Source organism: Chamaea fasciata, unplaced genomic scaffold (assembly GCF_029207755.1).
Source record: "Chamaea fasciata isolate MVZ Bird 193981 ecotype frontalis unplaced genomic scaffold, bChaFas1.0.hap1 SCAF_1, whole genome shotgun sequence".
In the NCBI taxonomy this organism is placed as follows: domain Eukaryota; kingdom Metazoa; phylum Chordata; class Aves; order Passeriformes; family Sylviidae; genus Chamaea; species Chamaea fasciata.
The window spans coordinates 121,363,533-121,495,245 of record NW_027094086.1 but is presented as its reverse complement, the minus strand read 5'-3'; the positions used below and the strand labels follow the sequence as shown (position 1 = coordinate 121,495,245).

Genomic DNA, 131,713 nt, shown 5'->3' with positions numbered 1-131,713 from the left:
AGATCTATGATTGGAAAATACCTGGAGTGTTTGAAGTGGTAGTGGCCATTCTGCTTCTCTGCTGGTGGTGTGGTCCTGTAGTAGCAGAACTCAGCCAGGATAAGGGCACCAGAACAAGGTCCTGAAATAAGCTCTGTGCAGACAGTGCAAAGCACACACGGTGCAGGTCAGGCAGTGGAACCAGCAGAGGAACAGGGTCACAACCTCATGACTTTGCCACACAGGGAAATGTCCTTAGTACCAGCACACATCAAGTCCACTATCTGCATGTGCTTCACATCCACGCACTGGGTGCCAATTTTGCACTGCTGCGGGCAGAGACTGTTCCTCTAACAAAGGCTGATTTATCAAAATCATGTCTCAGAAGGGCAATTCAAAAAGCCCTATATACCAGACTAGAAAACTTATCTCAATATATTATGCCACTGTTCAAAATAGAGGAAAAAGCACTTAAAACCCCCTTTTTGTGATCAAATGTATTCAGACAATTAAAAGGGCATACAATTTAGGACAGCAAAAGTTCTTGGAAAGAAATCCAATTATGAGTAGGAGAGTCTTAGAGATGGAGTAGTCTGTCAATTCAGTGAGTAACTGCAGCAATTAGGTATGTGACAAGATATTGAACATTTTTTTTAAATCCTCATAGAATAAGAGATCTTAACAAAAACAAAACATCAGGCAGAAATTGGGGGTTTTGTTCCTCTGGTTAACTTGTGGTTTTATTTCATTATTGCCTTCTTCAACTGATTGCAGAATTCATCACCACATGCTTGCTTTCGTTTTCTTTTATGAGCATGTTTTTTCTTGCCCCAAGTGAAACAGGATATCCATCTTTCAGAATTTCTGCCCTACCTTTTGCAATCCATTCATTTGTACGTGGTAAGAGCAAAAGCATTTAGCAAATCCCACTGTGATCAAAGGAAATTTGCAGCTTTACTATCGCAATAGAATAAAGTCTTTGTTGAGCTACAGGATTGACTAATGTGGGACAGTTCCTACTTCCCCTTACTTTGATGTCATCTGTTTAAAAGATGAGCAGCAGAAATAATAACTGTGTTTTGCTGTTTATTTTTCTACTTTGCCATGACACTGACTTTTAATGGGAAGAGATTTAAAGAGCATACAAACCTGCTGGAGGTGCCCCTTTGAATCCCCTGCCATCAGGCAGACTACCCCAGTGCCCATCAGGCAACGAAAAGGATCTGTCTTCACCCTGTTATGATGATGATGTGTGAACAGTGATTTTCCTTTTAAAACAAATTTGTGACAATTAAGTGTCTGTGCTGCATTGTCATTGGTAATAAAAACTAGCTAAAAATCATGACGAGAGATTGAAAAATAGACTGATTTTGTTGAGATTTTTTAAATTGCATGTAACATGCTACAGCAAGAAGATTATACATGATCATTTCTTAATAATTTGCTCTCCAAAACTTTAGTTTTACTTTGAAATTAAAGGAGTCACCAAGAGAGAACTATAGGGCCTGTTTGTTCTAGGAAAAAACTTGATGGTAATTAGGGAAGTAAAGTGACCCTGCAAAGTGAAAGTTGAATAACTACTTGACTTTTTGAGCCAGATTGTTTCTGCTTTTATGATTTTCTGTTTCCCAGCTTTTCAGATTCACTAGCTGGTTAACTTTTGGGCTCAAAGAAAAGATGAATGGTCTTCGCCAATGAATCAACAGGTCTGTCCCTTCAGCATGAAAGCCTGGTCTCAGAGTCAGTCAAGACATCTTACACTAAAAGGGGAAAATCTTGGCCTGTTCCACAGGGTTAAATAGAAAGTTAAAAAAAAAAAAATTAAAAAAAAATAAAAAAGAGGATGAATTTGAATGGAAATACCAGTTTTTTCATGTACATTAAAAAGGAACTGAAAACCAATATTACTGATGTTTTTTAAAAAAAAGCAGCCAAGGGTTTTGAAAGACTTGTCTTTACTAGAAAAGGGATTTTGATTCAAGTGAAATCACCTGTGTATGTGCCCTTTAAAAAGTATTTTGTGGAAATGCTATCAAGGTTCATCCACATCAAGACCGTGTCTACTCTCTGTGGTACTACATACAACTCAAAGAAAGGTGGGTTAGAAGTGTATCAGTGGGCCTGTGTGATGCTGCCTCTTCCTGGTTTATACATCATGAGATTGCCTTTGTTTGCAGGATATGAGCTGTTTTCTCCAGTGGATTGTTACCTCCTGCACAGTCCAGGATGGATGCTGCTTAGAGAAGGTAATATCTGCTCAGCCTTCTCACTGTTTGTTCAACAGCTGATCCTTCTCTCAGCTACTGCCATTTGTGTCTTTCCAGAAATTTTCTACACCTGAATTGATGAAGAGGTGCTAACCACAACAGGATTTCTACCACAGCCTTCTAAAACCCCAGAAGTACTAATTTATATGAGGGAAATTATGGCATTAATGTCATTCCCGTGAAAAACTTAAGACAAAGAGGTCTCCTGGGGTTTTACACAGACTGAACCAAAAAATAGGAACATTTTTTATAAAAGGTTTCATTCTTTTAATTCCTTAAAGTTGCCTTATTTGTGAAATCAAATGTTTTATAGACAGCTTCAGCTACACAAATCAATTAATGCTAGAGGAATCATGTCTTTCTCCCATTCCTTCAGATATCACAGTTTCTTCATAAAGATGCAGAATACTGCAATGACTGCAGCTCTAGGTATCTGGAAAATAAAAACCACTACTCTTGTTTTAGCTTCTAAAGCCTGGCTATTATCAGTGTCCTACAGGGTCTCCATAGATAAGAGACTGCCAGTGGTTCACCTTCTTTACTGCAGAAGGTACCAAAAGGATCATGCCTAAATCCTTCCTTACCAGTGATAACTTTGAGGAAAATCTTCCAAGGGAAAAAGGTCTTTGAGGAAAAATGGGAATTAATGTGTCTTTACAAGTTCACCAAACTCAGGTCTTTCATTTATTTTCCATTTTGAACTAAACATGTCTCTCAGTGTTAGGTTTAGGGTTCAGTAAGGAGGAGGGTCATTTTGAACATCATCCTTTAAGTCTTAAATCTTGGAGGGCAGCTGCTGTACCCTTAATATGCAGACTACAAATGATAGCTAAATGATTATAAAATCCTTCAGGGAAGATGATGTTTTAAAATGCTGAAAGGACTAACCCTAAATAAGAAGAAAAAAAAAATTTAAAAATTAAAAGAGATTTTTTTCAAGAGTGTTTCATTATTTTTGAAAGGGTCAAGACCATTCCATAGAAGCAAATCAACCTTTGGGGACGTCTCTTCCAGTAAAGGTGGTTACAGCACCACAAAATTTTCCAAAGAAGTCCCCTCAGAGTTCATTCCAAATCTGCTTCTTCCTTTTTGCATGTAATTTCCAGCAGCGAATAAAGCCCTGAGGATAAATAAACTTAATTGTTTTTACATACCCCCTAGCCTCTGACTCGTGTCAAGTGGGAGTCACTCTGCTGACGCACCTCTTGCCAGCCAGCTCTACAGTAGAGTGATGGCTCCCCTGCCCTCATCCTGCTCTCCCTCTCCACTTGGCAGAGGTACGAGTGTGGGATTTCACAGGCTTGTCTGCCAACTTTGTAATGAGAGATGTGTCCAACTACTATTGGTTCCTTTCTATTCATAAAGGCTAAAATAACATTATTTGAAGCTTCAGACAAATACCAGGAAGAAAAAAAAACCTCTCTGCTGTTGATTTACTGGAACGCACTATCATCAAGACTTGAAGGGAGGGAATTTGAAAGGAACAAATTGCATGGATTGCACAAGATATTAATTTTACAATTTGGTGAACAAACCAAATAATGCATGCCCTAATGTGAGAACGTAGGTAGCAAGCACCACAATTCACAGCCATCACGTCTCTCTTAGACTGATCTTTGCATAACTTCCCAGAGTAACTAGCTACTACACTTTCTCAAAAAGCAGCTGAATCCTTCTCTGTCTGTGCTTCCTAAGTACTTTCCTTAACAGAGTCAGAACACAGCTAGTCCAGTAAGAGTTTTAGGGATAAGGCTGAAGATCAATACAATATATCTAGATTGACTATTAATATTACACAAACCCTGAGAAACACACAAAACCTATTGTCAAAATGTGAACTGCAGGTTCCATTTCCTCTATATAGTACCATACTTCCTTAACATAGTATATCAGCCAGGGTGTCTCATTCAAGAGTCCTCACAGGAGTTTTGTGGTTGTTGGAGCAGAAAGAAGGAGAACAGGTTTATTAAACAGTGAACTTAATGTTGAACTACAAAGTAAGACTTTGCACAAAGACCGAGAGTCAGATGTGCACTTTTTGCTCATCAAAATCAGCAGCCAGAGAATTCCCAAGATGTTAAAGCAAATTTATAGATTAAAGACTGTTTCTAAAAGCATGCCTGGCAAGCTTTGTAGCAATATTGTGTAAGATACAGAGCAGAAATAACTCATAAATACCTTACGGTAAGGAAAATGCTTCAACTATTTTGGTCAGCCATGAGTTCCGCTATTTAAATAGGACTCTGAAATTTTTCTTTATTCTTAGTATTTCCTAGGCAGTTATCGATCAGCAGTCAGAGAGGATCTCATGTAAGTTTCATGAAAAGAATCCTTCCTGGCATAAGACTACTGATTAAGTGCTAAAAAAGTAGTAGGAGTTCATGTTGCTATTTTTAAAACCATTCTCTCTAGATCCAAAAGCCCCACGCCATTCCTAAGAAATGCAAAGGGCTCTGAAAAACTGATAAATGCAATTTTTTAAAGTTTTCCTCCAAACAGTTTTCCTCTGCCAAAAAAAAAAAAAAAGAAAAGAGTAATTTTTGAAATGAAGTAACTAATTTGTTATATAGCTTGTTTTTGCACTGGATCAGAGACCATTTTATGATCCTTGTACTCCAGATGGTCCTAAAAGGCTATCTAGTGTAACCATGGTACAGTACAGCTAAAACACTCAGCACCTTGCAGATGCTTTAGTGTTTCCCCAGGCCGGGGCTGTGACCCCAAATTTTTCACCTACTGCTGCTTTTTCCAGCCTCCCCTCCCACCCCAACCCCACTGCCACCACCTCCCCCAGCTTTTCATGCTGATCTCTCAGGCCAGAAACGTTGCTGGGTCCAGTCATGGGATTATCTCGTGGCTGTCCTCTAGAAAATTCGCCTGCCTTTCCAGGAGATGTATTGTCAGCAAGACATTCTGGAGAAAATCCGCATTTGTTGGGGAAAGGAAACTGAGCTGCTAAACAAGAACCCTTTGCCCAGCTCTGTAGCAGAGGAATAAGTTAAATCCATGGAGGCCAGACATGAGGCTGCTGGTCTTGGCAGCCTCTCTGCACAGCAGTCTTCCACAGACAGTTTAGTCTTCAGTGCATTTCCTACCCCTTTATTTTGTTCATGAAGGTCAATAGTAAATACTGTTAGTACCAAAGACTGACTGCAAATCCCAGCAAAGGGGAACTTGTGATGTGCTCCTCCATTCCCTGCTTGACGGAAAGACTACATAGAGTACTGGCTTCCTGTTCTAGCAGCACTTTTTTAAACATAAGATGTAGGGCAAAGGTCAGACTTAACTGCAACAAGTTTAATATTTTAGATAGATATATCCTGCTATACCTAAGCTTTTGAACTAATCATTGCAATCCTGAGTTTAGGATAAGTGCTCAATTAACTCCACAAGTTTCTAGGAAAATTTTGCATTTTCTACTGAACCTCATTCTATCATGAACATGTTGCCAGAGAACGCTCAAGAGAGTTACGTCATGCAGTTACCTCACTCGTTACGTTTACTGCCAAAATCCTGGTGGACCACTTTTGCTACCACCTTCAATTTCCAGTTACTTCCATTCCCAGAGCCTCCAAGACAAAGATTGGCAGGTTTTTACCCTTGCTAAGTAGAGGTCAAAGACAGTCAGTCTGCTCCTCTCCAGGCCCGCCCACAGACTAGGATGTGAACATGTAGGTTCTCAGCCCCCTCATTTCCCTGTAAAAAGTGCTAAACCCTCCTTTCAGAACTGGCAGCATGCTTAAAGCTGACTAATATTGCATTCCATGTTGCAAATGTGCTTTATTATAATTTTTTTTATTATAATTATTTTTCCACAGTCAGTCCAAGGGTGATCCTTGTACTGTTTTATCTCATAGTAATGGAATAGTTTGGCAATAATATCACTCAGCAGCTGTCGATGAGTTTTGGTTTTTCTCCTTCTAAAGAGAGGAGACATTTTTCAATTGTCTGTTTTCTAAAAGCTGCTGAGTTTGGTGGGCTTTTGCCCAAGAAATGGATGAGTCAGGCTTCCAACAGATCGTGTATGCAGATCTCCTAGAAGTGAGTTAAGCTGTTCTTGGGAAATCGCTCTGACTTCACAGCCTGACACAGTGTGGCCCAAGCAGAACAGGCGTTAGAACATGAATCATGCTGGAACAACAGGTAGCTCCACACACAACGTGATGACATTGTTACATCACTGTTTCGGGCAATGTAAGAGAGAATAAAGATAGAGTCAGAGTACAACGGGATTATTCAGCCCAGTTACAAGTTAATTCCAGAGTCCAGAGAGCAGCAACAAAGCTGGTGAAGAGTCTGGAGGACGAGTCTTATGAGAAGTGACTGAGGGAGCTGGAGTTGTTTAGCCTGGAGAAAAGAAAACTCAGGGGAGACCTTATCATGCTCTACAAGTGGCTGAAAGGAGGCTGTAGCCAGATGAGGGTTGATCTCTTCTCCCAGGCAACCAGTGACAGGAGCAGAGGACACAATCTTAAGCTGCACCAGGGGAGGTTTTGGTAGGACATCAGGAAGAATTTCTTCACAGGAAGAGTGACTGGGCATTGGAAAGGATTGTCCAGGGAGGTGGTGGAGTCACCATCTCTGGAGGTGTTTAAGAAAACACTGGATGTGGCACTCAGAGCCATGGTCTAATTAACACAGTGGTGTTTGGTCATAGGCTGAACTCGATGACCTCAGAGGTCTTTTCCAACCTAATTGATTCTGTGATTTACACACACATATTCCCCTGCTGTCTGTATTGCCCTTTGGGTCACAGCCCAGAGAAATGCAGTAAGCTCAATTCAAAGTTCAGAGCATCCACTGCCCCTGCAAACCTTTGGCAAACAAAGAGAGACTATTTGCTGCAATTTGATTCTGGCATACAAGAAAAAGAAGGCTGGAAAAAAGACAGCGAACAAAGAAAAGGAATAAGATAACCATTGAACATTTTCAAGGGGCATTTCCTTGTCTCTGTAGCTGAGACTTAGATGGGATGAGGACACCAGGAATGCTTGATAGCCTTCCCAGGCCCTGTGCTACCTTGGTCCATGACTTGTTCCACTAAAACTCTGGCGGAGAAACTTATTCACTTCTTAACTGCTCACTACCCATCTACCTTCTGTGTGACAAACTAGCCACCTACCCTCAATGTCTGCTGCAGTAAGTAGAAATAGCAGAGTTTAGTCTACTCTAGAGAAACACCATAACACATTCAGAAGTGGAAAGGCATGCTTGTTCAGGGATCCAGTGACCCAGTAATATAATGTTTCTGCTCCACCATCAGAAAGGTATTCAAAGGCACGTTTTCTTGAGGAAAATGTCTTTCCTACAAGGGTGACTCCAGTATAATTCAGGAGGTTATTGAAAACATGGTTTCTGAGGGGTAGGATTCACTGAATGAGGTGCCATGAAATTTTCAAAAGTGAAATCCAGATTGCCAGAGTTGTGTTCTTTGACATAATTAATCTAATACAAAAGCTTGATTCATAAAGGTTCATTATCATTTAAAGTTACCATCTTAAGGGCACTGAGACACAGCCCCCATCACCACCAAAAACAGAAGTGGTCAAATAGGGAGACATGGCAAGGGCACACAGATTTCTGATCAATGCAGCAAAAGTGCATCCTAATTCAGAAGGGATGTTGGTGCATGCAATTTGTTTCTCCTTTTAACTGATATTAATTTAAATACTTATAAAAGATTTAGTGACTTGGTCCTTTCCTCCAGCTGGGAAGCTGCAGTGCTTAAAGGCTGTGATCTTACTGATTCCAAGGAAATACAACAACAGCATCAACAGCTAAAGAGATGGCAGTGAGCCAGGCAAGTTTCACTCAGAAATTTCTTATGCTGGTGTATGCAGAGCTCTCAAAACCCTCAGTAACTTTAACTGAGAACTGGGTGAGTTCTACGCCACTTTCCAGTGACAGGGTACAAGGATCTTCCATTACCTGCTTAGAATATGCTTCAGTAAATTAATTTTTCAATTAACCCTTGAAGAAGGTTTTCTTAGTAAGAATTATCCACTAAGGACAGAAATGTTAATGTTTCAGCAACAAAGTCCAGCAGTGTGACAAAATGCCAGTTTAAGCTGGGGTAGAGTTACTTTTCTTCCCTGCAGCTGGTATGGGGCTGTGTTTTATACTTGTGCTAAACACAGGGTTGATAATCCAGAGATGTTTTTGTTATTGCTGAGCAGGGCTTGCACAGAGCCAAGGCCTTCTATGCCTTTTGTACTGCCGTGCTGGTGAGGCTGGGGATGCACGAAAGGCTGTGAGGAGACACAGCCAGGGCAGGTGACCCCAATTAACCAAAGGGATATTCCAGACCATGGAACATCATGCTCAGTACGTAAAGTGGGAGGAAGAAGGAGGAAGGGGAGACAGTGGGGGTGATGGTGTTTGTCTTCCCAAGTAACTGTAAGATGGGATGGGGCCCTGCTCTCCTGGGGATGGCTGAACACCTGCCTGCCCATGGGCAGCTGTGAATTAATTCCTTGTTTTGCTTTGCTTGTATGCACAGCTTTTGCTTTCCCTATTAAATTGTTTTTATCTCGACCCATGAGTTTTCTGGGTTTTACAGTTCTGATTCTCTCCCTGATCCAAAGGCGGGGAAATGAGAGAGCAGCTGTGCAGGGCTTGGCTTCTGGCTGGAGTGAAACTGCTACAGTCAGCCAGTGCTAAAACTCAGCACTCCTGCATGTACAAGGAAACTAGGAAAGATGACAGCTTTGGGGAAAATATGAAGAAATAAAAAAACTTTCCAAGCTGAAAGGCCCAAAACCCCAAAACCAATCTAAAAAGTTGTGGTTACATTGTGTGGTACATGGTCATTAGATAAGAGGGAAGCTGGAAGTGATTCTGGGATGAAGCAATCACCTCCACTCATAGGAAACAGCCATGTTCCACGTTCTTCCAGACAAACCCAAAACACTTCTAGGGTCTTGTCCAGTTTTGCATGGTGTCTGTAACCCTGTTACATTGCAGCAAAAATAACCATTATTAAAAAATAAGTACAAGAAAGATTAGACTTGCAGTGACAGACCTCTGGATGCACAACTTTAGAGAAGAATGTGATGGTGTCTGAGAACTGCAATATAGGCTAAATATTTTCCAATTGTAATTCATGTAACTTCTTTCAGAGAGTGCCATCTACACTTCTGTTCTAGCCTGCAAGACCTGGAAGCTTATTAAAATCACACTAGTTAAGTATAAAATTCACAAAGTTCAGGATCTTTAAAAAACTGTAGAGAACAAGTGTGGCTTGTAGCAAACTCTGAAGCTGGGAGAACAGAGCGTAATATTTAGTGCTATGACAAAATATCTATCACAGCTCTCACATTTAAACTCCAAACAGCTGTTGGTCAATTATAACAAAGTGTTGTGAATATTAAGAATGTTTTTGTAAAGAGTCCAGTCTTAATGAGTCCTGCTCTGGGTGATGCTGAGAAAAGCCTGCTATGTAATTGCAATGTGCTCTGCTGTTTTTCTGATTAGAGTTGTCTGGGCTCCTTTTTAGCCTATGCTACCACAACAAAATCTGCATATTTGCATTCAGCAGGTTCATCAAGTGTACGGCTACTTCTTTAAGAAACACAGGTCATTGTAATGCCATCTCTAGAAAATAGGTAGTGAATTACACTTGGGTTCAGGGCCATTGGTCATTACATTTTATGATTAGGCATAAGGTTTTCTTACCTTCAGTTCTAACATCAGACATAGGAATTTAAGTTGTCACATGGTTTGAATTATCAGTAAAGAAACTGTAGGTTTCTTTTCTTTTGTAGGCACTATCAGTGCCTACAAAACATCAGTTAACTAGTTCTGATGATACGTCTAACTGGTAATGGGGGCATTTGAAATTAGCATTTGGCCTCAAGAATTTTCAGTTGGGCTTGGATACTAATTCATTTTGTGTCTTTGGACAAAAGAGCTTGCATTTTCAATTCTCTGCCTGTACAATGAAGGGACCAGCTGTAGATAACCTACTAGAGACTGCCAGTTTGATTAATCATTGTAATACCCCTACAGCTAGCAGCCACAGAGTCAGCCAGTCGTCACTGTTTCTTCACACAGGGGAAGTTCATCATTGTCTCCTTCACAGAAAAAGGAAGTGGGGGAGGACCCTGCACAATCCTGGAAAGCTGTGAGCTCTTGCCCTTGGTCTGGGAGCAGTCACTGCTGTATTCTCTTGGCATTTTCCCTTTAGGCTCAGTGTTTTATTCCCTAGCCACGCCTCTCAAGTGGCACTGAACATCTTTGGGTGAGTTATTTGGTGAGTCATCTTCAGCCTGTGGAAAATCAGATTACGATCTTAGGAAATTGGAAAGGGACTTAAGGAGATAACATTCCCTTTTTCCTCTTCACTGGCTTCCCAGGAAATACAGTGAGAGCCTCCAGCTGCAAGCCATTTTTATTTTTTTCTGTTTCGTTCTCAGCAGGTACTTCCAGTTTCTGGTCAAGGGACAGACATTCCAATTCACTTTTTCCTCCGAAAGAGAACAAAGTATATGCAAAGTAATGAGATTGAAACCACGTCAATCACTTTCAGGGAGATTGAGCAAAGTTTCCTGAAATCTAACAGGATGTGAAAGCAGCTGCAGCACTTTCAGCAGAACTGTGCAAGCTTCTGCTGCAGCAGCAGCACATCTTGCTGAAATACCAGGTTGCCTGGGGCACTTCTGTTCATCTAACACACCTCTTCCAGTGACACTTTACACTAGTTCATGCTTTGAAGCTGTTGCTTCTTGAGGTTTATTGGGTGTCCGATCACAAATTATTCCGAAGGGTTCAGTGTTGGGACAAGCCCTGCTCCATATCTTTGTCAGTGATCTGGAAGAGCGGATTGAGTGCACCCTGAGCAAGCTTGCAGACACCAAGCTGGGCAGGAGTGTTGGCCTGCAGGACGGTAGGAAGGCTCTGTAGGGGGGTTAGGACAGGCTGGATCAATGGGACAGGGCCAAGGGTCTGACATCTGACAGGGTAAAGTGCTGAGTCCTGCACTTGGGTCACAATAATCCCATGCAGTGCTGCAGGCTGGGGACAGAGTGGCTGGAAATATGCCTGGCAGAAAAGGACCTGGTGGTGCTGGTTGACAGCAGCTGAACAAGAGCCAGAATGTGCCCAGGTAGCCAAGAGCAGTGGCAGCTTGGCCTGTATCAGCAATAGAGTGACCATGAGGACCAGGGCAGAGATTGTCCCCCTGTACAAGGCACCGGTGAGGTGACACCTCAAATCCTGTGTTCAGTTTTGGACTCCTTTCTACAAGAAAGACATTGAGGTGCTGGAGAGTGTCCAGAGAAAGGCAACAGAGCAGGGGAGGGTCTGGAGCACCAGTCTTACAAGAAGAGACTGAGGGAGCTGGGGCTGTTTAGCCTGGACACTCAGAGACTCAGAGAGACCTTACTGCAACTGCCTGAAAGGAGGTTGAAGAGAGGTAGATGTTGGTCTCTTCTTCCAAGTAACAAGTTACAAGAAAAGAGGAAATATCCTCAAGTTGCACCAGGGGAGGCTTAGATTAGACATTAGGAAATATTTCTTCACCAAAAATGTTGTGAGGCATTGGAACAGGTTTCAGGTTTCGCAGGGAAGTGTTTGAGTCACCACACCTGGAGATATTTAAAAGACTTGTAGATGTGGCACTTGGGGATATGGTTTAGTGGTGGATTTGGCAGCTGGGTTAACCAGCTAGACCTGATAATCTTCAAAGTCTTTTCCAACCTGTATGATTCTACTTTTCTTGGATGCTCTGACATCCAATGTTTGGCAAGGTAGTCTAAAGTGGAAAAAAATATCCCATCTGTTTCTTCTTCTGTTCATATGTAGGATAGTTGGAAATTTCACAACAATTGCTAAATTTCATTCACATTTACCCCACCTTCCTGTCCTGCTAACCTTACTGCAGACCTCAGATACAGTAGATTCAGCTCACATCCAGATATCCATTCATCTCAGCCTTCTGATTGTAGCAGGGTTGTGACAGCTGTTCCTTGTGTCGGGAATGACCAGCTGGAGAGAGCAGGGGGATATGACAAAAGGGCCATTGTGACACCAGCTTTGTACAAAGGAAATTAAGGAATATGTTTCAAATACAGTCAGATTGTGACAGCTCTCCAACTTGCATACAAACACTTTTCCCTATGATTTCCTACTTGTACTGCTCTACATTTTTAAAATTTTTTAATCAAGCCCTGGCTACAACCCTCTAACTGAAAGCAACTTTGCCTTCTCTCTCCAGTGTCAGAAATGACACTTCCCACAAACATGGGCCTCCAATCTGAAACGTTTGGCCAAGAGGTGATGCCTTTCTGTGCCTCATAAATACTGATGTTCTGTGGCTTTAGCTATGTTATTTTATTATAGGAGACCTCATGGATTTATCTTATTACAGGAGAACCCACAGATTTCACTGGATGGGTTTTCCACAGAATCTTACCCACAAAATATAAAAACCCAACATTTTGCTCTCTGAAACATGTGATAAATAGAACAATAAATCACTGACCCATATCAACACCTGGTTTACTAAAAGCAGGATTTGAACTTTACAGTTTACTTTTGGATCCAACCTGTTTCAGCACACACTGTTTGCTGTTGCTGAGAACAGGTGCCTCCGGCACTGTGACTTGGGAGGTCGGTGTGCTCCTCAGTGGCCCAAGTGAGGTCAGCTCAGAGATGTCAAATCCAAAATGTTTCAAAACACTTGAATGAGAAAACACAGCCCAGGACCCGGATTCCTGTCCTGGCTTAGTCAGACTGGGCTGCAGGTTCTGGAAATCTTATCCACTGATGCCAAGAATGATTTACACAGTGACAGTGTGTGGAAACGGGCTGTGCAAGCTGTTGCAACAGAGCTGCAAAGGCAGCAGGAGTATTACAAGTGCTGTGCTACCACAGCAGTTTGTGCCAAAGAAAATCCGCATAAAGAGGATTTACAGACATTCTCTGGCAGAGGTTGGTTAATAAGATGGATAGTAAATGGGATAAGTGGCGATTCCCTAAGACAGCTGTGGTTATTCCCATACTCCAGAGATAAAGCAAGGTGTGAGCAGTAGCCAAGAAAAAGAGGGAACTGATATAGAAATAAGAGATGTGCTTTTGCCATGATCCAGACACTTTCCTGAGGGCAGGAGAGAGCAGAAATCAGAAGCAGATTTGCTCTTAGAGAACTCTGAGATTAATCGCTAAGGGAAAATGCCTTGTCATGCTGTGACTCAGCAGAAAGTGTTACTTGCGTGGAAGCGGCTGGAGGACGTAGCTGGGACACAGCAGTGAGTCAGGAAAATCTGGACTTTGGACTGCTGCCTTCACCCTTCCATCCCGTCTTCATTTAGCAATCTGAGCATCTAGGTATGCAATGATTACTTATACAGAGAGACATCATATTTTCTTCTGTAGCTGAGTTGGTTGCACAGGAGAAATGGAAGTACAGATGACATTGTTGCCCTTTTTGTGAACTGGTTTTTTGGCACTGATCTTTTTAGGGCAGCTCCTGTGTCATGGTGCTAAGTGAAACAGGGTTGTGAACCACAGATGAGCCCTCTAACATGTACTGTAGTTTAAATTCATGGTAACACAGACCTGGATCACCAGCTTTTCTACAGAAAATGGGAGGAAGAAATTCTGCCACCACAGCCTTATACTATGTGGTGTTTTTAGGGGAAGATCCCTCCAAAAAGAGGATATACCCTTTAATAAATCATATGTTATCTTTCCAGAGAAACAGAGCAAGGGCACCTGAGCAATGGAGTGTGTTTCCAAGATAATTGCCTAATTTGAATTTCCACCTGATGTAGTTAAAAAAAAAAAAAAAAAGATAGGAATAAGATTCATCCCCAAGAAAGACGTTGTGAGGACAGGATGCTATCCAAATGCTCTCTCCCATGTGATTCCCTTAAGTGGTGCTGCAGAGCAATGAATAGTACCTGAGTACCAACTCATAACATGAGTTACAGGTGTTTTTCAGAATTTAAGCCTGTCCTGCTCACATTTTTAGGAAATGGTAATTTTGCCAAACCCTTTGGATGAATCTACAGTGTTTTTGTTTTCATTGTTTGACGTTACACAACAATCTGAAGACCCCAACCAGAAGTAAAATCGTGTCTATAATTCACTATGAAGTTACATAACTAACCAGAACTTCCACCCCCTACTCCCTACCCTGATTTTATAACCCAAGGTGCAGACAATAGGCAGCAGGTAACCTAAGTAAAGGGAAAAGGGAAAGGGAAAGTAAAGGGAAGAAAGTAAAGTAACCTAAGTAAAGGGAAAAGGTTCCCTAAGAAAGGAAACCTAAGTAAAATAAAACCTAAATATAATTAAGTAGCAGAAAAGGGAAAATTACACATAGTGACATCGAGGCTGCTGTGATTACATGACCTAGTCACAGCAGAGACCTGGTTAATTGCAAGCCGTTTCTGGATACTTTGTGTGACAGACAACATGAAAAGGTAGGATATCGTGAAGACAAAATGATGCTGTCATGAATTTGAAATAGTGTAACATGCAAAAACTGTGAGGTCTCTTATTTACTGGATGCATTCATGGATTTACTGCAAGTCCGTGAAACTCAAGTTGAGATCCACAATGTCGTTTTCATCAGTCATGGTGAATAATCACTTTCCTTGTTCCTGTATTTCTCTTTCAAGCCTCATTGCCCAGCACTCTGATATTTTCTGAAATTAAAATGAGCAGTGTTGGTGGGGTTTTCTCCTGCAAATTCTGCTGACAAACCTTGGTGACATCTTAGAACACCTTGTTGGTGTTGGGCCACTGACAAACAATGAGCCAAGAAACTGTCTATGGGAAGTGTCAGCATTGCCTACAGATGAAATTAGAGGCCTGAGTTAAATTCAGCTTTGCAAGCACTAGGCATGCATACTCACAGATGTAGCTAAGTCAGGCTCCTGGCTCAGGCCCTGGTTTCTAATCTGCCTGAGCAACACAGTCTCCAAGACAGACTGCCAGAGGTCATCCAAGGACCACCATGAGTTCCCTGGTGCGTCTCCTGGGAATGGCTGTGCACGCAAGCTCAAAGCTGCACGTAGCTTCCCTTACGAGTCCGCTCTGACAAGCAACCCCCTCTTCAGGGCTAGTTACAACACAGGTCATAGCTTACCATGTGTTAAGGAAGGATCTATGCCAAACCAGAAAAGTATGACAGTAATCCTTCCAGTACCACATTGCTTGTTCTCTATTCATCTTCCCCTGCTCTTTTGCCTCCTCCCCAGCAGCAGCACAGGCAGGAACCAGATCTGGAAACTGTTTCATCTGAAATCCGTACCTCACCATGTGTTTCCCTTCGTTGGGAGATTACTGTTGGTTGAACACATATCAAAATTCAGTTTAAGAAAAATTTAATAGACTACCGACTTATTTGCACTGCCATTCCAACACTGCTCCCCAAAACTTCAAAATGAACTGCAGGAAAATACCAAAGAAACAACAACAAAAAAACCCCCGCCACCACTCTATACAGACTCGTGTCTGATAGGTAGCTTGGAATTCATGTCCCTGTGTAGTTCCTTTCTGTCACCCAAGGCTGGTGTATGTCATTTACCTTGAAGGCTTGCTGATGGAACTGGATGTTTATAAACCCAGGAAAACATGCCAGATGGGAAGAGAAGACTGACAAGCTATCAGAGGCTTCTGGATGATGACGTGGAGGTGAGTGTAGATGAGATGTCCTGAATAGCTCTAGTCTTTTATTTCACAATTTGATGTGAGGGTCAAATCTTTGAGGTCTTTCCTAAGCATGACAGCAACACCTATAGAATGAGTTTGTGGCCCAGCTGGGAAAGGACACTGGCAAAAGGGTACAACAGCAAAGCAGCTGGTCATAATGCTCAGATGTAAAAAGGACAGTGGTGAGTCTAGGCTTCCAGTCAGCTCCTGGTCTTGCCCTGAGGGCAGATCACCCACACTCCTGGGCAAGATCCTTACCTCCTCATCTGTGAGGTTTGTGAGACTGTGCCAAGGAGAGCGCACTAAGGAGACCATGATTCTTACGACCAGAGCCACCACATCAGCCTGAACATCAGCATGGAGAAGAGCAAAGGAAGAACCTTGTCTTCAGAAATCCAGTCAAGATGAATTGTAAAAACCATGGCAGATGGCCACATGGCTGTAATTTGTGCTTTTGAAAATCTTTCCCTACTGGTTAATTAATTCTCAAACACACCAGGGACATTACTGAATGGAAAATCCCAGACTCCCTCAGACAACAAAAGACTCTGAATGCATTCAAGAAGAATTATTTCTTGAGATATTTTCAATTCTTGAACGTTATGTAACTTTCCTTTATCCTTACCGTGAATGGCAGAAAGGGAAGAGAAACATTTGACATTTTACAGAGCAAAACTCAAGCTATACTAGACTAATGCCAGCAAAGATGTTTCCTCAGCTGAAGTGGGACCTGAGGTCCTTACACATGCTTGACAGGATGTTTAACTTTGCTTTGACAGTAATGTTCCCTGCAATTTTATTGTGAAATAAACCAGCAGTTTTAACTGTCATGTGTTTTCCTCCTTAGGCAATTTATCTTCATGGAAAATGACTACAAACACACTGAGGGCAAGCATTAATTTGCAGTCGCACTCATTTTAGAGCCTCATGAGCTACCACAAGTTTATTGAGGGTTCCAACATGTGTTATTAAATTTATAACATCTTTGGAGTCCTAAAGGGGACTGGACTTTCACTAATAATAATACTACTGATGAATATAATAAAGAAGCAATTGTCAAGCTTTGTGTTCATAGATAGGGGTTTAAATAACAGCTAAATATGCCCCAGTAAAGCAAAATACATACCCAGTAAAGCAAATATAGGAAATGAAAAAAATATTATATACATAGTGTCCTTGCTCCTTGGGATGTTTGTTTAATGCATGGTGTGGGAGTGGCAATACTGCTGTTCTATCCTCCTGATAGGGCTCTGGGCTGTAGGCTGTGAAACCACCTGCAGGACACAACAGAAGTGGACAAATGGGATTAGCTGACTGAGTTCCCTTCTTTCAGAGGCTGGGAAATTAAGTAGAAAGGTGATGAGTTTGCCTGAGGAGGCTCCAGTGGAGAGGAAAGAACAGAGGTGAGGATTCTGTCACTCTTCCCATCCCTAGGCAGAATTGCCCCCTTTGGTAACAGCCCCTTCACTAGTACCACACACCCTGGCAGCCAGGCTGGTGCAGCAGCCTGCACTTCCACTGCCCTTTTCTCCTGAGGCACAAGGTGGGTATTTTCTTCCCATCTTGGAGCAGTAATAAAAAGAACATTTCTTTATCTAACTTACACGGTAGTTCCTGTATGTTATTTGCATCTTCAGGTCCAAAGGAGAAGGCAATGAAATTCTTTTTCAAGGTAAGACCCATTCAGTGCAGGGCCTGAAGTGGGTCTTTTTTGCAGAGTGAGTGTCAGAGGGATGTGTTTTCGCAACTCCAAGAAATCCCAGGACAATATTCCAGTAAACTTCCCTGAAATTACTGAAAAAGGATGAAAGCTAAAGCAGTTTAAAATGGGAAAGCTTTATCTTCTCCACATGCCAAGACCTTCTTTTCTAAAATTACATAAGTAGTCAGGCCAAGATAAGAATAGGGTTTGACCAAGTTTTATCTTTTCTTTAAATTTTATTTTTAAAACATGTATTAACTTATATTTTATGTATATGTGTGTGTGTGTGTGTATACATATATATATATATAAATATATATAAAATAAGCAAAACTTGCTCTCTAAAATCATGCATGTAAAAAAACTCGTAAGTCTGTTTCAGTTTTTTGCTATTTTAGGATTTAGGCCTGGAAACTGTATTTTCTTTTGTCCGAAGACTTAGAAAGCAGTTCACATTCCAAAAGTAGTTACAATTACTTATCCTGTTTCTTTTTCAACAAAATATGAAGAATACATTTTTAAATGGCAAAAAGAAGTTACCAGCACAAATCATAAATTTCCAGACAAGAGCCATAGGCTAGCAACATTATTGTGAAGTCTGTATAAAGGATGCCATGAAAAATGCAGTACAATGTGGCTCATTTAGCTTACAGCTGTTCTGCATTCTTATCAAGTAGTATCCTGTGTCAAAGAATGACTGTTTTAATTTCCTTTGCTGGTTGCACTGTTTAGATCACTTTGACGCAGATTATCGCTTTTGCAAGAACACAGTCCATCTGGAGGGCAAACATACCTCCTAATAATTTTTCTTTCTTTCTTTTCTCTGCTGCTCCTTCACTATGTGTAGGAGCAGTGCAAAGTCAAGTTGTATAACTTGGGTTTGTAATAGCTAATTTGATATTTTAGGCATTCAGGTGTAATGTTTGGTCCTTAAATTACAGGGCCGTAATTCTGGCTTAATCCAGGGAGAAGGATTTCATAAGGTCATAAATGAAATGGTGACTGGATTAAGCAGTATCAAGAAAACATTTAAAGCATAGATACAATTCCAATGAATTTTAGGCATATATTTCACCTACTGTGTGTATTTAATCGCTGTCTTGGACAAAAGCTAACTGAAGCAGAAGTTTCCCTGACCTTAGGCCTATGTTTCCAATCCAGGGAATTACACTGAAGTGACTGGTGCTTCTATTGTAACACCGGTCAAAGAGAAAAAAAAGGCAGCAAAGTCTGACCAAGCAACTGAGACACTCATTCAAATTTCCACATCTGGCAATAGCAGGCTCAATTGGCCCCCTTTTATAAGGGGATTTTGGCAAAGAACTCCTTCTCTCTGTGCCCTCTCAGACCTGACAATTCTGAAAATGTTCTGTGCAGCCAAGTTCCAAGATCTACACTGTCCTCTGCCTTCTTGTGCAGGAAGAGTGTCCTGCATCCTTCATGGATGACAGGACTTCCCCTGAGAAGTGCTTCCCTTTCCAAGGAAAAAGAAAGGACCAACCTGACAGAGCCCACTGGTGTTTTTCCAACAATGCTAATAGACTTTGATTTCTCCCATGTAAGCATGAGGCAATACAACAGAAGCATGAGATGACACAATGAGATGACACAATTCATCTGGCACTTGAGGTGATGTCCCTGCTGGGGAGCATAAGAAGGCCAGGTCCCAGCGCTGTGTTCCAAACATAGGCTGTGTATTCCAGTGGTGTGCCTGGGCTATGGGTCCTTGCTACACTGTGCCTTTGGAAAGCTGTGAGTACCAGCTGTTTTTGGCACAACTGGTCAGAAAAACAAAAGAAGACTGTGGCAGTGCATGGCAAAGGAGGTAAAAGAGATCTGGCTCTGGGTCCAAAAAAGTCATCACTTGGTGCAGTAGATTGGCTCAATAGAACTAGAAAATCACACAATCAATTTAGTTAAAAAAGAACTTTGAGATCATAAAGTTCAGCCTATGACCAAACACCACAATGTCAACTAGACCATGACACTAAGTGCCACATCAGTCTTTCCTTAAACACCTTCAAGGATGGTGACTCCACCATCATCCTGGGCAGCCCACTCCAATGCCCAATCACTCTTCCTGTGAAGAAATTCTTCCTAATTTCCGACCTGAACCTCCCCTGGTGCAGCTTAAGGCTGTGTCCTCTCCTCCTGTCACTGGTTGCCTGGGAGAAAATGCCAACCCTCATCTGGCTACAGCTTCCCTTCAGGCACTTGTAAAGAGTGATTAGGTCTCCCCTGAGTTTCCTTTTCTCCAGGCTAAACAACTCCAGCTCCCTCAGCTGCTCCTCATAGGACTTAACATACACTCTACACCTTTCACCAGCTTCGTTGTCCTTTTCTGGATGAACTCCAGCACCTCAATGTCCTTCCTGATTTGAAGGGCTCAAAACTGGACACAGGAATCAAGGTGTGGCCCCACCAGTGCTGAGTACAGAGAGACAATCACTGCCCTTGTCCTGCTGGCCACACCATTGCTGGTCCAGGCCAGGATGCCATTGGCCTTCCTGGCCACATGGGCACACCCTGGCTCTTGTTCAGCTTCTGCCAACCAGCAATCCAAGGTCCTTTTCTGCTGGGCCACTTTCCAACTACTCTGCCACCAGCTTGTAAGAGCTTCATGCCCAGGATTTCCTATTTCTTGGGCAGTTTGGCCAGGATTTTCTTGCTTTAATTTAGGTGCCAGAAACTTCACTAAGTATATAATGCTTCAACTTTGCTAGTGAATTGTGACTAAAACCATTGTCAGGCACTGAAGCTCATGTTCATATTATTAAAATATCTCACAAACTAGATTGGATGCTCACAAATTGCCTCTTAGGAGTGGCCATGGATTGGTCTTAACCCCCAAACCATGCCCAAAAACTGTTTTGGAGAGTGATATTTATCTTAGCCTGAAGTGGGGACACATATACTGGTAACACAGAGGTCTGAGTGTCCTTGTCCAGGGACACCATCTGGCAGCCTCCAGCATCTTCACCAGTAGAGATACAGCCTGCCATTGATTTATCTCATTCATTTTCTTTCCCTCAGCATTTAAATCTCTCCTCCTTCTGAGCAATATTGGCCTCTCCCTATAGTGAGTGAACATCTGGAATAACAACTGCCATCTGTAGAAATTATCCCTCCTTGCCAGATGTGCCTGAGGTCCCTGAGATCCATCCACCATGCAGCCCACAAGAGGCTGGTGGTGCTGCCAGCGACTGATTCTTCATATAGTTCTTGAACAAAACATCTCCCTGTCACTGTGGCTTCTCTTCCAAACACCTCTATAGTCACGCCTCATCCTTTGCTGCCTCCATAAACACTAGGTTCAAACCCGACACTTCCGTCTCTCTTCCTCTCCGTAGTGCACCAGCCATGACCCTTACCTCCTGAGGTGGCACTGGTCTTTGCAAGGCACTGGTGGTCAGGTCCAGCAATGGATTCAAGATCCTGCAGAGGCGTCCTTGGCATCCTGGAGGTCGTACAGCTTTCCTTTCACTGTTTTTCTGGGCGTGATGCAGTAGCACTGCCTTCAAGTGACATTGTATCCACCACTGAGACAGACAAGCCACAGATAGATTGTCCACCAGAAAAGGTGGATCAAATAAGGGAAAATCTTTGGGATCCAAAACAGGAGATAGGCACAGAAACCACACTGCAGGAGATAGAGCCAAAGAACTGAGTGACTGAGGGCTCCTAAAGCTGAAAGGAGATACTAGAAGGCATAGTTACAAGGATGTACTCAAGAGATGATTCTCACAGACCAGAGTTCAGAAGTGGGTGCAGAGCAATTTTTCAGCCACTCAGAGTATCAGTCCTACTCACTATACCTGTGGTGAGAAGACAGTGTGTCCTGACAGGAAACATGAACAGTATAAAGACATTGTCAGAGGCACATCTCTGCAGCTGGCTGAGGTTATTGCTTTGAGACAGTTACTCTTTTTTGACTAAAATGGAAAAGGGAAACTTGAGTGTAAGAGAAATGAAAGAAAATAACTGAGAATCCTTCTTCCATACAAGCACAGACATGTCTCAGTTTTCACTTGGCCTCTCTTGCCAAGCTATCACATTTCTCTGTTGTCACATCCTCGGGTGCTAGGCAATGCATTCAAAAGTGGATGATGTTTTCCCCAGAATGACTGATGCTTTCCCCAGAGTGACACACCTACCTTTAGCAAATGAGTGACTACAGTCCTTGAGTCACTGGGGAGTAGACTGTGTATCCACTGTTGTCTGCCTCTAGGCTATGAATACAAAGCACTTCCTAACAATTAGAAATGGTCTTTTTTTTCCCTGGGGAGGTTTTGGTTTCAATTCTCAGACCTGTGTCCCTGCCCACGACTGTGCTGGGAGAGCAAGGCATCTGCCACCTCAGCAAGCAGCCCCGGTACATGATCACACACAGGTGATTCATGCAGAGCTCCCAAGGCAGACTGAGAGCAGCAGTACTGGTGTGTGTGCTGCCAGCAGCCTGCTGAGCCACCCGGGCCCCCAGGACGGGCCCCTGAGAGGCAGCGCACTGCAGGGCACCAGGAGATAGAAAGCCATGCCCTGGCTTTCGGTGCAAGGCTGAAACAAATCAGAGAAAAGCTGCAGGGAGAGGATGCATATCCGTACATATCTTGCATGTACAGCTGTCCTGCACCTCACAGAGGCCAAGACTTGCTTGTCCATACAAGGAGAATTGCATCATGACTCAATGAAGGTTTATATTTATATTTCGGGTCCAGAGTTTAGGGTAAGCTGAGCCTTAGTACCTCTGTACTGTCAGAAATAACAGTTGTAGCTCCAATCCAATTACTAAAAGCATATGAAATTTCTCCTTTCAGATAAAAAAGAATGCAGTGAATAAGAGAGCCGTTCACAAGAAAATATCTTTTAAATTACGCATGTTTCCCCTTGTATGTTTATTTTCTGGCCTGCTACTTCGATGTCAAAAAAAGGGAAGTAATTAAAAAAATTTCCTGGGCCTCGAATTATAATATTTCCATTTAGTTCAGAAAAGTATCAGCCCAGTCCCTGCACATGTGTTCCTGTGTTGATGATATGTCTAATGGACTAAAAGCCAAATTGCCTGCATTTATTTCAGTGGAATGACACTGGTAGAAAACTCAGTTACAAACAAGAAATGGATTTCTCCTACTGGTCTCAGGGATGAATAGGCCTGAAGAAACGATTGCCTTTTTCTCCTAGAGATGGTCCTACCAGCTCATATAGCCCTGCTGGGGAAGATGAGGAGAGCAAAGGCTGAGTCAGTGTTGTTGCTGACTCTGTCTAGGCTACAGCCCCATCTCTTGCAAGCTCTATAAAGGCCAGGCCAGTTTGCTTCCCCACTTCATTTCACTTTCTAAATGATTTAGGAGAGGCTAAACTATTTGACCTACCAAGGAAATTCAATTTTGCAGAACACTTTAGCAAATCTGGGCATGTCCTGACCTTGTCTCTTTCCTTCTTCCCTTTAATTCTTTTTTGATTCTTTCCTTTTCTCTCCACTCTTTTCCTATATCCTAATTCTGCTTTTCTACCCACTCCTTTTCTATATCTGAATTCTGCCTCAGCTGTACTCTTTTTTATTGAAAAATTAGATTTTTTTCAGCTCTCATTACCCCTTTTATTTCATTACTTGGCCATTCTCTGGTCTCCAGTAAAATACTCTGAAACTTGTGGAACCTATATTGAAGCCTTTTGCTTCTTACTCCTGTGCTGTGGAAGGTACCTGGGAACTTTTTTGTTCTAATGGAAAATGGGATCATTCAGGTGGGAGGCATGCCTGGAGGCCAGCCAGGCCATCCCATTACCGAAATATCTATTTTGAAGTAGGATCAAGATGCTAAATGTCTTATTCAGTCAACTTTCACACACCTCCAAGGATGGAGAGTCAGCAGCCTCTGGGCACTTTTGCCCATGCTTGATGAGTCCCGCTGTAGACTTTTCTGGTTAGAAAATTTGTTCCATGGTTAGGAAGCACTTTCCTACTTGAAAGACACATTTCTATTCAAGGCTACATTAGTCCCATCAGTTTGTTGGCATGCTCTCTGGTACTTACACTGCTAATGAGAAGCAGTCTTGGTCCTCTCTGAGGCTTTCTTTCACTAGACTAAACACAGCATCCACTTCCCACTTCCTTTCCAGCACCAAGTCCTCCATCCCTCTGACCACTATTGGCGTCCTTCAGTTAAAGTTCATGTTTGAGAGTTCATTGCTCTATGTTTGACATAGAGCAATCAGAAGCATATGCAAAATTGAAGTGAAATATCACAAATGTCTTTAAATTAGAGCAGTAAGATTCTCCCTTTTCTGCTGGATATATCTCACCAGACTGCTCTAAGATCATTTTAGCACCACACCTGCCATAGACATCAGCATCCTTCCCGTCCACAGTTATTTCCATACAGCATACTTGCTACCGTTACAGCATCCAGCTCATGAATTCCTTCCTCACCATCTGCTTATTAACACCCAGCAGTGGTCTCTTCCTTTTAGCCAGCTCCATGCACACCTAATTCCTGTTTCTCCCTGTTCCTTCCTCACTCCATTTCCACAAGACTCCATGAAAAGGCTTAAGTGAAATTCCCAGGAAGGAAACATGTTTCCTTTGTGCATGAAATAGTTTCTCCATGAGTCTATTGGGCTGACACAATCCAACATTGTGAAGTCATGTTTCATTTTATCTACCTCCCAACCTCTATTTGCCTTTCATCCAAAATCTCCTTGAGTGTTTGCATACTATTGAAGCCAACCACTTAAGATTGCCTGGATTACCTCCTCTCCCCACATTTTTAACTAAAGGGCCTGGGTTTACATATTTCTTCATATATGTGTAACTGTCCTTACCCAAGAGGTCTGAAACTAGGAGTACTTGCCACCAGAGCTGTGCTTTCATGTACAAGTCCCTGCCAAATTCAGAGGAACACTTTGCCTTACAATAACCCAGGAGTTTGCTGAGCAAAACAAAAATGTTACATTCATTTAATCTTGAATAACAGAAGTGCCAGAAAGATAATCACAGAATCACAGAATCAGCTGAGTTGGAAGGGACCCAGAGGGCTCACTGAGTTCAACTCCAGGCCCTACACAGCACCATCCTCAAGGATCACACCATGTGCCCATGAATATTGTTCAAATGCTTCTTGAACTTCGTCAGGTTAGTGTTATGAACATTTTCCTGGGGAGCCCACTCCAGTGCCCAAACACCCTCTGGGTGAACAACCATTTCCTAATATTCCATCTAAACCTCCCCTGACTCAACTTCAGGCCATTCTTTGTTGCTGGTCCCCACAGAGAAGAGATCAGTGTCTGCCCCTCCTCTTCCCCTCACAAGAAGCTGTAACTGCAATGAGGTCTGCCCTCAGTCTCCTCCAGGCTGAACAGACCAAGTGACCTCAGCTGCTCGTCACACGGCTTCCCCTCAAGGCCCTTCACCATCTTCGTTGCCTTCTTTTCCCTCTCTAACAGTTTAATATCTTTCTTACACTGAGACACCCAAAACTGCCTCCAGCACTGGAGGTGAGGCCTCCCCAGTGCAGAGTGGGACAATCCCCTCCCTTGCCCAGCTGGCCATGCTGTGCCTGATGCACCCCAGGACAGGGATGGCCCTCCTGGCTGCCCGGGCACTGCTGACTCAGATTCACCTTCTCATTGCCCAGGACCCCCAGGTCCCTTTCCATGACACTGCTCTCCAGCTTTTCATTCCCTAGTCTGTACACACATCCAAGACTGCCCCATCCCAGGTGCAGAATCTGGCACTTTCCCTTGCTGCACTTCATGTGGTTGGTGAATACCCAGGCCTCTCATTTGTTGAAGTCTCTCTGCAGGCCCTCCCTGCCTTTGAAGCTCCTCCCAGTTTTGTATCATCTGTGAACTTGCAGTCCTGCATCCAAGTCATAAATTAAGATGTTGAGGAGCACAGGGCTGAGGCCCAGTGGAACCCCCCTAGTGACAGATCCCCAGTCTGATGTCACCCTATTCCCTATAATCCTTTGTGTCTGACCCGTGAGCCAGCTCACCCATCACATGATGCGTTTATCCAGCTGTGTGCTGGACATTCAGTCCAGAAGGATCCTGTGAGAAACAGCATGGAAAGATTTACTGAATTCCAAAAGGATTACATCAACTGGTTTCCTTTGATTAACTAGGTGGGTTACCTTGTCATAAAGGAAACCAGGTTTGATAAGAAGGACTTTCCTCTCATGAAGCTGTGCTGGCTGTGATTGACAATGAAACAATTGAGATCCAAATTTACTTATGATTATCCCAAAAGCATGCAACAAGACACGAATTGTGCAATAGTTGGCACTATGTCCATAGCTGCAAAGGCAGGGATTTCTTCAACTATAATTCTATTACCAGAGCTTATCTGTTAGGTTTGGGAGATCCAAAATGTTGCAATAGCTCTGCAGTTTCATTTCTGGAGTTACTATCTAGAAAAACAATGAGGAGAAGAGGTGAAATCATGAATGAGGAGTTAACCACCAATGGGAGAGATTTCAATTTCCTTCTAATCCTTCTTTGCTGAGACATGTATGATTATCCCCGCTGAATTATCCTTTTCAATCACAATTCCCAGCAATAAAATTACCAGCACTGCTTTTACACTACCGATAACTAAACTAGTTTTGCAATATGGGGATATACACATCAACAAGATGCATTTTGTTGGCATAGCCTCAATTTTATTGAATACTTCTTGAAGTCACAAAACTCTATCCTGTAATATTTTAAAAATCTCCATGTAGAAACAGATTTTTAAGCAAGATATAATGTGATATTCCACATTTAAACAGTTTCACTTTCTAAGTTCAAATAAAGTTATGAATTAAATCCCTGATCCTCTGCTCAAAACATACTACAAGCATTCTAATTCTGAAATTTCATCCTAGTAATTTAAACCAGGCCAAACTTTTTCATCTGTTTAGTCCTTTACAAAACTGTAGGATCATCTGTGGATGGCAGGGAGAAGGAATTCTGCTGACCCAAGATATTCTAGAATACGTTGTTTCATTGCATGGGTCCTGGGTAAAAAGGGCCTTGCCTTCAGCCACCAGCCTCTGCTGAAGGAAGTCCCAGAGAGAGCGAGAGGAAGAGCAAGGGGGTACAAGTTAAGAGAGAAAGGAGTGAGGCAGCCAGGTGGCAGGGGTCAGAGAGCAGGGGGAAGAGGTAAGAGCAGAGCGAAGAGCAAGAAATAGAGAAGCCGGGATAAGAGAGGAAGAAGTAAGAGAGCGAGGTCCTTGTTACAATGCATTATATCTCTTTTTGTGATGAATATTCTAATCTACAGTGACCAACCAATACAAGACACAAAATCCTATAGAATCTACATAGAGCCTATGAGAACTACTTCATTACCATACTATATTATATTTTAAACTCTAAAAACTACTCTTTAGACTTTTCTGTTTTGCTATAATGACCTTTGGATCCCTTAGCCAGCAGAAAGGTATTGTTCAATCAAAAGGGATTCTCCTTCAGCTGGCTAGGCTATTGTTTTTAGGTTATATACTAAGACTCGGTATCCTACAACTCAAAGTAATCTTCCATTTCTATTTTGATTATAGGTTTCATATTTTCAGAATCTTTTGCTAAACAATCATATTTATAAGGTCTCCCTGATTCATCTTTCCCAACACAAAACCTTTATTAAAAAGATACCTAAAACATCACAGGAGAAAAAACTGCCAACAACAATAACCTCAATTTCTGTTGCAGCTCACTTCGCTTAAAAGCTAAATTTTGTGGGTACTGCTATTTGTTTAGGAAAAAAACTGTATCTATGGCGCATGAATTGTCAAAAATTAAAACTATCAGTACTGTAAACTAACAGTAATGAATAAAATTGAAAGACTGGAAAGTTGGACGTCAGCAGAGAGAAATGACACAAACCATGCATATGTGAATGGTTATTTGTAATGGGAACGGACTACATTATTTATGTAAAACAGATTATTTACTATGCCTAAACATGTTGTTATGTGCCAGGATATTGCATGGTTTTTTCTCCTGGTGCTCTATTGATTAGCCAAGTGAAGTTTTCATTTATTTTCAGGAAACATTTAACGTATTCCTGCCATGTTGCACAAAATTCTGCCTGAGAGGAAGGTAACTACATCTGCCAGCTCATTGTGTGCTGAGAAACCTGTGCTGAAGTTACAGGCTTCAAACAGCATTCCTTAAAAAAGTTTTGTTGAAGGAGGAAGGCCCAGCAGCCATCCTCAGCTGTCCCTCTGTGCACAGGTGTGCACAGTCTGGCTCAGAAGCATCGGCTGAAGCACCTGTTTGCGGTTCTTGCACACCGAAGATAACCTTGTGAAAGGAGCTGGGGAAGTTGACATGCAAACAGGGATGCTTCAACCGTCAGGAACAATTCCAAGCCATGTGAAGTGCCCGAGGCCATCCTCTGGCTCCTTTCAGAGCAAACGCTAAAACTTACCGTAGAGACCATCCCTCTGCCAGAGCTTCCCCACCGCAGAGAGGAGTGTGATCACTCTGAGTGTGATCACCGTGCTCTCGGTCCCGCAGCAGCGAGAGGAGTTGCTTCCCCTCGGTCTGTCTGTAAAACACCACGTGGAGTTTTCAGCAGCTTCAGCTGTGAATCAGCCCGTGGAAGCTTGAACCCAAGGAAGGGGAATGCTCTCCCCTCCTAGAGGAGGAACCACCTCAGGCATCGACTCATTCCTGTTACTCATTATAGCTGACATACACTGCATCTCACTATACCACAATGCGACACAACGCTCTCTCTAGTGAAGGTATCCAACATAGCTGAAGAAATCATGCCCCTTTTTTACATCAGGAAGAGGACAGCTGTGTCACTGAGGATGACGTTACAGACGTCAGCAGCTGTGGTTCAGAAAGTCTGACCCTGTGGCTTCTGAATCATCTGCTTTGTGGCACCACTTGGTGCCAACCAGGCCCTGTGGCAATGCCAGCAGTCTCTTGCCCTGGACATTTGTGTTTGAGATGTAACATCATCACTGAGCTCCAGAGCAAGGGACATCATGGGCCAAAGGTCCCCTGTAGTGCTCACTTACACTTACCTAATATCCATTCAATTCGTAAATAGCCACCTCATTAAATATGCCCCATTTTAGCACCAAAAAACCCCATTCTAGATTCTCATTCCCAATTTGCTTCGTGGTCAAGACCGAGCAGCTTTCACAGCTTTCCCACAATTTGGACCTGCCAGGAGCCACCCCTGATTTTTTAGAGCATTCACAGATAAAAGGAAGTATTTTCTACTTCATGTAAATAACTTAAGATTTACTAAAAGCATTCCAGATTACTGAAGGGAATAAAATGAAAGTGATGAAAACTCTTGCTGATATTTCCTTTGCAAGGCTGCAGAATAGACTTGGCTTGCAGTAGTGTAAAGGATGCTTTTCATGTGACCTTGTTCTTCTAGATAAACTCTTGGTGAGAATGACAGGCTGCAAATGCTGAAACAAGAAGCAAAAGTAAAAAATACAATAGGAAAGAGCAGAAAGTAGACTAAATATGTGCATGAGCTTCTCCAAAGGACTTCACCGGTGCTTTATCAGGATGAAAAATATTGTCAGAGGTTATCTGAGTAAATTATATTCCATGGCTTTTTCAGTCCAGGTCAAAGCCTAAAAATGTCTATACTTTGTAGTTTGATGCTGTCTTAAGACTGAAAGGAAGCCTATCACATGCAATACCACAAAAAGGAACACTCTAGGCACAAGGAGATTTTGGGGAAAACACATTTGGTAAAGCTGAACCTACATGCAGGGGAGGGGGTTGAGGATACAAAAAATATACACATCAGTAGGAAACTAAGAGCAACCTTCAGAAGTATCAAGGGACTGTGGGATTAAATATTCCTAGAGGTGTCAGGGGGAGCTATTCAGGGAAAGGCCTTTACTGAACAAATTAGAAGTGTTACAACCTTTTTCTCAAATTTTTTAAAAAAAGTAATCTATTTCAAAATCTTTAACAATAAGTATCACTTCTGGCAAGTGGCCACAGAAAATCTATTTCAAAATAAAAAGCTTGTTACTACAGAAAACCAGTGACTTCATTTTGGAATTATGAAATTTCATGATCCCATCATGTACTTTGAAACATTTAATCTTCACTTTAAGAAGAGATACTCCAGGCTATATCAAGATTACTACTGCTTAAGGGACCAACTTGAAGGGAGAAGTGGCAGAACAGGCAGGGTGACTTTGTCCCCTGGCAAAGAAGTGTCTTGCGTCAATGGCAAGCAAAGGATTTCAAACAGTGTAATATAATATTTGCAACCAGTAATTCCTCCTTTTCTGATATCATCTGACTTATTTTCCTCCTTGTGGTATCTCAAAAAATTAGTATACTTCTTACTATGCTAGCCTTGGTTCTGATGGTACTGCTTTTAAAAGAGTTTCCTCAAAACCTGATGAGAAGGAGCTCAGGCTCAAAAGAGAGGGAACAAATTATACAGATTTTAGGAGGGATGGTAGAAGCCATTTCTCAGTTTGTCTGTCTTTCCTTTTACATATAAGACAGTGTCAGTTTCATAATGAATTCAATAGAAATGTTGCCATTGAGTTCACCCTCTTACAGTAATTTCACGTTGTCTTTGAGAAAGTTTTAAAACAACTTTTCCTCTCTGGGACACTGATCTTACTCTTCTAAGAAGCAGATATTTTCATTACCCCTGTGACCAATTCCCTGAAATGATTAACAAAAATTTTCTCCATAGGGACAAAATAAAGAAGATATGAAACATGGAACAAAAAGTAATGGAATTCTAGAAATGTTAAAAGAGCCTTCCAACCATTTTTTTTTCATCATCATCATAAGCCAGGAAAGTCAGCTTTGTTTTCCTGACTGTTTTCAGGCTTTTTACTCTGCAGATGTTCTCTGTAGACCCAAGAGCACATGGAGTTCTGGATAAACTGCATGTCCAACACATCAATGCTCCTTTCAAACACTCCGTTTCCAGGGGTTATCAGCTCATGAATTTCCAGTCTAAAGGGTGTTGCAACCCCATCACACAGCAGAAAAAAATGACAGCTGTCAACTTACCCATTCAGATGGCAAAGCATGACAGTGGTCACACAGCTGCATGACTCTCTTTGCTCTTTCATCAGGCAAGTGAAGTTCTATCAAAATCAATGGAGTTACAGCAGTTTAAAACATGTGCAATGGCTTTCCATGGGCAAGAGGGTAAAGCTGACCAAAAATACCAGTCAGGACTAATAATAATAACAATAATAATAGTAATAATAATAACAATTTGTCCTAAATATTGTCTGAAATTGAAAACAGGTGGGGAGACAAAAGTCCTCATGAATTCACTTTATGTCCTCATGAATTCATGAATGGACTTTAGCTACTGGCTTTGTTTGTTAATAAAAAATGATGACCACATCAATGTCTTAAAACTTCCTTCTTTTTTAATCTGTTTTCAAGAGTGTGCACTGCTTTGAAGGTGTGAGAGGTGAAATTTATTTTGAGATGAGGTGTAATATTCTTCATACTCAACACAAAACCACAGTGATTTTTATTAATTTGTTATTGATACTCTCCCAGGAGTCAGGTATTGCAGCTTGCTCCATCATACTGACACAAGTGTTCAGGCAGGCAGAGAGTCACTCAGATCACAGACCGGATCTTAATGAACACTACTAAATTCCTTTGGTGTCTTATTTTCCAGTTAGATCCTCTCCCCAGTCTGACATAACAGCTCAAACACCAGTGCTGACACACATGGGAAGTGGTGAGAAAAAGTGACTCGTGGCAGAAGCCAGTATACACACTGGCAGTAATTCTCTTTCCAGTAGCATCCTTCCCACATTTGTACCCACTCAGTAGCATGTTCCCACTTCCCAGGAGTTAGCAGGGCTCATTGAAAGAGCTTTAAACTAAATTTGAGTAATAAATAAGCCCAGGGACAGCACACTAACGTATGATTCTATGTTTCTATATGAGCTTATAACAGTTGTGAAACTACGTGCTAAATGTTATGCAGAAAGCAGCAGATTTCATTAAATAATTGTGTGGTACCCAGGCTAAATGGGAGACTTAAGCAACCGTTGGTAACAGCATAGGAGTCTCCATGGAGCATTTTCTACCTGGCTTTAAAAAAAAATAGTAGAACGTCAAATTTTAGAAAGTAGTAATTTTACAAAATAGATAAAATATGCAACTTCCCACAAGAAAAATTGCATGGACTATTGCAAACAGATAATGAAAATGGTGTGAAATGAAACACAAAAGCTTAATTTACCCTTCCTTAAAAATGTCTGTAAGTCTGACCAGGGCCTCTGCTCTCTGTTCATGTTTGCCAGTTCTTCCTGCATTCATAAGAAATAAAGACAATACCCTTTGCTGCCTTCACGTAGGCATGTTTTGAAAGTCTAGGCACTTTCAAAATACTGACAAGTCCAGACAAGGAATATCAGAAAAAAGTAAAACATAGAGATCTCAATATTTGAGTATTTCTGAGTAACAGTGAAAACCTAAGTAAGAGCAGCAGGGAGGGACAGTTGATGATGCTGAGCTAAAGTGCAAAGGGAGATTCACAAGAAGTTCCCTCTCCACACCAGAACTGCCATTGTCACACATAGCTGCAGCTGTAGAGAAGGCCTGGGGGGAAGGGGATGGTTTCGTATCAGAGTGGCTCAGCTTGACTGCTTCTGGTTTTTATTTTTAACTTCTGGCCTCGCACGTAATTTTAACATCAGCAGGGGAAACTGATACAGTCTGCATTTTCGACGAGCAATACCAGGGGACTTCACAGTGAGGAGCGCCTGACCAGAGCGGGCAGAGCTGTGGTGTTCCTCTGCCAGGCACACACAGAGCCCCTGCCAAGGAAGGGGTATGTGAGAGCTGGAGTGTTGCATGAGAAGCTCTTGCACCAGTACAAAAGAAACTCCAGAGAGAGGAGCTTTTTCCACTCAGGAAGCAGGTGTGACTCCCAGGTAGCCAGGACCCTTTGCCAGGGAGGACCTGCCACCCAATCCTCCTGAGTTTCACCATAGGAACCAGCTCTTCCTTCCAGAAAGCAGCCCATGGAGGAAGTGAGGCCTTCACCTCCGCCCAGGCTCAGTCAGCAGCTCTGACGTCAGAGGGTCTCTGGAAATCACTTTCTATTTCTGCCCAAGGTCTGAATTTTTTGTACAACATGTTTGAGCAAACGTCCCTTGGAATCCAGGTCAATTACTGAGGTGGCACACAGGCTCCTGATCTTCTCTTTCTGACAAAAGAAATGGTTCACTTTAAGAGGAGGGATAGAAAAACATCTTGGCCAATATTCTTCTTGGGAGTTGGGAGACTTTCCTGTAAAGGAGTAAATCTGGGTTCATAATTCGTTTAAATAAGGAAGGGATATGATTCAACATCTCCCACATCCTGGTTGAGCAATCTAAACAAAAAAGCATCAGACCATTAACTGGCCATCTAAAGGAAAAAATTTGTTGGACCTAGACCACTCAGATCCTCTGGTGATGGGACCAAAGTCTCTAAAGCTAATCTGGCCCACAGGACAATTTTGCTTTGAGAACAGCAGTGCGGAAAGAGTGAATATTATGGATCCAGTGCAACCTATTAATCCCATTTATAGTGTGCTAGCATGCAATTAGAAAGGACTTCTACTGCAGGTGCACTTTGCATTTTGGTTTTCCACTTACCCATCTGCTGAGAGAAGCTTCCAACACATAGAAAGTGCTATTGAAAAGTTATGTCCCAAAAGGAATGTACTGAAGCCTTGCATCTCATTCTGACAATGGAGTTACAATACTTTTACCACTGATACCACCCAACTTCTGTTCTCGCTACAGAGAGAAACCTCCACTTTCCAGGAAAAAAACATAAAAATTTCATTAAGTGACTTGGTTTATGTGTAGATAATTTACCAAGTCACAGAAAGGTAACCACCAGGAAAAGCAGAACAAGAATGCAGGAGAATGCACGGCTAAATGTCAAACCAAGCGGGACAATAGTCTGAGAATGAGATTATGGCCACAAAAACATTGGGCATGAACAAGGGTAAACATAGTTAGATTTACAGATGTCTCATGGAACAACACACGAGCGCTCATTTAACGCGAAATAGATCCTCTTTAGTGAGGTGAGCTAGACTTGGTGTGCATTCATGAGTGGGATTATAAACATTGACACCCTTCAGTTTCCTTTGGCATTGAGCAAGTTCCTTGGAGGGAAACCCCCCCTTTTGAATGCTTTGTAAAACAATCTACATCTAATGTACCATGTAAAAAATGGCAAACAATGAAGATAAATACTTACACCATTCAGTACCTCCCATACACTCAGGCTCCTCACTGTGTTCTCTTTTCAGCTCTGTCATCTTCTCTGGTGACTGAAATACCTCCCTCTTCATCATATAACTTCTTTGAATTTTCATCTTTCATGCTTAGAAAGCAAGCTCAATGGGAACTGAGAAGTTCCTTAAACACAAGTGGAACTTAACGGTCAACTAATATTTAAAAACAAGCAGAGATTTCTTTATTAGCAGTACAGCCTTACAAAAATTCAAAACACAGTGCCGACAAAATGGGATCCCTGTCAAAACAGTGTGTTGTCCTCATGGGTGATGTTCACAAAACAAGCCAGACAACAGCTGCTTGTGAAAGATCCAAAGGCACCAGTATTTCTAACTCAGCCAGCTCTCTGCTCTGGTGTCTCATGCAGCCCTAAAAGGGGCACCACTCACCCCAGCAGGCACACTGCTGTGATGGAGACAAAGCAACAGCTACCTTGCTTCCATGAGAAAAGTTCGTCAAATTGCTTCCTGATGCCATTTATCAGCGCAGCCACGGAAGCAAACTGCTCCTATTGCAAAACTAGTTTCACTGTCAGGTGCCAACGTATTCCCATTCCAGCACTAAAATGTCTGCAATCATTTTGACTTGAAGGATGCGTCTATTTAGCATTAGAAGTGTCTTGTAGCATTCAGATATTCCCCTAGAACTGTTATATTTAGGAGCTTTCACCTAGGACTGCATGACTGGAAGTTGTCTGCTGAAAGTTGACTAGAGAAGATGACAGCATTATTAATCTTCTTAAAAATTAAGTAGATAAAGCTGAAAAACAGGAGATAATTTAAAGGTAAGTAAAAAATTTTCCTCTAAACCTGATTTAGCTTAAGGCAAGGAAATTCATGGTATTTGCATATGATGCACTCAAGGAAAGAAATTCAAGTCTTACTACACATCTTAGTCTTGTTTAAAAATGATGCAAGTCTTCCTTTAGGAAAGAAGAATGAGCAATCCCCCACACTTTTCACCAAAAAAATCCCCAAACAACTTTGCAGTTACCTGGCAAACAACCAACAGAGAGGCAAAGAATGTGCCAAGCCACAAAAGCGATGGGCTGTTAGTCAAGTGCACCAGCACTACTTGGTGACATGCAGCTTGTCAAAGCAATGTTTGCTTATAAGAAACATGAACACAGAGTATTACTGACCTGTTCAACCTGTTCATTTCCAATACAGCACAGGGCAGCTTGGTTTAACATTACAAAGAACTCCGACACTCTTTAGAAGATCTGTAGGAATTCAAGTTCCCTCGTTACAAGTTTTGAGGAATTCAACCAAAAATATACCGGGGAACCACACATCAGCTTTCCTCCTCACTCAAAATATTTGGAAGTTATTAGCTTAGTGGTTGTCATGATCCCACTTCTGACAATTGGCATTTTCTTCCACACACAATATAACACTTATGTAGAAGAACACCATATTTTCAGTTGTATTTCTTCTCTTACTACCAACAATACTATTTTAAGTCATAATCCCCAAATAAACATTACTGGTTTTCGTACTACCATAAAATAGTGGAGATTATTAGAAAGAAAAAGTCAGTCAAACCGAACACACAGATCAGAGTGGAACTTACTGCAACCCTAGTAATTCTACTTCATTGAAAGACCTTAGTTTTCCATCTAGGAATGCCATTTATGTTGACTCACAACACTCAGCAGGTACCATGTCCTGCTGCTGCCAATGGCACTGGGTTTTGCCCCAGCATACAGTGGGGTTCCTTGTAGAGATGTGCCTGATGGCTGACAGAAGAGGGGAGACAAGTTTTGACCATGACAGCTCTGAAGTTTGTTGAATTCTTCAGTGGCAAGAGCATTTCCTTGTTGGTGTCACCCACTTCTCCTGAAAACAGGCTCCTCTCTGCAAATCTCCCAGGTTATCAAGAACAGAAGTGACACAGTCAGAGCAATTCTAGAAGAAACAGAATCTTTTCCAGAATTGGTCAGTGAGTTGCACATTGATCTTACACACACCCTACACATATGGAATGATCCTGGTTTGGCTATAAACTGACCCTTGACTGGAACTGTGAATGATTTTCATGTGCGACAATCAGAGAGATTTTTTACAATGCTCAGAAATGGTCCCTCTGCTCCTACAGAAATGTCCAGTAGTAGTGCTCATTTCTCAGACAGAAGAAAAAGTTGGTTAAACGCTGAGAATTTCTGAAATCGCACCTTAGGAAGTTTTTACATACCAGGACGTACCCATCTTGGTGGTAATATAAATGAAAAGAAAAAGAAAAAAATTGTACAGTGAAACAAAGTGCAATAGAAATAAAAGGGTACAAGAACAGTAATCTGTAGTATTACAAAGATGCTATGCAGGAAAGAAATTCCTTGGCATCTAGAAACTATGCCTTAGAGTCTCAGTAATAATACTCCTACATTTTAAGTACCAGGCAGATCTCCTGATCTGTAGGTAACTCATGAGCAAATGCTGTTTGTTCAGGGCTTACTAAATTTTGAACAACGTGACTACTGATAAATCAGTGTAATTCAGTGTGGTACAGTGCAGACTAATTAGTAATACAATGCCGACCTCCTTTAAGCCCTCCCCAAAATTCAACCATTATTATAGATAGATAAGTGCAAAAGTATTTCTTCTATGTTCAGTACCAATTAAATAAGTGATTTTCCATAATAAACTGTCCAAAGCAATAGAAGGATTCTAATGCTATTGTGTAAATTCCAGTTCCTTCTTCCTTTGAATGCTATGCTTTGTCCTAGATTATCAAATGGACTTTCTAAGCCATTAATGAGTACCTTTCACTGGAGCATGTAAGTATACTTTGTACTTCTGAAAAGTCACATGGACATTCATATAAAAAAGTAAACAAAACCCTGAAATGAGAAAACAGTAACTGAAGGCTTAGAGACTTAGATGAGGAACAGTTGAAACTTGCTTTTATTTCACTCTGCAGATGCAACTACACAATCAGCAAGACTGTATGACAGTGATCAGCACAAAAATGTTCTCTGAAAATTTCGAAGGAACAGAGACTTTCATGACATAATAAGAATATGAAAACTCATAAAATAAGTTTACAAAATTAAGAATTACAGAGCTACAGACAAGACTAAATTACAGAATGGTTGCTGAAAAGATATTATTAAGGAAACACAGCCTTCTGTCAAGTTTTCATCATTTTAAGAAGAGTACTTTCACCGGGGTTAGGTCAAGTTTGACTGTCTGCAGAGAACAGCCTATGAGTCGCGTGGCAGCGGAAGGAAATCCCTGAGACGTGTACATCCATGTGCTGTCGCAAGTGGAAAAAGAGGTAGGCAGAGGAGTTCCCTCCCTGGTGTATCGGCCTCTGATGGTTATCCAAAAGCAAATTCCAGGCTTTGAGCTCATCTAGCCTGGCTGTTTTAATCCTTTAGCACATTTCAGTTGGATCTTTTCACTGACAATAGTCAAACATACTGCTAGCGGCATGCTTTCTTCTATGCCTAACGCCACAGACCTGACATTACAGCAGACACTCTTCTGGCAGTATCCTCTCCGCTGCACTCGGAGACCCGGGCAGAGACAGATTGCTGCTGATGAAAACTGCTCTCTCACACTTGCATTCCAGCTCTAATAGCTCTCCACTGGGCAAAATTACTGCAACCGCTTCTCTGCTATTGGCAGAAAGAGACATTAAATAAAAACCAGTAGTACCCTGCGTCTTTCCTGAGGCTCTCTTTTCAGGCTGTTCTTAGAAAATGAAGTAGAAGTATCTGGGGTATTTTTCAGTTTCTGTATTGTCTCTAACACCTCTCTGATGCCCCATGTTCTGTTCCCCCCACTCTGTACCCTACTGTTAGCAATTCCCAATGCAGACTGGTCTTCCCTTTGTGAGAAAACATAACTGATTTCATACTACAAAAAAAGAAAAAAAAAAAAGAAAGTAAAAGAAAAAGGCAGTTTGGCCCAAATCAGTTCAAGACATTCCACAAGTTCAATGTCAGCATGCCTTATACACTTTGACTCAGACTGCATTCTACAAGATTGGTCCCAACAGGGACACTTGCCCTGGGTGAAGTCTCCCTGAAAGGTTAGAATTCCTGGAACAGACTACCAGGTAGGCAGAAGAGATAAGGTAGCAGATAACAGGGAAGTTCGTGGCATTTCCTGCAGCCACCCTCCCGGAGGAGCTGGCTTTGGTCCATTTAAAGCATTTGATGTACTTATTCCCACCCACATGTAGTTCACTCAGAAAGAGGCAACTTCCGACTTGTACGACCCAGCACCTAAACAGGGGCGTTTAGTTTCACATATACAAATGATTAAAAACAGCTAAACCACGGAGATAATTGTACATCATACAAAATCCATAGAACATTAAACCACATTAAAACACTAAATTACACGGAAGTATATACCATAAATAAAGTACACGTGTCCATAGGTAGGTATGCATATACGACTTCCAGGAGTTTCTGTGCGGCTGGAGCTGGCAGGCTCGGAGGAAGCGGGACCGGGGGGCTCCACTCCCGGCCGGGACCCCGCGGGGCAGGTGAGCCGGGGGTGGGTGCGGGGGGCAGCCCGGCCCTCAAGGAGTTACGGAGCACGATTACTTCATGTTCCCACCGGCCGCTGCGGCTGCCTCCCCGGCCGTTTCACAATCCCGCTCTCGAGCAGCCCCGTCAAAAGCCAGACGCGCTCAGTGAGCACATCCCCCTCATATTTTCACGCCGGACTTTCCCAGGCCATGAATAATTTCGAAGCCCCCTCAATAAATACACGTTCAGGGATGCCCGGAGCTCATTCAACCCGCCAGCCTCGCAGACGAGAAGGGGCTGGGGCCGGAGTCGAGAAGAAGCCGCACCATGAAGTTTTCCCGGGACTGTGGATGCGACCGTGCCCGCGCCGGCCGCCGCCGGCCGCCCGCCCTCCTGCTGCCGCCGCTGCTGCTGCTGCTGCTGATGCCGCGGGCCGCCGCCGGCCCGCTGCCCAACGCGGACTCCTCGGGGGAGGCCGAGCTGGAGGAGGTGGCGGCGCGGCGGGCGGCGCTGCCCGACAGCCTGCGGCTGGCGCGGCTGCTGCACGCCCGGGCGGCAGAGCTGCAGGACGAGGTGGGTACGGCCGCCCCGCGGGCTCGCACACGCTCACACGCCCGGCCCGGCCGCGGCTGCCTCCTGAACAAGGTGCGACCAAACCTGTTCGTGTCTCTCCCCAGCTGTGCGAGAAGTTTACCGTCTGCCGGAACAGCATGGAAATGCTCCTCCGCAACAACCTCAACCTCCCCAAGGTGACGGAGGAAGATGGGTGTCTGCACGCCGGCTTTAATGAGGCAAGGAACCACTCTCCTTTTCTGGTCTATTCCTGTATACCTGGGGCAGGTTTTGCCTGCTCAAAAGAACTGTGGAAGTTGACCTAAAGATTTGTGCCGGCGCTAGCCGGCTTTGGCCAGACCTCCACACCATATAAGCATCATCTGCTAACCTGCACACAGCATTGAGATCAAGGCATTTTGAACTCTAAGTGACTTTCTCACCTTTCTCTCATTTCAGGATAAATGCTTGAGAAAAATCTCCAGCGGGCTTTACACATTTCAGACATACCTCAAATACATACAAGAAACTTTTAGTAGTGAAAACCAAAATGTTGAATCGCTATCCTTTAGCACAGCGCACCTGGCACACATCTTAAGACAGATGGTGAGTTTGTTTTAAATTCACTCCGATAATTTTTGTGGCTTAATACTGATGTGAAGTCAGAAATAGAGGATGTTATGTGAAATAGAGGATGCTGTGTTTCAGTTCCTTGAAAAAACAGGTGATGGTTCCTTATGCTCAGATCTTACCCTTATGACTTAGAGGTTTTACAAAGGTTTGCTTTCTTTTCTTTAAGAAACAACTCTTCTTCCTATTTTCTACTGTTACTTATAATTTCCAAACCAACTAAATGCATCATTGTTTTAAGAACAAATGTATTACACTGGCTGATAGAAGTAAGATTTCTCAGGGAGCTTGTTTCTAATTGCAGAACTGCAATTCAGCCCATACTGATGTTGGAACCCACTGAGAAGTAAAAGTCAGAAAAAGAAGTATAACTTCTTTTTACAGCTCATAATAATAAAGAAAAAAAAAAAAAGAAAAAAAAAGGAAAAGCCAAGTGAACTTTTACAGTATCATTTACCTTCAACACTCTCCAAACCAAACTTTTAAACCAAACTGTAAGGTATATTGAGATATGGCTGTCAATATACCAGATAGCTCCCAACTGAAAAACACATCTCTTTTTGGTAAAAAGTCTTCTTTCATTAAAACACCCATTTCTCTCTTGATTTGGTAAAGTAAAATGCTATTAATTTCTGACGGACGTTTTTCATGTTTTGGAGCGCTCTGAAAGATCACACTTAAAAATTTCCTTAATTCCTGTAGTTCTTGCTCATTTAAATAATCCTTAATATGAACACTTCCTTTTGTCTTTGGGGAATCTATTTACCTGATAAAAAATCACCCAGGTAAGGACTGCAGAAGTATTGGGGCATGTGAAAAGCCTATTGTGTATTGTGTGTTTGCCATACCTTTCCTAACATATTTACTTATGCCCATCATTCTTTATGTGAAAGGAAGCTGAACTGCTTTTTTTTACACTGTGCTAGCTGAGAATAATAGTCCTGTCATAAGACAGCAACAGGATACTGGCTTACAGCTTGATACACAAGTTTGCACAAAGTTTGTTTCATAACTGAGAGAGACTAGGTTCTTTGGGTTGGGTTTGGGGCTTTGGATGGTTTCTTTTTGCCAAGGTAAACAGGCAGAATTAAACACAGTGATAAAAAACAAAACCTGCACTGTGGGGTTTTTGAGAAAAAGCCTTGATCTTCACGTTGGATTTTTTTCTTTGTGAGAGAAAAATCTGCTGTTTAAGGCAAGGACAGCAGAGCCAGAATCTATCATTTGTGATTAAATAGATCCACCAGCATGATACCTGTGGATATCCAGATACAGACTTTACCAGAGCACAAGGAAATGGGCATACCAGGAAAAGGGGGTGTGATCAGAACACACTCCCAAATAGTCTGGATAGCAAGAATATTTCTCTCCTATATTTCACAAAAAAGATGTTCCAGAAGGAGGTTTGCATCTTTTGTCACTTGTTTAAGGGCAGGAGAGGTCCTAAACACAGGATTAGGCAGGTGCCTGCTAGAATTTTGGACTCCAAATCACCTAAAACAGCTCCATGATTTGGGTGTGTAATTCCCATTTTCAGAAGTCCCACTTCTTGGGACAAGTTCTTCAAAGGCATTTAGATACTGGGTGCACAGGACTGTGAGTCAGCATTAGATAAATAACTCGTAACTTTTACTCATCTTGTAGTCATGCTCTCACAGATCAGTGAAAGTTGGTGGCACTTAAGTCTCACACGTGACTAAATGCCTGGAGAGTAAAAATTAAGCAGCTAAAGAAGTTGGACATCTTTGGAAACTTGCTAATCTGCTACAAAATGTTAGAGTACTCCAATGTCAGCCAATTAACTTATGACTCAGGATGGAGCAGTACAGGTTAGGACCAACCATGATCAGCACCTCGCTACCTAACCAACCACGACTGCCAGAGAGCAGGAGGGGTGCACTGATCTGCTCAGAGCCTGCTGGACCGCAGTACCACAGGTCACATTCAAACCAGAACAGTGTAGCCCAGAGATTCCTACACAGCAATCGTGGCAGGTATCAGCATTCCTCACACCTCTCCACAGAAACAGGGCTGGAGGAAAGCACAGGTCCCAGGGAGAGCTGTCGTGTGCAGTACAGAAAGAGTGGCTATGCAGCAGGTTGGGATCATACAAACCAGTGCTCTCCAACAGGCTGTGACAGTGTTTTAACCAAGGCCCCCCAATATTGTCTTTTTCTCAGGTGGTCAATCCGGAAGAAGTGATCATCCCAGATGCAGCTACCCAGGAATCCCTTCACACAAAGCTGAAGTCCACTACAGCCTGGACAGAGAAAATCACCATCCATCTCATCCTCCGAGATTTTACTTCATTTATGGAGAAGACAGTGAGGGCCGTGCGCTATTTGAAAAACACCAGGAGTTTCAGTGTTTGAATGTTTTAGTTCAGGCACAATCCTTTTGTTACAAATCTGCCAGGTGGCAGAAAACAGTGTTGTTCTGTTTTAAGAATAGAAATAGTAACAATGGTTTGCATCTATATACATTCCCATTTCCTTCTAGGAACCTTATTTATTGTATTTAAAATATTTATTAGTTTTTAATGTTTCTTATTTATATTTTAAATATTTAGAAATAATTTAAACAAATTATGTATTTTATTTCCTTTCTAATGGTACTATTCAGAAATAAAGTTATTTAATATCTATTCAACAAAAAAAATTGCAGAACCCAGAAAAATTGTGGTATAACTTATGTTTTTATATATTTGAGAGATGGTATTTATGACTTTTTTTATATTTTTAGGATAAATAAAAGCCGATTTCTAAAAAAAGCTTGTATAGCCTCTGTGAACTTGAAATAAGACTAAAGCATTCTAATATATCCAGTTTTAAACACCTGCAATTATCAGAATAACCACTTTCAAGAACTTCTCTGTATAATCAGGCCAGTTCTCTACATAGCATATATGTACACATGTACAGACAACTTGATTACCATATAATTCTTAAAATGGGATATGAAGGAACCAGATGCACTGAAAATGGCACTTAAAAATGAACAAGATAAACCATCAATGCTCCTGAGAAACAAATGGACAAGTGCCTTATATTTAATAAGGAACACCCAATAAAATTGTTTGTAAGGATCTTCTTACAAGTCAAATAGTCTCTTTTAAACAATAAAGTAGTGAGACAACCACATTAACCACTTTGACATGAATACTATCCTCTGATTGGTTTTATTGCTGTCATCCAGGGGAATTTTCCAAGTTTGGTTAAACATTTCTGGCCCCTACCACAAGAAGCCGAAAAAAAAAAATTTTAGGTTATTTCCTTAAGCAATATAAATCAACATATTGCTGCTGAGCAATGCAGCAACATGCATTTGTCTTTTATAATTTATATTTCACTAGTATGGACAAGCCACATACCATGAATGCATATCCTTGAATACTTGTGTGGGAAAAAAACCCCAACAAAACAGAACAGGACTTAAGCCTGAGTACCAAACCACTGAAACTTTCCTTGGCTGTATCATCTGCAGCACTGTAACTGTGCGGGTACCTCACATACCCAAACCCAGAGGAATTCACAGACCACACAGGGAAGCAGGCAGCAGAAATCCCTCAAGCTTTGTCCCTAAAAATGGTGGAATATTAATTACCCTCACTTTTCCTTCTAGCACACTCGTGAAGATGCGCAGATGAAAGGCATGCCTTGGAATGTGGATAAGGATGTCAGCAAACTCTCCTCTTCCTCTGAGTGATCTGATTGTCCACATATGCATTCCACCACTGGGGATGCCAAAACAGTGACCAGTCCACCCACTGCTCACATCTCAGATGCTCAAAAGACAACAAACCACTGCTTTGCCCAATATGGTAAAACTGTCATCTCAAGTTGAGCAACATTTGGAGAAGGTATGAGGAGATCTCAAGGAAATTTTTAAAGAGGTCTGTGGTGAATGGGTTCTCTAACAGCACACAAGATCCTACTTTAACTGTCCTGGCACACGCTCCAGGAAACATAGGAAAGCCTGGCTTAGCCTTTTCACTGCTTGCATTCACAGGGATTTTCTTTAAGTGACCATTTGTTTAGAGACCTTCTGGCCTTTAATATGCCAATAATAGCTGTAAGACCCAAAGCGGATCCCATACTGGAACTAACTACTATGTGAGAGCAGAGAGCGAGGGGAAAAAAATAACTAAAAACCCTGACCAAAAGAAAGGCATCTCCTGGTTTCACTTCTCCCAGTAGGCAGTGGTTGCTTGTGATCACCATTAGTTACTATGTAAACTGCATCTAAACAAACTCGCACGGATCTCCTGAGAGGCCAAAAATCATGTAAGAATTGGAGTGTTGAAATCCCTTGCAACTGACAGACAAGCACCAACACTTCCACCAGCACCCTTCAGCTGATGGCTACCCCAGGCTGTCTGCAATTCCACTAAATATGTAAATGCTGCCACATTTTAGGGTGCAGAAAATGAGCAAAATTACCACTTGTAGGGTGGGGAGGTCAACTTTAAAGTCCTTCCTGGAGCAAAGTGTTGTCCCTGATGGTGCCACTGACCTGCCATTATTTAACCTGTGGCTCCTCCACAGTTCTCAGGGTCCTTTATTGCAGCAGCTGCCTTGCTTGCCATCAATCTCCTGTCACAGTGGCAACTTCAGGGACTGCTTCCAGGATCGGCTCCACTGAAACCAACACTCACTGGTGTTTCTGGCACACAAATACTTGCAATGGGGAATTCAGATGAAATCAGAGAAGACCTAAACACTGCTGAGCATGCTATAGCACCTCTCAAATGAACCAACTTATCATCCTTTTTCCAGTCTGCTGTGTAGAAACTATTTTACATCAGTAAACACACAAAGGCATTTATTTTACTTGCTAGACCAGCACAAGCACATAAAAAACTTAGAACAATAGTAAAAGTGAGCAGTCCTAACTAAACTCAGCAACAATGCCTCAACACTTCTATTGAAGAGAGCCCTTCCCAACTGACAGTCAACTCACTGAGCAGGGAAAACTCAAAAAAACCCACCACCACCGAAAAAAAACCCCACTAACACAACCCAAATAAAAAAAAAAAAAAAAAAAAAAAAAAAAAAAGACCTGCTAATAATTACCTAAAAAAAAGGAAATTACCCAAAGCAGCATTTTGGCTGCTGCTGGACAGGACCAGCCTCGCCCTGCACATCCCAGCTAGCCTTTCCCCTTATTTCCATTCATCCTTAGTTAACCTCACACTGACATTCTGGAATGCTTCACAGATTACCAGCTCCCTTCATCCTGAGTTTGAATTCCCAAAGAAGGAAGAAGGTAAAGCTATGTTGAAAAGCATGCATACATTATACAATACTCAAGAAAAGCCCACAGTATTCAGCAACAGTGTTTAGGATGAAAAACAAAATATCCCAAAGAGCAACTGCCATAACACCAGAATGCTGGACAAGAGAAAAAAAAACTCAAAACAACTCAAACTCAAAACCAAAAAGACAACGTAACCTAATGTTCAAGTCATCTGTAATAGAAAAGTGGGGGGGAAGGGTAACAACGGATAGTCTCTAAAGTACCATTTTTCTATTTTGTATCCCTACTCTATTGTGTAAGAAATTTCTCAGGAAAAAAAAAAAAAAAAAAGTGGAAAATATTTCAGCCTGACCAACTTCCCAGGCTGCAGTATCATTCTGTACCCAGTCCTGTTGTAAACAGTGAATTTTGGCAGAGAACAACAGCTACTTGAATGAGACTGCCTGCATCTCTAGTACCTCCACAGATTTCATTAACAGCTGATGGCAAGTGAGATTAGCAAAACCAAGCTGATGCTACAAGAGATGGAAGAGTTACACCACCAGTAAAGCATGGCAGCAGGATCACTCTTCAGCAGTAATGAGCCATTATGTTGGCTTAGCTTGATGGGAAACTTCCCCCTATGTTTGCCACTGTTATTTGTAACTAATAATTTTTTCCACTTTCAATTTAAAAGGTAAAATGGTGGAAAGGTAAGTATGAAGTAGTATACATCATAGTCCTCATGGTCAAGGCCCTGGCAAAAAAAAAAAAAGGCATATATATAAACTAAAAACCTTGTGACTAAGGACTTGCTTTTCAAGTCAAATGATTAGATAACAATTTCTGATCTCTCAATGAATTTCTTTCCTCTTCTTGACAAGGGGAAAACCAAAATCCAACTACCCCCACCCAAAAAATGCAACCTCTGCAGACTTCAACCTTGAAGTACTACTTCCTCCATGAATTACTAGCAAAATCAACCAATTTCTGTAATCTAAACATTTTTAACCAAATCCTCCTATATTTTCAGGACTGATATTGGCAGTCATCAGAAAACACTCTACAGAAATTTTGCAATCTGGATTTCTATTCAGGGACCAGAATTTAACATTCAATCTTTCCTGAGAAAATGTTTTAAAAAAACAAACAAACATTCACCATCAGAATCAAAACACTGAGATTTGATTTGCCCGGCCATATTCTTTCTCACACAGTAGATAAACATTCCCTCCATCTAACCCATCCTCTAATCCTGAATTAAAATAAGCAGGACCAAGAAACAATGTATGTAACCCACAAGCTTAACCAAGAAATGGCTATTCCATCATCCACCATCACAGGAAAGTATTCAGAAATTGCAAGTAAGTCGTTATTTGTAAAAATTAAATTAGTCATACGACATTTAACAGGATGTGGTCTCTCCTCCTGTGGTGAAAACAGATGTAATGAGCTTTAATTTCCAAATATCATCGGTATCATCATAGCTTAAATTCCAAGCCTGTAACAAAATATTTCCAAAAATATCCAGGGTATATATAGTTTGATTTAGCAATTCTTCTGATAAAAACCACTATGCTGGATGTCTGTTTCATTTACCACACAATGCAAGAAGACTAGATCTTAAGCAGCTCTTCGTCAGCTACAGCCATTTTGGAAGACAGCCGTACAAAGTGGCAAAAGACAAGTTTTATACTTCACCAAAATGGGCATGTTGTGACAAAATTCTGAACAATTATTTGGTCTACGCAGTTTATGTGCTTAAATGTTATAGTTTAGCTGCATAGGAGCTTTGCTGATGAATTCATTCAAAGAAAAAAAAAATCACAACAGCCTCTGTTTTATAACTGTGATGAGATACAGTACAGTTACTTTGTACCAATCATGTCTACACCACAAATTTGTAGAATTAGAAACCTGCTACAAATTCCTGATCACCTTAATTTTGCCTCACAACTGGCCAGGCCTTGAAGAGTTTATGGAGCACACAAATAGATTAAATTATTAAGAACAAAATTCTACTGAAAGCCGGGGTTTTTTTTCCCCTTAGTGATGACACTAAACTGACCATTCTTTTTCTACCCTGCTACCAGGAGGTCCACAGCTCATACACCAAGACCAAGAAAACCACCAAACTCACAAGACTCCCTCTCTGTCCCATGCACAACTGCTTGTCACCAGGTACAACAGGCTTCAGTGACAGGTGGCACTTCCCTGACACTGAGGAAATCACAAGCACACTCCACCTCCCTCCACTTTGAAGGCACAAAGTTAAAAGCCAAACAATCCCTATTTCCGGGTTAAGATCAGTGGGATACCTCAAAGTCAGTACAGTCTCCACCAAACACAGGAAGGCATCAATGATTTTATTTCACATCTCTACACTGTAGCCTTGAGCTCACCTGTGGTAGCCAGAGCCCATTTTTCAGTAAACTATGCTCACTGGCTTTATTCCAACACTGGGAGTTCACAGGACTCCATCACAAACTCCATCACAGAAAAGAATCTGCACTTGGCTGCAGAAGGCACTGATTCAATGACAGAGATCAATACAGTCAAGCGGGAAAACTTGTATTTGTTCCTTTTTAAAGTGTCTCCCACGTGACAGTAAAATAAAATTTTCTCAGGTTCTACTGGGAGAAAAATATAAAGGAAAAAATCATAGATTAAATCACTTGAAATTATTAACACCTAATTGAAGTCCCTAGCCTCGACCAACATGAGAGTTATTGCACCTCACTCCACAGACCTGCCCTGTTCTCCCTAGCAACACCAAACCCCCCAAAGTTTTGCTAAAACTAGCATATTTCCTGACCTTATTTAAGGGAATTAAGGTTCTTCACAGGAATCTGTTTAATGTATAACTTCCCAAACCACTGATTTGCTCTTACAAGCACATCCAAATTTAGTGAAAATGACAAAAACTGACAAGTAACTTCAAAACATCCATACCAAAAATTTCTTCATTTTTAAACTTGAAGGAAAAATTTTTTTTGCTACCTTACAATTAATTACCAAGATTTAACTATTAAAACATTTTTTTTTTTTTTTCACCGGGGAAGAATAGAAATGTTTATTTAAGGAGAAGTTTCACTACCGTTTAATTACAGGAAGAGCACTGTACAGAATGAAAGTCCGGATATATAAACAAAAAACTTTATACTACATACTGGCATTCAATTTGAAGGTACTACAAAAGACACTTTCCCCCTTAATTTGAAAACCCAAGATTTCTATGCTAATGACTTTCCTGAAACATACGTTGGTAGCAGTGAATTACCAAAAATTTCCTATTCAATGTGCTTAAAGTAAGAATTGCATAGGCAACATTTATCCAGTAATTCCAAGTTGCAAAAAACCTGAAATGCAACTATCTTTAAGACAAACTTTCAGCATGGAGACGTCACAGAATCTGTGCTTGACATATGCATGCTTTTGTAAAACTTTTAATGAAAGAGGAAACACTTCCCTATTTCTCTACCTCTTGCCAAATACTATCATTCTTGGAAAGCAGCCAGAGCAACCATGTGGCGGTTACGACCCACAAACCACATCCCCAAATATCAGAAACACAACATGAAATACACTTCTGCAGGTGTTTGGCTCCATCCACCCACTGCAGCATTTTGGATATTGTACACCCATGTGAAATGCAAAATCTGATTGAGAAATACGAGTTACTTCACATGGAATACTGTACCTTAGTACTGAGTATCTCAGGTTACTGCACAAAATTCATCAGAAGAAAAATGTTCCTAATCATGATTAAAACCTCTACCAAGTACCAACAGATTATTTCACTATTATTATCATTAGGATAAGCGAAGAAAAAGAATCAAAAATTTAAATTTCTTTCATAATTTAAGACATAGGAGCAGTTACATTCATCTCAAGTTACAGTGAGAGAAAAGGCACTGGGAAACGCATTAGGATAGCAAAAGGATATATGGTCATGAAAAACCATTCTGCATTCAGTCCTTGCTGTGTTCCATTGTCAGTAGTCTATCATCATTAGCTTTGGCAGTATTTCATTTGACTGAGTTATCACGATTAATGGAATTTTAAAGAACACGCTGGTTTGCATTAGCTGTCATAAATGTTTTCACTTTTTCTTTGCAATCCTTGTCTTTCAGTTTAAGTTTTTTCCAATCACAGACCTTAAACACAGTAACATTTTACCATGAACTGTTATGGCAGATTAAAAACTGAGGAATCTCCTATTCTTAAAAATTTAATTAAAGTAAAAATTGCCTGAAAATTGGTGGGGTAAAAAAAAAAAAAAAAACCAAACAAAAAAACCCCCAGTCATGCCAAAATCTAGAATACTATTGTTGCAATGATAATTTGGGGCCAATAAACATTATTTTTTAAATATCGCCACAGACATACAAACTACCTTGCATGGCTCTGGAAAGGAGAGAGTAATCCACTCAAAACAGTTTCTATTTAACAGAAACCAAACAGTCACCATTTCAGTGCTTGAACTTCAGTGTTAAATGGAAGAAAATCAATTGAAACCAAAACAACCATGGTCCAAAGAGCACGACTTCAGCCTAACAATGAAGCACATACCTTGTTTAGTGTAATTGTTTTCTTCCTTCAGTTGTACATAAGTAACTTTCTCTTACAGTAAGAGCAATTTGTACACATATAAACAGAGCACTCAACTGTTGTGTCCTCCCACCCCATCCTAAATCCCAGAAAACATAGATAGCATTTAAAGGCAAGCTTAGCAGAAAAGTGTACTTTTTTAGATTCTGACTGTGCTGGAAAACACAAACATACACATCCCTCAATCTTTACTGTACCCACAGACAAAAGAATCCAGAAGGAGATAAAAAACCCAAAGTGGATCAGCACAGTAACCAGCCACAGAGGCTTACCAACGTTTGGGCAAGGAACCTTTAAAGAACATTGAAGTATATAAAACATTAGCTCAATTTTCTGGTTACTGTGAAGATAAAGAGGGATCTTTACCCAAAAGGCAATTGTTAACAGGGGTAAGTATGGGAGTCAAATATCACCACATTTTGGAAAAAAAACCCCACAACAAAATAAAAACCCCCACCATAGGTTTCTGTAAAAAATAAACCACTACATTATATTATGCAAAGACTTAAAACCAACATGCATCCACTCAAACAGTATTTATTTAATTACACCGTAATGCAAATAAGTTAGGTCCATATAAACTTCATTTTGTTGTATGTACAACCTATGCCATTAGCAAGCTGATTGAGCCAGCTGGTCTAAGTGTCGGCCTCATCCTCAGGAATGTTCACATCTTCTGACACTCTGTCCGTCGGCTGCCTCTACAACAGGACCACCACAGCCTTCATCCCCAAAGTAGACTGAAAGGGGAGGGAGGAGGAAATCAAAGTCAGAGCTGCAGCATGTACTTGGAGTGACTTTAAATTGAGATTTGTAAAACACAAGTGTGGAGGAACAGCCTTAAAAATGTAACACTAGCCTCCAAAATGCTGAAATAATGCCACCTCTAAAGTAAAATTTAAGCCTACAGAGCACCAACACATGCTCACAAAAATGAGCATTTGTAAGCTTCAGATTAGACCAAACATCTGTTTCTGGTATCTACATATATATATTCTGGTACAAAACACATCTTTTACTCTGGACAGATTACAGATGCGCACCAAAAAAAGAAGTCTCAAACCACCAGCGAAGCTAAACACAGAAACACCGTCAGCAAGCAAATAACTGCAGCAACTTGGTTATTAAGACAACAGAAGATTCCACTGAAATCGTAATATGATCTTATTACATTTTTCCCATATTTTTTACTGTTTCTACTGAATCACTGAATCCTAAAAATGGGATTTCTATACACAGTAACAATGTGAAGCTGGAAGAGTCAATCTATGACTTTGCAAACAATACCGTCCATCAATTATTTGTTTTAGGAATACCTGGTCCTGCACAGTAATCAAAGGCATTTCTTGAGAACCACTCTTTTTCCAAAACTTTATATAGTTAGACTCAAGGAAGCCCTTATACAAAACTTAAATGTCACTAGAACTTAAGCATTACTAACGCCATAATATCACAGCACAAGAAAGAGGCAACATGAGCCAAATGCATTTTGCTTCATGACAGTGACCAATACTGAAGGATACAGCCCTTTATTTCATGCACCTTTTATGCAGTGTTATTCCCTCACTTGCAAAGGCAAGAGATTGGGTTTTGGCTTCAATATGTGCTAGAAATCTGAGAAGTCATTCTGCAGTGCAGAAACTTGCACAAACTAGCTCTACAACAGATTAGAAGGGCAGCTGTCACGCAAAAGACACAGGAAGTTCCATATCTTAAAAACTATGCAAGATTAAGAGAAAAGTCTTCCCAAGAACTCTAACTTTGCTGACTTGTCATTTGAATTTCCTAAGAAACAAGAACCACAACAATTAAAAACAAGGGATGGAAGCATCATTCACAACTGTTGCTGGCCGGAGGTAACACCCAAACCAGTAACTATCTGCACTGGGTTTGGATGTACATTTGGAACTGATACATACCTCCAGATAGTTGGCTCAGGCATTCCAGGATCTGCACCTCTTTTAAAACCTGAAGGGAAACATACATTACATACATATATAAAAATAAACAAGTATGTGCCGATTCCTATATAGTTTAATCTCTATAAAGTTATTCCAGCCCATTAAATAGCAATGAGAAAGAAAACTACTGAACATGAAATTGTGATTCATGAAGCTGTGCCCTAACCTGAATCAAAACTGCACATTCTTATGAGGGTTAGAAAGCAAAGAAAATAAAATACCAGTGTACACTTTTCTTTTTTAAAAAAATCTTACCTGCATCTTTACGTGACTTAAAATTCAGGGTCAACTAACTGCCTGAGATGAATGAAGTCATCTAGTCCCAGAGTTAAAGACACAGATACTTTTACACATTTTAAATGTTGTTCAAAAAGAAACCTAGCAGGACTCTACCAACAAAGACACCTAAAACTGGTGTAGAATGAGCACCTCGAGGCCTAACAGGCAATTCTCCAATGACATCTGACACACAACTTAAAAGCAGTATTTCAGTAAGTTCACTCCATTTAGCACGACAGAATGCTAAATGTTAAAACAATCAAACCTCAGATCTCCTATTCTGATTGGCACTTTTTGGAAAAAGCTACATACTACTGAAGCTTGCAAACAAACAAGCTGTTTTCTAATGCCCAGGAAAAGGAAATGAAAGTTAACTACAAAGAGTTCATCCCCAGTCCCCAATGATTCAAATATACCAACTGACTAAAGTATATGTATGCTAGGGAAGCAACTGAAAATTTAGTATATGAAATATCTTTGCTCTCTGGAGTGTAAAATAAAAGTCTTGAAACAGAATCATGCAATTGAGGCACTGTTCAACACTACACTGGCTATGTAGAAGTGAATGTTTCATGAAAAATACATTATTTCCCTCATTTACAGGAAATAAATAATGCAATGGTGCCTGAAACACAGACCACAAAGGTTAATGGAAAAACTTTCATTAACTTCACAGGCACTGGAAAAGCTCTTTGAAGATAACCTTGAATGATTTGAGACTATTAGACACCCTGACCCAAGTTCTTTGGCTGCCATACTGTCCAGCAACCCAGATTAAAAATTCATGAATTGCAGTCACACTCTGTGTGTGTGAATGTTTCTGGCTCCTCCCCTAACCCCCAGTATTCTTAAACAGGCAAACCAGGTTTAACTAAACTGTATTGGTCTAATTTACTGACTTAAAACCAAGGCAGCCACTTCAAAGCAAGTTTAAAAAAAATACAAAACCCCACCAATGACCTATTCTCATACTGGGCTCCTCGTCCATGCTCTGAGCTAGAAAGCCTTACAGAGACAAGTAACAGGCTTAAACTTTCTGACCATTTCCTTGCCTATGTTTAATTTAGCATGTATTTTATACACACAGGGGTCACACCTTCCCTCCCAGATTCCAAAGAAATCCCAGCAGAGAAGAGGTTTTCCAATCCTGCAGACTTTGGGTACATGCCACCTCCAAATGTCTACAGCAATCAAGGTGGCATCTGCACTTCCCCATCCCATCTGCTTATACTTTCATTACTGCAGATAAATTTATAAGAAGGAAACGCAGATGTGGTACAGCACACCTATTTTCTGGAGATATGAACCTAAATTACTACAACTTAAGTTTCTCACTGCTACAGAACAAAAATATACTAGGCACCATGGTGTTAGTGCAACTGCAAATATAGTAAGGTGGCTTTATACAATTTGAAGTAACTTATTTAATGTCACTAATGTAACTTATTAGTGTCACTAATGTGACACTCTGATGACAGTAAGAAAAAAGTGCATCTTTCCCACATCCACAGATACTGTCATGGAAGTAAAATCAACCCAAAACTTCAACAAATTAGGTCACAAAACACTGCTGAAAATCCACCCAAAACTTATTAATTTAAAATCACTGATAAATAAAAAAAGGGAAATGCAATTAAAGTTCAGACCTAATAACGCTAATTAGGTCTTTCCATAGTTTTTGAAGTGGCTTCTTTTGCTTGTAGATTTTGTTAAAGCACCTCTGTAACAGCTGAAGAGACCAACGTTTTCCTGGTGGTTATCTGTAAACAATCAAAGCCCTTCAAACCTGTCACTGCATTCCCTTCAATCAAAATAAGCTCTCAGATTTGACTGGAAACACATCAAGCTCCCAGCCTTCCTTTGTGTTTGCATTCAATGCAGAGATGCCTGCCAGGTTTAGGTACTTTTCCCAAAAGGCCCAACAGTTTGGGCAGAAAGTAAGCCAAATGAATTGCAGAAAACAGCCTTCCTGGGCCCCGCTGTTATAAAAGAATATAACAGTGTCCAGCCTCTCTTTAACAAGGACAGCTGACGGTATACAGCTCTAACTCAGCAGAACTACCACGTGGTAGTGATGCCTGGCCAGCCTGACAACATGAGCAAGGCAAATATATCCTGGGCACCAAGCACAACATCAAGGCATTCCCTTAACATTCCACTGCAGCTTGGAAATAGGAACCACACCATTTTGGGGTGGGAGAGAGACTGTAACTTGTTTTCCTGTTGCTAGAGATTCAACCTCAGCCAGAGGCTGGCAATGGCCTCAGTGCCGCGAGGCAGCACTGGGAGCGTTCTCACCACAGACTCCCCAGAGCACAAAGCACAGCCTTGACTACTACAGCAGGCAGCCACTGACACAGGGTTAAATCACAGCCTCAAGTGCTATTTGGGCATCACACAGGATTGGCCTCCAGGGAGGAAAAGGAGCAAAAACCTCATTATTATAGAACTATAGAATTGTTAGGTTGGAAGGGACCTCTGGAGATCCCCTAGCCCACCCCCTGCCAAAGCAGGGTCACCTAGAGCAGGTGACACAGGCATGTGTCCAGCTGGGTTTTGAATGTCTCCAGAGAGGGAGGCTCCATGACCTCCCTGGGCAGCCTGTTCCAGTGCTCTGCCACCCTCAACGCAAAAAAATTTCTTCCTCATGTTGAGTGAAACGTCTTGTGTTAAAGTTTATGGACATTGCTCCCCATCCTGTAGCTGGGCACCACTAAATAGTCTGGCTCCAATCCCTTGGCACTTGCCTTTAAGATATTTGTGTGCTTCAATGGGATCCCCTCCCAGTTTTTCCTTCTCTGGACTAAACCGACCCAGCACCCGCAATCTCTCCTCATAAGATGCTTCAGGCCCTTAATCATCTTCATGGCCCTGTGCTGGAGCCTCTCCAGCAGCTCCTCGTCCTTCCTGTACTGAGGAGCCCAGAACTTGACACAGCACTTCAGTTGTGGCCTCGCTAGGGCCGAGTAGAGTGGGAGGATCACATACTTCTTTACAAAGAAAGGGGGAAAAAAAAAACAAACAAAAACCATACAAACACACAAACAAACAACAAAAAAAAAAAAACATAATAAAAAGCCTCCCCGCCTCACAAGTCGGCCAAGGGCAACCCCGCCCTCCCCTCGCACATGCGCGGCGACGGCAGCGCGGGGAGCGGCGGCGCGGCCCTGGGTCCCCGCGCCCTTCCCTCGGCCCCGCCGCTCCCCGGCGGCGCCCGGACGGGCCACGGGGCGGAGAGCGGCCATCGGAGCCGGCCGCCCCAGAGCCGGCCTCGGCCACGGCCGCCGAGGGCCCCCGCGCGTCCCCCGCCCCGCACTGACCGAGATAGAGCACTACGGGGATGAAGCCCCAGCGGATGGCGAACTGGCCGCCCTTGAAGAGCTGCTGTAGCCGCTGCTTGGCCTCCTTGCTAAGCTTCGGCATCCCGGCGGCGGGGTAGAGAGGAGGAGGAGGAAGAGGAGGAGAAAGAGGAAGAGGAGCGCAGCCGCGCTCGCGACAGCGCCGTGCGCTGGGCGGGACCCATCGCGGGGCGGCGGGGCGGGGACGGGGACGGGGCTGGCCGTGCCCTCGGGGGGCCGAGGAAATGGCGGTGCCGTCGTGCTCCGCGTTCGCTGGGTGTCCTTTGCCCCCTGCGACCACTGCGGGCTTGTCCTGCCCGCCTTCCAGCGCCGCAGGCTGAGGGATCGGCAGCGGGATCGGGATCGGGATGGGCCCAGCGGAGCCGGGCGGCTCTGAGGGGGCGCGGGGGCTACAAGCGCTGCGGGTCTTCCTGCCCGCCTTGGCTCCGCCGCATTCTTGTGCTGGTTCTTCCCCGGAGCTCTCGAGGTGTTGCGCACACGGCGCCTCTGGAGGGTAGGAAGTGCCTTTGGTAAGTGAAGGGACTGATAAGAAAAAGTGTTCCTGGAGGAAACTGGAAGTGCCTCTCGGTGAAGCTGTCCATGAGGTTGTGTCCAGGAAGGTTTAGGTTTGGTATTACATAAAGGTTCTTCACCCGGGGGAGGGTTGGGCAGTGGAACAGGCTCCCCAGGGAAGTGGTCCACAGCACCAAACCTGACAGTTTGCAAGAAGTGTTTGTACAGTGCTCTCAGGCACATGGTGTGATTCTTGGCGTGTCCTGTGCAGGGCCAGGAGTTGGACTTGGATGATCCTTGTGGGTCCCTTCCAACTGAGGATATTCCGTGATCTTTGATACCAGGCCGTGTGATGTATCCAGTCCATGGAAACAAGGAGTTCAGAGGGTGAAAACTTGACTAGAAATATGGGGAGAGACTGGATACCTAAAAGCTGCCAGTACAGCACTTGGAGCTTACTGTCCTTAAAAACCTCAGAGCCCAGATAAGCACTGAGGCATTTTCTTTTTTAACTAATAAATGAGAGGTCTCTGTCCTTGCAGTGCCCTAACCACCTAGCTACTGTTTGCTTGACACAACTTACATAGCATCTTTCTGTATAGTGTCTGTGCTGTTGACTCGACCAGTTATATCATGTCTTTACTATGTTTTCATTCTTTCTCAGGTAACCTCCTGCCTTTTGCTGCAATGCCAGATCCAAGCCAGATGCAGGTCTTCAGGTGCCTGCTATTACTAATGCAGCTGCAGCAGTTAACATCATCAGGCTGTATCGTGTCTGCTACGTATTGCAAAGTTCTTCATGTTATATATTGGTTTGCCTATGGCAGTCACTTGAACTTCTGTAGCCATTTTGTCACATTAAGAGTAACAGCAAGTCAGTGCTTTTTAGAGACAAGAAAGAATCCAGGGATATAATAAATATTATTCAGATACAGCATTTACTCTTCCAGTATATGAATGCCTGTTCTGCCATTTCAAGATGATAAAAATAGGAGCTTTTAGCTCACTACTTGCTCTCCAGGTACAGGCAGGTAGCAAACTGCAGGCAACATGAGGGGTTCTGGCAGCCCATGGCTTCCTTTGGCCACAGTCTGTGAATAATCAAAGTGTGGGAGATGAAAGAATATTTTGGTGAGGTCATGGCACAAACGTGCAGTCGTGTTACAGAATGCACAGCCTTTCCTGTTGTACACCAGTCCCAGTGCCCTGTGCTTCCATACACATTAAACGTGGGATACACCAGTATTTCTAGTCATGTCACTGACACACATTTAATGACATCTGACAAGTAAAGTGGAGGCATAGAGTTTGTGAGTTTCTCCTTTATAAACTGGATAGCTTGTCCCTATGGAGAGGTTAGGCACCAGTGCTGTCTGTATTTATCATGAACATCAATGTGAAGTTCATAGGACTATAAGCCTACACCTCTCCCAAAAGAATATGCCTTTGGAGGGAAAATTCTGGGAATTCTAACTGAAAATGGAGAGAACAAGTCTTTCTATCTACAGGTTTGTGTTGGATTTCAGGGTTTTTTTGGTATCTCACTGTTGTCAACCTTTTCAAATTAGTACACAAAAGTAGAATTGTACAAACATTCAAAATTACAGATTAACTCCTGTTCTGAACCTGGGGAATGCAAGAGGCACATTCATTAATTGGTAATGGCTTGTCATACTCAAGAGAGAACTCAAACCATTGAACCTGGTTTTTTGACTTGCAGGAACCTATTTTTCAGCAGTTTGTATTAAACTGGTTTTCCTTTGTAGATGAGGCCAAGTAAGATCTGTTTTCACACTGTGGTTACTGTTACAGCTTGTTCTTTCTAAACATACAAACCCAACTGTTCATTACAGTGCACAGCTTGTTAATAATCTCTTACAAAATATCGCAATAAAATATGACCCACTGGAGTGGAATTAAATTCAAAAGGTATTTTTCCTTCCTGTAATTTTAGTGCAAGTGGGATTCAGAAGGTCAAATGTACAAATTGCCCGATATGAAGGGTTGAACAGTTGCTCTGTCTCCTTTGAGAACTGGTTTAACAGTGTCATGTGTGACACAGTGCATATAATGTTATTGTGGGTGTTCTTGAGAAAGAATACTCACCAAAGTGTGCCACATGTACCAGATCGTCACTTCTTCCCTTCACGCATTGAGTCAAGAAATGATTTTCAGAGCCCAGAAACTTGTTAGCCTTCATTTCTCATACCTGCCAATTTGAATGTTTGACTAAAAGCTTGTAGGTTATTTCATTGGTTTAACTACAGAAGCCAGGAAATTAGTAGCAAGAAAGTTAGTATTACTTTGTTTTGTTTGCAGTTTTCTCACAAACAAAATCAGTGCTAGAAGAACACAAGGGTGTGTGTTTGCTATGCAAATAAACTAGTGTTGATTCTGTAGTTACTGTTCAAGATTTACATAGTCTTACATACTGATGCTGTAAAAGGATGTCTGTAAACTAAGCATTTTGACTGGATAAGAGCACTTACTTCATCATAGCACACATCCATAGTCTCAAACTGTCCAGCACATCATATTTGCACTAAAAGACCTCAACTAACCCACCAACAAACCCACAAAACCTTAACAACAAAAAAACCGTTAGAGGGTCTAAGTGCTCAGCAGTCCTGTGTGATCTGCTGACTCAACGGGGGAGGGAGTGCAGCAGTCATCCTTCCTGCAAGTTCATGGGACAGCACTAGTCACATAATTTAGCCTCTAAAAGCAAATGTGCCTGTGATGGGGCTTGAAACAATGAGCTGTTTTGGAGGGAAAAAAACCTAATTCCCAAAGAAATGTGTAATGTAAGATCGAGGTGACTGCCTGGAGAAGACAAGATTTTATGGGTGTGCTATGAGTATTCATGTTTGTAATTTATTGTGGTAACACTTGCTGTGAAGGATTTTGATTTTATTTGATTTTTTTTTTCTTGTGTCTGATAATGAAGACAAAACCACTTGGAATGGTGTATCCATTAACTAAGAAGAACAAGAGCTCCAGTTGCTGGAGTGATGAAAGAAAATCAGTGATGCCATAGATGTTGAAAGTCTGTTGTTGCAAAAGAAATCTCTTTGAATTTCTTTTGCCTTGTAGCTTCACGTAATCAGCAATAACAATAAAATTGCAGAGGTTTCAGCTGGGACAAGAACATGAATCCCTACTGTTTTATTAACTTGATTAGCAGTAATTCCACAAGTGTTTTCACAGCAAATAAATACCACTAATGCTCATGGTAAAATGACCAAATGTTTCCATTTTTATGGGTAAATGAGGGAATTGAGACTCTTACAGACATGACTGAATAGCTGAAATGTCAGGGTCAGGGAAGTGATGTCACTTGGTCAGATAGCTTTAACTTGTCTTTTTGAGTGCAAAGGGTACTTTTCAGGTTAAAGTATTCCAGACCTCTAAAGCCTTATCTTAGCAAACCACAAAGTAAAGCCATGGAACAGTACATGCAACTCAGAGGCTGATGGAGGAGACAAAGTGCAGTGACACATTGAAGTCTGTGAAAAATCACTGTAAACTTCGTAGGAAATCCCTGCAGGCCTCCATTATGCACTTAGCAATCTCACTTTTGAGATTTCCCTGATTTACTGGCAAGAAGCTGGATTAAATTCATCTGCTTGGGAGCAAAGTTTGAGTTTGACCCTATTTAGGAGGAACTTAGATTTCAAAGACTCTATGGTGGATGTTTCATACTTTGGGATTATACCATAAATCAGTATAAATAGCACAAGAACATAAGGAAGAGCTCTTCAACAGATTTCCACTGCAGGCTGAATCTTTATGATGTCAGTAAAAACAGTTGTCTATTATGACTAGACATTCTATTTCACGTCATTGTTACGACTAATCTTCCTATTTTTATTGTGCCCTAATAATGATGTTCCTTCTATTCCATTTCAGTATTCCTATTCATTTAGTCTAATAAATCCCTGCTTCTCTGCAGTACCACTGATCTGGGAAATTTTCCTTTTCATTTCACAAAGACAAGAAAAGACAGAGACAAAGAGAAATGGAAAGTACTACAGCCAAAATAGCAAAGACTTAGGCTGTCCAATTAAGTCATGTGCAAAATAACCAGAATTCTAAAATGTCTCCTGAGTGTTATTGAGACCTAGATTACTTTGGGGTGAGTTTGAGTTCTTGCATTTAGCATAGTTTCAAAACATGTTTGGAATGCAGAGCTGTAATGCATATAAAAATTTTCTGTCCAAATTAGAATCTTCTTAATAGGAATTTCTGTTGGAGGTACTCTGGTCACTCTCTGATATGGGATATTTCCAAGAAAAGTGATATTGCCAGACGCTGTGCCAGTTTAAGCTGGGGAAGAATTAATTTTCTTCACAGTGGCTGGTATGGGGCTGTGTTTTATACTTGTGCTGAACACAGGGTTGATAATACCGAGATGTTTTTGTTTTTGCTGAGCAGGGCTTGCACAGAGCCAAGGCCTTCTGTGCCTTTTGTACTGCCATGCTGTGGGGGCTGGGGATGCATGAGAGGCTGTGAGGAGACACAGCCAGGACAGGTGACCCCAATTAACCAGAGGGATATTCCAGACCATGGAACATCATACTCAGTATGTAAAGTGGGAGGAAGAAGGAGGAAAGGGAGACAGTGGGGGTGATGGTGTTTGTCTTCCCAAGTAACTGTAAGATGGGATGGGGCCCTGCTCTCCTGGGGATGGCTGAACACCTGCCTGCCCCTGGGCAGCAGTGAATTAATTCCTTGTTTTGCTTTGCTTGTATGCACAGCTTTTGCTTTCCCTATTAAATTGTTTTTATCTTGACCCATGAGTTTTCTGGCTTTCACCTTTCCAATTCTCTCCCTGATCCCAGTGTTTGTGAGGCATAGCGAGAAGGTGGCTGTGTGGGGCTTGACTGCTGGCTGAAAATTATTGAAAATTACTAGAATGATCGGAGTGGCAGGAACAAACAGCAAAGAGTAGTGATTTTGTATATTTCATACAGTAACTGTACAATTTATTTATTTAAAAATGAACCAAAACTGAGTGGTGACATGGAGTTAAAATCTCATTATTTTTCATTACAGCTTCTGAGGCCAGGGAAGGAGAAACAGCAGTCTGAGGTGAGACAGTATTGAAAGAACCTCATTAAATGTTTTTAGAGGTCTCTGAGAAGAACTGTTGATGTGCTTAAAAGTTGAATATTACCTGCTTCACAACTGTAGTGTTTAAAGTGTGACTTTCCCATTCTGCCTATCTTTCCTTAATAAGGAAAATCCAATGTTACACTTAGAGATACTGCTAACTTTTACCATAGATGGTTCTTCTAAAAATACAACAGTTCTTCAGTGCATTTTTTATGATTACAGTATTTGGCCAAGGATGAAAACAATAATCTGATTCCTTACTTTCAGTGATACGCAAAAATCTGATGGATAAAAGGATTTTCTGAGGCCAAAACTAATACCCATATTTACTCATTCATTGTTTTTAAATTAAGCTCTTTTTTTAGCAGCTGAGCAGCAAAGGTTTTGGTAACTCTAGGAGGATTTTGCACTAAAGGTATTTTATTAATGTAAACATTTTCTTTGTCAACAGGTCTCAAATAGATTTTTGCTGCTGAAGAATATGTTATTTTAACAGCACATATCTATAAAGATTTTAAAGGATTTAAAACATGATTATTATAGGCAAATTTTTACTATGATTTAAACAAGATGAAGAAAACAAGTAATATATTCTGATTTTCCAAAGTATTTGCTTGTGTGCTTGCCTTTATATCAATTCCAACCTTAGTAAACTGTTGTGGTGAAACAACCGTGAAACTGATAATGTAAATCTTTGCAGAGACAAATGAAATATTTCTCTCTGATACAGGACATAGAATTGCAGCATTTGAAAAATAATAATTCTAGCTATAAGTCATATTCTGCTTTCTCTCTTCAATGAGTGTTGTAATAGTCTTTCATAGCATATAACTACAAAAAAATGCTGCTGAAACAACTTTTTCTGACAGTGAAATAGTTGACAATGTAACTGATTGATGCACAGCACTCACTTCACTGATTTACAGTAGAGCTTTTGGATGCACTCTCAGATTTTGCAAGATAAAGGTATACAACAAGCTACTAATTAACTCTGGTTAGAAGCTAAGATAAAACATATAGTAAAGCAAACAGAAGAACCTCTGAGTTGAAATATGCCAGGTAGATCTGAAACAGGTCTGTGTGGGTTTTTTGCCAGTTTGTCCTGGGTTTTGTCTGAAGTCCGTGTAAAACAAATTATATGTAATTTCAGTTACTGTGTATATCCTTAAGTATCCTTTTTTGGTTGTAATTTCCAAAAAAAGAAGGGTGTTTGTTGAAACGAAGATTTTTTTTTTAAGAATAAATTAAAGTTTAATTCAGTGTAGCTTTAATTTCAATAGAATTTAAAGCATAGCACAGTCTAGGTTTTAGTGTTGTCATTATAATAGCTTTTAACGACTTGTAATGCAAATTACAGAGTCCAGAGCATAAAAGGAAAGATAAAAATATGTGTATTTTCAGATCTTGAATAAGATTGCCCAGTCAACAAAGGAAATGTGTCATGTATATGTACAAATTGAATAATTCGTAGTCAATCTAAATGTTGAACTAATTATTTAGTTAAACTGAACATAGGTATTAATTTATCTTCGTTGTTCAGTTTGGGTGAATTGACTTCAGAAACTTAAGGACAAACCTATTGTCATATTCCTCCTTCAGCAGGGCCTAACCATGACCAACAAGGTGAGGAGCATTTCACACCTCCTCTGTCCAAGCCCCAGGGTGTGCTGCCTGAGCTTCCTGATGAAAGTGACTCTCCAGCAAGAGCTGCCTTTCAGAATTTGGAAATTGAACCAATATGAACAAAAGTATCAATGTTTACGTCTGTCTTTAGTTTTTGCATTTCAGTAGTTCAGATTTCACTGAAAATTCTTTGAGATCTTCAACACATGGAAGATTAGAATCAGTAATTTAGTATCATAATGAAAAGTAATTAAGGCCTTTCCTAGATACCAGAAGGCATTCAAGAAAAGCTCTTTTTTTTTTTCCAAGTCTCATCTGGTGCTATCAAGATTAAATGAAGCGCAACTGGTTAATGAAGTTTTTACTGTTCTACTAAAATAAAATTTTGTCTTTTAAAATGCTTCCTTTTTTCCTTTCATACACAATTTCTGTCCATACTTTGTCTATTTTAGTGGAGTCATGCCATATTTAGCCCAATTTTTAGATTTTACTAATTTCAAAACACTGTCAAGTAGACACACTAGTGTGTCTTCTCTGTATATTGTCAGCCTGATGCACATGCCTGTAAGTTCATCTAAGACTCTTTCCACTATTGCACAGAAAACAAATGACCTTTCAGGGAAATACCTATCAGTGTTTCAATCACTGCTGCTGCCTTTCAGTTAGGATTATTAAAAATCTCAAACTTTATTCTCCTAGAAGTGCAGAACAGCTGCATTTTAGTCATTTTAGGTGTTGGAGTCCAGTTTAAGAGAGTGATTTGTAGCAGTAGGTACTACAGTGATTAATGAGATTTCAGTAGCTTTTCCATAGCTTCCTGCCTAGAGAAAAAAAAAAAAAAGAGAAAAAGAAAAAGAAAAAAAAAAACCAACAAACATAAAAACCTACCCCAAAGCCATAATGGTGTTATGGCCATAATAGTTGAGTGTCAGCTCAGCATAAGTCGTTGAGTGTCTTTCCCTTCTTCTTGTAAAATGTTAATAGACTCCTAAAGGTTTCATTTTTGAATGAGAACCATTTAAGCAAGAATCTTAGCAGATGCAAAGGACATTCAAGGAACTTGTGAAAATTCCTCATGTTCTGCTTTATAAAATCTGTTAGGCTCATTTGGCACAAGCTGTCAATCTGACCCTTATTTCCAAGAATTTAAGCAGTTCAAAAAAAAAGCCATTCCTGTAATACTTTTATTTTTTACCTTTTTTTTCCAAGTGTGTATTAAGTACACATCTGAAGAAACAATTTTGTACTCCTTTATTTTAGATATAGGTAGCAGCCACAAGAGATTAAATGCTGTTACATGTAATGAAGCATGAAGATGACAAGATATATGAACCAGAGGCTTTTCAACTTGAGCACATCATCCAGCACATAATGATACAGATTTTGTCTTTCAGACACCAATGTCACCTTGGGGTTGAAATCACTCTAGTTGAATCTGTGTAAGTATAAATAAGATAGTTCCCCACACTCCAATTACCTTCCTACTTTGAAAATAGAAAGAAAAACGAATCGTCCTGAGTTTAGAGATGAGTTATTTGTGTGTGGTATTTGTGATGGAAAATTCTTTCTAAAATAAACACAGTAATAAATGATCTTCTTTTTTCCTCTCATATTGTAAGGGGACAGCCTGCTTCTAGTGATAAAATACTAGACTAGACTGATCCTGGTCTCTTTTAGGACATTTGTACTTGACTAATACATACAGCACTATTAGAGTCATTATTTGTCTCAAGCAAAATACTTTTCTGTAGTTTTTCTATTAAATTTCTTTAATAGAAGAATTAAAGAAGAACATGCAGAATGTTACTTCCCATGTTGTATTTTAGTTCCAGCAACTCTAATATGGATGTCATGCTGATGGGCTTTTGAAATCCTGAAAATCATGAATCTGATAGGGAGCCTAGATGGGACTTAAAAAATATTACAAATCATTTAACTACTAATACAAAATTTTTATAAATGCTGAATAAATGTGTCAATTAATAAATATATCAGCCTCTATTAATTTATATCCTTCACTTCATTACAGAAAGATACTATTGATGCAAAATTTATTAGCAGTGTTCTGCTAAAGCCAGTGGAGGGCAGACTTGAATTGGAAACCCTTTTTGCTACTGCAGTTACTTGAAGTTAAAATACCAGATAGTGCCTTGAGCTCGAAGTCTCATCACTTCTCTACTATCCTAATTATCCTTGTGCTGGATAAAAGCTTCTTTGCAGTTGCTGTTTGACAAAATGAGTGTTTTGAGAATGTTTAAATAAAGATGCTAATATGAAAGTGAATAAGTCGGTGTATTAGCAGCTGTGTGTTACTCATCAAGGATAATCCACACTGCTTAATCCTTAACCATGTATATCCTGAAACGTTTTTTAAAAGCTAGTGAATATAATTATCCCCATTTTACAGGTGAAGAAACTGAGTTATATAGTGGTAACCTTGCAGATTACCCATCTGGCTGACCTACAGAAACAAGAACAAAATCCAGATTTCCAAGATCTAATCCAGTATTTAGCACACACAAACTATTTTAACTCTTGCAAACATTATGGTAATGATTGCTAGCAGCCCAGGTTGTGGAGACTGAGGAGCTTACACTGATGAAATAGCAGGCAACCTGACAGTCAGGTTCTAGATCTTAAGAAGAATATTCTTCCCAAGAAGATGGGTGGCAGTCAGATCAAATGCCTAAAGATCCGCTTTAAAATTGTATTTTATTATTGAAACTAGTACGTCACGTTTTTAGGCATATTTGTCATTCATTAAGTTAAGTTGTAGTCTTTCCAAAAACTTCTATGATATTCTGTGTCTGACTCTTGTTATGTGTAATGCGTTATGGCTTCATACATTTTTAAGTGCTGTGTGAAGATTTGTAAAAATGTATTACGAAAGAGGCCACTTTAAACTTCTTGGTCATTTCTCCTAGTACCTCGTGTAATTGTACACATCACAAAGAGTTGTCACCTCCAAATTGTCATCACTTTCCATAATTCACAGAGGCCTGAATATGCAATTATTTCAAAAGGGAAGAGATTTATATGCTCTTCAGCAAAACATAAACTCTCCTCGAAATAACGACTTATTGAAGGCATTTGTATACAGGTTTATTTTACAATAAACCACTGGATGCCTTAGCTCAAGAAGCAGCAAGAAAGATAACTATTCAATTAATGAAAACTGCTGTTTTGAGAAATGTGGTTTCCGGTGTCAAAGTTATTTTATTCATCCCTAATTATACATTGCTGAAAAGTGTTAACCATTATTAGGGGCAAATAAGTCTGAGGTTTGGGGGTATGGCTGGTTTTGCCTGCTGTAAGCTTCACAGGTTTACACCTCTATCTCCATAATGATCTTTTCTTTCACTAATCCTGGGTGGTGTATATTTTGTTTGCACTCAACTTTCCCTTTTATTTGTAAAGTATGTGTGAAATATTCAAAACATTAGTGATTTAAGAGCAGTTAAGACGTTAATGCCTCAGAAACACATCATTGTTACATACAAGTTGTGTTTGTTGCGCTGAGCAGGTCCAGCTGAGTGACAGAGGGAGTTACAGATAATGCAAAATAACTGCATTGGAGCAGTAGCTGTTGCTATAGGCAGATTGGCCAAAACCCTGTCCCTGTGCTTCTTTATATGGAAAATAATGGATGGATGGATGTACTGTCTGAGCAGAGAACATGATGTTGCTATGTGCCTGTGCCAAAAAAATAGTATCTTATTGGAAAAGTAAACTTGCTTTTGAATAAAAAAAAATTGATTATGCCATGTATAAAATACATGTTTGATCAAGATCAGTTCCTCTGGTAATGTTCCTTCAGAGGTGAAAGTTTTAACGACTGGGTAAAGATACTTATACATCTATGGAATTTAAAGCCTGATGCTGTCAAGTGGCCAGGACCCTTAAATGTGTGTTAAAGTGTCCTTCCTTCCTCTTAGTAAATCAAAAATGTTTATACTTACTGTCCCAAGTAGTAGAAAGAACACCAGCAACTGCTTCCATGTTTAGAATTCTGTGGAGTCTGCTACTTGTGAGCAGACTCCACTTAAATCAAGTCTCTGGAATTACTAATTGCTAACCTCATTCTTGACATACTTCAGCCTCCAACAGCCTGCTGCAACTTCTGTTGCACCTTCTGGGATTCTATCTATAGCAATTGCTTTCTCTCCCCAGTTGGCTCCAAGCCAGAAATATATCCATTTGCACAAATGTTTCTTAACCTTGTTCATACTGGGGGGTGGCAGGGGGAGGAGTCATATATTTTTCTTTCTGCTTCTCTGGTTGGTGGATACTTTTATAGTAAATTCAGTACTTGCCATGTTTCCTGTGTGACGGACCCGTGGTTACAATGCCTTTTCTAAACTACTGTTTGTTTCACTTTAAATGCACTAAATAAAACTATTTCTCAATGGTTATTTCATGGGCATCTTACTGTAACATGGGAGTCCTAAGTAAACACATTTAATCAAATTTTCTGATCAGGTTGTATTCTTCCTTCTCAGTAGGGCGTTCTGAGTTGACAGAAAACCTTCAAGATTTGCAGAGTAACCAGCGCTTCTGAAGGCCGAAGAAAACACTAAAGCACAAACATTTCGCACCAGGCAAGTTCCAGTGTCCCTGTCATGAATAAATTGGTTTATAACTGACAGGGAAGATTTTGCTTACCACAGGAATGCTACTGGTACCCAAAATAGCTTGTCTTCCTTCTGAAAAACCTGCAGCTCACGCACATACATGTCCAGCATCCAGCTCTGGGATCCTCAGTGCAGGAAGGACATGAATCTGTTGGAATAAGTCCAGAGGAGGCCACCAAGATAATTACAGGGATAGAACACATCTATAAGAAAAGATTGAGAGAATTTGGATTGTTCAGCCTAGAGAAGAGAAGGCTTCAGGGTGACCTAACTGAGGCCTTTCAGCATCTGAAGGGAGCCTACAGGAAAGATGGAGAGGGACTCATGAGGGAATGACAGGACAAGCGGGAATGGATTCAAACTGACTGTAGGCTTACATTAGGTATTAGGAAAAAATTCTTTGCTGTGAGGGAGGTGAGGCACTGGAACAGTTTGTCCAGAGAAGTTGTGGATGCCCCATCCCTGGAAGTGTTTAGGGCCAGGTTGGATGGGGCTCTGAGTAACCTGGTCAGGTGAAATGTGTCTCTGCCCATAGCAGGGGAGTTAGAACAAGATGGTCTTTAAGGTCCCCTCCTACCCAGGCAATTCTGTGATTCTATGTACATGTGTATAGACACTTATGCATTATATGTATTTGAATGTACACAGAATTGTGCGTTTATCAGAATTAATTGAAAATGAGCTGGCTTGGATATCAATACCAGCACCATTTCCAAGGATATATGTATAGACACATATAGCAAACTTCAGCTGCAGCTTGGAAGTCCTCAGTGTTTCAGCTACCTTGGAGTACCTCTGCAAATATTTGTCATTAGAAAATTAGGAGCACTTTGATTGGAGTAGTTAGGTTGATATGTAAGAGTTCCATAGTAGAGGCAGGAACAGGTAGTCCTGATTTTTCTGACTCCAATTTCCACAACAAATTTTTTAAAAATTGTTTTCATGCACTTCTGTACAGTTGCGGTGAGTGCTGTACCAGAGTCCAGTCCAAGCTCTGAAAAAGACAGAAAGTGTGTGGTTACAAAAATAGTCACAGACTGTGACTCAATGTTTGCATGCTAGATCATGAACAAAGATTCTGCATTAAGATTGTACATAGGACAGTGTGTGGGATCTCTTACTGCATTCTTCTGTGGCATCCTAACCACATTTAACTTCCATTTTTTTTAGATCTCAGCAGTAGGAAAAAAAAAATGCAAGTTCTAGCTTGTGCAAAATTTGGGTTATTTCCAACTCTAAAAAATCCAGCCTTGCAACTTCCAATCCTCTTGGGTGTCCAAATACTTGTCCCTAGAAAACATTCCTCTGCATTAGAACTCATAGGGCAAACTGCTATATCAGTAAAGTTCTCTTCCCTCTAAAGTACTGTATCATGCATTTGCAAAATTGTTCTCCCCTTAATGCAGCTAGAGTTTTCAGGCCATCCCATTTAACTGCACCTGTATCACAAGTCACTGACATCAAAAACACATTTTAGCCTCGGTGTCACGAATTAATGGAGTTACAGAAAGAAGAATGAGGTTACTAAAAGAATGGGTTTTGAGATTCCACTTTCAAATAATAGTGAGTAGCTAAAAAAACTAAAGCTAAAAGCCAGGAGCATGCAAGCTCCTACTGGTGAGTTTTCAGCTGATTAGCACTGGCTTTTACCTGCAAAAGACTAATTAGTAACTTCACTGTGCTATCCTCCATTTCAAAGTGTCTAATGCTGTCATGTAGCTGGACATCTAACACTGACTGCTTAATTCAACTTCATACCCAACACTGCTCAGCACTAGCAAACCTCAGCTTCAAGGTTTAAGGTAAAGTCAGCATTTTGCCTCCTGTCAGCAATAACCTATAACTTCCATTGTTGAGAACAAGCAAGAAGATATTAAACCAGGAATGGTTGGGTTTTCACCTAACAGTAAATTTAGAGCAGTAACTTCATGACATCAGTGGGAGCAGTGTGTTCAAATCTTCCAGAATGTCTTGGGAAATACAGGCTATCAGTTTTCCATTACTATTTTGGCAGGCATAATTTTGTTATTTTTAAAGCCGTTTATATTGGCCACCTCAGTGTTTTCATTATTTCACACATATATCAGCATTTCAAGAAGTCTGTGCTTCAGCAGATATAGGGGATATAGTGTGTGTGTCCCCAGATTTTAGAGTTTCTTTCACCAGGTATGAAATATTACATTTACAAGCTTCTTTTACACTTCAACAGTGCCTTCATCTGTCAAAGGCTGGGGGAGGGGGGATTAAATTAGACATTTTAGAGAGATTATAAATTCTAATAAAAGGGCATCAGGAGTGTCTACAGCAGTTGTAGAGATCTGTAACAGCAAAGCAAAAGATGATGGGAATTAAGAAGGAACGAAAATGTTTGAAGGCACCACCAGGCACAGCAGAACAGAGGGTTAAAAGGATGGACACCTGTTAACACAGAAAACCATTCTCAGCAAGGAAGTTAAGGAATAGCTCTGTTTATGTCAAGGCCAAAGACCTACACTTTGAAAACAGCCACGACACAGATGACCTGTCAGCAAAAGACCCAGGATCCTGATCCCAGGAGGATGGTTCCAAGGCTGCAGCGTCAGATACGCCCTACCTTTCCTGTTATCCTGTCTGGAAAACACACATGTTGAAAACAGGGAAAAACAAGCAATGGGCTGCATCCTGGCCTATCATTTGTGGAGAACAAAACAAACAGGATTCTGAGGTAAAAGATACCAGCTGATGCCTCCTAAGGGAAATGACAGATCTGTCCAGAAACCACTTTGTTGTCCCTAGTCAAGGGCTTGTAGTGAGGGCGTGGCAGCAGCATTCCCATCCTTTGTGTCAAGCTCAAGGGATCCTGGCCAGGCTCTATGAGTTGGTGATGAAGAATATACAAGTGCTAGAGTTTCAGAGAATTAACTCTGCAGCAGAATTAGTGTGAATGTATAAAATCAACTTGCTTAAAGATTTTGTAAATAAGTACCTTCTCCCCTTTCATAAGATCTCACGCTGAATTTTCTCACACTGATTTCTGTGTTATAGGAATTTCCCACTGTTACACAAAAGAACAGTCATGCTTGTTGAGGACCATGTCATAATTCCCCAATAGACAGAGGGACAGAGATGCTCATGACTTGCTCTATTTCTTGCATTCCTTCCTAGATGTGGTGTAGTAACAAACTCTGTGGCAATTTATCTACAAGTACATCGATGATCATTTCCTCCTTCAGCTTTTCCAGAAGGCTGGTTTGCCCAACACAGATGGATTTTGTACAGCATTTCATGACATGGAATTTAAGCTTCTTTGAGGAAACTCATGCACTACTGGAGTAAAATAATCATTGAATCATAGTTGAGTATGATAAAAAACAAATTACTCCATGGAAAGCCACATGTAAAACAAAGGGGTGGAAAGAAAGTGAAGGAGGAAGACTGAGAAAGTGTGTTGTAAGTCCTGGAACAATAAAAATGAGGAAATAATGTGTTGGCCTGATACAAGGGCAATATGGGCTTAGCCAGAGTCACAGTATTACTCAAAGTTGTTAGGACATGTGAATAATGCCTTCCAACACCCCACACTATTCTGGATCTGTAGTGCCAGAGAAGGAGATTGCTAGAAGGGCTCAGTTACAAGGCTGGGCTGTAGCATGCAGAAAGGGAGATTTGGATGTGTTTTCTTTCACAAGCTTTGATAGGGTTCACATGTCAACTTGTGTAAATTACAAGATTAGGGCAGCAGACAGTACGGCCCTTTGCACCTCCCAGTAAAAACCTGATGGAGAAATAAACATCCTTGTCCTTCTCCCTCACCATAGTAACACTAAAATAAGCTACAGTATGTATGTCCATTTACCTTGTCAGCCAGATGTCAGTGAGGCTCAAAGTCCTTGTGTTAAGTACTGTAAAAGCCTTTTCCCAGAGGACTGATCAGATGTTACTTGGGAGCTGGCTGTATTTGATTTTAGACACGTTTGATGTTTGTTCTGACACAATTATGTATTTATTCTTTCACATTTAGGTTGGACTTCTGCAGAAAGTAGAAAATCTACTGGTAGTTCACCAGCAAGTTGGCCTCTGCTGTAACCTTGAGCTGGTCTTTCTAAATGTATTGAGAATGTTACACATTGTTAATTTAGCAAGCACTGGTGACGTGCTCAGTGTTGCATAAAAGAGCTGCTCCCTCACAGCAATTGAAGAGGGCAGGTGCTGTAAGGAATTGATGCTACTTAGAGATCAATGCCTGGCAATGCTAACATGATAAGTGTGAAATCTTTGAGACGCTAAGTTTGTGTCCAAACATTCAAATGTTTTATCATTATTGACATCACAAACTGGATTTTCTACTCAAGTAAAATGTCTTAAATCCAGCACAGTATCATGATTTTCCTCTCTGGAGTGCCTCTAGATGTATAGAGCTCAAGAGCAGAAATTGGCTCTGTGTTTCTTCTCTTACAATCGATCCTAGAAGGCTTGCCAAGCTTCTGCATTCATATATATTTGGCACTCAAATCCAAAAATGAGCTCTGGGGAGGGGAAAGCCTGGTTTGCTAAGAACTGTGACTGCCACACAATAAAGTATGTATTTGAGGGGTGAAAAAAGTGATGTGCAAAAACAGGTTTAAGCCAAATTTGCTCCCTCACACAGCTGCACCAGGGTAGGTGACCTGAGGGATACCCTCAGTTGACTGCCAAGACCTGACTGGAAGATGTCTAGCCTACCCTGTGGTGACAATAAAAGCTGCTCCACTGGGGGTGCTCAGGACTTCCATGCTCATAGCTGACAACATCAATCTCTGACTTGTCAGGCAAGACAGGTCACTGGAGCCCAGCACATTGAATAATTCACTTGCTAGATAATCTTCAAGGATAAAGAGTCTTAATTCAGGCATTACTAAATTACAGAGCTTCAAAATTACACTACTGAAGTTTAATTAAGCAGTGAAAGCAGCCGGGCACTGGGTACTGACAGTAATTCAGACACACCACAAGCACTCAGTCTCAGTTCTGCTGCAGCTCCATAGTGGGCAGCAAGACAATAACCAGGAGCTTGAAAAAAGAGGTGCATGAGCCGCTGCCAAAACGTAATGAGCTCCCATTCAGCTGTGTAACAGCTGTTTTGAAGCCATCACATAAGTATTTTCATTAAAATATAAAGAAGCTCATTGAAAAACTCTAAAAAAAAGCCTCATGAACTTGCCTGAATAGAAGCACAATGCAAAGAGGCCAGCCCAAGCATCACTTGCAAATGAAGCTTTCAAATCTCCAAGAGGATGAGGCACATGCTGAGGAAAAGGTTTGGTGCATTACTCTGGCTACAGGAGGAAAGGGTGCTCTATCATCTGCTGATAGGTACATGGTAAATACTGCTTTGGTTAACTAATTGCAAGAGAGAAATCTGAAGGGAGCTGACTGAAAGACTGGCACCTCTGACAATTGTCTTGTGAAGTTTATATGACAGTAATACAAAAACAGTCATGGGAAGATCTTTGACCATGAGAGCAGAATTCAGCTGCATGCGCAGTCTTTGGAAGCTGTCAGTAGTGGACACGAGATGGAATAGGATCATAGGATCATAGAAGGGTTTGGGTTGAAAGGAACCTTATAGATTTCCTACTTCCAACCCCTCTGCCATAGGCAGGGACACCTTCCACAAGACCAGGCTCCTCAAAGTCCCACCCAACCTCACTGAGATAATTCCCTTCTATATATTTTATATACAACACATAGACAAACAGTGAAAAAGACACATACTAGTGTTTCTGACATGCTTTCCTTGTAAAAGTCCCATTTAGGAACAGAGCATTTTAAAGTGCTGACATTTCTGAGTAAGAAAATCTCATGCTCCCTCTCAGCCCTGTATAGAAGGCAAGTGTTTCTCTGACTGCAAGGTCATGATTAGGTCTAGCACGTGAAATACAAAACATTAGAAAAATCACGGTGCTGTTCAACAAGCAACACTGTCTGCCCTGACCAGTCCAGTGAGAAGAAACTGAAATAATTGAATAGATGCCTTGACACCTAAACTATAGAATACCTTTAAATAGTGGGATAGGTTCCCTTCCTCCAGAGGCAGGTTTGTACTATTGTCACAAACTCTGGTTTGTTCTCACTCGCCTCAGGGAGCTGAGTTTCTGTTAACAGAAAGGAAGGGTGAAAAGTCTGATAAACACTGTTAGAAGACCATCTTATCTGGAAGCATGCAGTCCATCATGCAACAAGGACAAGCAAATCCCATTTACCTCAAGCTGTAACACTTTGATGTCTGTGTAGGCTGCCAATGGTATCAGTGCTGTCATGTCTTTTTTTGGCTCTTCGACGGAGATATTCCATTTTCCTCCTTCACAAGCATCATAAATGGTAGCTGTTCCTTATGCAGAAGGACTCCTTATTTCTTACACTGCAAAACACCATCTGAGTAAAAGGGAAAAGGTGGAATGATATTTTTGTTTCTGCCTGAAAAAGCAGATCCATACCATAACTACACAGACAAGTGCAGGAAGTGGGATGTATAAACACTTACATTCTCAACTCAAATGCCAGCATTTCTGGGCATGCTGCCCCACACAGTCTGGTGTTTGAGTAGATACCAGCTCTTGGATAAATTTCTGAACTTTGAGAAGTAAAAGTACCTCTCAGAAATGCCATTCATCTTGGCCTTTTGGAGCAGAGAGACACAGAATTATACCCACTTGCTTTTCTGCTCATGTGTTCCTAAGAGGGCCAGGGTGAGAGGGAGCAACCCAAAGTCTGGTCAAACTAGAGAGGGTTCTTATGCCATTGAGGCACACATGACTGATACACCTTTTGACTTTCAAGTAATAATCTGCATGCAAGTGATGTTCTTCTAGGAAACTGTGGACCTAAAAAAGGAAGTTTAAGGTAGGTGCAATAAAAACAGAGTCTAAGATGAAGGAGGACACTCTTCTCTCACAGGCATCAGCACTGCCACTCTTACTGAATTCAGAAGTCAAGATGTTTGCTGATAGAATACAGAATATCCACCTTCATTCCAGGCAAGTGGAAATATTTTGAAAGGATGCTGGAGCCTCCCATGAAATGCTGTGAACAGTGACAGAAGATAGCAATATTGTAGCTGATCTATTGAAATCAGATCAATGCTGTGCCCTCATTTTGGAGCAAGCCTTTCTGGCTGCAGCTGTCATGAGGAGGAAGTGACATCAAAGGCTCTAGTCTAAATCACCAAAGCAATAACTATCCTTTAATCTTCCTTTAATTTTTTTTTCCATGCTTTGGAGTCCTCAATGCAAGTGAATACAGATACTCAAGCAGATACCCAATTCCCTATTTTCCACACACAGGTGAATAAATAAAGGTTTAAGTAGCGTGCTTTCTCCTATAGGTGAGGGAGGGTACTGGATACTTTCTCACTTCAAACAACTGAATGTTGTAAAGACTCAACTCCCCTTTTCAACACGTTTCTCACCTTTTTTTAGTTATTAGGGAAGAAAAATGATTAAACACACTGGCTAATGCACAGTCTAATAAACTGGACTAATAATGTCTTTCCTGCCATCAGAAAACATGATGTTTTTCATCCCATGTCCAACATTGAGCTATCTGAAGCAGAATGGAAGACATAATCGATCTGTTTTAGAAAGTGCCTCCCTTTCACTGTTAGCCTGACCAGTTTCATTAAGCCACCTTCTCTACCATGCTGAATTGCTCTTCTTCCCTCATACACATTTTTAGATTCTGCTTGATCCTCACAGATGAAGAGTGCTTATTCAGGGCAAACCTAGAGAAATATCTGACAATGTATTCTAGTGCATATTGCTTATTACCTTTTTTAATTGTGATAATTACGCCATTATCTCCAGTTCCAGGGGCTGCAGGTTACAGGTTTGGGCTCTACTGCACCCAACATTCTGAGGTTTAAGTCTTTGTGTTCATTCCCACAGTCATTTGTGGTATCTGCACCTACACAGGCCAGTCCTAAAGCCTGAAAATCCATCAGGACAGGCGAGATAGTGGATCAGTTTCTGTGGGACACTAATTTGAACATCATGCTTTGCTCCTAAGAAGTGTTTTAGAGCAGGCACAAGTAAACTATCAAATGGACAACAAACTTTTGAGAAAAGCAGTGTTTTAGACAACTCTGCATTTTTTTAGTGGACAACCAAAGCTGTTAGAGATTAAAAGTAGTTAATTTCCAGATACCCAGGAACATTAAATCAGTTTCAGGCCGCTCTGCTTGGTTTCAAGAAGTCTACAGAAAAATGGCACTTGGCAATAGCTCTCTTCTCAGTAATTCTGTGCCTGCTCCTAGGAGATCTTTCCGCCACTTCATCTATTTTATTTTGGTTCTCAGTCCAAAGAAGGGCAGTGAAGCTGGTAAGAGGTCTAGGACAGAAATCTTACAAGGAGCAGCTGAGAGAGATGGGGGTATTTAGCCTTGAGAAAATAAAGCTCAGAGAGGACCTTATTGCTCTCCAGAGTAAAGGTGGCGGCCAGTCTCCTCTCTGAGGTGACAAGTGACAGGACAAGAGGAAATGGCCTGAAGTTGTGTCAGGGGAAGTTTGGATTGGATATTAGAAAAAAGTTCTTTCCTGAAAGGGTTGTCAAGCATTGGAACAGGCTGCCCAGGGAAGTGGTGGAGTCACTGTCCCTGAAGGTACTTAAAAGACATGTACATGTGGCACCTGGGAATGTAGTTTGGTGGTGGGCTTGGCAGTGTTAGGTTAGTGGTTGGATTTGATGATCTGAAAGATTTTTTCCAACCTCAATGATTCTTTGATTTTTTACGTCTATTTACTATTCAAAAACCAGACTAATACAATGTACTATACGTTCATTAGATTCTGGTAGGATATATGGCCTAATTTTAATTCCTACACTTTGAATAAAAATTAATTATATGCAACACTGAAAGCACTCACCTCTCTGTAAGGCATTTAGCACAGGGGGATAGCAGCTCTCAGCTCCTTCAGTGCAGTGATCAATAACAGCGACACGTTACTCTTATGTCACAGCAAGTGACATATGGCCCTGTAGCTGCACATTATAATTAACCACTGATTAACAACAGAAAGAGGATTGACTGTTACATTCAATTAACTTGCCTTCCTTTCAGCTGACAAGCAGCTGAGTGCTGAACATTTAATATACTTTTTGCAAATTTCCTTCTCTGCAAGTATTATAATTGCTGTAATTAACACAGATCAACTATGACAGCAAAACTCTCATTTCATCTATACAATGCAGTAGCTTAGAAAAAGTTAGGTTTTATTAATTAACTAACCAGTATTTCTATTCTATCACAAGTTCTAATAGAATTCCATACAGTTTTTCAGATAATTGAGTCAACTTTTAGATTACTCCACGGAAAATCTTCCCAAGAAATATGATTGGGATGAGTTCAGTTGATGACAGCCACGTGCACATCTACAAAGATGTACATCAGTGTACCTGTGTGAGAAATGATCCAGGTGTCTCACATTTGCTGTTGAATGAGTCGGTATTTTCTCTCATGCTGTTTCCTTTCCTTGGGACGGTATATCAGTCCATAGGGAAAAGGCTGCCAAGGCACCCTGAACCTCCTTTTTTACTTTCTCCTGTTTTCCATATGGTGGCCCACTCATATTCCCTAATAGGGACTCAATGTTTTATTTGACCTGACATTTTGATTTGCCTGTCAGAATACTGTAGAGGTTCGAAGAAGTGACTGGCAAGAGTGGAGAGGAGCTTATGCTAGCTAATATCCTGCCTACCGAGCAGATAGTGAGAAATTTGAGCAAAAGCGGTCAAGTCACACTTCTGACAAAAGGACCCAAGAAGTGCCTTCAGGACTGTAACCCTGCTGAGCTTCATGTCATCCATTCAGGCAATGCAAGTCACAAAGGAAAAGGTTAATGCAAGTACTCTGTCTAGCACAGTCACACAAACCACATGAAGACTTGTATTACATTTGCTTAAACCTCAAGTTATCTGCTGTGAGAACTGTGAGCAGATCAGGCACTGACCTTGTGAGTCACCAGGTTGTTCTTCCCGGCATAGAGAGTTCGAGTTCCCTCTATTCAGAGCATAGTAAGGGAAGCTGTGGGGTCACCGTGATGCCTGGAGGGAATGAGGCACAGCTCAGGCTGTGCACTGCCCAGGGTGCCCGACCTCCCACTGGCATTCCCGAGAAGCAGCGGTGAGTGACACAGACCACAGGAACCCCTTCGGAAGTGCATCACTCGGTCCTTGTACTGACCGGCCATGGGATGGCAATGTCAATCTTCTGGAAAATACTTTCTTACACTTGCTTCCTGCTCCTCCCCATTTGCGTTTTTTTTTCCTTGTTTTCTTTTTATAGTGAAGGAATCTGTACTTACATTTTAATTTCCTTTACAGAAGTTGAATTCAGCTTTTTCTTCTAGCAATATTTGACCACGAAGACTTTCTGACCCCAACAGACTGGACATTCTCTTCTGCTCCCTCTTCATTCAGCTCCTTACAGGTGCTCAAGTATATTCCTTAAACCAATTTTATGTTCAATGCCAACTTTCCATACAAGTTTCCTCTCCTTCTTAAGGTGGCAAATGCCAGAGACACTATCCTTTGGCTAAAACTTCTTTTGAGCATTTCATTCTGTGCTTTCCAAAAGATACCAGTCATGCATTTCTTGACAGCAAACCATGACAAGAAAATCACCAGCACTTAAACTTATGTAGAAAAGTGCAGCCACCTGTGCTACCCACAAATCTTCTTCCAGTCCCATGGTAGGTTGTTTCAGGACTAAATTCCCTCCCTGTATTTGTTCCTGTGGTAGTTCCAGCACTTCACTTCCACTCCAAGAAGAAAGCAGAGGCAGGAAAGGGGCAGAATGCCACAGCACACGTTCTGCCTGATGGGAAGATGCCTGCCCTTGCAGTCAGGCGGGAGCCAGGGGAGAAGAGGTTTCTTCCAAAAGCTCTCAGCTTTATGCGTGTCTCATTTTGTGCCGTTTCTTCATTCATTCAAAAGTGCCCCCAGAGACAGGCAGAGAGGAAGCAACATTTTGAACTGCTCCTAAAGCCTCTGATTTCGCCTCCCATTCACCTCTTTTCCCACAGCTCAGTACAAAGTGTGCTTTGTATGATTCGTTCCTCCTTTCAAGCACGAAACACAACTATCCCTCAGCACTTGTGCAGTACACTGCCTACTCTTACTGGAGTAGGAAGGAATAATTACAGGGATTATGAACGTGGTACTGAATGTCAAGGCATATTAAAACTGTTCAGTATCTCAAGAGCAAATCAAGATTCTTCCAAGGGGCTGCTTTTCTGCCTGAAATTGAATTACAGCATCGAGTACCTTATAAGTAGATCTACCTAGTAACTGATTTTGTTGGTGTATTTAAGAAGTTACTCACCATTACCAGAATGCATCAAAACTCTTTGTGCTCTCAAACACCACCATTTTTGATCCAGTACAATATCCTAAGGTAGAGTAACACCCTGTCACTCATGGAGAATGGGGCACACGTATCATGCTGCAGTACAAATCACACGTGCCAGGTTTTATGAAAAAGGTGGGTCATACAGTGTGGACCTCAGAGAAATCCATTGCTTAGTAATTTCTTATTTGTCCATAAGCACATTTTATTTTGTGGAATGATACCAAAGCAGGGGACTAGCAGGAACTGTTCAATGTTTTTGTAGCATGGCTTCCTATGCTGGCAGCAGGAAAAAGCAAATTCTCAAGGATAGCCAAGGAAGCTTAAAGATAAGAATTTGATACAGTATGCAAGGGAGTCAAGGAGGTCTTTCCCAACCCAAATAGTTAAGAATCAAGATCTGTCAGAGGACTCAGCTAGAGCTGAACACGTATCATCCACTTGTAAGGAAGTTTTAACAGCCTTGCTGCAATTCTATCTTCAAATTCAAAAGCTAGTAAAGGTATTACATATTTTTAAGTGGGATCATAAAGCAAGAATAACAGAAACGAGAATGATAAAGAGATTTGTGCTCTTTCCTCCTTTCTTACTTCAGACATTTGAAAATGTCTGAAAATGCAACTGCTTCATGATTAGTCATATAATCTGAACAGATGCAGTTTGAATCTTAAATCCCAGCACCTGTCCCCTCTGATCTTTACAGCCTGGCCAGAGTACCCCTAAACCAGATCTATTCTTCCTAGACATCTGCCTGCTTGTAAGGCCTTTAGCAAAGGGGACAGCTGCTGACATTCAGAGCTCTGCTGAAGCCACTGATGCTGTGCTAAAGCCTCTTTTGGCTTAATTCAGCAAGAAAGGGAACGCAGGGATTCAGTTCAGTCAGAATCAGTAGGAAAGCAGCATGCTAAGCCAGTTGTTCAGGGTGAGAAGGGAGGAAGACATGGGATAAACACCTCGTGGGTGTCAGAAAGGATCTTCCTAGCTCAGGATGTCCTGAATCGGTTTGACAGTGCCTGTATCTTTCTCCAGTCAATACAGGGAGAGATGAAATCAGTAGTTTTGCTACAGAGCAGTTGGATTGGTATTTTCTATTGGCTGAAACGAGAAATAAAAATCCCATTGAGCTAACAAGTAAACAATTTCCTAGGAAATATCAATGCTGTTACCTTGTCAGAGTAGTTCTACTGATTTTTTTATAGCAGATTTCTTAAACACCAGTATTTTGGGGGCAAGACAGTCTGCTGAAAGATGACATTTGGTATGACAGTTGGTTCACAAAATGTTATGATATATAATATTGTCCCGTTTCCCTCGCAATGATTAATGAAGTCTAAACTGGAGGTTATTAATAATGAAAACACAATGCATTTTACCAACTAAAAAAGCAAAAGGAAAAAATAGGAGTAATTTGATTTTTTAAAAAAGAAAACATCTTTAACAAATAACTTCATGAGCTTTTACAATTCATACTCAAATCAATTTACCGCTGGCAGATAAAACCAGGATGAGGAAAACATACAAGTGACAATACAACCTTTCAGTGCCTAGCTACATCTACTTTAGACAGTATATCCCAGGTCATTGACACCAGTGCTGGTCCAAGCTTTTGCTAGCTCCAGCAGTCTCCATGGCAGTTCTACTATCTCCATACCTTGACAGCAGAAAACAGTATGTGTAAAATATACACATACATAACATATATATTCTATATGTAATTTTTAAATGAGTGATATTCAGTGAAAGATGATGTACAAGTTCAGGTAGTGACATGATAAGGGGTAATGGATTCAAACTGCGAGTAAGTTTACATTAGATATTAGGAAAAAATTCCTTACTGTGAGAGTGATGAGGCACTGGAACAGGTTGCCAAGAGAAGCTGTGGATGCCCCATCCCTGGAAGTGTTCAAGGCCAGGTGAGATGGGGCTCTGAGCAACCTGGTCTAGTGGGTGGCACCCTTGCTCATGGCAAGGGAACTGAAACCAGATGACCTTTAAGGTCCTTTCCAACCCAAACCATTTAGTGATTCCATGATTTCATGCATAACAGAAGTGTTTTTCCAGAGAAGGCACTGAACATTCATTATTCTTGCTGACTATTTGTATTGCAGAAATGCTGTCCACACCAAGAACTTCTTATGCCCATACATGACACGTATTCATTTACTTTGTTGTGTGTTGTGGAGGCAGAAGCTGACATTTCTTATCACCCCTGAAATGTGCCCTCTCTCACAGCACAAAAACCTACCATCATACTCCAGACCAAGCAAGTCTACGTGGAGGACTGCCAGTATTAGTCAGCACTACTGATGAGAACAACTTGTCAGAAGTGCTGTGTGACTCAGACTGACTTCCACAAGTCCTTCCGCACCATTAAATTTCTGTATTGTCCCTGCACATGTAGAGTAACAGATGATTAAACACAACCTTATTTTAGGAATCAAGTTAACGAAGCGAGCACCGTGCAATGTGAAGGCTTGTTTCACAAAGGCTTCTGGAGTTTCACTGTGACATTCTTCCCACTACCCTGAATTAGCAGGTGTATTTATTACCTGGCAGCTGTGGGCTGGGAGAAAACCTCCATACTGAAGTCATCTTTGATACAGAGCCAGATTAACATAAAACATGAAAAACAACTATTACAAGCTCAGTGCAGGCAACCAGCTGTGAAGTCTGTAGGAACAAATGTAATTTCTGTAACTCATTACTAATTGCCTGTAATACCTTTGTACACCCCTTTCCCCGTGAATTGTCCAGCAGGCTCTCGGCAATATTCTCATCCTTCAAATACAGGCAGTATTTTGGAGTACCGCATTTTGGGAAGAGAAAAGGTCTTGAAATTTATGTTGTCTTTCACTAAGCAATAGCTATTTGAACCTGAAATGACGTAAGAGCTCATTTTAAGCACTGCCTTTCACTCACTGTAACTGAAATTGCAAATCCTACACACTTACAGGACAATCACAGCATCAAGTCTAATTTGTACCTTTTGCAAAGGAAAACTTTTACCCACTCTGATGACTGGAATCAGATTTCCTTTCTAGGCCATTTAAATGAAGGGAAACTGAGTTTTGTCCATCCAAAAGACACAGTTAAAGACTGATACCTGAAAAAGAGGAAACTATGCAGTGAGGTCTCCCAGTGCTGCCCTCTACTACAGCTCTTTCATTCATCCAGATTTCTCTACAGCATTGCACCAGAGACTAGATTTGTTAAGGACAAAGGAAAAAAACCCTTACCTAAATGCAGGATCATGACCCTAGACCTACAGACCAGATCTTGCCTCGCACAGGAATTTCTCTGCAGGTGCCCATGGGAGCCCATCCTAGAGAGAAAGGCCCAGGAGAGCTGGAGGATATTCAAGAACCATTTCTTCCAGGTTTAAGAATGGTCTATGGCTACACACAGAAAAGCAAGCATCGGTGGCAGAAGGCATGGAAGCATGATTCAGGAGCTCCTGACTAGACATGAAAAAGCAGCAGACAAGAGGTGGAAGCAAGAGCAGGCGAGCTGGGGAGATGCACCATCCAAGCATGCACAGGATGGGAGTTAGGAAAGACAAAACCCAAATGAAGTGGAATATGGCGAGGAAAGCATAGGGCAGTGGAAAAAAGATTTAGCAGAGAGATCATCATCAACAGGAAGACTAGGGAAAAAATAAGACACCACTGCTGAGTGGGGCAGAGGAGCTGCTGGCAGGGGATACAGAAAAGGCCAAGGTACTCGCTGCCACCTTTGCTTCTGTTGTTACCAGCAAGAACAGCCCCCAGAGCTACCCTGGACACAGTGCAAATAATGGCTGTGTATCAAACCACTGTTTATGTTCACACCACCAAAACTACCAAGCTGCTCAAGCAGTGCTGCTTTACTGACAGGATCCCAATCTGCTTCTGCCAGTTTGCAACTCATCTGCTTGAACTGGCCCTTCACCCATCAGCACTTCTCAGCCACAGTGTCCTTCCTGACAAGGCTGCATTTGCAGACCCTGGTTGTGCAAAATGGGTATTCAGCATATTTTAAGTAATGCAGTCAATCTTACTATGACTTCTAGATGTTTAGAATGAAAACTGAACAAATATGTTGCTATGTAATGTGTATTTCAACAAAGTCTGTAAAGAGGCAAAATCTTCTACTGTACAAAGTATTTACAAAAGCATACAACTTCAAAAAAACCAAATTTATTTTACTGCCAAAATTATTAAACACTAAAAAGACAATCTTGTAGCCTATACATTAGGAATGTAAGTTTTCATGTACAATCAAGAGAACACTTCACTGCAAGAAAGGTGAAAAACTGTTTCTAAAACAGTGTCACATAATGAGCTGAAGAATGGAAGTGTGGCAGTTGCTTAAATTCAGGTTCTCACGTGAAGACAGACATCTATAGACTGATGCAGATATTCCAGACTTCAGGGAATATCAAAAGTGCACATCTAGCCTTAAAAGTAGAATTATACAAATACAAAAGGCAATATATTATACATCTATATACAGCATTTAAGCCTCAAAGACCAACAAAAGGTATCAGACAATTACATCAGAAATTTCTAGAATTTCTCATAGGAAACCTCCTTAGAGAGAAGTGTGGCTAAAATAGCTCTATTTATGTACCTTTCAAATTCTTTAGGTAATCAAGGCAATTCAAGACATTTAAATCGATTCCAAAAAGTCATTGCAGCCCTACAGCAAGTGGTTAGAGGCCATACACTTTTTGCACAAATGTTACATATTCTCACAACAAAAGTAATTCTTCTCAGCCCCGATGAGTTTTGCAACTGTTACTGTTCAAAGCCATCCTTGGAAACAGTGCCCTCTGATTTGGAACAGTAAGGTCAGTTATAAACGTCAGCATTGAAACAACTTCTCTTATTACAGCGTGAGATGATTCACTCCTACATAACATTTTCCCTGCAGAATGGTGCAGCTGTGTATGTTTGGAAGGTATTCATCAGAACTACCCACTCCCAGGCAGACTGTAATATGTGGTGTCTTAATAGGTTTCCTTTACACTGTTAGAAGACATCTACTTCTTTAACAAAGACTTTACATTTGACAGTCTGAAATGATTGGATAATGCTCAAACCCCCAGAGTTTGACAATTTTAGAAATACCTGCTTCCTGCCCCACTTCCCCCACTGCTCTTCCTACCCCCTCTCCAAACCCTGCATCATGGATATTTGGACAAATAATTCTGCCCTCACTCTCCCCTGATGTGCTTTTTTAAAAAAAAGAAAAAAAAAACCAACCCAAAAACAAGCTTCTCAATTTTTTAAGAAAATTAAGAAAGTTTTGGTACTCAGGAAAGAAATTCTTTAGACTCGATCAGTATGAAGGTGTGATGTCAGCTCACAAAAACACACTCAACACTGGCTAAAGTTACTCCAGAGACCAATACAAATGTGTTTATATGAAGCCACATATGTATGGACAGAACAGTCTTTAGTACCAAGAACCTTTCCTTTTATCATTTTCTCAAAGAAGTATGAAGATTTATGTTATTTCAGTTGTACCAATATGAGCCTATTATGTCTTGGGTTCAAGCCAGACCAGCTGGATAAAATAAAAGGATAAACTAACTTCATTTCAACACCATTTGGCTTGTAGCCAAGAGTACTGGAAACATTATGTTACATATCTACACTTTATGGCATTTTAGATCCTAATTTGAAATCTTTAATATTTAGAGCTAAATCTTCCCAGCATAATAAATATCTTTTATATCAACACCCAGCTTGAAGGAGTGTCTACCATGGAGGTAACAAATAATTATGAATTAAATGAAACAAAGCAAAACCAGCAGAATTCTCAAAAGTTCCAGCCCCTCAACAACACCTCACAACTAATACCATAACAACAAATATTTGTCTACTGCAATTTTATTCATCTATTCTAGTTTAATGTCAATTGAAATTACTGCAAATTTTTTCTAATGTGCTCTTTAGATCATACACTGCAAAAGCAGATTAGGAAACTGCTGCAAGTTCTGCAGGTTATTTCTTTGCAACATTTAGATCAAATTTCAAGGGAAGGAAGAGCAGTACATTCAGTGTGTGTAGAGATAGCCAATGCCTGCTATCAGCTGCCTAACACCCTGCTGTTGCTCGTGGTTATGCATGTCCAGCAGCCAGATGCATTAGTCAATGAGAAACAAATGTCCTGTCTAATGGGTATTGCAGAAAAACCTATAAAAAAGAGGGTAAATTTTCTGCTGTAGAAAGTATTTACAAAAACAACCTCAAAGAAGCAGTTTTTCTCACTGGCCAAAGTATTAAAAACTAAACAGGGCAAATTCATAGTTCATCCATTAGGAATATAAGTCTTCATGTAAAATTAGGAAAATACTTCACTGTAAAAAGGTGAAGTACTGCATTACTAGATTAGAACAGTGTCACACAACAAAGTGAAGAATGAGAAATTGTGGCATTTTCCTTTAAACTCAGGCTCCTGGGTAAATATAAACACCTACAGACTGATGGGGTCATTCTGCATACTTTCATGAATTCTCAGGAATGTACACATCCAGTCTGTGGTCTTATCAGTACAGTTGTACAACTTACTTACTCTTTTCTTTAATAAACCACTTTATTAATTGTTATGATCCTGAATAACATTAGCTGTTTAAAAGTTACTTGTGCTTCAGTTTAAGTCAAAAGTATCTAAACTTATCACCAAGCAAGTGGGAAAGTCTACCAGAATTTTAGTGTTTGTGTTTTTTTTACAATGTTCTTGACAATAATGGACTAACAGCTGCAGAAATCTGGACAGTTGGGAGCAACTATGGCTTAGATCTTCATCCTCCTTCTCCACTCATAATAATATACTGTCTATTCATCAGCTAATAACTGCTACTGGAGTGGTTTTGACAGCATCTGCCTTCTTCAGATTTCTGCCTAAAAAGTTTGAATGTCCATTTTTTAATTAAATCTTAACATTATAAAAGTTGTTGTCAAACTCACTGAAGGTTAAAGGTTAGGTAAAACCTTGAACAGGTTGCTGGTGTAGAATTTCAAACTAGAAAAATAATAGATATAAAAACCCCTAGGAATTACAGTGCTAATTATATTTACATTATAGTTTCCCTTTGTGCTTGCAAGTTACTGAAAGTACACATCCTTCGGTAGTATTCTCTTAGTGTCAAGCATGAAATTCATGTTAAGCACATTCACACTCCTGATTTGCTTGAGTCAGTGCAAAGGGCTCATATTTCCACATAACACTGGTACACAAGCACATCTGTTCCCCACAGGCAATAAAAATACCGATGACCGACTTTTCAGTGAGTAGTTTTGGAACTGATAGTTAAGAATCCTAAAAAAAAGAGTATGTCACATAATTTTTAAGTCTAAAGACCATTACAACAATTGATAGTAACTCCCAGCCACAAGCACTGGTGCTGTATTAATTTAGGCCCAGTTTTGAAGACATATAGGTAAACCAAAATACATCTAAAATTGGACTTATGCAGGCATAAAGAAGTATGAACATTGCTACATGTACTAACTACCAATACAAAAGCCACCAGAACATCAAACACTGAAGTGATGCTTCTAGTTTAATCTTACATGTAAACACAGCTTACACATAAGACAATGTTTCTTCTTACAAAGTTCTTCCAAAATTGCATGACAACACTGCAAGACTCCTCCTAAAAAAACCCCTAAGTACTTGCAGCTTTGCCTATGCCTTTTTGAACACAAAAAGTAGAATCTGGGAGAGATACTCTATTTGTTCCCACATTGTACATCTGTAGGAAGCCACGCGCCTCGGTCAGTGACAACCAACCAATTAACGCTTGTTCGCTGGTGAAGGTATAAACTTTTCAAGAAGCTGTAAAGCTACCAGAAGTTGACTCAAAATAATTCTAACCGTTGTCTATTCACTATTACTGTCAAACATGACCCAAGGATTTATGGGTTTGAGACTTAAGGAAGTAATGTATGGCATATTAAGAGCTTAATGTACCAATACCAGGATAAAGTCTCAGTAATTTATTTTTTATACTGGCCAATTTAATATCAATCTGTTGACAAAGTTATGCTAATACTAGGAGGTCGCTGCTGATTAGGTTGTTTGCTTAAAATAGGCAGATCTGTTCTTTCTGTTCCATATATCAATTTTTCCTCCTGAAGACTGCAAGCTGAAAACCTGTTTGCCTCTGTACCAGAGACACGATTATTTGGAACTGGGACACCACTGACCTGTTCAAAGGATTTACTAAACACAGTAGTGGTCGTCCTGGCCAGGCTATGGCTGCCAGGCTTAGGCAGGGACTGGCTGGTTGTCAGTGTCAGTCTCTTCAGAGAGACAAGCTCTAGATTCTCACTCATGGCTCTCTGAGTTTGTTTCCGTGATAAATGCTCTCTGCAGGTTTCCCCTTCTTTTTCTTTTCCTCCAGGTTTGCTTCCTCCAGACCTTCGTTGGCTCTTCCCTAAGAGGTTCTTGCTGCTCGGGGTGCTGCTGTTAGATAGGGCAGACTGGCTTGTACCAGAAGTGGCCCTAGAGTAAAACCCTTCATCGGTTTCAGATACTTCTATCAGTTCTTCTTCAATTGCTAAATCAGAATTATCTGCATGGTAGAAACAGAAATAAAAAAAATCAGCAATTGACTGTCTCACATTCATTGATTTTACATATTGTTCAATTTTGATATTTATAAGCATGAAGCCATAAAGCAGTAGAACAGAAGACAATGCTTACCTATTCCATGACATTGTGGAATTAAGGTTCATTAGGATATAGAGCTACAGCAAGTAATGCCGCATTACTACATCAAAAAGCATGCCCCCCATCTCATTTTGTGATTTTGAAGGGAAAAAAAAAAAAAAGAAATGCAGTCTTGTTAATTCATGCAGGAAATTAGAAAGATAGACACTAGAAAATACCATACAGACCAAAAAAATGTGTAAATCTTATTTTGAGCAAGTGATCCACTACAGGATTTGGCAAAGCTCGTTAATCACAGAGGTATGTGATCAATGCCCCCAGACACCCAATATGGCACCTGCATGTTTAGCAACCCAAGAATGCTTTTAGGACTGAAAGGTCACTTTCTGCATCACAGGTCTGGTGGTAAGAATTGGAAACTCAAGCACAACGTGAGATCTCCAGTACACCATAAAAGGTAGAATTTGGGAAATCTGAGTTACATAGCAAGATACTTTTAACATCCACTTTGATGGATTTTTCATCCCATTGACCACTGGATTTTGTAAACTCACATAAATATGCTTAACAAACTCAAAGGTATGTTGAGTCTCAGTGTATTTTCTCCAGTTTAAATACATCTACTTGTATGTATGTATGTCATCATCTGTGGCACAGACAAAGCTGTGTGCGATACATGCAACTGTGTTATTACACATGCAAATATATTAACTGCATACTGTAATTCTTGAAACATGCAGCAGTGACCCTTTCAATCAACAGCGGTACCTTAGAGTGCAGCTACAAGTGCTCTGCTAAAACTGCACTCTGCCAGATGAGTTTATTCCATCCTCCATCATTTTTCTTACAGATTTCTGCCTCCTGATTTCTGGCATGCCTTTGCTGTCAGTTCTAGGATCTGTAGCTGTTTCCTGTACTCCCTGTAAATGCTGAACATCATTGTCTGCTAGAGCTCTGCTCTTTTCCCCATTCCCGGTCCTCTCTCCAGCCACACTTGTGACACTAATCTCAGGTATGATAAAGTTGCCCAATTCAGTAGCATCATTACCATTCTCTGGTTGTTCTAGAATTAAAGATGGATAAGAAAAAAAAAACAAAAAACAACAAAAGATGTCTGAAACAAAACATGAAACAAAAGCCAATAGATACAGATGACTTAAGCATTATAAATTAAAGCAGATGTACACATATTAACCTCTTGTTAATTAGCAACATTAGCAAGTATGGAATTTTGCTTTATTTCTAAAATGGCTGTCTTCAATCTTCCAGTTATTGGCCTACACCACACATTGGAAAGGCCCATGCTTGATCTTTCAAAACTGAAATTTCTGAGGATTATGAAACAGATTATCAAAAACCAAAGAACAGCTCATAATTCCCTTTTATTACGATATATTCTCTGTTTCACCATGCTAGAATGAAACTTACTTTTACAATGAAATTTTACAACTTCATATATTATCATTCAAGACTAGAAATTCTACACATACAATGTCATGATGCCGCACCTTGGTCAGCTTGAAAACTAACAGTGAAACAACAAAGCCAACTCAAGCACACTTTGATTTCCATTTTCTTCCTTCATTTCAAAAAACTGTTCTCAGAAAATTTGAAAGATATTTCTGGATACCCCAGAAAAACTAGTGGAGAGCGCTGTGGCACAGAAACTTGACAAGACTAAAAATGCACTAAAAGCAGAGCTCAGAATAAAGCTCAAGTGAGTCCCTGTTTTATTTGTACTGCAGCCCTTTCAGACCAGAGGATGAAGTAAGGACCACCCAGACTACACTGTGCCAGTCTGCTACTGCACATGACAGAAGCTGGCAGCACACTGAACTGACAGCATGAAGTCAAAAACCAAAGGAATTTACAATGAGATGATTTTTCACAGTGGCAGCTCTAATGCTCTTTAATTCAAGGGGATGCCCTCTTTCTCCTGTCTCCAGGTCACTGAAAACTCTTGTGCAGGCACAGTGTATCCTCTAGGTCAGGTAGCTCCAGCACTGGGCTTTTCACTACCATTTGTGCTGTCTGCACTGATCAGAGCTGAGCCAGAAGGTTATTCTGGCAGGGATGGACATCAGTGTTTCCTGGTGTAAGAGCTAACCCTTATTTTACCTGAAAATTCTCATCATCATAAGTATTTCTAACTAATCAATGACCAGTCAAAGTATCTATTTAACAAGCTGCACCAACCAAAGGAAATGGCTATTATTGTGTTATAGTGAGGACGCTATTCCTCACTGAATTCCTGATATTTGGGAGGAAACTCAAAACAGATTCATTGACTTGTAACCGCACTTTCTGCAAAAGTCTTCTATTTTCAGTAGCAAAGGTGACAAAGAGCACCATGAACTGCAATAGCAATAACAATAAATAAACAGCTGTGATAATGATACCACCATCAAATACAGCATTTTTTTTTCTAAAAACACAGGAGCAGAAAGGTTAGTGAGAAGACCAATGCTCTGATTGGCCTCAGTGCTCTAACTTCACCGGAGTGAGGAACTTGTGCCTCCCCAATGGCACTCTTTGAAACTCCTTCCTGCTGCCCAGAGAGAAAAGGGCAGAACAGAGCTTAACTGTCAGAAAAGCACTAATTATCCAACTACAAATAAAAAAGACTCAAAGTTCACAGCAGAAATCTGAAAAACAAAGGGGTTTTTTTTGCAGAAGATTCTGTATAAAAGCAATCTCCAGTTATTGTTATTCGGTGGTGTGCACTTCTAAACGTAACATCCAGCTGTGGTATCAGCACTTTAGCCAATATTGCTGCATTCCCACAGCTGAGTAACCATTAATATAATGAACTGAGGAAAAAAACCCCAAAAAGTTAAAAGAGTTTTACACATTATAATTATGACTAAATATGCCTTTCTCTGAATTTAGCTGACTGCAGGAGGAAACTAATGGAAAAAATGGGACACTGGGTATCTCAGCTCCCATTAACACTGTCTACCATAGCATTTACAGTTTTGGGGCAGGGATAAGACTACACAATCCATGCCCTTCATAGCAGCATACCCTTCTTATTTTACAACTTTTAAGGACACTCAAACCAAAGCTTCAGCTTCATAGTGCTTGGTGGTGAAGATAACACTGCTTTCAAGCTGGACAGCTCTGGGAGTCTAGCCTTTGAGAGAGAGCTATTAATACCCAGTGCACAAGGTAATGTAACAAAAGAGAAAACCAAGGACACTGTTGAACAGTGGAGAGATGAAAATGAATAACTATGTCAGTTTGACTGTTAACATAGATATACCCACAGCAGCTGAAGGAAAATGTATTTGGTGTCACATTTCTGAATGCTTTATTAGTACAACCAACCTTGATAAATGCATTTCATGTTTACTAACTGCTAAAACTTAATTCAAAATTATAGTCTACCTTATTATGGTTGTCCAGATCACTTACCTCAGACTGCACAGGCAAACTGCCTATTCAGACTGTAATTCAATTTTAACCCCCACAAGCTCAAGCTGCATGTCCTGCACAACTGTGTTAGCATATTTAATTAGTCATAAAAGCACCACGCTTATACCCCAAGATTAGCATTAACTTCAGACACTTCCAAGTTACAATTATTTCAGAAATTAATACTGTTAAAAAAATTAGAAAGTAAGAAAATTCTCTCCACAGAGAGAATTCAAAGAGTAGTATTTCTAAACCTTGTGTACTACATGAAAGTCAATTTCTGCAGTGAACAAAAAAGTAGCTTCTTGTCCCTCTCCACTAGTTGATGTCTTTGTACTTGTGTTATGTATCTTACCAACATCTGGTCAGCTCTTCTAAGTCTGTTATATCAGAGTATTTCTCTTACACACACCTCTACACATAAGAGCTAATGCTCTCCTTCAGGTTGTGATAATATATAGGCAATCCAATCTGATGGCACTAAATAATTTGTTGGTAAGTAGTGGCTAGTCTCAGCTCACACCATGAACACTACCCATTTGTGAACAGATAGATCCACTTTGCAAATCACCCTCACCTTTAGTACCTCTGAAGTACCTATCTGTGAAGTCCAAATTCACATTACTTATTGAATTTAAAAAGTCCTTCTACATAGCTGCTCCTAATGAACGAATTACAGGGCTACATATCACAAGCAGATTGAATGTTAAGTCAACCTTTATTCAAAACTGACTTCAATCTAGAGTTCTAGCAAAGACTAGCAAGATGTAATGTCTGAAAGCTTTTATACTAAAATGAATTTTTTAAAACATAAAGAAAATAAACCCCATGCTTCTCAGCTGGAAATGTGATTCACTGAGGTTCTTCTGTTTTATTTTACACACATAATTAGTGATTGAAAATTGCTGCCCTTGCTTCCCCAAGAGATAATTTGCTTCATCAGCTCTCCTAGTCCACATAATGTATAATATCAAATACCTCTCAGCTGTCTCCTCTGACCTCCAAATCCATTTATACTAATTTTTATTATAATGAAAATAAAATAAAAATAATCCCGCAAACACATTTTTTCCTCTTACACTGTGAGAGAAAGAGAGAGAGAATAATGGTCAAGAGGTACAAGGTTTGTAATCTAATTTCTACCAATTCCAGTATTCATTTTAATTCAAACAAGCATGTGTAAGCACAAGCCTTGATATTCTTTCTGCATGCCAATTCTGAAGATGTATTTCACAACTTTGTTTCCTCAGGAACTGTGTGGCAGTCAATTAGGTTAGTAGGAATTTAGAAAACAGGAGACCATCCACTCAGACTTTTAAAAGGCTGTCCAAGCCACAAAGAAAAGTTTTGTTAGGATTTTATAATGAGAATTTTGAAGAGATTAGCCAAAGTGATTTACATATGGAATATTTACCATTTAAAACAACACAAATGATAGTCACTTAGCTAGATACCACAGATTCAGCTTAGGACTCTAAATTAGCCTAATGCTTGCATAGCCTTCAAACTTACAATTACTCCCACAGCCTGCCACACATTCCATTCCAACCCACCTTACACCAAGTGATTTTCTTCCTCTTAATTAAATCCTGTACTGTTGAGACAAATACAACATTTTCACAGAAACCCAAATAAAATGTTGACATGAGCTGTTTTGAAAAAGTCCTTAATCCTTCAATCTTCATCCCTGAACACTGACTCCTCACTCCTTGCTCGGATCGCACTAACTAACTAACTAACTAACTAGAGTATTGCTGTTTCTCTCAAGTTGTCCCACTTTGTAAAACTCTCATAAAACCAGCATTCCACTCCACTTCTGAGTTCAATTTGTATTCTCGTTTCCCTGTCTCCTTACTGTTATCTGCTGCAGGGTACACTTGTCCCACACTTTTTCCTCAAACTTCACCAAGCCACACTCCTTGCGAGGAGGCAATAACTGTAAAAACTTCTCTATTTCTGTATCTCCTGAAAATTTTGCATTCTTATAAAGATGCATCCAATACTCATTTTGTACCATTTTGGTCTCCTGAATCTTCTCCTGTAAACACAAAGGGAATGTTTATTTTAATACACTTTCAATTTCTCTGGATGACCTAGCACTCAGTATCCTTGATATGTGTTACTCTCCACTATCTCATTTGAACAAGCATCAAAACCACTCAAAAATAATAGCTAATAAAATTGCCAAGCTTCAGAGGGCATTTGTCCACTTAAAGGCTGAGATATCGTACTGTTTTCTTGCATCTGGTCAATAATCCATGCTTTATAACTTTAAGGCTGAAGAAAGAAAAATAAAATGGTCCTTAGCATCTGTGAGACGTCAGTAATGACCTGCTACGCCATCTCACTAAAGACACTAATGTTTTGCTCCTCAGGTTTATCTGACAGTTTTAAGTAGGTTTTAATCAACTGAAATGAAATTTGGTTATTTTCCCTTTCTTCTCTGTCCTTCACTCCCTCTGGCAGCTTACTATTGGTACTACTACCACAAATGTGTTCTACCAGCAAGTGTTTCTCAACACTTACCTGAATTACCTCTTGGCCAATTTATGCCAAGTAATTTAGCAAAATTTTTCTAACTGAACTGTCCGTATACCACAAAAGCTCACTTAGTACACATCATACAGAAATTTTAATGGTACTACAAAATCTTCAGAGAACCTATTAGAAAAGCACTCTTATCTACACTCACACTTTTAGTCTGTTACTAGAACTACAATCCCAACAGAACAGTTGCCAATTCTGATCGCTGGTCCAGGGGCTCTTTCCCTCATCTGAAGATGGCAAAAGTGGAGACATAAAACATTTAGACTCACAGAATCTCGTGCTGGTACTGATACTTCTGCAGTACATTTGGAATCATTTTTTCCTACTTTTCATCCCAGACTGGTGTTCTGATTTGTGGAAGCCCTTATAAATAGTTTGCCCAAATATACAAGCTTTGGCTGGAACAGAGACAATTTTCTTCACAGTAGCTGGTATGGGGCCGTGTTTTGGATTTGGGGTGGAAATACTGTTGCTATTTTTATTGATACAGGGGTATTTTTGTTACTTGCACAGATTTTTGTTACTTGTAGTGCTTGCACAGATCCAAGGCCTTTTGTGCTCCTCACCCCACCTGACCAAGTGAGCAGGCTGGGGGTGCACAAAGAGCTGGGAGGGGACACAGCTGGGACAGCTGCCCCCAGCTGACCCAAGGGGTATTCCAGACCACGTAACATCATACTCAGTATACAAAGCTGGGGGAAGAAGAAGGAAGGGGGGGGATATTTGGTGTTTGTCCTCCCAAATAACTGTTAGGTATGATGGAGCTCTGCTTTCCTGGGCATGGCTGAACTCTTGCCTATCCAAGGGAAGCAGTGAATGAATTCCCAGTTTTGCTCTGCTTGTGTGCACGTCTTTTGCTTTATCTCACTAACTGGCTTTATTTCAACAAGATTTCTCACTTTTACTCTTCCAGTTCTCTCCCCCATCCCACTGTGGGGAGCGTGTAAGCAGTTGGATGGGGTTTACTGGTTGTGTGGGTTAAACCACAACACCAAAACATAGTAGTTTATCCCTCTATCCTTAAATCCAATTTTTATTTAAGTACTTTAAGACTGATGAGGTTCTGTGGTAAAGTTGTTAAATATTTATTTTGCTTCAGGTACAAGAAACTAGTTTTCAGAAGAAAGCAGGATCATTTTCTAAGGGAGGAGTAATTGTGTACACCTCCATTTAACAAAAAGAGTTTGTGTGTGCTGTGGTTTTTTTAAAAACATGGTTAAGGAAATAAAGAATAACTTCATCTGAATTGTGTTGAGATTCCCATTCACCAGTCAAGAAAATAAAATCCTCCAAATTGCTGCTTGCCTATAAGCAATGAATATGCAAAATAATAAAAATTCTCGATATTATTTTAAAAACACAGAAAAAGCTAAGAATTAATTGCAAAACATGTTTCTTACCATGCCTTTTCCATCTATGTCCTCTTATAGACATGCTAGTCACAGCATTTCTTGATATTCTGGATGAAGTAGGTGTAATTTCAACCTGAATGCATCTTGTACCTTCTTTACTAGATTTCATGGCACCCTGAGGCAGTGAAGCTTTTATTGCATTAGCAACCTAGAACAGAAAAGATGCACTTAAGTTCTTATCCAAATTTTAGAAGAATTCTGTTGGGGGTTCTTACTATTTCAAGAAGAATACTGTGTACAATTCCAATTTGTGGTCAGAAAGCACACCACCCTTTTGCAAGGTCTCTCAAAAATGCTGGCTGCAATTAGCCCTCAGAACTTACACTTGTCAATTCCTTAAAACAAAGTTTCCAGTTTCAAGATGTGGCCATTCCTTGAGAGTTCTGCTGCACTATTATCCTAGTTCTGAAGACTTAGAAGTGTTCTACTGAGAACAGCTTGGTCACAAGGAAACATGACACCACGAATAAGTACAGTGAAAAGCCCTGTGTAGTGTGTGCACTTACAGATCGGGCTGTTTGCACAAGCACACACACAGGTTTAGGTTCCTGGTATCACCTTGCATCAGGCATGCTCACAGCAAGGATTTCCCAGGCTAAAAATTCTACTCAACAGACAGTTGAAATAAAATACCTACCAGCAGAGGTTCTGGATACAGTTCAAGCTGTGCTCTATACAAAACATCATCCATAGCTTTACGAGCCAGATCCCATTCTCCATTATAACTGCAAAGGCAAAATTATATGTAATAACAAGCATCTATGTCAACAGATGAACTTTCTTGGTCATATAACCTTCACAGCTCTGGTGTTCCTTCAGAGTTCAGTTTAGAGGATTGGAACTACTTGTGTTTCTTAGCAGTAAGACTGCTAATTAGAGAACTTTGAAGTAGCATCTATGGAGACAAAGTTTTATTTTCATTGGCCACCCCAAGCAATTTAAAAATGGTATCATTAGCTGTTGATCAGCTAGTCACAAAATATTCTGAAATACAAACAGAATATTTTAATATTGCTCTACCTTTTGAGTATTCCAGTATTACTAGTCTCCAGTTATTTCAGTTGCTAAGTGAGCTTCACACATTAACATGAGTATCAAAAGGTAGATGACATCACCATCTCAGAGAAAAAAATATAACCTTTTTTCCTTAACTAGACTGATATCAAAACTAACCATGCAAAAATGTGGACAGCAGACAACAGCTGGAAAAGGCTTTTTACAATATTTTCCTCCCATCAGCAGTTACACCTATCAAATGCTGTTCCACCCATCCTTCCCCAGTATGACACAGGTAACTTCATCCAACTTCTTGGAGAACTGTCTCTTCCCAAGGACCTTACTGCTAGACACAACATCTGCCCACTGGAAAAAAAATGCCTCCAAGGTGGAATGTCTGAACAAGTACACAAATTAGGCTGGCATTTCTCTATTTTGTTTGAATACTAGGAAAAAAACAAATAACTTACAAGGCATAATAGATCCCTGTTAGCATTTGCACCATAAATTCAGATGAAACAGGAATCCTACTGTTGACTCCTTTGTACTTTCTCACTTGTTGGCGAGGATATCCACAGACACAAATTCTAAAGAAATCATACACTTGTCATCAGTAAATAATGTGTAACCATCTTTGTGGTTTATATACTTTCAATACTTCACCAGTACTGATCAGTTTATAGAAGCCGAGTTCCTTCTTCTAAAAAGGCAAGAATGACATCCAAGTAAGATAACATTCTTATGAAGAGAGACTTAGTAACTGCCCAGATGCAAAAAATCTGGATTTACAACTTGAGATCAGCACAAAATGCTTTGTGCTGTAATTTTCACATTTACAATCCATATTTGTAATTTAAGAAAGTGATAAAAATGGAATTAGACTTACTAGAAGAAAACACATTCATTGTAGATCTTAAAGAAAACCCCCTAAATTCCATATTGCTCAAACCAACTAAAGACGTTATTCTATATATCCAAATAGCAGAATATAGATTCCACCACATCCAAACAGGATACTGAAAGATATTCAGGGCTTCTGACACATATTCCTCATATTCTAACATGCTCTGTACTCTAAAATGCTGTCAGGGTAAGATTTTCCAGTATTCAGAGAAACATGAATGACAAAACCAGTCAGGAATGACAAACAATGAAAGAAGTTAAATTGTACACCATTAAATAATTCACTATCCAAACATTCAACGTTTTGAAGTAGAAAGACTTGCTTGCATTTACTGTTGACTTGCTTGGGGCTTTTTTGGATGCTTTAAATATTATTTAGTCCAAATAAAATCAAAACCTAATCAAGCAGAATAAGCAACATCAGTCTCCTTTCCACAATCCTTAGCTTCTAAGTATTTTTTACCTCATATTTTAGAGCAGTTTATCTAAGACAGATCTTTTAATTACTCTTGTAAATATTGGCAAGTGCTCCAAAGTCTCTTGACTCCTTTGAAGAGAAGGAAGTCTTACAGGAATCCATTATCATGCCTTAGTTGTGGGAGAAGCCTAGGAACTATCCTAGAAAAAAGTTGCGGCACTTGACTTCTCGGTCTCTTGGCTTTCCTGGGTTGGCATTCTATTTTTTCTTTTAACACACAAGTCCACTTACGAAAATCCAGTGACAAACATACTTAGTACCCATTTCTCTTCTTTGAAAAAAGATATTGACCAAAAAACAGACACTGTAATTAAAGCTGAGGTAGGCTTTTTTTGTTTTGAGGTCGGGAGGGGTGTGTTGGAGTTGTTATTTTGTTTTTTTTAAGCAACAGCTGGTTTTGGAAATGCTCAATGTATCCATAAAAACGGATGTATTTATTCTAGTTTGAACATCTACTATATTTACAAGAAAGTTTCAACCTGCACAGCATCTGAACTTATTCAGCAAACCTGCAATGCAAAATACACCACACTTCTAAAAGACACTTCTGGTTTTCTTTAGTTAACACAACTACAACTACTGTTATTAAAAACAAACCATCCTCTTTGACTTCTCCTCTTAAAGGAGAAACTTAACCTGCATATAAGCCAGGTATTGTTCCCCATTTTGAGACCTCAACTCAATGTTATGTACAAGATACTTTAAAGGCAAATAATGCAGCTGTAAACACCTATGAGAAGAAGTCAAGTTTAAAAGCGGCCATTTGGAACTCAAAGCTTGTTTTTATAAAAAGAAGTCCCAATTGACTGCTTTTCAAGCTGGAAATGCCATTTTAAGAGTAAACAACCTACAGAAATTACCTTGAACAAATTTGACACAACGACTGAAGAGACATTGCAGGCATGTAGCTTAAGGCAGCATTGTAACAGAGCAGAAGGAAAGTCAGCACTTCAAACCTGGAATTTGAAAGAAACATTGGAATTCCATTACCAATTTCTATTTTTTTAAAAGAAAACAAATTTACAGGGACATTTTTAAGGGTTATTTGAACAGATCTGGCACTGTATTTCAATACAATCGACAACTGACTAAGCTTTTCCTCTACATGTAGTAACACGCCCTGCTGATCTTTCTGCATCTACATCTATATGTGTTTAGAAACAAAAAAGCACATAACAAAACACAACATACGCCTGTCCTCCTTCAGTCTGCAACTACACTAAAAATTAGAAGCTCAGATCCATTCTGGACTCTCAAGCAAAATCCCATGATACGATTTCACCTGTTCTGGGCTGTCAGCATCTCCCTCTGAGGATGAGGTCCACTATACACAACCCTGGACAAACCGTGCTGCGACAAAGCTCCTTCAGTGAGAGCCATGGAGCCAATGCTGGAAGGCTGAAGGAAAAAAGGGTCATTCAGAGCACGTCCACCTCAAATCTTGCTCTAATGCAAGTGAAAATAGACAACAATAAGCATCACCGTATTTATATATAAATTGTATATATTATAACATTTATTAAATGTTATCTAACTGTTTAGATGTTACCTGTTCATTTTACACCGGATAAGGTATATGGCTTCAGAAAAGAACAAAAGACACAGTTGCTGCATGGGTATTGTGCAATTATGACTATTCCACCTTGAAAAGGCCTCAGAGACCAGTTAGCAGTACGCAGAAATCTCAGAAGTATGCTCCTATGCCATTGTACAACATGTTAAAACTACTTTTCACTTTTATTCTTAACAAACAGGCCCCTCAAGTATTCTGCCCTTCTCAGTTAGGAATTTCACTTTGCAGGTGGCACTTACTTCATGATAGACTGAAGGTTTGGACAAAGATGGAATTGTGAAACTCAGCACTTTGCTATGTCCCTCTTTGTCAACTATCTCCTGAAAAAGACAAAAGATATCAATGGTTACACTGTACTACAGAAAACAGACATCCTAAAATGTTAAATACTATTTATTATAGGGACTGATAGGGATACTACAACAATCCAAGCTGCAAGCTATAAATTATCTCTCTATTTGCTTTCTATCACAGCACGTTTTGTTTGTATATGAAAACTCTTCAAATAACTTAGCCCAGGGCATTTGCATACATAATCCACCTTAAAAACACAGAAACATTATGTTTAAAACAGCATTATTTTTTAAAATTATATACTATTTGCTAATTGTGAAGGTTAGCAATCAATAATTCCGTTCTGAAAACTATTAACTATCGAGTAATCACTCTACAAGTAATTTGTTTTGGAAATATTACAGCCCTGGAACGACTGCAGCCTCATATGGCTTGACCACAGCAGACCACAGCATTTGCAAAAGCCCAAGTCAGATAACTCTCTCTATGGAATTAAAAGAAGCATGGATGCAAAGCTTTAGAGAAGCTACTTTCCTGAAAGATACCATCACAGCAGTAGCTGGCAGACTTCTTGCTCCTGTAAGTTAACAGAAGACTAATGGGCAAGGCAAAACAAAATGTGGTTTTGTACCACAGAAGAGCATTGGAGTATTTCAAATAAAAAGCTTTTAAAGATCCAAAGCAGACTTGACCAAAACAAACAGCACACACTTTATATTTTACTTTCCTCTTCTCTAAATTTCAGCAGCTGATTTCACATATCCAGAAGTAATAATTAGAGAGGAGTTTCAGTGTCTCCTAACACCTATGCACTGAAAGGCTGAAGGTCTAGCTTCACACAGTAATTATTAAAACTCCTGTCTTCAAAATAAAATATGAAGTGGTAAAGGAAGACTGAAAAGGATCAAAAGGGCACACAGAGCTGCTCCTTCTGAAAAGCTGCACAGCTCCTTCACTCCCCACATAAACCACTGATACTTTAATTTTTAATATTGCTCCTGCATCAATATGGAAAACATGTTCCTCAATATAAAGGAGAAAGGGAAAGAAAATGGCTACATCCAAACTTCTAAATTCTAAAAATATTAATATTTGTATTCTTCATTATAATCAGATTTGTAATTAAGTTTCAGGAGTACATTTCAATATCTGAAATGTATTTAAAAAACAGCATATAATTACAGCTAGGCAAGAAAAAAATTTCAACTGCATGCACCACCACTGTACATCCCTAAGCTGAAGGCAGAACAGACCAGTTCATGATCTCAAGGTTCAGCCACAATAATTCCACACCCCTCACAATGCAGCCAATTTAAAATTATTCTGAGCAATAATTTTCATTTTTCATTTTCCTTCAGTAAGAAACTGCAGGACTCCTACTGAACATGTTAAGTTTCCAAGAGTCCACTGTACATATTTACATAGGAATTAGTATTTACATTAGGCTTCATATTTCATCTTGGTTTTGAAAACATAAAGTAGTTAGTTAAAGAGAAAATAAGTATATAAAGCAGGTCACCTACTACCTTTTCAACCTGTATACTAAAGAACAATACAATCTTGATTGTTTCAGTCACAAATTTTATGCAACCCAACAGCAGGGAAGAAATCAGTGTGAGTACCATGGCACTGTTTTACCATAAGCATTCCTTATGTCTTAAAGCAAAATGGGGGGAAGAAGTTCCCAAAGTCATGCTGATCTAGAGAAGCTTGCAGTGAAATTTTTATGACCCCAGGCAGCTGGAGATGGAAAGCCAAGTTACTAATTGAGAAAGAAACTGTTCACAGCTAAGAGAGGAGGTTACCAGACTGGTTTCAAGCTTAACTGTAAATGTAATCTCTTCTGGGAGAAAAAACTAGTCATTACAGCCACATCCATGAACCACTTTAAATTACTTCATCGTGGATATAAAGGAGTGCATTGCTTTAAGGTGTAAGATAAGACCAAATGCTTTTCAGGAATGTTCTTCTTGTCAGATACAACTAAGCATACAGAAAAGGCACAAAGCCTGCACTGTGCCTCAAGAGGAGTGGAACATAAGGGCTCAGGTCTTTTAAATTAGACTCCTAGGTGAAAAAGACATTTTCACTTGCTTGGTGAAGACACCCGTGATTATTTCTAGGAGATGGATAGCAGCTGCCTTCTCCAGATTTTCAGAATGAAGAGACTTAAAGCTCATCACTATTTCACTTCAAAAAAAGCCTTCCTAAAACAACCAGAACAAACTACACAGACAAGAATCCCAACAGACATTATTTTAAAATAGCCATAAAAAGATTAAAAGATGGTGCTTTAAAGGGTTCCTTTTAAATTCTGTTCTTCAAAGCATAGATTAACCAACAAACAAGATATTTTCATAAAAAGTATTTTTAAAATGTCAAGGTTATTTCAAAATGGACACCTTTGATTTCTCAAACCTAAGCAAGCTGCTCAGCAGTCAAATATCAGTTGAAAGTGAGGGGGTTTTGTGGTTTCAGTCCAAATAGTCAAAATACGGGCAACAATTTCAAAACCAGTGCCTCGGAAAGTTCTCAAGCAGAATGTGAGTTTAATCACCATAACAAGAAATAAGTAGCAAAAAATTCAAGAACCACAGAAAGAGCAGAGAAAACATTGACCAAAGAATGAAAGTTCATGTTGTAGATTTCTGACAGACATTGATTTGAAGAGCTGAGACTGAAATAATCATTTCGTTTCAATTCTAAAACAAAATGTTGAAATACAAACCAAGTTATAAACTCCTAGGAGAAGAGCCTCTATGCATCCACTGCTCTGCAAATCTCTGCTGGCTGAGACAGCAAGATAGCACCACATCAACTCTGGCAGAAACTGCAGCGTAAACCGTAGCAATTTTTCCTCACCACTGCGATAGAACTCAAAGAGCTGATGGCAAACTGGTTCCAGAAGCTGAAATATAAGTTACAATCATGAATGAATAAAACATTACAAAAATCTGCAACTTTGTCTGGATCAACCCTTTGGCAAAAACTGTAAACTGATAAAAATGATATTTTAGTTATTAGGGCATGACTGATACAATAACTGCTCAAGTCACCTTACACACTTTCAAGCTTATAACATACTTTTGGATGACAAAGTACAGCCACTCATCCTACGTGAATAAAAAAATTCCAATGGCTGCTTTGCCTCATTTTTGGCTCACGTCCTCCAGCCTCAAAGGCAAAAAGTAGAGGATAGTTATCACATACCTCATACCTCTCAATACCTCTAACATTCAGACAAAGTACCTGAAGAAAAGGTCTTGTTATTCTACAGCTCCAACAGCATACACAAAATGAAGCTAGAAGCTTTACCCACCTAGTGAGAAGAGCTGTATAACACTTAAATTCCAAGTATTACGAAAACTTAGCACACGATAGAATTAGTTTGTTTTCTCACTCTCATTAAAATCTTCTACAAGCTTCAGTGTATTTATACATTTGAGACAGAAATGGGAAGCCTCAAGAGTTATTCTAGAATCCAATTTGTTAAGTTGATACAAATGGATGTAAAACACTGATCTGGAAGTAACACACTGAGCTAGATCAAGTTAAAAAAAGATTATAAAACAATTAAACTATCAGCCTGCATTGTGTTCCTGGATTTAATGTGCCTTCTTGCACTACCACCTACCTTTGATATAAGGATGAAACACTGTGTTAACCACCAAGTGTCAATGTATGGAAATGAGGAGATTTCCTAATTTTCTCCAATTAGAAAATACTGTCAAAAACAGCAGGCACTTTCAAAGCCAGCTGAACTACTAAATTCAGTTCTGCTATTTGTCTAGATCACAACTTTAGTTCTAAGAGAGTAAGTTTCAGAAAAATAAGAAAGCCAATTCTATATTCATCCCATTATTGAAGCAAAAGAGGTAAAATCACCAGGGAGACCAAGCTAGAAAAATACTACTAGCTTTCCTTAGCTTTGCCTCCTGAAAATTAAAAAAAGACAAGTCAACATTTTTTACCTCTCAAAGTTACTTCTGAAACTGAAAAATCTTAGCGGATTTGTGTTCTTTTTTAAGAAGTAATCTAGGACAATCTGATCCATTCTAAAAAAGAGGAACTTTTAGCTTCTGAGAGATATAGCTTCACTTTGGAAAAATCATCTCTGAAAAATCTACCAGAAAGGCAAAAAAGCCATGCCAAGCTAAACCAACCATCAGTTTTACAGGCAGTACAGCAAAGATCCTTCTAGAAAACTTAACCAGCAGAACTGTGTTCCATCCTTGGCTTACATTTTTCACACAATTTGCATCCTTCCCATAATGAAGTATCAGTTCTGAACAATGTGCTTGAACTTTAAAAGACACATTAGTAGTGTGACAGGTATCCATGTCTACATTGTTATCTCACTTGAGACAGCTTTGTATCAGCACATTTAAATGCATAATCAGTACAAACCAGATTTTCTTCCTCAAAATGCCACCGCATGCTACAACCAAATCTCAAAACACACTAATGACTGTTGCTGTTTCAAGATACTGTTTTGAACTGTTTCAAGATACCGTTTTGAACCAAACAGTTCTGAAAGAAGTAGACTGAGACATTCTTTAGTTCTGGAACAGAAGAATGTCCAAGCAATTTCAACCCTCTTCCTTTTAAGCTGCACCCAAGTGTGTTAGACACTCCAAACATTTGCTATTTCCTAATGCAAATCCTTGGCTGCTGTCTAAAAAGACAGCAAGGGTGTTTTAAGTAAAAAGCAAAAAATCCTCAATCTCTGAAAAAAACCCTGTCACTATTTATTTAATTATTTTTTACCATTGGAAGTCTTTAGTGAATTACAAGTCCTTTAAATCTTCACATCTTCTGAACTCTCCTTTCACTGAACTCCATTTTTCACCTAGCAGTGGCCCAGAAACCTCAAAAGTAACTAACAAAGTCTTCACTAACACAGTTACTGTGAAGTGGATGTTAAACAATAGTACATTTATCTTACAAATGGCTAATTAGTTTTTTGGAAAAGCAAACCAAAACAATCTAAATGGAAAGCAAGCATAAACCAGCAAGAAAATGCAGTTACAGATGTAAATACCCATGATTACTTTTCAAATGCTTAAAAAAACCCCACATCCATCCTGCAAAACAAGATTAATCACAATTCTACAGTATTGATAATTATTGTAAGTACATACATTCAAAGGTGTACAGATGGGGCTATTTGTCCATTTTTAAACTCAGCAGAATTTGTAGTGTTCATGCATTAATCCTTCCCTTTTGCATTACACCCATGAGATAAGAGAGGACAGCACATAATGTAGCTAACAGATCTCAAATAGCAGTTAAAAGATATCCTTTTCTTTTATTTGAAAGATATTATTGATTTAAATGATAGAAACTTTTCTTTTTAACTGCTGGTTCCTAATTATTTTCACAACGCAGAAAGCTCCAAGTAGCCTCTTCCACAGAGCAACAGCTACTTGGAGAACAGTCCAAAAAAGATTTTAGGACTTTTCCTCAAGGCAGCACAACACTCAGCGTCAGCACTAGGTTTTCATTTCAACTCAGTCTCACTAATGGGGAAGTCTTCAACCCCTTGCCCTTGGAATTATCCCAACAATCTTTTCAAGCAGAAGCTGCAGCAGCACCCTGCTACTAAGGCCCGAGAAAGCTAGTGAGAGTCAGAAGTAGTAAGAAATCAAAGAACATATGAAAGTATTAATTAGACTATCAACAGGGAGACTCATCAGATAAATTTATGTTTTGATACGAATTCTGAAGACCAGACAGGCATGACTCAGTAGCTGGAACGACTCAGAATGCCTTTCTGAGCAGCAAATTAAAATTACATTTGTTCTCTGCTGGACAACCTGAGAGTTTCACTACCAGCATTCTCTCTAAAAGCATATATACTGAAAGCATTTTATCCTGTGACCTTTAGTACTGGCATAATCTCAAACTTTGAGAAGATGCCCTATTTCTGGGTCTTTTCAGAAGAATTAAGGATTTGGTGCAATTTCAAAATAGTGCACAAAAGGATTTCTGGATGGTAGAAAGCAGTTAACAACACATAGTTAAACCCAGATCAGGATGTTCTGGACATTTTAAAGCAAGGGCAGTCATGGGTTACAGAACCTTCTTAGTACAGGTACTGAGAAAACCTGCCCCCCTTCCCCACAATTTTTTCCATATTTTGCCCTCATTTCAGTAAGGGTATATCCACTGTAGAAATCCATGTCTTTATATTGTATGCATTTCAAACAACAAAAAACCTGAAACCAAAGCAACAATTCAGAAAAGTATGGCTAATCTATCTAACTTTGTTCTCTTGCATTGTAACGGACAGGCTTCTGACACCAAGAGATCCACATTCAAGTGGTAATTACAGAAAGAATTCTGTGAGACACAAATATCTTTTCAATTCCTTGATGCATTTCTCAATTCTACATCCAAGTCCTGAAGCCTATGAATGTGACCTACAAGCTTAGCTATGAGCAGTAGGCTACAAAACTTACAAATTTTTTTTTCCATGTCATTGCTAAGAATAAACTTTTCGAAGGAGACTCTTCATCAATTAACTAGCATGCAAGGTACTTGGCTTCGTTCTGCCAGTGTTATGTCAGACATTTTAGGTGAGGGATCCAAAATACTCACTTCACTCTGTGGCTCCTGAATTACTTTGTAAAGGGATGAAATCAAAGCAGTCTTATCTTTCAAGCTGGTAGCATAGCTGGATATGGATGCTTCTGGCAGTGTCTGAAATAAAAGTATTATAAGCAATTTCCATCATTAAAATATAACAGCTATTTCAACAACAATTTTCTATTACAAGTCACTATTAATCAGAGTTTACTGTAAACTAAACCTCGTTTCACAAAGAAATCCTCACATTTTCAGACTGTTGCCAGAAGACACACTGCACTCTATCATTTTGCAATTTCATACAGAATGTAACAACAGCGGATGGGAAACTGACAAAAAACAAGTTACAAAAATGCAACTACCACTGAAATTTCACTGAGATGTCAGTCCTGTAAAACTTCTACAGTTCTCAGATCCATACTTCAAGGACTTCTCAAGACCAACTATACACAGGAAGTGAACATTATTACCAGATACAGTATTACTCTGGAAAAACACAAATTCCAGTTGATGCAAATTCCAGTTCTTCTCTAACACTAAACATATTTTCTGCCAGTACTAAAGAAGGTAAAAATCTAATCTTTTTAACAACCCTTTAGAAGATATACATTTAAATGTACATAAGTCTCACAGTAATTCTTATCTCCAGTCCTTCAAAGGACTCCACTCTACAGACAGGAAAACATACTTCCAGCGTATCTAAGCAGACCAGGAGCAAGACCTACAGTCATGTCTGGTACTCAAACCAATAAAATCATTCATCTATGATATACATTTTCACTGTTCTCTGCCAGGAAGTATGTCACCCCAAAAATGCAAGGAAAAAAAAACCTTTCAAGCAGACATTTGTATTTATCACACCATCTCAGTGAAACCCAAAGTTACTATGTTTCATTCTCTAAAGGATGCAAGCACTTCTGCATACTTCACCAACAGTGATTCAAACACTTCTGGCTAAATATCAGAGTGCATTACCTTGAACTCTGATAACCACTCCTCCACAACCCCAGTATCCACAGCTAACATCTTCCAACATCTGCTTCAAAACCTTCAGCCTGAAAGAATAAGCAAACACAATTTGTGAATACTCCAGTTGCTGCATTAAGCAGATGATGAAAATTAAGTCTCTGTGAATATTTAAAGAATCTTACCATGCTTTCACTTGTTAACATTTTGCATGCTGATATTACTTTGAACTTTTATTGTACCTCACTTATGCATGCTGCTGGAAGCATTAAACACAGAAGTCTTCACATACAGCAGTTTAATAGATTCCAACTATGTATTGCGTGGGAAGTAAGTCAAAGATTTGCAGAAATGGCATTCTGAAGACAGAAAATATTACCTCCTCAATTTCCATTTATTTTTCAGCTTATAAAACTCAAGAGGAAAGTGTATGGACTCACTGAAGAGAAACTACTATTTAGGTTTTTCCAAGTCAACTGCTATTCCCAGCTTGGAAAAGGTCAGTGAAAAAAAGGCGAGTGGAAAACCTTTCAGTCCTCCCCCACCATGGCAACTGCAAGTCAATGAGCCTGCTGCCTCAGCACGGAGCCTAAGACAGACTCCCCAGCCCAACATTCTGTCCAGTCTCAGACAGAGAGAGGTCATCAGCAGCAGGACTCAACACAGGAGATGCAGAGTGGCTTCTGAAATTAATTTCTGATTTCTCTTATATTTTGAGAAACCGCTTAAAAACAACAGTCCCATGGAGCAGCTTATTCTGACAAAAAAGACCAATACATCAATAAGATACAACAACTAAAAGTTAAAAGCGCATGCTGCTAGCTTATGCAAACTGTGCTCATAGACTTCAACCTGTGACAAAATTAAATACTAGAGAAAAATTAAAAATTACTAAATTACTAAAATTAAATATTAGAGAAAAAAAATTAACACTGTCTGGGCGTAATGCTCAGTCATGGGAGATATCCCATCAAGTTTTACTTTCCCAGTTTAAAATTAGCTTTGAAGTATTGATATCCAAGTATGGGGTTGTCCATGAATGACAAGCAAGGAAAAGATGCCTTTTACAACACAAACACAAATATTTTGTTCTGAAATCCAGACTGTAGTGGAGCATATACAGACTATACACAGTATATTTTAAGAAGCCTAAAAGGAGAAGAACCAGATATGATAATAGCAAGAGCTCTCTATATCCCTCCAAAGCAAGGGGAGTGGGGAAAGCACAAACTTAAATAAGGCTTTAAATAGTGACCAAGATATTTCTACACACAGACAAGGTTGTGAGGAAATTGCTATTCAGAATGAATGGCAAAAGGAATAGAACTGAACAGGCTGTCCAGCAGTTTCATTTTCAGATTCATTTTAATCCACAATAATAACATAAGGCAACCAGAGACTTCTGTGCCTCCCTCTCCTCACTTGCATGATCATTAAATAATAGACTGGGACAGGTGACAACATGGGGAGCCAGCTGTGGCAATGTCCTCTCACAACCCTAGAGAGACACCCAAGTCTGCACAAAGCTTACGAAACACTGCTTTGGAGGATGAAAGGACAACAGGGAAGGGGCAAGGAAGGGTAACCATTTAATTTTTGGAGACCAGACCACTGCTGTGGCTGGATATGGGCTCTTCAAAGATTGTGGGGGAGGAAAGCTGTCCTTTATTCGGGAGAGCAGGGACACACAGAGCTCGGCCCCGCTGTGGACGATGAGACAGCCGACAGCTTATGGGTCACAGATGAGAGGGCAGAACAACACGGGTGACACTATGGCAGGTGTTTTCTGCTCATCACCTGAGCAAGACAAAACACAGAAAGCCCTCTTCATATACAGCAGAAGAAGCCTCACATCACAGGCACCTGGTCCTCACACGGAGCATGAACTACCCTCTCACCTCTTGGAGGGGAAACCGAAGAGGGAACAAGTGCATTGATTATCCTTTTCCTGATACAGGGGACTGAGGAGCCAAAGGAAGGCCCTCTGCCAAACATCTTAATTACAAATATGGAAAAACTGGCTAGTGATGTCGAGGTAAGGGCAGACACAGCTGCAATGACCGTGACAAAAGAATATCACAGAATCCCAGTAAGAATGATCAAAGCAAGAAGGAGGATCAAGAATATTCTAGAATGGTTCATGGGCTTTTGCAAAAATAGCAGCAACGGGAAAACTAGGGCTCCATGACTGAATTAGCAGGGGATCTGCTGAGAGAAGACACAGAAAAGGCCAAGGTACCCACTGTCACCTTTGCTTCTGTTGGTACCAGCAAGAGCTGGAGCCCTGGACCTCAGGGCACAGAAAACTGCCTCAAATGCCAGAGCGGCTGAGGAGTCTCCATCCGGGGAGACACTGAAAACCCACTTCGGTAAGATCTTGAGCAGCCGGCCACCTGTTTCAATTTTCACTACTTTGAGCAAAGGAGGTTGGACTTCACGATCACCAGAGATCCATTTAAACCTCATCAGTTCTGTCATCCTGTATCAACAAAGAAATGGGAAGGATTGCCAGGAAGAATATCAATTTAGCTAAACACCAAGTCTTTCTGACCAGCACTGACAGTCTCTGAAGGTGTAACAATGAAAATACAGAGGAGCAGCCTCTGAATGCCCAGCATAAGTTGTGTGTTAGACCCTGCTGAAGTGAGGCTTTTAACGATCATACCATGTGCTAACAAACACAAATACTAGTCCTATTAGAATTATTGAAGCAACCACCTTGCCAGTCCTTACAGAATCCCACAACCTACTAGCCCTACTTTCATTCCTATGAAGGTGGACAAAGGCTTTTGCAGCATCTTATGCTTCAGCACAGCTGACAATAGTAACCATTCCCTACTGAGCCCCATCACCTGTCCTAATATTGATTGCTCAAAGCAAAAATCCCGTTATTTAAAAGAGTCATGAGGAGTCCTGGATACACCACGTCCATACTTGATATCACATTTATCCAAGAGATTAATTTTTTTCTCACTCTTTTCTAGAGATCCATCAAGCATTATTTTCAGATTAAAGGTTCCCAGAGAACAGAGGTTTCATTTGACCAGTAAAAACAGTAAGAGCATCCTTGGCTGGCATTATTCATTGGAACAATACTTCAAGTTTTTATGACTAATTTTATGACTAAGTATTTAAAGATGACTTTTTTTCTTTTTTTTGTGCAAAAGAATGAACTTTTGAAATGACATCTATAAAAAAGAAATAGGAGAAAGTTTTTGCTGATCTGATCTTTTGTATTTATTTTTAAAGTAGCAGGGGCATTCCATTGAGAGTTAAGGCAGTAGAAACAAGGAGATGGACTGTCCTTACACTACCTTCCTGCTTTAAAAAATCCATACATATATGCTTAAACCACAGCAATACACATTTGAGCATCATAAATAAGAACTCTTAACCTTACAATTATTTTCCATAAGACAAGGATTTTGTGTTCAATTGATGTCCCCCAGAAGGAAAAAAAAGCTTTAATTCCATGTATCAGCTGTGTGGGATGTATTTAAACAGGCAGAGGATTGCCTCATTTTGTCCTAGTTAAATAACAGATCAAGTTGGACCGGCACAACAATTTGGACAATTGGAAAACCCAAGATTGTCACAAATGAAGGATTAAGAGGTTTCAGTTAACAACAATTTATTTTTCAGCTAACAATAATTTTAATAACAATTTTTTGCTGAAGCCCACAAAAAATTTTTAAAAAGTAACTCTAGAATGGGATTTTTAACACTAAATGCACCAAAATAAGGGTTTATTTTATAGCATCTATTAACCTTTCACAGAAAAAAAGAAGACCCAGAGGATTAAAAAAGCATGCCTTAATTACAGCTTTGCCTCAGTGGCTATAACAGCAAGATATAGGCCACTGTAAGCATGAGATGTTCCAGTCACTACAGAATTAAAGCAACATAAAGTGGATAAAATAAATACCTGCTACTTTGAGGATTAAAAAAAAAAGTGAAAAAATATGTAAAATTGCTTTAAGAATTATACTTTATAAATACCAAAACTGTAATGGAAACTCAAATAACACAGCAAACACTACACAACGTTTTTCCAAAATATCTTGTTTCAAGGTACATCAGTATGTAATTCTCTTAAAATGAGTATTTTTTCTTGGTCTCTTCCTACTAAGTCCCTGCAAAGATTTCAAATGAGTGGAGCTTGAGAATTTCTTTAAAAACAACTTTTGTCACCACAAATCAAACAGTACTCGGATAAAACATGAAGAGTGGCTTCAAATGTCCCCATGCTCCTTGTTCATTTGGATGTCCTGATGAGGATTGTTACAGGAAAGAGAAGTCTCAATAATTTAAATACCACAAAACTATTTGTGATGCAGCTCAGTAACAGCCAGGTGGTTCAGCACTGCTGAATTTTTATTAGACACATTTTATATTCTCAGTTTATCTCATACATGAAATAAAGTCACTTTAGATGATACTCATGCATTGTAGGTCTCTGTATTTGCCACATGAAAGTAGGCATAGCTTATGCAGTCTAGCTAACACATGGCTAATTGTCTATATTTATATGGCTAATACAACCTCTATTCTTGTGCCTTTTGAGTTAAAAGCACTTTGGAGTATTTTCCACAAGACTCTCAACTTGGATTAGCAGACAAAGATAGGATTTATAATAAATAATAATTAACAAGTTCCTGAGTCCTAAGCAGCCTCTGACAGCTGTTAATTGATCTTGTTCTATTCTAATACAATAATATAAGTCTCCCACCTTTGGAGATACCAATTTTTGTTTTGTTTCAAGGTGAGTAGTACAACTTGAATAAGATATCGAGGAAACTTATCTGACAAAAGCAAGTCTCATTTAGAAGAGGCCCTAAAAAGGTGATTTCCCCCCCCACACACCCTTTACAGCACAAATACATTAGGAACTTACTAAATTTCCTGTTTTTAATAGAGGAGGGAGAAAAAGTTACTAGGCGCTGAGTTGGTGGAGGGCCAGCCAAGACTAATTAAGACATATTCTCTGGCAAACTTACTAATGCATCCACCTACTTAAATGGCTTTGGATTTTCATATCTGTCACACAAGACTTTAATATAATAATATCAAATTATGCCTTTGAATGAAATCACAGACAACACATGTACAAGTTTTTCTTTAAAAAGAAATTCTCACAATAGGTGGCTTTCTTGCTATTTACAGCTACCCAGCATTTTCAGAATTCACCCACAGAATTCATGTGAGTAAATGAAATCTGGATTAAGTACAAGGAGGCTGGACTTGGATAAAGAATGAATTGACCTGCAGAACTGACCTTCTGAAACCACAGTATTAGACATTTTCTAGGGAAAGTCACAGAGCTGGAAAAAACAAAACCAGAGGCCAAAAACTGCTGAAGTCTCATCCTCTGGGAATTGCTGAAATAGGAGAAAAAGCACATACTGCGTCTTTACCTAATGAGTAAAGTATCTGCTTGGAAGTCTGTATTATTTGCCTAAAAAAAATAGCTTAAGGGAAACATGGAGCAAAAAGTTAAGCTATCTATGAACTGTCAGCCAAATCTGTCAACTCACCCCAGAACAGGAACAAAGTAAAGTTGTGAGCATTCCATTAGGACGCATCAGACGCATAAAAGATCAAGCCCCTAGTAAATGCTCATCTTCTGTTCTATAGTAGTTTGCACACAGAAGTAGGGATGGGCCAATTAGGACTCAACTTTTCTTCCCTTTTGAAGTGGTACAAAAAAATACTAAAAACCTTTTAGTCAGCTCTGCTTGATTGATCAAGTTCATTTAAAAGGATTACAGTCTACACTTAAAATTCATATAGCTGAACCCTTTTTTCTCCTTCATTTCAGAGACAAAGACACAATTCTTAGTAAGCCACAGAACAGGAAAGAGCACACAGGCAAGTGTATTCTTGATTCAATTGCCAAAGAAGAGAATGTATTTTCCTGATGTTAATGCACAACTCATTTTAGTGATACAGTGATCTTTTCATTTTCTATACAATTTCAAATATGATCAAGCTGTTCTGTTCAGATACTTGTAGTTGCAATAATGGGCAGCAAAACACTTGAAGTCTCTTGAGAAAAGAAACAGATGCTACTGTGGACTCCAAAAGCCACTCCGACAGGTTTCAGAAACCACAAAGGTCAGGTCTGACCTCTTGATATTTTTCAAACTTCCACAAAGAAACAAAACCCCCATTGTGCTACGCCTGAAACAGTCACATGTTAAATTCAAATATACAACTGCAAACAGTGCTCAAACACTCAGTATCAAATATTCTCTGATAGTTGCCATCTTCAGCTTAAAACAAGACAGCTATGGTTGCACCAAGCATCACTGACTTAGGCTCAAGCAAATTCCTAAAATAAGTGATGGTTAGCATCTTCTAACAGGAGAAATAACAAGTTTTAGGTGACACTAGAGGTGACAGGCTCAAAACAAAGAGGAGTTACCAAAAACAATGTAGGAAGGAAGTATGCATTGAGGTCCGGGTACAGGAACTTTACATAAATGCACAGAAAAAACCTCCACATGGACATATGCATAGAAAAATCTACCCAGAGCCACTAAATATATAAGCACTTCTAGTTCAGAAAGCTGGAGTCAAAGGTTGCTTCCCCAACCGTGTCTTCCAGTTTTCTCTCAGTTCCTATCTTGGCCTCTGTTAACAGCCACTGCTAGACAATAAGGTTTCAGAAATTCTCATCTGGTTCATCATGGTCATTCTCCAGTCTTCTGCACAATACAGCAGTGAATACACAAAGATAACTGTTCTGAACATTTGTTTCCAGTGGTTCATATAGATTACTGAACCTTAGGAAGTGAAACTGCAGTCAATTTTAATTTCATCTTGCCAAGGGCATTGTACAGTTTTGCTTCCCACTTTCCCCTCCCCTCTGTCAGTGATAGAAGCAACCTTAGATAGAAGCTCTTATCTAGAGCTTACACTTTATATCACAATGTGGAACATCAGCCCTAAAGACTCAGGAGTCAATGGACTCTTCCATGATACAGATTTAAATAAGATTTTCTGATCCTGTGCACACATGCTTCTTGAACAATTTACACTTGGATATAACAAAGTGATAGATATTTACCCAGCAAATGGAAAAGCCCCCCTGAACGATATCCATGACAATTTTTAAAAAACACAATAGACCTATTAATATTCAGCCACAGATGACAGACCTCAATTCAGTTTTGATGCCAGCAATTAAGGAACAAACAGTCTATAGAAAGCAACCATACATCAACTAGATCATACAGGAACTATAACTAACTGTCGTTAAATGAAGTTGTTTCTTGTGCAAACAGTACCACAGAATACTGTGTGGAGGTTCCTGGCGGTAAAGCATCAAATACTTGATGTATCAAACTCAGTCTTCTACAACCTTTCAATTCTGTCAAGAGATGGAAAAAAATAATAAAAAAACAACAACTCACCTATGGTTGAGATCATGAAACCACAAGGCCATTTCCATTGCTGCTAAATAGTCACACAGGCACAAATGACCCAAAACGTTCATGAGGAATGCTTTCTAAAATGCCTCAAGCAGAAGCTAAGACTCCTAATAGCACAGGCTTTTGGAGGTTTTAATCCTGATCTTTGACTCCTGGCAAATTTATTTGCTCAATTTCAGATTAGCAATCAATTACAAACCACATTTGTACTCAACTAACCTTGTATTCACCCTTTACTACCAAGGGGAAATGCCCCCCAAGACAACAAAATGACTCATGCCAGCCAAACAACCTTAGGACTTCGTTTTCACCAGGAAGAGATATGAGACTATAATCACTGACATATTCACTTGAATTTATACAAGCCACAGTAAATCAGATCTATATTGTTTAAGCAGGACAAAAGCAGCCCTAACAGTACAGTGCCAAAATGAAGTAAGAGGAATTAACTTCCACAGCTTGAATTTTATTTTTTTCATCGTCCTCTACCACTTCTTCCTTGCTACCTTTTTTAATCCTGCTTTACTATTTCTTCCCTGTTGCCTGCTGCACAAATGCACACTCTAAGTACATCTGCCATACTGATAACCATAGTCAGTCAAAACTGACCACCTGTAAGTCAACTTGAACAGTTACACCCCATTCTCTGGCATGCAGAATCCCTATTCTTTCAAATTATTTCATCTGAAGTATATCCTCAAATCTTAGCTTTTCTATCATCTGTAATTCATAAATAGTTTCATTATAGGGAAATAAAGGAAGATTTATTACTTTCAAAGCAGTTTTTGTAACAGCTAAAATATATTTGCTTCCTCTTTTATTTCATGCAAGCATTACTATTTACATCTTATTGACTCTTAAAGAAAGAACAGACATTTAAACAGCACAATCTTAGACAGAATGGAACACGTAATTGAAAAATCTTGTCTTAATCTAAGTCCTTATGTTTTCTGGATTAACACAGTTAACTGTTCAACACATACAAAGAAAAATCAAGATAATAACTAAAGGCATCATACAGAAATAGAATTTAAATTGAGTAACATTAAAATGAGTACAAGCACAAGCTTAACCAAATGAATGAACTAGAAAGCTTTAGAAATCTTTTTTCTATGCATGAAGACTTCTGTAACTTGTGTTGAGAACATCAGGAAACTGGCAATTCCACAGTACATGACACAGTGCTCTTATCACTTCCCTAAGGGAAAGTGGTGCTGCACAAGTTCACCACTGACAAGAAACATTCTGTACAGAACCCCAAACAAATTTATTGTTCTTTTATACCTTAGTTCCCTAAGCCCAAAGTACACTACATTCCTACAAAATCAGGAAGATTTCTCAAAACCTAAAGGCAAATTTAAAACAGTGAAATACAAAAAACTATAGGGAAAATAATTGTGTTGGAGCTTTAATTTTAGTATTGCGTGCAATTCTTGAACCAAGCAATGGTCTTTTCAAAAGCATGGAGCATTATTTTGGTAGCAATGCTGTGACATGTGGTTCCTTGCCTCAACCTTCAATGCTAGCCCAGTATTACCTTTACAGACAGTTATTCACTTAATCCATTAGTGAAGTCTATTTGTTGCAAGCTAATTTTAAAAACCAAGGTTTTTTATTGTTTTCTAAGTGAAAATTGCAAGTCATCTCACGTTAGAGTTTGTTCCGAACATTCGGTCATATGAAAAGAAAGGTGCTGGGTAATCCAGCTGCTGGAAGGCTCTCAGCATAAAGCATGCACAGGCAGATGCTGCACAATAGCTTGAGTATGACTGAATAGCATGTGGAGAACTGGGCAGAGGCTGAACTTCATCTCTGAGCACTGACTGTAAAAGACACAATTTTAACACCTCCTACCATTACAGCACATAGTTTCAGCCAGTACAAATCCAGAAGCATTCATCTGGCAAGTAGTTTAGCAGTGACCTATCAGAAGGAAAATGACACAGCTCACAAAGCAGGACAGGACTTTGAGAGACTCTTCACCTACTTTTTAGCAGCAACATTAAGAATGCAAGACTTTTGACCAAAACTTTCCAACTCTGCTGGCTGAGAAAGAGATTTTAGGAGACTGTCTATTTCCAACTCTCCTCTAGGCATTTGCACCTCATTCAAGTTGGAAAGCAGAGATGTCTACCTGCAAGCCAGACACTAACTTTAGAAGATACTACACAAGCCACACGAGGAACAAATTTTGTAGCAGCACAATGGACTTGATTTCAACTGAATCTTCCTTCTGCTTTCAAAAAATGTGAGGAGCTCCACAAACTGAGAATTGAGTTGCAAAAATCACAGGTGCTTCAAAAGTGGCTTATGTCAGATTCAAGCCAGACAGGGTTAATTTCTGCAGTATCTAGGAAGGGCATAGCCAGGATCCAGTTGCTGTTCTATACCACCTCATCATTGCCAGGGGATGCACTGGGGTAGCCAGTTCTGCACGGTGAGCGATCATGTGTGAATCATTTGCCTATTTTGTACACTTTGTTATTGATAGTGTAGCTGTTACTGTTTGCTTTCTTACTCCATTTCTGTTTCCAGTAAATTGTTCTTATCTCAACCTGTAATCTTCACTTTTTGTGCCCCTAATTCTGCTCTCCACCCCTGCGCAGGGGAGGGGGAAAGGGAGACTGGGCCAGCAGTTGCAGTTTGGAAGGTTTTGGTAGGAACATTAAACTGGGGGACACCATTCCTGTGCCAGGACAGCCTTATCTGGTAAAGCACAGGCCCCTCCTTTCAGGCCAAACCCATTCCAGGGCACCCAGCCCTTCACAAAGAAAAGAGAACTCTCCCCGGGGCTCCTGTTGGCTTCTCGGGATCAGTTGTATCACCCCACTGGGCTACCCAGGGAAGATCTACAATGTAGCATAATATCAGACAAGATACAACTGCAATGGAAAGGTTTGATTTCGACTCCAGAACCTTTATTTTAAGTGCTATGATACATCCCATCACCCTAACCCTACGTATGAAGCAGCATTAGCACTCCTGATACCTTTCTATCTGCAAATTATCTCTACTATACCATTCTACCATCTCCTCAAAGATCATGAAAGAAAAGCAGGAACCTTGCTATCAGGAATACACCCCAGACTTTATGGCAGCAAGAGGTTTATGACAGTCTACTGATAGGTGTTTTAGTGGGTCATTTTCACAGGAAAAAAAAACAAAAGAAACATACAAAGGTGCATTTTCCAGAAGAGGAGTGCATCAATACTGCAAATAACCTTAGGACTTAGTCTTAGTGGTCAATAACTGCTCCCTGTTAAATTACAGAACTAAAATTATCCATCGATATATGCATGCAATGCATGTATTTAGCTGTGTTAAACAGCTTCAGGAGAAACACGCTTTCTCTCTTCATGACAGTTCTCATATTCCTCCTCATCCCTCCACTTTCCCCCACCCCCACAAGAGCCCATCCGTATATACTCACAAGACTGGACACAGTCATCTGAAAAACATTTCAGAGCACTAAGAACAATTTTGTGGGTTTTTACATACTTTACAAGCTACAGAAAAGCATGACTTCTCAACTGAAATTTTTAAGAGCAGGACCCACGCTTCTGTCTCATTCAGAAGATACATCCAATATATTAAATGCTCTACTGTCACATATAAACGCTGTAGTACAGACAAAATATATGTAACTCAAAGTCTCAAGAGAATTTACTACCCTGTATGTGTTGTTCTGCATTGTAATTTTTTAAAAAAGTCAAATCCCAAAAGTATAACAGTGTCAAAGCAGAAAAGGATTATAATTGTCTTATGTTAAGAGATGTATTAATTTAGATTGAATTCAAGTTAGATTAAAAAGCTCCCATTTCATAAAAGCATCTAAAGGTCAGAATATTAATTACTCCAAGAAACAGAAAGCTAATAAAACTCAAATTATACAGGTTCTGGAAGGACTCTTTATTTGAGTTCAGATTTCCAGGGTAATGGTGTTACCAAGTAATCTGCCATTATTCCAAAGTCACAACAACAGAATGTTTCTAAGGAATTTATATTGTTATCACTTGAGTAGCAGAAAACAGTTTAAGATTAAAAATAACAGAGCATACAATCATTTTCTTTTTTTTGTTCATTTTATTTGCATTCTCATTAAATCACATAATGTCTCCTGCTCAAGACAGGCCTGATTTTTAAGAGCATTCTTACATATACATAGTAGTTCTAGAAGAAGTGAGTGGTGCTTCTATAATCAGTCATCAATTCAGAGTTCTGGCTTAGAGCACCGATTTGATGATTTAGAGCCAGGCAAATATTTCTGTAGCCTAACTACAAAGTGGCCAAAATGTATTTCTATAATGATCTCAAGACTGTGAACTTGGGAACTTGATTTAGCGTATTGTGCTTACAAGCAGCAACTGAGAAGTCACTTGAAAGGCAGACACAGTTGTGCCAATACATGGAAATTGCTCATTGATTGCACATGTATTTGGGGCGCAGTGGAGTGGATGAAGCACAGCCCAGGGACATCAATACAGCCAAACAACCCTTGGACACAACATATCCTGCTTGTAAAAACTGTCATAAGCACAGGAAAGAAGTGTTGCAATGACCAAGAGCAAACAACCTCTACCACACTGAAAGAAAAAACACAAATATAACGAGTGAATGGCCACTTTTCAAACAATATGACATTTGAGGGGTGGGGGTTAATTGCACAAAACAAGAAGTTCATACACCTATCATTTAACATCAGTGAACACATTTAAGGAACTTATTCAAGGGTAAGTGTGGCATCACTTGGTTTCTGTTTCATCACACAGTTAACTTCCTATATTCACTTTTTTCAGTTCCCCTATTTACTGTATAAGCAGGACCTTCATCTAGGTGCCCCTTCTTCCCTTGACACCAAATGCATCCACATCCTACTTCACCGACTGAATTTATATAGAACTTTCATTCTATCACACCAAGAAACAGCTGTAAATGCTTAAGGCAGACCCTGCCTGTGTTTCACAGATTGGAGTGGCTTTGTGAGCATAGGAGAACTAGCATCCACTTCTTTACCAAAACAGGACAAAACCTCTAAGCCACTTTTGAATACCACTAAAACAGGAATGGACCAAAGATTTCCATTACTTCCCTAAGGAACGAATGAATGTGTGTATTATGTCCACAAGGGAATGGCACAGTTTAGAGAAATCCTCTGATTATGTTGTTTCTGGTGGAAAATGGTTATAATTTTTCCCTGCGCAGTCAGTCTGCCAGTAACAGTCTGGGATAAAACATCAGTGCACAAATAACCACTCCATTCTAGTAAAACCCCTTGATAACCAACGCAAATGCATATGCTTCAGATATTCTTAAATTTTAGCCTAAGAACAAAGAAAATGAGACCAAAAATACATATACCAACTAAAGTAAGGCAGCAAAAGAATTAAAAGTAGCAGAGATTGCAAATTTGCTCAGCCATGCCCAGCATGATGCAGAAGTGCAGGAAGAGCAGTTCTGCTATATTTGCACACATTACTCAGAATTCAACTAAACTTCAACCAATTCCAGCTAAGACAACAGAATCCTGTTACTTCAAGCTGTATCATTAGAGACTAAGCAAAACATCTGTTTCCTTTGTTGTGTTTCACTGAGTAACAGAACAAATTTGATTGTCTGAAGTGTCTCATCACAACACACTGTTGTGAAAATACCCCTCATCTACAGTACTGACACATAATGCTGCTGAGAAAACAGGGAGGGGGGTAAAGAAACTCAAAATTTTTTCCTCAGCTTTACAATTAAACATAAATCACATTCTCCTAAGATAGGAAGGAAACTCTTAATATTATACAAGCACTCACAAAGCTACAGATGCACATGTAAGCAGACGTGCAGAATTACTGTCAAAAGCCTCTCACCTGCTCCTGTGGCTGCTGCACTGGGAATTCAGTTCAAAGAGGGGGAAAAAAATGCAGGAGCCTATTAGTCTTTTTACACCTGACATACGGAGTCAATATAATTAGGAACGTAAGAGATGTGAGCAGAAAGACTGCAGCTTATTGAGCCTAAAAGCTGTAACTGAGTAAAGACAGTAGCACGTCTGCAGCATGTGAAACGAAGCAGGCAGGTATTTTGGCACAGCCTAAAGGAATTCAATAAGAAATATATTCTTTTAACTCAGTATATAGTAATTGGTTTAACCATATGTGCTATTAACCACAAACTGGAGGATAATACTCAGCACTTCACTGGCAAATCGAGTCTAAATTGACTGTAAGGAACATAAAATTGTTAGTTTAGCACAAAGTGCCAAGAGCTAAGGTATTCCCCAATACTGCTCCTTCCCCCACTTTGATCACTCTTTTCTCCCCTCCACCAGCCTAACACCAAATGCATGATGCTGCAATCTACTGCTTCAAATCTGGAAGAAACACAGTCTCCTTCAGTCAGCCAATACTGCAAAAGAGTATTTACTGGGGGAGAAGAACATTCATTTTTATACTTGAAGATGCTTTAGTCTACTTCCTCGGGTAGGAATGTGACTGTAGCATATCTGACAGGTTTTATACAGTACACTGAAAATATTCACAGTATCCTAACTGACAGAGAAGGTGGCTGGTGTCAAAAACCTGCCAAATGCAATTTTTAAAAATTTACTAGGTCAACTAAATGCTTTTACACATTTTACAGTCATCTCCTATAATACAGCAAATAGTATTAAAGAATAGAAAACAATTGCTTTTATTTATGAGAACAGGATTCAACTGCTTGAAGACAAATCACAACGACATAGTACAGCCTTGTCCATTAACCAGACACTCATGGAGACCTTGTATTATCCAGCACTAACTCCTGTACAATACTCAACACTAGTAGACAGCTTAATTGCTGAGTATTAGATATAATTCTCTACCACGTATTTGAAGTGTAATGAGATTTTCCCCCTCTTCCTAAAAAAAAAAACTGCAACAAAATATAGCAAAAGTAGTGAATCATGGTGTTTAGTATTAGCAAAATATTACAGTTGTATGCACTGTTCATCAGGTTGAAATTAATGCCTTGCTGAAGCATAAATATTTATCCAGTGCAAACAGCAGGAAACCTTAGGAGACAGCAAGGCTTTAAGCACCAAAGTGTGTTAATTAGTACCCAGTAAAGCTTCAGAGCATGCTATGCTATTTTTAAGTAAAGGTTAGCTTCCAAACAGAGGAACGTAACAAAATGTAAAGGTAAGAGGTAGGATAGCCTAAGAAAGTTGCTTTAATAGCTATCAAAAGTGCCTCAAATATACATTTTCTGTCACAAAGTTCAGAATGAGAGCTCTTGTGCCAATCAGGATGGAATACAGATACTTAGCGACTTCTGCATCAGCAATAAGCATGTTTTACTAATATTACTTTCCCCTAAATTTCTTCGCTATGCTTCAGTTGCTACACAGCATTTCATATCATCAGAGGTTAGAGATGGAAAAACAAAAAACATACATCTGTTTTGAAGAGATAACCCATTTCCAAGTCTTCGTCTCAACAATTAGATGATTCTTCAGCACCGCTGGTCATTTATAAATGAGGAAATGTTTCATGCATATCCCCACATTCCATGGCGTTCTACATATACAAGACTAATGAAAATTAAATATCTGTCCAAAGTCCATGTCCATTATTAATTCCAGTTCTAACATACAATGCTACTAATAACAACTGTTTATTGAGCCCATCTGTTTTACATTTGTACACCACTTAGAAGTCACACTGAAGCCTTATAAACAGAATCCTCAATTCATCACACCAACTACACCAACATCCTCCCCTTTCTGGTACTACAAGACAAAATATGGTCCCATTCAGACAATTTCAGGACTCACTTGGCTGTAAGTTATACTGCTTTCATTCACTGTCTTTCTAGTTGTTAGCAAAGCATGTAAGTTCATGTGGGGATGTGACTAAAGAAATTGCCATAAATAACAGTTGCCCTCACAGACTCGGCCAAGATGCTATTTTTACTCTGCTCCTCACGAACATGGTCCTGATTAGGACAAAGGCTTCAAAACAGTTTCACCACAAGTACAAGAAAATACTTCATAGCTAGCACTAATTTAGAAATGCTATGAACTGAAAACTATTACAGTTGTTAGATCTTCCAGATGTTGGTTTTGGTATTTTGGGGTGGTTTTTTGTTTTTTTTTTTAATCTAGTCCAAGAGTATTTGAGTTTTCATGCTAGCAAAGTTCCAACACAAATTCTGATAGGGATCTAATTTACAGAAAGAACAAATGCAGAAGCATTTCACCTGTCAGCCTTGGGCAAAATTTTCTACATTTTAAATGTCTTCAAATAACTTTAAATAATTCAAGTGTCAGTCAGTTGTTTATAGATAAAATCTCAAGTTCATGCAGAAGTACTTCATCTAACAAGTGTATACATACACTTACACATTACAGAGTAGAGGAAAGAGTCTGGCCATTGCAGGAATAAACATTTTAATGGCATGCAGAGATTGAGCAGCAGCTTTAAACACAGCCTAGCAGCAATATGCAGTTGCTACACATTAAAAACATTTTCATACTTTAATACTCCTTGTCTTCAACAACACTGACACAGATTTCTGTCCTTATCCTGACACCTTGTTGTCTTCCAAGATTATCTCATGAAGCATTTCAAATAAACTAATCCAATTTAAGTTTCTAAATAACTCATGCTAGTAATAAAAATGCTTTCACTGCAACACATTCTCCACTTCCAAATGTGCATTTCATACATCACCATTTCAATTCTAGCAACTGAGGACAGCAAACGCCAAAAGGGCTATTTTTCCTGGAACAGAAAGAAAACACAGATTTAAAGAAAAGATCTCATGCCTAAAATTCTAATTTAAGTGGTCTTTTATATATATACTTGCATAATTAAACAGAACAGCATTAACAAAACAAAAGCTGTAATTCTCCTAAGCATGGGAACTACAAGATTCCAGAAAATCAACAAACTCTACATCCTACCAAGTACAAACCAACACACTGAAAGACATTGCATATAAACTGCAGGTTCTAAGCATGCTGTATTTCCATAATCCCATGGAAGTCTCAGAGATTAGACAAGAGTCACTCCAGTCAAACTATTTAACCTCAGCAGATAATTACAGATAGGCAGTCTGCAGTTTTTCTGAAGTGTACAAGATTTGGACGCTAGTTCTCTTCAAAGAAAAGAGAGTATGCAGGCAGGGAAGGTCACACTGTCAGGCTTCTCATTTCCTATACAGCAAGATCAGATCTCCTGCTTAAATTTCATGCACCTTGCTCTTGGAACATCGACTACTTGGTAACACTGGACATAACACACGCAAGTGCAGTGATTCACAGGTGTAGCTTCCACCTCTGCTAACAAAACTATCCACACAGTACTATGGGAGACCTAAGGATAACCTTTGTACCCAGTCTTCCATTTGGGAGAGAGGAAGCACGCCAGGTTGTGCAGGGAGTGCATTTGTCAGAGGGAAGGGCTGGGAATGAAACCTGACCTAGCAATTCACCTAACGGATTTGTGTCTAAGCTCTTCCTGATGGAGGCTTTGTATGTTTGCTGAGTGCACAGGTGATCTTTGTTAAAAGCCCAAGAGCTACTACATTTTAATATTCTCATCAACATCAACATTTATGTCTCTTATAAGTGTCATCTGAAAGCCTCAAATACGCCACAAGCTCTTAGACCCAAAGGGAAGCCTGGGAACTCTGACTTTTCTCTAAGAAATCATTTTGCAAACTATGCATTCTCCACACAACCTGAAAAAACAATGTCACACCAGACCACTTATTTTCTAATTAAAATAAGCAGATATTAGCCAACATTTCATAACTAATAATTTAAACCTCCAGAATGAACAAGGTGATTTTCACATTGCATGCATTAAAGCCAGTGACAGGTTAAGAAGACAAGCTAATGTGCACCTTAAGGTAGGCTTTAATGACAATCAATTCCTTGACATGAACATGAGGAAGGTTCGAGGTAGTGGGGTTTTAGAGGAATGTGTACTATGAATGAGACTTCAACTCAGTGACTTACTATTAGGTTTGACCCAGTCAGATGCATCAGCAAATGGGCTCATCTCCCAGCTTAGAGCCAGCCCCACTGTGCTAAGTAAAACACAGATGACACACACCACTTGTAGTAGTGCCCAGCCTTACAATATCTCATGCACATGCTTGTGATACAAGTCCTCATAAAATTAGAATCCAAGTGACTTAACTACCCAGCTATGCCTGGGAACATGTCTCCTATGGACTCTCTCAAGTGAAAGCAAATTCAGGAGACTACAGCAGAATTTCAATGTGATTCTGCCCCTGATAGCCTTTTTCCTAGCCTTCTGGTTAAATTTAATACGTCCCTTTAAAACAGCTTACAGTTGCAAGGAAGTGAATTGTTACAGTTAATAAATCATCCCAACTTCCCAACTAGTACCAAACTTCCTCAAAATTATCATCCCTCTGAAAAAAGGCCGATTAGAAGTGCCTTGCCTCACAAAGAGATTATCACAGAAGAGAAGCAGACAGGTTTTGTACTCCAAAATTAGTGGTTTTATATTTTTTCCTACTCTGGAGGAAAAAAATATATCCAAAAACACTGCCAGAAGAATCTGAAATTCAACTTCAAAGCACATGGCTTTTACCAAAACTATTTCACTGATGAAACTACAATAGATTGCAAATTATTTTGACCACATTATATACAACAGTACTTACTTTGTGTACCATAAAAGAATTTGTTGAAAGGTGGAGGGTACAAAAGCAAGATGCCATTTGGGCGTGAAACTATATGATCTTTAAGGTCCCTTCTAACCCCAACCTTTCTATGATATTGTGGAAAGCACAAACTTCTGAAAGACCACTGTAGCATGTAAGCCCATTATTGGAGAGAAAAACTGCAGGAAAGCCGTTTAGATGCCATGAAATGCAGTCATCAATGTCACTCGATGCTTTGCTCCATATAACACTGCTTTTTGCCTCTCTGCAGTGCAATCTGCTCTGCTTGCCTTAAAAAAAGAAAGTCACTAAATCCGAATTTGCAGCTAACGACCCTAACACTAATCATGTAATGGAGACTTTCATATTTGGCTCTTCTACAGTCATCTCCTCACACACGGGCAGTGTACGTTAAAACTTCTGAAAGGTCGATACTAGCAGGACTTCGTAACCTTCAAGTACACAAATCTTCTGCCCGTGAACCTAAGGCTGGGGAGCTTTTTCGGCAGAGAGCTACAATTCAATTGGACGGGCAACAAACGTGATGGCTGCCGGGATTACACGGGACAAGTCAAGTCCACGGGCACTGTCCCTGCTTCCATCGTTACGGCAGACACACAAAGCACACGGAAGGTCACTCCAATTTCATGTGCGCCCAGTTAAACCACGAAGCTGCTGGAGGCACAAGCCCTGCGGCGCTGCCCGCCCGGAGCCGCCAACTCCGCGATTCTAACTGTTGCTGCCGCCTCCCGCGGCCGGCACCCAGCTCACCGCGGCGGCGATACCGCCAAACGTGCCCACGGGACGGGTCAGCATGAAGGCGTTTCACAGCACGCCGCCGAACTGCGTCCCAAACCTCCCCACCAAGGTTTGCAGCGGCGCCGGGAAGCTCGCTGCCACGCACCGCCGCTGCCTGCCCTGCTTCGGGGGCATCGCGGAGCAGCTCCTTTGTCTCTCCCGCAGCCCCGGCCGCCTTCTCCCGGCGGCACAAGACGCCGCTGCCCCGCCGGCCCCCAGACGCCCCGGCCATGCCGCCGCTTGCCCGCTGTGCCCCGCCGCAGCCGGACCGGGGGCGGGCGGTGCGCGGCGAGCGGGCGGCCAGACGCGGCCGGGATGTTGGCGGGGCACCGGGAGGACCCGCGGGAAGAGGGGAAGCTGCAGCCGGAGCCCGGAGCGCCGCCCCGTAGCCCCGCACCAGGAGCGGGGAGCCGCCCTGCCCCTCCATCGCCCCCGGGCACCGACCCTGTCCCCGGCAACTCCGCCGCCCCCTCCCGACCGACCTCCCTCCCCGCGCCCTTCGCCCACCGCCGCCCCGGCGAGTCACGGCCGCTCCAGCCGCGCGCCGCCGGCTGCCCCAGGGTGGGGCACGGGACCCGCAGTCCGGGGGGATCGCTCAGTCGGCCGCGAGTTGTCCGACGGCCGCGGCCGCCCCGTCGGGATGCGCCAGCCTCGCGCGGGAAAAAAGTTGTCCCCGCGGGAGCGGCCGGGAATCGAACTCACCCTCCTACCCGGCGGCTCCGTCGCGACCGCGACTCAAACTCACCCTCCCGCCGGGAGCGGCAGCGGCGGGCGGACACCGCCCCGCCCCGCCGCTGCCTGGCGGCCGCCGCAACCAACCGGGGCGCGCAGCGCGGTCACGCCAGCCAATAGCGCGGCAGAGCGGGCCGTGCGCGCGGCCCGAGCCCCGATGGGCGGGGCCGGCCGGCTCCGAGGGCGGGCGGGCGGCGGCGGGGCCGGGCGGGAACGGTGGGCGCGCTGTGAGGGCGCCCCGGGGGCGGGCACGGAAGCTGGGCAAGTCCTCGGCTCCCCGCCGCGGCTGGGCCGGGAGCGTGGTCCTGGGACATGCTCAGGCAGGGTCTGGAGTGCTGGGCAAGGTCGTGCCCCGCGGGGAGATGCGCCCTCCGGGGCAGCGCCCGCTCCCGAAATTGCCCTGCGAGCGCGGATGGCAGCGGGCACTCGGAACAAAACGCGCGGCAGCGCTTGGGATGGGTTCGGGAGAGCAACGCCAGAGCTGCGTGTATTCCACCGCTGTCCCAAATCACGCATTCCCCCCGGCCTGTCACTTGGCAATGAAAACAGAGCTGGAGGCAGGAGAAAGGGCAGGCACTCCGGTCTGACAGTGCCCCAGCCCAACAAAGGTGCGCCTGGCAGCTCCACAGGAGACGCTTACGGGCACCCTGATGGGAATGACACGGAATTGAATGCCTCCTAATTTTCATCAGGCGTGTCTTAATCATTATTTAGATACTGGATTCTTATCAGGCTTCCCTAAGTGAAGCAATTCTGGGCAAGTCTCATTCCACAGCACTCCAAGGCCTTTTCAAATACGAGTTTTTTCCTTCTTTTTTTTTTCTTTTTTTTTTTTTTTTTTTTTTTTTTTTTTTTTTTTTCTCTTCTTCTTTATTGACATCCTTGGACTGCTCTGAAGAACAATTTTGAAATAAAACCTCGGGTCCTACAAATCGCTACTTTTTATGTTTACTCTTTTTGTTGTTACCACCAGAGTTTCTTTGTAATGCTTTTAGGATGTAAATTTTATTCCCTCAGAAGCACGCACTTCTGGTAATCCTCAGGATTAATAAAGATTAAGTTAATCAGTAATCTAATTGCTGTGTGGTGAAATCAAGGCAAAGAGGCTGTGATTTGGTCTGTGTCAAATATCATGTAATGACAGAGCCTGAATTAACACCAACAACACTGTCACAAAATGCTGTCCCATAAAATCATTTGGACTCATTTAAAAGCCATGGTCTTCTACGCCTTGCACATGTTCATTTCCTCAGTTACTGTGTACAGGTAAGATAATATGCTCACACACAAGTTTTTAGACTTCTCTGGAGCCTTGAAGCTGAGAAGACACTAGGTTCAATGCACTTCTTTTTTCTTGGCCATCCTGCATATCGACATCAGTATCATTCTGTCTGAGCTCCTTCTAGACTTGTGCTATTGTACCATTCATTTCCATAGGTATAAAGTATACTAATATGTTGACAATAAAATATTTTCAATAAAATTTCAAATAAAATTTTCCAGGACCTTTTATAATATAAACTATAATACATAAAAACTGCTTTTAGAATATAAATGTATTACTAAGCCATTTGTCTTTAGAATACTCCCACTGTGTTATGGTCTAAATTCATTCTGTCATCAGTTTCTATGACACTGGATAAAATAGGTCTGTTTTCCTGAAAAGATAGTTATTAATTCCAACAAAGGTTTGTAAAAGCTTTATTATTTCACTAAGATGAAGAGAGACAGTTAAATGCCATAATCTTAGGAACAACCAAATGGAACTTTTAAAGGGAGATAATAAACTTTTACCTTTGAAAGAATATACATCTGTATCACAGCCAGAATACTCAACAGTTTGGGGATTTTGGTTTTTTAAAGCTCTTTACCTGACTGACTTTCTCTGCATTCTCATCATTATTCCTGCCAACAGCATTGCAGGCATACACAGCTTCCATCGCAGTGTCTTTCCCACCTGCTGCCTGTAGCTATTCCTGAGACCCTCCTGGTTTTTGTGACCCAACAGCTACAAAAAAGGCCAAATCAATTCAGTCTGAAGACAACCAAGTAGAAAAAAAACCAAGAATTTTTAAACATGATTCTGTCCCCTAAGCTGGTTTACTGCTCAGTTCTGTAGTTCTGAAAGGACCAAAAAACAACCAATGGAAGCAAAGATACAGCAGTGCAGGAAGAGTTTGTTATCCTGCATGGTCAGACCCAGTGTCAGGAGAGAGACTGCCTACTGATGTGGCTTGTGACACACCAAGTGACCCTGATGACTGCAAACAGAGGTACTGAGATCATGTTATCATTAGTTATTAATTTTACTGTTATTAATATGTTATAACTCTAATGATTATCAAAGTAATGAATCATCTGCAAACAGAAGGCAGGCAAATTATTCTCATGCAGCAGATAACTGTCCTTTAATGTCAGGTCACATTAGCAAAAGAAAATAATTCAGCTTGTGTTATTTCACAGATTTTATTTTTTTTAACTCCTAAATTATTTTAGCGTTTCAGGCATTCTTAGCACAGTAGCCTAAATATTCTAGATGCACAAAAAGTATGCAAAAAATTTTGGTTTTAATGTGTTTGGATTTTTGTGCAGGAATGTACACATCACTTACTGCAGTTTAGTCTCATGTTTAGGGCAGAGCTTTTTTGCTATTAGTAGTCCATTTCAAACTGCCCTCTCAGAGGAGGGCCATGAAGAATCAGAAGTTTTGTTCCACTTTCACAGCAGTCAGGACTGCTCAATGCTGTTTCACAGACAGTATTTCCTGGAAGAAGATCTTTTCAGATTTCGTAAAACATTCTCATTTCTCAGAAATATAATTTGGAGCTTCCGCCTGCTTCATAATTTTCAATCTCTGCCTATTCATTACAAGTTCTTATATTTAGATATATAATGGAGTTGTAAGCTTCTTTAAAAATAGAAATCCATGATAAATAAATACTTAACAACCTTAATCTCTGTCATATGACCATGTTCTTAAAGCTCAATTCAACACAGAGACCATTTTGAAAAGATAATGCATCTGGACCATGAGAAAAAAATAGCAGTTATTTCCTGTCATCTGATCTCAGACCAAATCTGTAGCCTATGAGACACCAAGAAGGGCATGTTTAGCAAGAGAGACAGAATTCCAGAAGGGACAATTTCTTGGTCCTCTGTCCCAGTGCCAGCCTAGGCCAGGCTGGCTGTGACCACAGTAACAGCCAGTGCTGCACCATGGATGGGAGCACCATTGTGTTGCAGCCCTTCTGTTTTGATTAGGATAGGGCAACACTCGCTGCAGAATTAAGAGCAGTCAGTACTCTTGATTAGAAATTCAGCAAGGATTTACAAAGATGCCCAGAATTCATATTGCTCTCCCACAGAGCCTTTGATTAACTCCTCTAATTGGGTCTACGAGGAAGCATCAAGTCGTTCTTCTAATCAGCAGAGGTCCAAGAGCTTTGCAACAAATGCAGAAGGCTCTGGAGACTCCTGGACTGGCATTCTTCATGAAAACAGTCTCAGTAATCAAAGCATGCAAAAAGTCAGGTAGAAAAAAAAATATAAAAATCATGCTGACCTAGGAAGGAAAAACAGATATTCTGAAATTTCCTTCCTAATAGAAATAAGACGACAGCACTTTCTGTAGAAAAAACACAAATTCTGCAATTTTTATTTTAGGACCTCTGAAACAACTGACTATGATATTTTGACAGTGTCAGATGTTCAGTTTTGACTTATGGTTTTCTTCTTTATAGTCTTGTTTCAACCATAAATAAAATATTTCCATAGCTTTCTCCTGAAAACATAAAAGAAACCAATATCTTCCTACAAAATGTTACATTTTATCAGAACCATGTTTTGACAGAAAATTGCTCTAGCAGAAAGCTTTTTACCAGATATTTCCAGAAAGTGAAAAATCACTAGCTAACATCTGTTTGACTCTGAAACACTGAATATCTCACAGTCTCAGATTTCTCACATTATCACAAAACATTTTAAAGGAAACTGTTCAGGAAGGAAGGATTATATATGCATTTTGTTGGTCAATTTTTTAAATAAAGTCCTTTTACTAGAACTCCAAATTTTTTTTAAAAATCATACATTAGCATAAAATTATAAAGAAGTATCCTTTACTTATAATTTGTGGTAAGTTTTACATATTCTAAACAAATATAGTTTTTATCTTCCACTTCTTACTAGCTGGGAGTTCTCCTGACAACCTGGAGTTCTCCTTACTTTGCTTTTCATGACAAAGCCTACACACAGGTACAACACTACTATGGCTTGATTTGCTAATATTGCAAAGAAATATTTATTGCAAAACCACTGCAGTAAAATTAAAAACAAAAAAGTTAATTTATTGTACTATGCAAAGACTTTCCAAAAAGTTTAAATTCATGTAACTCAAATTTAAAACTGCATGTGACTTGTTTTCAAAGGCCAGTTATGTAACTAGTACGTTCCACATCAATATTTTGCACTAAGGGATGATGCTTACAATACCTGAAAATACAAGATAATAGATTCTGATTTTTATTAAACTTTAAGGGGGAAATGCTATAAGGATTTGATAACAGAAAAAGCTTTTTCTTACTATACCACTAACATAAGGCAATATTTAAAAACATAGCAACCAAACCATCACAAGCATAAATAATATATGAACTATCCTCACTACACAAGAGCTAGGATATCCATTACTTTTTCTTCCTCACACTTAAAAAGCAGAGGTTAAAAGCATGTAGGTTTATAAGCACAGCAGTTCACAAGACTAATTGTTTGAGTGGAAAGACACAGGTATTGCATCAAAGCCTGCGTAGTCCAAAATCTTAGAGATGAGCCCTCAAGGAAAGGGAGGGGAAGAGAGGAACAACGTGGAGATTGCTGTTGTGAGAAGTACAGTCTAACATGCAGCATCATGACAGAACTGACAGCAGGAGAGGCTGTATTTGGGAGGGGGCAGCTAGAAGGAAGAGATAAGGATCCACTACAGCAGAGCATCTCCTGCGAGTCCTGTGGCATGCTCCCCACGGACTCAGCACTGCCGTCCTTCCTGCTCAGCAAAGGACTGAAAGAAGAACTGCTACCCAGAGGCCTTCTACACAACACCTCTGCCTTGGTATTAGCAGCTCAATTAAAGTATCACAGCTATCTTAATTATCACGGCTGAGCTGGGTTTCCTCTCCCTAACCACAGCCGTTCGTAGTGCCTGGCTGGAGGCTGCTCTCCTCTGTATACACAAGGAAGAACAGGGTGGGCTGGTGATGATGTTGTAAGAGACGTGAGGAAAAATGTTGCAAAGCAATTCAAGGATTTTTAAGTTTTCATGGTTCTTCAGATGCTTGCTAATTGTTACTCCTACAGAAAATTCCTCTCCCGCCCCTGCGTGCCTGCGTGACTATTCTGAATGCGTGTATTTATTGTCTTGCTGCCGGACTACAGAAAATTAGCAGCTCGGTTTACAAGGGCCCTCAGACACCCTGGCCAGCCCAAGAGCTGCATTTCTTTTTTTCCGTGAGAAGCTTACAGTCATGGGATGTTTCCCAGTGAGCCAGGCCAGCCGTGTCAGGGCGATGCCGGGTGTGTGCGAGGCTGCTCGGCTGCGCTCACCACTTCCTCCCGCGGCGTGTGCTGAGCTCATGGAGGGGCTGCGGTTGTAGTCAGAGATACCAGCTGACGTGTTTCACTGCGTACTCTTGGGTCACCCTTGTCAGCTTTGCCTTTGATTCCCAAGGGCTGGATGAAACACGTGCACACGTTTTTATATAGGAAGCTCTCCCTTCTGATGTAAGCCCATTAGCCCTGAAGTCAGGGTGCTAGAGCCAAGCCTACAAAGTTCATGACTCCTCTGCTAATTCAGAGAAGCATTCTGGACACCCTGACACCCAGCCAGTGTCAGGAAGTCCTCAGGACATGTACTGTGGTTGGCTCCACACAGAACTGTGGAAGCAGCCCTGAAAAACAGCATCAGTGTGTCTGCATAGAAGCATCTTTTTGGTCTGACCCGACTCCACTGCCATGGCCACATCCTACTCTCCAGTATGCAAGAACCAGCAC

The 131,713-nt window shown here is 40.4% G+C and overlaps 3 protein-coding genes, 1 long non-coding RNA gene and 1 other non-coding gene across 11 annotated transcripts; 3 read left to right on the top strand and 2 right to left on the bottom strand.

The window, feature by feature from the left end:
- Nucleotides 1–38,506: 38,506 nt before the first annotated feature.
- IL6 (interleukin 6) lies at nucleotides 38,507–42,288 on the top strand. Its single transcript, XM_066195914.1, has 4 exons — nucleotides 38,507–38,931; nucleotides 39,036–39,149; nucleotides 39,370–39,516; nucleotides 41,721–42,288. The coding sequence occupies exons 1-4, from the start codon at nucleotides 38,686–38,688 to the stop codon at nucleotides 41,910–41,912; spliced, it is 699 nt and encodes a 232-aa protein (XP_066052011.1). The 5' UTR covers nucleotides 38,507–38,685; the 3' UTR covers nucleotides 41,913–42,288.
- Nucleotides 42,289–49,907: 7,619 nt separating this feature from the next.
- TOMM7 (translocase of outer mitochondrial membrane 7) lies at nucleotides 49,908–55,113 on the bottom strand. The gene is made up of 3 exons (XM_066195885.1): nucleotides 54,947–55,113; nucleotides 51,306–51,354; nucleotides 49,908–50,126 (listed from the first exon to the last, which is right to left on the bottom strand). The coding sequence occupies exons 1-3, from the start codon at nucleotides 55,047–55,049 to the stop codon at nucleotides 50,111–50,113; spliced, it is 168 nt and encodes a 55-aa protein (XP_066051982.1). The 5' UTR covers nucleotides 55,050–55,113; the 3' UTR covers nucleotides 49,908–50,110.
- Nucleotides 55,114–55,182: 69 nt separating this feature from the next.
- Nucleotides 55,183–66,807, top strand: LOC136296635 (uncharacterized). 3 transcript variants are annotated; one of them, XR_010722976.1, is made up of 4 exons: nucleotides 55,183–55,494; nucleotides 56,142–60,568; nucleotides 62,192–63,654; nucleotides 66,715–66,807. It is a non-coding gene; the product is annotated as an uncharacterized lncRNA (long non-coding RNA). The 3 variants fall into 3 exon arrangements; XR_010722977.1 differs by lacking the exon at nucleotides 66,715–66,807 and adding an exon at nucleotides 64,245–66,651; XR_010722974.1 differs by lacking the exon at nucleotides 66,715–66,807 and having other exon boundaries at nucleotides 62,192–66,651.
- LOC136302779 (small nucleolar RNA SNORD93) lies at nucleotides 60,819–60,902 on the top strand. Its single transcript, XR_010724139.1, has one exon. It is a non-coding gene; the product is annotated as a small nucleolar RNA SNORD93 (small nucleolar RNA).
- A 15,557-nt stretch (nucleotides 66,808–82,364) lies between the features above and the next one.
- On the bottom strand, nucleotides 82,365–125,703 carry HYCC1 (hyccin PI4KA lipid kinase complex subunit 1). Of its 5 annotated transcripts, none has more exons than XM_066195848.1 (12): nucleotides 125,685–125,703; nucleotides 106,047–106,126; nucleotides 105,084–105,185; nucleotides 101,212–101,391; nucleotides 98,429–98,509; nucleotides 97,899–98,014; nucleotides 97,477–97,572; nucleotides 95,706–95,822; nucleotides 94,877–94,964; nucleotides 94,228–94,387; nucleotides 87,915–87,929; nucleotides 82,365–86,768 (listed from the first exon to the last, which is right to left on the bottom strand). In XM_066195848.1, the coding sequence occupies exons 2-12, from the start codon at nucleotides 106,095–106,097 to the stop codon at nucleotides 86,218–86,220; spliced, it is 1,557 nt and encodes a 518-aa protein (XP_066051945.1). In that variant the 5' UTR covers nucleotides 106,098–106,126; nucleotides 125,685–125,703; the 3' UTR covers nucleotides 82,365–86,217. The 5 variants fall into 5 exon arrangements, with proteins under 5 accessions (XP_066051945.1, XP_066051937.1, XP_066051954.1 ...); XM_066195840.1 differs by having other exon boundaries at nucleotides 125,642–125,696; XM_066195877.1 differs by having other exon boundaries at nucleotides 86,671–86,768; nucleotides 87,715–87,929; nucleotides 125,642–125,696.
- Between the last annotated feature and the right edge of the window lie 6,010 nt (nucleotides 125,704–131,713).

Coding starts and splice junctions, on each gene's coding strand:
- IL6 (XM_066195914.1), top strand. CDS start 38,686: ATGAAGTTTTCCCGGGACTGTGGATGCGACCGTGCCCGCGCCGGCCGC. Junction 38,932..39,035: donor CGGCAGAGCTGCAGGACGAG/GTGGGTACGGCC, acceptor GTCTCTCCCCAG/CTGTGCGAGAAGTTTACCGT. Junction 39,517..41,720: donor CACACATCTTAAGACAGATG/GTGAGTTTGTTT, acceptor TCTTTTTCTCAG/GTGGTCAATCCGGAAGAAGT.
- TOMM7 (XM_066195885.1), bottom strand. CDS start 55,049: ATGCCGAAGCTTAGCAAGGAGGCCAAGCAGCGGCTACAGCAGCTCTTC. Junction 51,355..54,946: donor CCCCGTAGTGCTCTATCTCG/GTCAGTGCGGGG, acceptor GTTTCCCTTCAG/GTTTTAAAAGAGGTGCAGAT.
- HYCC1 (XM_066195848.1), bottom strand. CDS start 106,097: ATGTTAGCTGTGGATACTGGGGTTGTGGAGGAGTGGTTATCAGAGTTC. Junction 101,392..105,083: donor TTCAGGAGCCACAGAGTGAA/GTGAGTATTTTG, acceptor CTTATATTTCAG/CTTCTGGAACCAGTTTGCCA. Junction 95,823..97,476: donor TTGTGTCAAATTTGTTCAAG/GTAATTTCTGTA, acceptor TGATTTCTTTAG/AATTTGTGTCTGTGGATATC.